Source organism: Sebastes umbrosus, chromosome 15, assembly GCF_015220745.1.
Source record: "Sebastes umbrosus isolate fSebUmb1 chromosome 15, fSebUmb1.pri, whole genome shotgun sequence".
In the NCBI taxonomy this organism is placed as follows: Eukaryota; Metazoa; Chordata; class Actinopteri; order Perciformes; family Sebastidae; genus Sebastes; species Sebastes umbrosus.
In genome coordinates this window covers 7,182,594-7,293,402 of record NC_051283.1, presented here as the reverse complement: position 1 = coordinate 7,293,402, position 110,809 = coordinate 7,182,594, and the positions used below count along the sequence as shown (strand labels likewise).

At 40.5% G+C, this 110,809-nt stretch overlaps 3 protein-coding genes and 1 long non-coding RNA gene across 5 annotated transcripts; 3 read left to right on the top strand and 1 right to left on the bottom strand.

The window, feature by feature from the left end:
• The first annotated feature begins 3,253 nt into the window (after nt 1–3,253).
• LOC119504026 (heat shock factor-binding protein 1) lies at nt 3,254–6,317 on the top strand. The gene is made up of 3 exons (XM_037796113.1): nt 3,254–3,466; nt 3,560–3,626; nt 4,618–6,317. The coding sequence occupies exons 1-3, from the start codon at nt 3,422–3,424 to the stop codon at nt 4,710–4,712; spliced, it is 207 nt and encodes a 68-aa protein (XP_037652041.1). The 5' UTR covers nt 3,254–3,421; the 3' UTR covers nt 4,713–6,317.
• A 20,778-nt stretch (nt 6,318–27,095) lies between these two features.
• Nucleotides 27,096–51,191, top strand: LOC119503588 (hippocalcin-like protein 4). Its single transcript, XM_037795433.1, has 4 exons — nt 27,096–27,267; nt 46,138–46,313; nt 47,602–47,817; nt 48,244–51,191. Exons 2-4 carry the CDS (start codon nt 46,152–46,154, stop codon nt 48,439–48,441), a joined length of 576 nt encoding a protein of 191 aa, XP_037651361.1. The 5' UTR covers nt 27,096–27,267; nt 46,138–46,151; the 3' UTR covers nt 48,442–51,191.
• Nucleotides 51,192–54,604: 3,413 nt separating this feature from the next.
• Nucleotides 54,605–55,605, bottom strand: LOC119503589. Its single transcript, XR_005210348.1, has 2 exons — nt 54,902–55,605; nt 54,605–54,697 (listed from the first exon to the last, which is right to left on the bottom strand). It is a non-coding gene; the product is annotated as an uncharacterized LOC119503589 (long non-coding RNA).
• A 6,796-nt stretch (nt 55,606–62,401) lies between these two features.
• Nucleotides 62,402–86,281, top strand: nt5c1aa (5'-nucleotidase, cytosolic IAa). Of its 2 annotated transcripts, XM_037795043.1 has the most exons (7): nt 62,403–62,987; nt 67,745–67,789; nt 72,338–72,505; nt 72,610–72,739; nt 79,250–79,372; nt 83,001–83,185; nt 83,878–86,281. In XM_037795043.1, exons 1-7 carry the CDS (start codon nt 62,832–62,834, stop codon nt 84,232–84,234), a joined length of 1,164 nt encoding a protein of 387 aa, XP_037650971.1. In that variant the 5' UTR covers nt 62,403–62,831; the 3' UTR covers nt 84,235–86,281. The 2 variants fall into 2 exon arrangements, with proteins under 2 accessions (XP_037650972.1, XP_037650971.1); XM_037795044.1 differs by lacking the exon at nt 67,745–67,789 and having other exon boundaries at nt 62,402–62,987.
• The last annotated feature ends 24,528 nt before the right edge of the window (nt 86,282–110,809 follow it).

Here is a 110,809-nt window from a genome sequence, read left to right as displayed (position 1 = left end):
ATATTGTCCAGAAACCCTCACAGGTACTGCATTTAGCATAAAAAATATGCTCAAATCATAACATGGTAAACTGCAGCCCAACAGGCAACAACAGCTGTCAGTGTGTCAGTGTGCTGACCTGACTATGACCTGCTCCAAACTGCATGTGATTATTGTAAGATTAGATTTATTTTTGTAAAGATTTATTTATTTTGTAGATTACCTTATTTTTCTCAGATTTATTATTTAGAAGTTGTGTAAGTGAATTAATGGCAATCACACATTGTATACATAATATATATATTATTCTGCTCCTTAATTTAGATCTGGAACTATATAATATGGCGCACCTTACTTGCTTGTAAGGTGAGTGATGATTAAGATTGGTGGAGTAATATGATGTAAGAAGTGATGTGCCACCTTTTGGTTATCGGTGTTCGGTTGTCCTACGCTTGAGTTGAGTCATTAAAGTGGATCCTGTTGCACAAACGAAGCTCTCCCCGTGCTCTTGCTTTACCCACAGCCCTACAGTAGTTTAATTCAGTAACAATTAAGTTTATAGTTAAGGCAACTAGAAGCCTGCCTTACATTATCATAAAGTGGGCATGTCTGTAAAGGGGAGACTCGTGGGTACCCACAGAACCCATTTTCATTCACATATCTTGAGGTCAGAGGTCAAGGGTCCCCTTTGACAATGGCCATGCCACTTTTTCCTCACCAACATTTAGTTTGGAGTGTTATTTAACCTCCTTCGCAACAAGCTAGTATGACATGGTTGGTACATTAGTGGCGTTAAAACAAATTTGCATTAACAAGTTATTATCGCATTAACTTTGACAGCCCTAATTAGAACATTCAGTTTTTGTTTTTTCAACAGAAAATTATGAACCTAGGATTATTAATAGAATATTTTATTTACAATGTACTAATAAAACTATTGGTTTCTTTTCTTGTTTTTGGCAAAAAGTACATCCAGAGAGCCTCTACAGTATATTCCACTATGTGCAGAATGTTGCATTAATGTCTGCACAGTGTTATATTTTCACAGCTCACTGTCAGTAAATATTGTGCAATATAGTATTGGACAACAAGAGATTGAAACCCTGCAAAAGTAGACATATTTAAAACTTTGAATTGGGTTCTTGAGGTGTAGTTACAGCAGCTGTGCTAGGTTGGAGATGTGGCCTGCGGTGGTGGCTTTGAGTTAACCCGGCCCTGCTGCAGCTAATACATATTGTATTGAAGAGAAACATCCATTGCAGAAGGGCCTAATAGAAAGTGAAGAATCTCACTCTGACTGTGTTTTACCCCGTCAGTACAGCGTCATCGTCTTAAATATTTCATGAAACCGGGTTTATTTTAGTTGTCTTGTTGCTGAGCACATCACACCAGTTACACACAGTTCAAATTTAACATATTCAGCAGGAGTGACACAAAATCCAGATTAAGCAGCTTTATAAAGGTTTAATGAAAGTTATGTAATCCTTGTGGCAGGAGGACTCCTCTCTCATCTGTCACTATGATCCAGGATAATCTCTTATATAAAAAGCAGATCTCAGTGAGGGGAGAGGGAAGTGTTGTTGCTCCAGAACACACAGTGACCTGCCTGACAGGATCAACTAGTTTACAAAGAGTTAATAAAAACATGCTCTGCCCATATGCAAGCATGCATACATACCAGAACGGATGTCAAAGTCAAGCTGGTCAAAGTAAGTCAGCATGGGACCGGAAGCTCAGTAAAATGTACCTTCACAATAAAAGTGTATCGCAGAGGAAGAATCAAATAGGCACAAACAATTTGATATAGGCTACTGTTACTAGTGCCATGTTTTGTTGAAAGTAACTTCATATGTTGTATTGTAGACTAGTTTACCTGATTTAAAATGAGATTAAAATATCATCAAAACGTACCATAGTAGCCTAAGTCAGTGGTTTTCAATATGGGGTCTGGGGTCTTGAGGGGGTTCCAGGGGGTCCCCAGCAAAAAGGAGAATAATTTATTTTCACTATAATTCCGTCCATAAGTAACACAATGACAGGATGTATGCCTAATTTGGTCATGGGTTTCATACACTTGCTGTAATTAAAATTCTAAAAGCAAAAATCCTGTCAGAGGGGGGGGACCCTGAGACAAAATCTTATCAAATGGGGGTCCATGGTCTAATTTGTGTCAGTTTAGTTGGTTCTTGACGATAAAAGGTTTGGGAACCACTGGCCTAAGTAAGTAACCAACCACAGATACAGACTGAAATGTTAAATCTTACCACCAAAACTGCATTTTATGGATCGAGATCCCATTCATTTTCCTTTTGAAATTGTTATAGTATAGGCAATGACCTGCTCTTAAAGGTCCTATATTATGCTCATTTTCAGGATCATACTTGTATTTTGTGTTCTACTAGAACATGTTTACATGCTGTAATGTTCAGTTATTTTCCTCATACTGTCGGCCTGAATATACCTGTATTCACCCTCTGTCTGAAACGCTCTGTTTTAGCGCATTTCCATGGAATTGGGATGAAATTGCAACAGAATTGCGTTGCTAGGCAACAGCTTGGGTCCATGTGTACTTCCTGTCAGCTGATGACATTCGCATACACTGCAACCATGAATAAACTGGGACACATTTAGAATGTTTACGTTTAAATCTGTGTAAAGGGTTTAAATATTTTATATTTGTGACATCACAAATGGACAAACATCCTGACAGCTTGTTTCAAATGCAGAGTTTCTGAATACGGGCTGTGTGTATTTCCCTGTGGATTCACAGTATTTATATAGGACTTAAGCCTGCTTTATAATAAAAAACATGAAAATCTCCCTTTTTTATAATATGGGACCTTTAAGTTGTCTGGCATGTTTAGTAATGGTAATTTTATCTCTGTTTGTTTTTGAAGACAATATGGCATATTTAATGTAAAAAACTAGATATACAACTCATATCCTCCTTGACTGACACTTATCAGCATAACTGTGATGTTATGCGGTGACACAATTTAGACTTTTGTCTATGATGGACAGACAGTATATATGAATGCATATGAACGTTTTTTATCCTCATATCCATAAATTAATTAAACTTTTATTAATTTTTATTTTTTTAAGAGGAGGAGAGGGGGGTCACATCTGCTAATTACTTCAGCATTTAATACTCTTAAACATATTTATTTATTGATTTATTGATTTATTCTCTGAGGGAGGCTTTACTACACACGGAGAAATCACCTTTATTTTGAAATGATGAACAATACAAGCGGAAGTCGCATATTTTTCACTCTGTCGACTCAACTTACCGCAAAGTTATTCAGGGAGTCACTGCTAACGATAGAGGGGAAACAACTGACTGAGAGGGGATTTATACAGCCGTCGTTGTCACAGCTCAGTTGAACCAAACAAACAGATTCACATTACATCCACAGAGTAGTGTGTTGTTGAAGAAACGATGTCAAAAACAGACTGCAAGGCAGCTAAAGACATGACCGGGGCGGTAAGTTTGAGCTGTGTGGTGTTAAAGCACAACTGGGAAAAAGCAAACATCTTTCATAAATAACTTATTTCAGATGCTTTTCTTTGCCTTTAGATGGAGGAAACGTTGCAGCGACTTCAGGGACGATTCCAGACGATGTCGGAGCAGCTGGACACCAAAAATATCCTTTTATTGTTGTAACCTGTTTCCTACTCTAACTACTTACTACTAACTTCACTGCATGCTTCAGTTAGTGACGTTATTTGAGCTAGAAACCCACCTGAGAGCTCTAGTAGTGGTCAAACACTCACCTGTGGTAACATGCATGAACACTGGGGGGCGCTCAAACTCAGTTTAACTGGAGTTGACAGGCAAATACTCCACAAAACTTCAACCTAGTATCAATAGGAAATCTTCATAGTGTATATTGTATATTAGATATAAATGTGTCATATGCAACTCCTATGAAAATAATCTGGAAAAAAACATGTAAAGGTCAGAAAGATGAGACAGCATAAATTGTGTAACATAGGCTTTTTCCACATTTTAACTTGTCATAATAAGAAAAGGCACAGGTGTTACTAACTATGTTAACAATTGCCAGTAATTGTCATTAATTTTATGATATGCACCTGTGCTTTTGCAGATTAATCGCCAACTATTTTGATAATCGATTAATCGGTTTTAGTAATTAAGAAAGAAAAAAAGGTAAAAATTCTCTGATTCCAGCTTCTTAAATGTGAATATTTTTCTGGTTTCTTTTCTCCTCCATGACAGTAAACTGAATGTCTTTGAGTTGTGGACAAAACTAGACATTTGGGGACGTCGTCTTGGGCTTTGGGAAACACTGATCGATATTTTTCACCATTTTCTGACATTTTATAGACCAAACAACTAATCGATTAATCGAGAAAATAATCGACAGATTAGTTGCAGCCCTAGTTAAAATATATTATGTGAAAAAGGAAAATGATGTTGTTAACAATACAGTTGCTAATGGGACACAAAAAAAAGAAAAAGGTTTAAGAGGCACATTTCCTTATCTATTATCAGGGATGACATTTTTGGACATTGCTGTAAATCGTTAATATAATGTAAATCAGAATTAGTTGCTGTTTTGTTTTGTTGCTGTCTGAACAGCTCCTATCAGATTTCCTCCTTCACTCTCTCACTAGACGAGATGGGAACCCGCATCGATGACCTTGAGAAGAACGTGTCTGAGCTGATGACACAGGCTGGGATGGAGGAGCAGGCCAGCTCCAAGTGACAGCCGGCCTGCTGTTCATCTGTTGCATCATGTGACTGCCAAAAAACTGAGGGGTTCCTGTTGCCTTGCCAACAGTGATGTCACTTTAGTGGTGCCTACAAAGTTCATCAAACACTTTGACTTCTGAGTCGACCACAGTTTACCTCCTAAGTTGATCACTTTCAAGTTTAGCCAAATGTGCGTGTTTTTTCCGAGGTGCTACCATGCTGCTAACAAACCTGAGTGTATCACTCAGTACTAACACTAATCACAGGTTAAGGAGCCTGGGGAAAAAAAATTCTTCAAAGCATTTCCAATCAGATTATAGCTGACCAAGGGGCTTAACGTTACCCTGTAGAGATTTATTGTAAACAAACAATGTTTTCTAATCCCCCAAAAATCGTATTTGTACCATCAAGGCGTAACAAACACACAAAACACATTCACTACCTCTTGCAATATTTTCAAAGCCTTTTTTAATGTCTTGAAACCTGCATTCTATGTGTACATGTTTTGGTCTTCACATCGACACCTTTTACAGCCACCAGCTGTAGATATGTGTGTGCATAGATAGATATATGTCCTTGCGCAAACAATGCAGGGATCTGCTTGTCAGAAAAGTGTTGCTCTGCAGTGCCTGTAGTGGTGTATCTGCCAGTAAACACGGAGGAAGGAGATATCAACATCTTACCACCAAAGAAAACGTAAGGCGTGTCACGTGAGCAAAGCTAAGAAGACAGTTAAGCTCGTACTTGAACTGCTCTTCGGCTGCACTCTGAAGCCAAAACACACATTTAACCATATCATTTTAACAAGGGCATCTTCTCATTTTTTTGGATCAAAATCTGTGTGTGTGTGTGGCATGAATTTATAGTTCCTTGTATACACAGCACATAAGCTTTGTGTGCACTGTATCCAATCCTCCAATTGCTCAGATCAACTTGTGTAGGTTGTCTATATCCTGAATATGACACTTAAAATGCACACAGTGGCATCTAACATTAGCCATGACATTATTGGAAGAAAATGTAGTTTTGCAAAATGTAGCAACTTGTGACAAAAGCCATTTGAATGGTTTAAACTACTGACTAAATGTAGTTTGCTCATAGAAATACAGCTTTTCTATCATTTGCAATAATCTAAATGGTAGTGTTCTTCTTTATAATGTCGCCATGAAACAGTTTAATCTGCAGTGTAAATTGAGCTATCCAGTGGCATTAAAACTGTGAACTATTACCCATACAGTAGGCTGCTAATAGAGACAACAGGATTTGCAAACTGAAGGATAGTATTTTTTATTGATGACTTTATAACTTATCTTGATTTCTGGGAGAATATACTTTTTTATCACATCTATGCAATTAATTTCTGAGCATGTGAAGTACAACTGTTTGCCATATCATGTTGCTATACCTGTCTAACCACCACCAGTTTAATGCACATGGTGTTGCACTCAGATCAGCCATAGGATAAACTTAATGGTCAGTAGGTACTGTAGTTCTGTGACTGATAATTACTGTGCACCAAAGTTAACATGCAACAGCCAAATACAGTTTTTTTTTCATAAAACACTTTCTGTATTTATCTCTTGAAATAAAAAAAAATAAAAAAAAGTTAATTTCTCTCGTTCAGGTCTTTATTGTTGTTATTTGTTTCTTTGTTTCCCACAATATCAGTTTTGCCACTTTTCTTTACTGGTGCATTATGAACAATGTTTTTGATGTTTACATTAAAAAAAATCTTTTTCACTAAAAAGTCAGGAATCAGTTGATCACATTACATTGGCCTCATTTACAATGTCTGCCTACCATAAAGAGATATACTTAGTATATCTACTACTATACTGTCTACTTAGAGATATAGAGATCTGAGTACTTCTTCCACCACTGCTTTTCTTTTACTCCACTTCTCCAAAAGGTCAAAGGTCACGGGAAACATACGTTTACATTGCCAAAGCAAGTGCGAAATAAAAACAAAAAGTGTACGTACAATAAGTAAAGAGCTACTAGAATACAGAAATGTGTGAACAGAACTGTGTGACATTGCAACATTGTAGTAACATATATAAATACAAATAAGTGAAGTTTAACTTTAAAATACCAACAAAAAAATTGTGATTTTGCTCTTAAAGATACATGCAGTATATACAGAGAAGTAAAGATAACTTAACATAAAATAGAAAAATGTAGACATTTCTGTTAAAAAAAATAAAAAAATAAATACGGTTCAGTGTCTTGCTCAAGGAAACTTCAGCAGGATGGAAATTCTGGCGCCAATACAAGAAAATGCACAGAAGACACATTTACTGATGACCTCATAGTGGTCCTGTAGCTGCTGATATGTCTCCCTTTAGTGGTCAGATCTGCTCATTACACTGAGTCTATGTGTCGCTGACCGTGGTCCTGAATCCTCTTTGCTCAACTTCTACTTGTACCAAACTTGTATATTTGTGAATAAGGTTGTTCATTAAACAGAAGTTTCATTCAGTTGAATGTATTATCCATAACACAATAAACAAAAAATGCGGATTGCCCTGTGCACAAAGCCAGATCCATTTGACTGACCTGTGTTATGACCCAGCTCGCCAGGGGAAGGGGAAGTAATGTAAAACCAGTTGGAATTGGTAAAATAAAGTTTTTTTTATTGACAAGGAACTTGGAAGTTTCACAAAACACAAACATCGAGGTAAACTGTGAAGGAAAAGAAAGGGCAGGTGGATGCTGTTCAAATTGATAAACAAATACAACCAAAAGAGGACTCTTTAGAATAAGAGCTATAAATAATTCATCTAAAGTACACCAAAATACTGTTCAACTAAAACCTCACTAATTGTGCCAACTGGGTGAAAACCATGAACAGTGAAACAGCATCCCGGCTCCTAGTGTTTCTCAACAGGAAAATACTCAGTGTGCAATCAGCCACATAAATCACAGCTACCACCACGACTGACAATCTTGCCAACTATTTATCATCAACTCTGCTTGATTGCTTCTCCTAGATTGGACGACTGGACCGGCTCCCGCTCCAATCAGGCTCATTCAGAAGCCAACCAGGAAGTGGGGTGGGCATCTAAGGAACCAATGCCCCCCCCCCTTAAAGGAGCAGTGTGTAGCATTTAGCAACATCTAGCGGTGAGGTTGCAACCTCACCCGTGAACCGATGTGAAAACGCAAATTGCCCTAACTAAAGCCAGTTGTTGTAAGAGTACTGTAGGTTTATTTGGAGTATGTGGGAAGTGAGTGGTGAAGCAAGAGAGAGAGAGAGCGGGTGCGAATGTGTGCAGCGGAGCAGAAGACAGAGTTAGTTTAGCTCTGAGAATATCAAGTGAATGTTCAGTGGAAGTTGCAGTTTGTGCAGAAATAAATGCTGCAGCTCCTCAAGACCAACAGAGGTTTCCCGTGTCTTGTTTCCCAGCGGCTGAGTGGAGTGACGGGGGTTAACTCCGGAGCGAGTAACGTTATCGACTCCGACCCAAGCAGGAAAAGTTAACACAGTGTTTTGTCTGTTCTGGGCTACTGTAGAAACATGGTGTGCGGTCGGGTGTATATTCTCTGTTATTTATTTTATAATTGTCTCATATTTATCGAACAATTTGCTATTGTTGCTGTTATATTTATATGTTTATAAGGATGATTGTATTTAATTCATTGTTGTTATTCAATTGATTGAGAGATCGATTGATTGTCTATTATACAAGGATGAGAGAGTAACAAACAGGAACAAAGAATCTCATTGCCATCTCAATGTGTATGTGATCAATAAACTAAACTTGAAACTTGAAACTTGAAACTTGTTGTGTTGCGTACTGATTCCTGTTGATATGTGTTACCCCCTACCTAAACCTGAACCAACCCTTATATCCCTAACCCTAACTACCGAGGGGCGGCGCTATAATTTGAACAGGAGGGAAACACTATTTGACAGGGGAACAGACTTCAACATAACACCGGCTCCGTGATGAGAACCCGCTCCCTATGTAGATAAAAACAGTTCATTCTAAGGTAACGAAAACAATTTTTATTTTCAGGTGATTATACACTAAAGAAAACATACTTACTAATATGATATTCCATTTTTTGCCAATAAAGCCCCCCATAAATGTTGCACACTGGTCCTTTAAGACACAAACTGATAGTTTGTAACCCTCATTGGAGCAAATCCCTGCAACCAGGAGCAAAAATTATTGTGGAAAGCCTGAAACCAGAAGAGTGGAGGCTGATATAGTAGCACATTAAAGTGACAGAAAGTGACACTCTAATATTATATGGTTGTTGATACATTTGCAGTGTTTGTGCTGTAGATGGCAGTATTTATTAATCCTGGCTCTGCTGCTCTTTTGTTAAGACTAATTCACAGCCAAATCACCTCTCAGACCACCAGAGATAAAACAAATAAAATCAAACTAACATCGTTTTATGTGCAAGAGAATACAGCTCATATACGTGCTTGGATCTGTGTGAAGTGAACATGCATGCTGTGTGACTGTGAATGCATGTGCATGTGTGTGTGTGCGTGTGTGTGTACAACGATGTGGCTACATGTGTGCATGTGTGAGTGTACTTCAAATACCGACTAGCTTCGCTGTCATGCTCGGCGAAGCCAAAGAGCAAGAACGCTGCTGACCGTGTTGCCATAGCAACCTGTGCCGAAGCAGACACGTGTCAGCTTGTGTGAGTGTATTTGTGTATGTGTGTTTATCCGTGTGTGTGTCAATATGTGTACTTGGAAGACTGCCAAGACAAGGGGAGAGAGGAAGAGAGTGAAACAAGTGTGTTAAGCTGATGTATCCAGCTCCTCTCACAGTGGGAGAGACAGGAGACACTTTTAGCATTAGCACAATACTACTTCAGCAGTTGGGGCGGTAAATGGAGTTCACACACTCTTCTCCCCGCGGTGGAGTGCTGAGTGGGTGTGTGGAGAGCCGTGGCCGGCTGCGAGGGCAGGCTGAGAGGTTCGGCCCTGTGGCCCACGCCGGGCGCTCGCTCCGCTGGGAGGGACGAGCTCTAATGGCTGTCTGCATGGTTAGCACTCTGCACTGATACAGGGAAGCACTTCAGAGAGAGTGTGTGTGTGTGTGTGAGTGTGTGATTGCATGTCCACTTGTCCGCCCTATTTCTCCCTCTCTCTAATGCTACTTTTGCACACTTACGAGGTGAGACGCAAAGCCTAAATGTCAAATGTCTAAAGTGGCTTCCTCTTTTCTCTCATTATCCACGGATCCTCACACCATCCATCCATCTATGGATCTATGTATCTATCTATCTATGTATTTATCTATCTATCTATCTATCTATCTATCTATCTATCTATCTATCTATCTATGTGTGTCTGATTGGCTGTCAGAGGTTTCCCTTCCTTGGTGTGAAAACACACATGCTCATATCAGAGCAGGAGATGCGTCAGCTCTGTCAGGCCAGGAGAACATAGACTTGAAATGTGGGCTGTTTAAGGACACAGTTCTCACTTTTCCTTCCTGTATTTATCCTCCTCTCAGCTGTCATATTTTCTCTCTCTCTCTCTCTCTTTCACTCCACTGTCTTTTCAAACCAGTATTCACACCCTTTTTGCCTCCATTTATTTTCCTCTTGGAATTAAATCATCTTCTGGACATTTTGTCTGACCTGCAGGTCTGATGGGGAGAAGTGCTCTGCATAGAGGGACCTCTATGTGCATGTGCAGGGAGGAGGGCATATTGAAAACTATTGCTGTTGTTTTGGATCATTTTGGATGAGGCTAACCCGTTCTGCAAAGTTTGAAGCATTTTAAAGACATATATGTTTGTCAAAGAAGAGCATAAAGACATCTAAATAAATTACAAAATTAAAAATGGAATGAATTTACCACATCATCTTACCTTAGACATTAAGGAAATGTTAAAAGCTTTAATACAATACAGAACGACCAAATGGATGAATACGATGTCCAGATGTTGTCCAGCAATTTGGTCAAATCTGTCCAAAACAGGTGAAATCATCAATTGGTTTTACAGTTTTTGAAAAATAATTTTAAACAGAATTCATGGACTTAATCATTTTTTCTGTGTTGAAAGTACAACATATTTCTTCCAGTTGGGCCTATGTGTAAAGACAACATGAGAAGATACATTTTTAAAGTTTTGAACTTACAGTCAAGTGGTTGCTAAGTGTTACAAACTAAAAAATGCCCAGAAAATAGGTAAATTTGCTGGACTGCTGCAAAACAGTTTTCAGATATTTGCATCTAATCGCCTACCAATGATACATGCAGACATGTAGTAATGTGACACTTTATTTGTACAGTGAACATAACTAAAAAGTCAATTTACTGAACTTACAGTAAAACAGAATTAACACATTGTTTTTGGTAACTTGGAGGGGACTCGACTTCAGCCAGGTACAACATTAAAATTCTGCTTACATATTAGTAACTCTATTATTGTTTCTGTTGATGTCAGTCCCCAGTGGTTCTGTTCCCTATGTGCTAAATGAACTATAATGCTTCACTGTAACTTGTATATATTGTATTTCCCATTCATAGGTGACCATGACCCCTATACAGTCACATACAGTGGAGGAAATAAGTATTTGATCCCTTGCCGATTTTGTAAGTTTGCCCACTTACAAAGAAAAGAACGGTCTATAATTTTAATGGTAGGTTTATTTTAACAGTGAGAGACAGAATATAAAAAAAAAAATCCAGAAAATCACATCATATAAAAGTTAAAAATTGATTTGCATTTGATTGTGGGAAATAAGTATTTGATCCCCTAGCAAAACATGACTCAGTACTTGGTGGAGAAACGTTGTTGGCAAGCACAGAGGTCAGACGTTTCTTGTAGATGGTCACCAGGTTTGCGCACATCTCAGGGGGGATTTTGGTCCACTCTTCTTTGCAGATCATCTCCAAATCCTTAAGGTTTCGAGGCTGTCGCTTGGCAACTCGAAGCTTCAGCTCCCTCCACAGATTTTCTATGGAATTAAAGTCCGGAGACTGGCTAGGTCACTCCATGACCTTAATGTGCTTCTTCTTGAGCCACTCCTTTGTTGCCTTAGCCGTATGTTTTCGGTCATTGTCGTGCTGGAAGACCCATCCACGACCCATTTTCAGTGTACTGGCTGAGGGAAGGAGGTTGTTGCCCAACATTTCACGGTACATGTCCCCGTCCATCCTCCCTTCGATGCGGTGAAGTCGTCCTGTCCCCGTAGCAGAGAAACACCCCCAAAACATAATGTTTCCACCTCCATGCTTGACGGTGGGGATGGTGTTCTTGGGGTTATAGTCAGCATTTCTCTTCCTCCAAACACGGCGAGTTGAGTTGATGCCAAAGAGCTTGATTTTGGTCTCATCTGACCACATCACCTTCTCCCAAGCCTTCTCTGAATCATTCAGGTGTTCATTGGCAAACAGACGGGCCTGTACATGTGCCTTCTTGAGCAGGGGGACATTGCGGGCGGTGCAGGATTTTAATCCATTACGGCGTAGTGTGTTACCAATGGTTTTCTTGGTGATTGTGGTCCCAGCTGAAATTCCTCCCGTGTAGTTCTGGGCTGATCCCTCACCTTTCTCATGATCATCGATATCCCACGAGACGAGATCTTGCGTGGAGCCCCAGACCGAGGCCGATTGATGGTCATTTTGTGTTTCTTCCATTTCCGAATAATGGCACCAACAGTTGTCTCCTTCTCACCAAGCTGCTTGCTGATGGTCTTGTAGCCGATTCCAGTCTTGTGCAGGTCTGCAATCTTGTCCCTGACGTCCTTAGACAGCCCTTTGGTCTTGCCCATGGTGGAGAGGTGAGAATCTGATTGTGGACAGGTGTCTTTTATACAGGTAACGAGTTGAGACAGTTGTCTTTTATACAGGTCACGAGTTGAGATTCGGAGTACTTTCTTAAAGCGAGAGGACTAATCTAACCGGTCTGCGGGGGACAGAATTCTTGCTGGTTGCTAGGGGATCAAATACTTATTTCCCACAATAAAATACAAATCAATTTATAACTTTTATATGATGTGATTTTCTGGATTTTTTTTTTATATTCTGTCTCTCACTGTTAAAATAAACCTACCATTAAAATTATAGACCGTTCTTTTCTTTGTAAGTGGGCAAACTTACAAAATCGGCAAGGGATCAAATACTTATTTCCTCCACTGTAGGTTGGTTGGTGACATGGTTTGACTTGAGTTAACGTTACTCTGAGTGAGGGTTTGTTGTTGCACACGTTATTTATGATGCTGTTGTAAACCCATATTTGATGATGGTTACTCACACACATACTTCACATCAGATGTTTCATAATAATCAAATAACCCTTATTCTGTGTACAGATTCATGGGAAAAGTACAAAAACACATTTTTGGCCCAAGGCTGTATAGATATATGTCTCAGTAATAACCCATAGGAATTACATACTACTATAACACTCTGAAAGAGGCCAATTTGCATAATGAGTACTTCTACTTTTAAAACCTTTGCTGATAATAGCCTAATTCTTATGTAAAATTTTGAATGCAGGACTTATAATTTGTATTTTTTCTTATTGTGTACTTGCATTTTTATAATGATGTTGGTTCTTTAACTTCAGTAAAGGTCTGCCGCAGCAGCATCAGCAGCAGTAGTTGCACTAGTACCACCAATAGCAGCAGTGGTGCTTGTACATGCTGCACACTATAAAAGGTTCCTAAAACGTTGCATCTTCTGTGGCCTTCTACAAGCAGCTCTTGTCTGTGGGAGACTTCCTTTATCTCTGACAACAACTCCTCCATGTTGACAGTCCTGAATCTCTCAGACAAACCAGAGAGAGCAAGAACCAAGAGGGGTGTTGGGAGAGATAAGAGGTAAAAATAGAAGGGCTCTCTCTCTTTTCTGCAACACACAAACACACACACACACACATAGGGGGGACACCTGTGTGTTGCCTACCACCTGAGGCTCTTTGATTCCTGGTGGGCTTTAATCTGCGCTGTGCTACTGTCTGCCTTTGAAGTGAAAATCCCTGTCACCTTCGCCTCTCTCTCTCGCTCTCTCTCTCTCATTCACTCTTTCTCCACACACACACACAAACAAACCACAGACGACAACCACCTGCTATCTTTGTCATAGTAAACGCAGATTCAACGCTCATCCAACAGCACGGCTCTCATTCATACTGTATATTCTATTCTATTCTACTGTGCCGGAGGCGAGCTGCGCCTAAATTTACCCCCGCAGTTATTTTAGGGCCTTTGTAACATACATCAACGTCTGTCTGCTGTAATACATTTATATCTACAAGAATAGAAAGTGATTTCCAGCTTTGTCCTGCCACAGAAGTATTTTCAGGGCAAGAGGAAGGAGCAGACTGAGGTTTGGGTAGAGAGCACTAGGGAAGAGGTCTGCAGGGGAGAAATGACAATGCATTTTAGTATACTTTTTTAACCCTTAGTACCTCTCATAAGTTACATACAGGATGGAAATATTATTTATTGGATGTAATTTGTCACAAAACTTAAGGAAAAGAAACCTTCATGAAAAGTTTTACATTTTGGGAAATACGCTTATTTGCTTTCTTTGCTGAGTTAGATGAGAAGAATAAGCCAAAATGTCAAGGGTTTTCTTTGAACAAAACCTTAGAAAAAAGGAAATAAAAAGCCATTACTCCTTTATTCAGTTATACAGCATACTTCTTCCTATCCACCTAACTAGCAAAACTGACAGGTTAGCCATATAATCAGGTGAACACAATACAATTTAGCTGGATGGATGCTTTTTAGTTAATGCTGACTAAGCAAACACACATAAATATAAGTTGATGTGAACACACTAACTGTGTTTTGTTAAGCTGGTTTTCAGACATTTCTTCCACGTACTGTAAGCTGGTTTGATAAATAAGGACCATTCATCAACCAACTATTGCATGATCTTGATATATTTGTTTCTTAATTGCTCAAAATGTTAACAACCCTCATTGCTTACATCACTTAAACTTGCACAGAAGTACCAATGTATCCATGTAATAATAATTTGCATACTGTCCATGTCTGACATAATGAATTTGTCACCACAATTTGAATTAAATCTCCCAATATAATCATATTTTGGGATAAATATATATCTAATATTACAACTGCCTAACATCTCCCTATGTTACCAGTAATTTCTATAGGACCTCAGATCATATCCATAATATCAGCAGTAAAAACTTAATGCCGCCACACATTTGCATAAAAACACTGACACCTGGGGGTCAAGACCCCTCCAAAGATAAACCTGAGGGGTCGCAAGACGATTTACAGGACAGGAAAGAAGACAAACATACTTCTGCTACACAACACTATATCATTTTTCTCACTTTTCTCTTATCTTTACTTGTTTCTTATTTCTTATTCACTCTTTAGTGGAACTAGAAGAAATCATTGACATATGTAACTTATGACATAATTGGGTCATAAGGTAAAAAGGCTGGAACTCACTGCTGTAGGTCGCAAAGACTTGCATGAAAACCTGAATAACTAAAAAGCTTCAAAACTCCAGATTCCACAAATACTTCCACTCCAAATGTATCCATGCATAAGCATATATAGACGGGTCAGAGGCAAATATGTTGGAATATATAGATGTTAATGCAAATATATGGGGAAATAGCAAATGTTATCATGACCACTTGACCATACATTTAGATAAATACTCCATAGAGACGTGGAGTTTGCATGCAATTATATTGAAATGTCAGGAGGTATTTCTAGTGGAGTATTATTACATGATTTTATTTTTACTTTAGTGAGAGATTTGAGTATTTTTCCTTGGCCTAACTACTTTTTGTTACATAAACTTGACAAATACATCCCTCTACAGTTTTACTCTATCATATTTTAATCCAATTTTCTGACATATTTTATCTTTTTACCTGCTTATACTTTTATTTTACATGTCTCTCCTTCTGTTTGAACTGCTCCCCCACTCCCCTCTCATCCCTCCATCTCTCTCCTCTCTTTAACCCTCATCTTCTCTCCATGTGCCTCTCTCCAACTCTTCCATCACTTTATTCCTCTGTCTGCATCTTTCTGTCTCACTCCCCATCTCTCCATCCCTGTCTCTCTCTCTCTCTCTCTCTCTCTCTCTCTCTCTCTCTCTCTCTCTCTGTATTAGTGAAATAAGGGTGTGTCCTGGGGATCGGCAGCCAGCAACCGACCATGTCTCTGTCTCCATGGAAACTGGGTCAGCTTAGATAGGTGTGTGTTTGTGTGTGACATGCGTGTGCAGGTTGTGGGGGGGGGGGCATTCGAGAGATGAAAAGCGAGTGTGTGAACAGGTGTGTGTGTGCGTATACGTATTGTGTTCATGTGTAAATAAGACATATTGCCTTATAATGTAGTAATTTCTGAGGATATTGACATCGCATGGCAATCACATTATTCTATAACTATAATGTTGACATTATATTAGCAATGTATTACAATAATATTGACATCAGAGTGATATTGCACCATAAAAAACATTGAAAACATCTTGCATACTATAGACACCGCTTTAATACTTCATTGTATTGAAAATATTGATATCATGATAATATTCCATTAGAGTGCCCAATTAAAGCTTAGCAACTGTAGCTATGCAAGATTTGGATTTTTTACCACATGCATAGTTTTTCTATTTCAGCCTTTCCAAAACCAAAACCACAAAAGCAAAAGTGTAAGGAATGGATTGAGCGCTGAGTTTATCTGCTCAATAGTGAGCTGCAATCATGAGCATGGTGGCTGCTTAGCTTACTACCTACAATCATAACTTCAAGTAACTTGGTCGTCTTTTTTTTTCAAAACTTTCATGAGAGGGTTGAGGTTAGGTATTGACTTTGTAGCGAGTCTCGCGAGAGTTTTCGCATGTTTTCGCAAATCTAGGGTAGCCTAACCAGCTAGACAGGAGTGTGTGTAACTTCTAAGTTCTATAGACTATTAAGTTCTAGTAACTATAAGTTTGTGGGACTGCAGGTTACGTGCACGACTATAGCCCCGAGCTCCGACGACCAGCACCCACACTGTTTGAGCTTTACGGCTAACGTTAGCATCTCTGCCCTGCTCTTTATTGTGTTTGTGGAACTTTTCAATCATGAACCCCAGCCAATGTTACCCAAGAGAACGTTATGTTCACCATTGGTTTGTTCTTCTCATCCTAAAAGCCTTTTCTTTTGTAACTTTAAAAGTGAAAAGCTTGAAAATACACACAAGCTATAATCAGCCAGTCTGATCTTACATTTTGCTTCATCCTACTCGGCCTAACCAGCTGTACACTGCAAGAGAAGTACTTTTGTAATACTGTGTAAGTATAAGTAATACTGTTTCTTTTTTTCCATGTCTTCTAAATGGATCATCAATTGGTGAGGACCATAGATTGTATATATAAATGGGTGACACATCTCCACTTCCTCCCACTGTACAGAAGTGAAGTCAAAATATCCCGGATAAGGAAGCTGCCATGTTGAGATTTTGACATCATTTGGAGCCAGAGTCTGTGCAGTAGTGATCAGGCGGTGGAGCCGTGGTATCGATTTCCTGTCTACTCACCCGCCCAAACCAATCGCGAGTCAAGCACGGCGACAGCTCATCAGCGAGAGAGACTCATCAATCATGACGTCTCACCCCATTTTTATGGCATCAAATATCTGATCTAAACCAAACTTATCAGAAAAATTAACACTTGAACATACATTAGCGTGATAAGAACTACCACAAATGACAGAAACTATCTTTGGGAAACATGTAATTTGATGTACTTTGACTTTTTAGTTTGCCCCATCTGCTAACATGGAGGGGGCGGGCTTTATGACCTATACTGCAGCCAGCCACCAGGGGGCAATCAAGATGTTTTGGCTTCACTTTTGGAGCGCTGCCATGTCGTCCATCTTTATTTATACAGTCTATGGTGAGGGATGCTGACTTTTTTTGCTGGGACATGCAGGTTTAGCCTCAGAATTTTAACACTTTATCATGTATGGAGCCGTCATGTGCATATTTAAGACGCTTTTACAGGAATGTTGTTATAAAACAAGTTAGCTGGAAACATCAGCGATGACAGGTGTCATTTCAGTCCACAAAACCGATTATGAAGAAATGAGGAGCTGCTTTTGTCTCCTCTACTCATTAGCAGCTAATTATGGATCTGTCAGACTACTTCTTTCCCCCCCCCCCCCCCCGCCCCCCCCCTTTTTCTTATCACCCTCCTTCCTCTCCTTCTCTTTCCATGTGAAGTCGCTGGAGTGGAATCATTGTCCGATTCGAGGTGATCGTCATGGTTGCCTAACCCCCCTCCACCCCCTCCACCACCACCACCCCCACTTTGCCCTCACTTCATCATCCCTGTCTGCTCCCTTTCTCTGTCCCCCTCATGATTAAGCGCTTCAGTGCCCAAGGTGGTACATCCATTGGTCTGCTTAAAGACAGGGTCATTAACACCAGCGAACTCCATCTACAGAGAGGTGAGAGTCGTTAGCTCTCTGGAGACAAATTTCATACTGTAACATGAACAATGTAGAGAGCCTGAGGTAATAATGGATTTTTAAGGCCAGCGGTGATGTCAGGTTTTGGGACTGAAGGTGCTTCTAGCCAGCATTTTGTATATTTAAATCATCTAGGAGATAACTTTCCTGTTACACACAAAAACCCACCTAAAACAAAAGTTATAAATAAACTGATGTTTGCTTTAAAACATCAGATTATATAGCAGCTATTCCAGTTTTATATGACACCTTTATGGGATAATTAAAGGAGGTGTTGTAGTCTCAGCGCGGTGGAGGTTTTTCACAACAAACATGAAACACGTGTATTCGACTGGGACAGAGGAATAGCAAAGATGAACGAATACAACGAGTGAATGTCCAACAGTAACAGTTTTTAATGATGCACAAAAACGTGCAGATAAACAAATGTGGCGCCAGTAGGATGGAGGTGCGATATTGTTTAATTATGGTGATAACAGCGCAGGCTTTTAGACAGTCTCTCCTTGAAGATATTCATAGTGTTGCACTCAGTTGCACACATGAAAAGTGTCATAAATAAAATGAAAAACAGAGATAGAAAGAGAAGTTCAAACTTAGGCTGCGGTTGAATAGGCTATTTTGCTTAGAAAGGTTCCTAATGGAGTGAAATGACCCAGAAGTGTCTGACTGGCAGCCATGATAAGAGCTGTTTCGAATTCTCTAAATGCTAAGGAAAGGTGCTTCTATGCTTCCTTTCATATCTCACCTCATGACGTTTTGTGTATAGGAAAAGGAATTGGGATGTAATCATTTTGACAATTCGACCGCAGACCCAGGTTCCTTTTTTTCACCTCTGTAAAACTGACCAATCACGATGTGAAGTGGGTGTGTGAATGTCGAATTGTTGATTTTGGAAAGTTACAGAAATGGTCGGACACAGCCCCCGCCCTGATCTGACATCGGAAATGTGTATGGGGGGGGGGGATGGGTTTCCGAAGCTATTCTACCATTAGACAAGCAGTTCTGAGGGAGTATATACTGGCTGCTTAAAGGTCTTCAGTGAAATGTGCTAAATAGTAAGTTAACACCAGACTGAAGAGCAGGGTTTCAATGGTTGAAGGTTTCAAGCCAAACTTGGAAAAACCCCTCCACACTGGAATGAGTTCTCTCATCAGCAGATTTGATATTTCAGCTCATTTAAAATGACTCTTCCGCTTCTCCTGCCTATCTAGAAGGAGGAGGCCGAACTCAATCAGAATAATAACAGGATCCTGAGTAAACACATGATGCACAACAGCTCTTCTTCTGGTCCGATGTTACAGTACTAGGCTACTCGTATTGCCCTTAGGCAGCCTGACTCCCAGTTTCTATCTACACCATCAAACAAAATGGCAGATGTTGACCTGCGATGGAGAGGTCATCACGAGACATTTTCCCCTAATCTCATTACATTACCACAGACAGGAGAGAGGAGAGAGGGGACGAAGGAAAGAAAAGGAGGGTCATTAAGAGGAGGGATGAGAGGAACGTCTTCTCTGAAAGGTCACTGGACTCTTGTTTGAGACACAGCAGCAGGTTTGAAACCTGTAAACGTGACACTAAAAGTTGTAGAACACCACAGGGTTGTGTAAAGCAGACTGATCAAGCCTTGGGACTTTTTGACCAGGTAAGTCTCTTTGATATCCCTCTTTTGCTCTTAATGGCCAAGATGGAAGTATAAAAAGCTGCAGACCAAACAAAACAAAATCAGGCAAACAGATAAAACAGTCATTACAAGCAAATTGTGGCTGCAAGGTCTCAGACAAAGGATCTGAACAGAGCACACCCAACGCTTAAATAACCTCCGCTTCTCTAAACTCCTCCCCTGAGCATCAGCAACAGGTGAATCTTTCCGGAGTAGATCGCCATGGTAACTTATGCTGAACAGCTAACCTGCTCCGGAGCAGGTTATGTTCCAGATAAGAGATCAACTCGTATGAAAGCACCTCCTACTGACCAATCAGAGCTCAGTGCGGGGATTTTATGATAATATTACACACATACAAAGAAGTTACAGTCATAATGCAGGCTGAAAATGACACAGTTTAAACTGACAAATGCAGGAAGGACGGCTGGATTTATGTTGTGGATATTTACCGCTTTGAATTCTGTTTTTATATTTATTTTTTTACTTGCTCTTGACCTTGTTTCACACCGCCGGAGACGGGGAAGCAGCTGAAAGAAGACTGAAATAGTCACACACTCCTAATTGGTGTGATAGGGCATAATTAAGTGTAATCATTTCATCCATTACACTTCCAAAAACTGTATATATTTAGACGATAATATCTGACTTTTGAGTATTCTGTTAAATGAATTAATAAGCCTGTTAATTTACGCATTCACACATCGGCAATTTTTTCTTTTACCAGCTGTCCTTCCTTCATTTGGCAGCTTCAACTGTGTTAATTCTAGCCTGGATTATGTGTTTAACTTCTTCGTATTTGTCTAATATAGTTTATTCTTTGTAAAATGTGTCTCTCTGCCTGTCTGTCTGCAGTCAGTAGACTTGTCCGTGTTTGCGATTGGTCAGATGCTACAAACACAGCCCCGTTCATGTGAACGCGCTCGTAACCAGACTGAGAAACCCTGGGTTGATTTACCGAGTTGATAACCACCTTCATAGGACTGCTTAGCGTGATCTCGTTTAAGCCAGATAACAAGAAGATACCCTGTGTATGTTGAACTCTCTTCGTAGTACAGGCCTCTGGTCTCACACAATTGACATTTGAGCTGTGGATTTTTTGAATACTGCTGTTAAAGTCAAACCCTTTTTATGCCCAACCATCCACCTTGATCTCCTTGTAAAGAGGAGAGCAGCAGTGACACTAGAGGGTTGAGCTAAGTACAACCAAATGCTGAATAAGACATTTTTAGGCGACCAAAATGGTTATAATTAACTTTCATGGACTAAAAAAACACACTGTGAAAGGATTAACAACCAGACCGGAGGACGCCGTGGTAGCGACCTGTCAATCAAAAGGTAGCCACGCCCTAAAGCATCCCCTGCTTTATGGTCTATTTGACTCTAAATGGGACCAGAATTTACTAAATGAACATCATGCTGTATTGAAGAAGACTTGAAACTAGGGATTGAGATCATAAACTCATGTTTACAATGTTTACTGAGGTAATAAATCAAGTGAGAAGTAGGCTCATTTTCTCATAGACTTCTATACAATCAGACTTCTTTTTGCAACCAGAGGAGTCGCCCCCTGCTGGCTATTAGAAAGAATGCAGGTTTAAGGCACTTCTGCATTGGCTTCACTTTACAGATCGTTAAAGTAGCAACATTTCTAAACTTTGGATCTTTGGATCCGTGATGTCAGACCTATTTTATGTATCGACAACAGAATGAATGAATGTTGAAGAAGGGTAAAAAATGGAGAGGAGAAACTGGAGGGCAGGAGGAGCGGAAGTGTCGAGGGAGAATGGAAAAAGAGGAGAAGGGAGGGAATAGCAGCCGGAAGGAGGCGTCCTTTGTGGAGTGTGGAAAGGTCAATTAGGCAGCTTTACAGGCCGCCATCGCACAGAATTACACACCGCACACACACCCGCAACCTCAGACGCACACTGAGACATGAATGGAGGTTTGAATTTCATTATCAGGCTGCCAACTTACCCATCAATTAGCATGAATGAGATTGTATCACCTCTCGCTGAGGGAATAGGCCTGAGATCACAGCTATGTGCTGTGATCCACACATGCTGTATCTCCCTGGTCTGCCCTTTCTATTCTAACAGTGCACTGTGAAAGGAAATACCCAGATTACAGTAACAAGTCATTCTTTTCCACTTGTGATACAACAATCAGCCATATGAGGTGATAATTCCACTTGTTTCTGGTGGAAGATTCATTCACTTGAGGATAATTTTAAATCAAATTATATGAAGCAACATACGAATACTGCAGTGTTAATAGAATAAGTAGTTAAAAATTGGAGTGGAGGAAAGTACAACACCGAACACAGTGCCAAAGTGTGGAGATTAATGGCATGGATGGTGACAGAGGACAGGAGAGATGAAAGAGAGAAGAGAGGGATGAAGAGGCTGAGGACAGGCTCGATGGGCTGTCTCCCGTGGCAACCCTCTGTTGCCGATGGACGCACACGCACACACCCATGAATATTCACCGGAGTAAAAGGGAGAGAGCTTCATGCTATATTCATGCCATTTTCAATAAAGCATATTTCAATTAGAGAGCGAGAGATTCATTTTATATCAAGTAATGCGGTTTCAATTATACATATCTGAATTAGAGGGGGGAGAGGCAGAAAGACAAATTAGAGAAAGGATGAGGGGATTTGTTACGATACTTAAAGGAATAGTTCGACATTTTTGGGAAATACGTTTATTCGCTTTCTTGTCGAGAGTTAGATGAGAAGGTTGATACCACTCTTAGCATGTAACCCATACATCTAAACTGCATTCTCAATTATGTTTTGAGGGAAACTTATTTTTCCCGGATTACGGTCGCCGTTTTTAACAGTTTTAAACACGTGGTTAATGTTGTAAATTGAAACAAACAAAACAAAATGAGTAACAAAACCACTTGGCTCAACATATCCTCATACTACGGTTCATATCTTACAAAAAGTTATTCCTAATTTTTCGTGCGTTTTCCTACGAATGTCCAGAATTTCCGCTCCAGTCTTTTCAAAATAAACTTCCGTCCTCACAGGAATCTACTTGATTCGATTTAGGCAACAAAACTACTTAGTTATTTTTAGGAAAAGATCGTGATTTGGGTTAAAATAACACCGCACGTGGCGTAACTTAAGAACGGAAGTTATGTGACAAATAAATCAACGTTGACTTCTGGTTTCACACGGGACACAGACACCGGTGTTTTTTGACCCACCCATGTCGCTCTTCATACTTCCTGGTTAAAAAAACATGGATTACATTCGAATTGATTTTGTGGGATATATACAAATTACAATTTACTTTTTTGCATTTACAGCCTGCTTGGTTAGGTTTAGTAAAAAAACATCATAGTTTGGCTTAAAATGACTACGTTTCTTACGTTTATTTAACTATGAATGTAATTTAAAATAAGTGAATGTGAACTTTTAGTTTCACACGGGACGTGAACAGTGACTTTGCACAAAAAGCTGGATTCTCACGATGTTACTTACAACTTAAACTTGATTACATTCCTCATATAGGCTACAGGTACATATATGAAATTTGACCTCCGCATTTAACCCATCCTAAGCAGTAGGAGCAGTGAGCTGCTGTGAAGCGCCCGGGGGTGGCAACTTGGGTTTCAGTGTCTCGCTCAAGGACACTTTGACATGCAGACAGGAGGAGCCGATGATCAAACTGCCAATCTTGTAGTTAAAGGACAACCCACTCAACCTTCTGAGCTAGAGCCACCCCCTAAGTCACTAGATCATGCAAGAAACACATCTCACACGAAAATCCATCTTGTCAGACTTCAAGTAATGCGTTTGTGTCCGGCAAGCTACGGGCGAGGTTTAGGTGACTCTGAGAGGTGACTGTTTGTTTCTAAACAACAATGGTGACTCCTGAAGAGGTTGGCATCGATGCTTTTCTTGATGGAAAAGATGTTTTTGCTCTTCTCCCGAGTCCGACTGGCTGAGTTTGATTTTACAGATGGTTCATCCAACCACGTGCTAAATATTTTTTGAAAGTGCCTGCCCTTTTCTAAACAGTTTCCAATGATGGCTTCTCAGATGGCTCTGTGTAACAAACCATCTGGCGGTCTCCTGGGTGATAGTCTTGTGTTTGTTTCCCAACACGGACCTCCGCGGACTGTCATTAGAAACATATTTGTGATAGCTCTCAGCGAATAAAAACTGATGTTATAAAAACTATTCCTTTAAAATGATGAATAAATCCTGCTTATTGTATATCCTGAATGGTTTCATTTGCCTCCCACATTGCTGCGTAGTTTTATACATTCAGGCTGAAACTCGTTGTTTTCTGAGGTTATCTCTCTCAGAGTGAGTGATGCTTACCTTGGATTGAAGGACACATCGTGGCATACAATAAGTGTGTGTTGCAGCGATCCTGCAGAGTGATTGACGTTTACCTTGTGCTACAGAGATTATGTCACTCCCAACGAGAGGCTCTGGCCGACCTCGGCTAATCAGACTCTGACATATTTTCCCTCCTTTCTGTCAGTCTTTCTACTATTTCTTCACTCCCCAACACAGTTATGTAGGCTCTATGGGATGACACACACACACACACACACACACACACACACACGCACGCTAACACATTCTTCTCTCTGACTGCTGCAGAGACGGATAATATCACAAAGCAGGATTTCTTCTTGTTCCGTCTCATTAAAAAGTGTGAAGAAATGTGTTTTACTCATTAACTTTGACTATAAATAGTTATATAAGAACAATAATGAAACTGTTTTTGTTATCTCAGTGTTGTTAATGAGCACAAACGGCAGATCGGCAACATATAAATGGAGAGGAAATGCCAAAATAATACAATATACATACAGTACATGCTCCCCCCACGCAGGGAAATTATAACCAGCTGAGGATATCTCAACAGTCATGTGCACATTAACTGAGTTAAACATAATGGCTGACATTTTAGCCTAAATGAAATAACAAGGCTGGGTTTACTTGAGTTCTGTTAAATTTAGCTCACATAAATTGAAATCAAATCTGTTTTATTGTTATAATTTCTATACACTCAGATACAAATGATAATGGATAATGGATTTTGCAAATAACAACAGCAGAGTGAAGAACCATGTTAGCACAAAAGAAATCAATACATGCACTACAGTTGAAATCATTACATAACAATGTCAGGCATTATTGCCTCCAATAATGCCTGACATAGGGTAAGACAAAAGGTCATAATTACTCCCGTAAAATGACATTTGTACCATTAAAAGACAAAGTAGAGACTTTGTCTACCAGTGACATCTGGAGCTTTTCTTTTTCACTTACTACAATTGGATTTGTTCCCAACAAGTCAACATGCTTTAATGCAATGTAGTCATATTAATACTATACTGTTTATTTGTCCATCCAACTCTTATATATTTTAAATTCTGCTCTGATAATTAATCAGAATAATCCAGCACGCTGGACTAACCTTAACCATACCATAGCTGCTACGTGAAGACATTATAGAAAGCAAGAATTTTAAAAATGCTGTCAGTGGATTAAAGTAATCCAGGGTCCATTATTACCGTTCTTGTTGGGCATTAGGGTTGCAGACATGATAAGGGCTTTAGGTAAATCTGCTTGGAATAATACTTTGTGTCTGATATTGTTTTTCGAAAGTTCAATCACCTCATTAAAAAATCTTAAATTACAATTCCTCCTTCTCCCTCATTATGTAAATATTGTTCAATTATTGCACTGAAGTCAAGTTCTCACATCACATGTGCGTAAGTTTCATATTGGACCGCTATTGGCTTCCAATCTAGCTGTGATGTCAAAATAATCCTGCGCCTCATTCACGTCTTAAAATCAGATTTAAGGTGAGTGCAGAGAAACTTTCCCCCTTCTGCAGATCCATAGTGTCAAACTCTGCACAGAGAGACATCATGACACATGCACAGTGAAGCTTAAACCTGCAGTAAGCCGAATATGTTTGGCATCATTGGGCAATAATTCCATAAAAACCTTTCAGCATATTGTAATTCAAGTGTTCTGAGAGATAACTAGACTTCTGCACCTCCTCTTGGCTCTGTTTTCAGGCTTTGTTTTCTGTTTTGTTTTTTTCACGTTTCATGCAATATACTGTCAGGATATAATGACGTTGTTGTGTTTTTTAAAAAATACGTTTTTGAACCATATTTTTTTGGAGGGGAACTTTAAGATAAACATCTTTTTGTATTACATAATCTTGAATACCTGTCTGGAAGCGTGTCCACTGTGTGAAATCTAGTTTTAATACCTACATTATTTCTGTTTTATGCTTCATATTCTTGAAGTGATGTGGAATATGCAAAAGGGAACAAGGGCCAAGCAGCTGCCCGAGGGGTACCTATAGCAGGTTAATCTAGTTGCAATTTTGAGCTCAATCAATCTTTTGCATAAATTGGGTGAATTTGAAGGAGAGGTAACATGCAACGAGAGATATATGCTAATTCTTATACTGAGCAATTATCATCTGCATTTTCCTGTTTTGATTGCTCTCATCTCTCAGGCAAAATTGGCAATCTATTTGAGCAAAGGAAAAAAAATTGGATATTATTATAAGTTTTCAAGAGTTTAGTTAGAGCACGGGTATTGCTTAGAATATATATATTATGTCGAAATGGAGGATTAAGATGCTTTTTCAAAATGTGTGGGATTATGAAGACATACTTTTCTCTTTAAAGGACTTGGGAATTACTTGTTTTGCAGATGTGTTAATTTAATTAAATTTAAGTATTGTTTGTTTATGTTTTGTATTATAGTTTGTGATTTTCTTTGTTGCAAATCATCACAGAGGATATTATTATATAATTAGTTTCCAAGAGTTTATTTAGAGCACAGGTATTGCTAGAATATAGATATTATGTAAAAATGGAGGATGCTTTTCAAAATGTATGGGATTATAAAGATATACTTTTCTCTTTAAAGGACTTGGAAATGAATAAATTAGTTAATTTAATTTAATTGAAGTATTGTTTGTTTATGTTTTGTATTATAGTTTGTGATTGTCTTTGTTGCAAATCATTGTGAATGTAGAACAAAATTGTATCTGACTAAATGATTATTTAAAAACTCAAACTCAATCTCTCTCTCCCACTCTCTCTCTTTCTCTCTCTCTCTCGTGCGCGCAACAGACAGGACGCGATGGCACAGGCGCGCGCTCTCTCTTATTGACAAGCAGCTCCGTCCAATCAGATGCTCAGGATCCTCCTTTAAACTGCGTCCCAGCTAATGATGGCGCGGAGGAGGCGGCCTCTATGCTAATGTGTTGGCAAGGGAGACGCAGCGGTTCATTCATCTTCTTCCAGAGAGAGAGAGAGGAGAGTTAACGAGAAGGTTACTGTACATGAGGGAGGAACTGCTCTGGACCAAAACACTGCGGAGAGAATAGCTGCAAAAGCAAAAGCAGAGACATTTGTTTGTATAGCTGTGAGGAGCTTATTCTTCTTCCAAACATCACAGGGTAAGTGGAGGACATATATATATTTTTAAATGTTTTATTATTTGTAAATGCTCTTTTTTGTGTGTCATCATGTTAATGTGTACAAGTGTTGGTGAACACATATCCCTTTAATTTCTAACTAAGAGAAACAATAAGTGATGAGACAGGAAGTCATTATTTGACTAGTCTGGTACCAGAGGTGTCTCACCAGGAAGAGGGAACCCTTCACCCTGTCTGTCTCAGTGCGTTACACTTATAAAAAGAGTCAAGTCAAGGTTTCAATTATACTGGACTGCCTTGGTGAGCAGTTAGGGGGGTTCAGTGTCTTGCTCAAGGACACTCAGGGCTATAGAGGCAGTTGAACCCAGGACCACAGGGGGCACTTTTGCTGACCATATCGGCCATGGTGGCAGCACACATGATCATGCTTTTGTTACATCATTTGTAGTAGAATGCTCTATACATCTTTGATGCTTTGGTGCTTTAACTGTTTTCTTCCGAAACGGATGTGAAAATGCAGCCGGGGGAAGTCAGAATGTCCTTCATGCTCTGGGAGCAATCAATGGATGAACACAATAAGGCAACCTGTGTGTCGCACCACTGGACCTGGACTCTCTCTCTCTCTCTCTGTTCTGCACATAAATAAGCGTGACATAAGCATGCAAATTGCATCACATATGTGTTGATTTGCGCATGTCTGGAATGCAGTGGTATAGGGTGTGAATGCTGTTGTACTAACTACAATAAGTGCATAAATAGAGTTAGTGAGCAAAAGAAGCATGTCTCACTTTTTTTGCCTTCAAAGTAATTTGGAGTTCTTTTGTGAAATACAGACATAGAAACACAGCAGGCTGAATCAAGTGGTTTAGATCCATCTGCATGATCCGGTCCTCTGCGAATGACACCCGGTCCTGCACGATCAATAGGACCAGCTTCCACTGTGCGCTGCTGCTGTGTGTGTGAGCTCGTCCGCATTACTGGTGGCCTTCGGGCGGCTGGGTCATAACTGATGAGTTATTGCATCACAGCAACTGACCGTGTGTGTGTGTCTACATGCCTTGCTGGGTCTAATGTTCATTGATTGTGTTCATACTAGGGCTGTCAAAGTTAACGCGATAATAACGCGTTGACGCAAATTTGTTTTAACGCCACTAATTTCTTTAACACATTAACGCAACTTGGGATTTTTAGGTTGTAGCGGGCTCAGTTTTAAAGCTAGAGTGAAGATACTGGTGTCATATGAAACTAGAAAACCTGAGGAATCCATTGGTACCAACTATAAATAAATAACGCTCTAAACTTACGGCAAAATTTTGGCGAGGAAAGACGGTCATGGCCACATTCAAAGGGGTCCCTTGACCTCTGACCTCAAGATATGAAAATGGGTTCTATGGGTACCCACGAGTCTCCCCTTTACAGACATGCCCACTTTATGATAATCACATGCAGTTTGGGGCACGTCATAGTCAAGTCAGCACACTGACACACTGACAGCTGTTGTTGCCTGTTGGGCTGCAGTTTGTTATGATTTGAGCATATTTTTTATGCTAAATTCAGTACCTGTGAGGGTTTCTGGACAATATTTGTCATTGTTTTGTGTTGTTAATTGATTTCCGTTAATAAATATATACATACATTTGCATAAAGCAATCATATTTGCCCACTCCCATGTTGATAAGAGTATTAAATACTTGACAAATCTCCCTTTAAGGTACATTTTGAACAGATAGAAAATGTGCTGATTAACCGCAATTAACAATTGATTGACAGCCCTAGTTCATATACAATACAAATAAGCAAAGCAATGCTCCATGATGATAATGGAAAGACACAAACACAAAAGTGACGGGTACGTCTATATGGCAGACAGCTGGCCTCTCAGTTTGGCTCGGTAGTTCTTTGGCTGCCAGCCTTTAGTGCACAATGGGTCTCAGTGCTGATGGATACACATTTGCTAATCTGCCACGTTGTCTATGTTAACTTTAGGTGATGCAATGTGTCAGTACAGATATAATAAAGTGTTGTGTAATTGTTTGTTTGTTTGTAGTCTTGGCTTTTAATTAAGCCAAAAAAATACAGTTGGATCTGTTCTGTTTAACTTACTGCAACCCACTTGTACTCTCTCAGCAGATAGTTTTCAAGAGTCAGGCTGTCTCGAGTGGTGTTGAGCATCCCACGAGGGAGCTATTACAGTGGCATAATTACCCTCTTATTCAGCACCGCCTCCTCCTTCTCCAATCAATAATTGATTTATGCATATAAATTGCAGGATTGCTCACATACTGCATAGAGTCGAGGTTGACTTTTAAATCACATAACTCATCTTCTTCTCCAGCCCGGTCGCACTGAATGGCGTATAAATAACACGGTAATTGCAAGTAATTTTGCGTGCAATAAGAACGCCATTCTTGCTTTTGGCATGCCATTTGTATGCCATGTAGTCTGTACTGACGCATCCGTGTGAATATGCCACGCTCATAGCTAGTGATGTATAAAAAGCGATAAAGTCCACTTATGGTGGGCGGGAGGGGAGGTGGATGGGTCCAACAAACACAGGGCATTTTTAACCAGTAGACCGGTGTTCGTGTCTCAAAGTGTTATTGAGTTATTTGAAGTTATGTTAATGACATTAGTGACGTTTGTGACATGTTTCCCATACTTCTGTACGTTGTTTACATACATATTTTTTAGTTTACGTACTTATTTTAAGCCCAACCATGATGTTTTTTCTAAACCTAACTAAGTTTTTTTTTTTGCCTAAACCTAACTGCAGCCGTTACCCTATAGCTTTATTACACAGTTATTTCTTCATAACGGACCGTTGCTATGTATAACACACCGTTGCCATGGGCGCAGTTCCGATCTCGGACTCTGGCGGGCCGTATTTGTGTCAAATTATAGATTTCTTAATTAAGCAGCTGTGTAATAATCAGGATAATGTACAGCGAGCGGGTCATTGTTGTGAAATTAACCCCAACAGGGCAATGCAGGACCCCGACGGGGGTTTATTTCACAACAACGACCTGCCAGCTGTACATTATCCCTTACTTGTTTGTGTGGCGTAAAAATGACATGCAAACGAGGTATACAAATGACATGTGAAGAGGCTAAAATGCGTTATCATGACAAGCGGCATGTCCTTGTAATGTTTACACCTTCCCATGAGAGCAGGTTGGTTTCTCGACATCAAAATAACTTTGATTGTTGTTGTTTAGTATTAATCCACGCATTAAACGATCTCTCAATCACATCGGGAGTAACGTCATTCTCCAATTTTGTGTTTTAAACTTTGGTGGTGCAGCTGCCCTTCATTTACATTTGGATCATGGATTGTACCTCTAACTGTTGAGAGCAACATCATGCCTGGTTGTTACCTCTAAAGTACACTCTGTTGAGTGATAATCCAAATAAAGAACACAAAGCTTCCACTAATATGTTTTTCTTATTGACCTATACTTTAAGACTTTATATAAACACACGCTCTCATTGCTATTCTCTCATTTATCTCAAAACTGTGCAGTGTTATTGTCTATTTTCAATCAATCTCACCAGGATTTACAAAAGTGCTACTCAGTGGTGAATATTGTTTAGCTCTAGAGCAACACGGAGAGTCTACGTTCTCGTCACATAAGCAGACGAGCAACAGGCTGTTTCCTAAAGACGCAGTTGTTCGGTCTTTGCGGTGATGTTAGACATAGTCAAAGCTCCCTGCTGTTGTTCACAATAGGAGGTGGAAAGAAGCAGTTACACATAACAGCTGACTGATAGATCGCTGGATGGGAGAACACATGATCAGAGCTACTTCCTCTACTCTGGAAACACCTATTGATCCACATTTTGTAGAGCACAATAACATCAGCTTGGAGCAACATGTTACTCTACAGTTTCCTGTCTTTGCATATGTGCGTGTGTGTGTGTGTTGTTTGTTTTTCCAGTCTTTTTCCTTTTTTTAACAGCAGTTGATAAATGATGATATGACACCCACACACACACACACACACACATTGTGTATCTCTTTCTTTCCTTCCCTTTGTATCACTTCCATTTTGTTGTAAGCCCGTGGCCAGGTGTACTATGCATCTGTCTCATGCATCACCGGCTCAATGTGTGCCTGGCTCAGCAACTGTGTGTATTTGTGTGTGTAGGATGCTGTATGTGTGTGTCCCTTGACTGATTGATTCATCCATTCCTGTCACATGCTTTATTACCCAGGGAGACAGATGTTGGAATATAAGGATGGGTCTGTGTGTGTGTGTGAGTGAGAGAGAGCCCATGGACCAGCTGATAATGGCTGAGCAACAACAAAGGAATGTTGAGTGAAGGAGTTTGGCATCGCTGGCGGATAACTAATGAACACCCACAGTTATCAGTGGACGCCATTGATAGAGTCTCCTCCAGTGGATGGACAGGTACAATGTAGTAACATGGAAAGTGAGACGAGGAACTGATCTCAGAACTAAGATAAAAAGTATGGTATTTGGTATTCATTAGTCACATTTTGGCTGTGACATTTATGAGAAAGAATGGATGGAGAAACATATTAAAGGGATAATTCACCCACAAAATGACTATAGTGGTTTATCAATTAGGGCTGTCAAAGTTAACGCGATAAAAACGCATTAACGCAAATTAGTTTTAGCGCCACTAATCTCTTCAACACATTAACGCAATTTATCTTTCGGAGGTTGTAGCACGCTCAGTTTTAAAGCTAGAGTGAAGATACTGGCATCAAACTAGAAAACCTGATGAATCCATTCCATGTCATACTAGCTTGTTGTGAAGGAGGCTAAATAACGCTCCATTTATGCTAAATTTTGGCGAGGAAAAACAGGCATGAACATTTTCAAAGGGGTCCCTTGACCTCTGACCTCCAGATATGTGAATGTAAATGGGTTCTATGGGTACCCACGAGTCTCCCCTTTACAGACATGTCCACTTTATGATAATCACATGCAGTTTGGGGCAAGACATAGTCAAGTCAGCACACTGACACACTGACAGCTGTTGATGCCCGTTGGGCTGCAGTTTGACATGTTATGATTTGAGCATATTTATTATTCTAAATGCAGTACCTGTGAGGGTTTCTGGACAATATCTGTCATTTTTTTGAGTTGTTAAAGGATTTCCAATAATAAATATATACATGTCTTTACATAAAGCAAGTATATTTGTCTACTGCCTTGTTGATAATAGTATTAAATACTTGACAAATCTCCCTTTAAGGTACATTTTGAACAGATAAAAAAATAATGTGTGATTAATTTGTGATTAATCATGATTAAATATGGACAATCAAAATATTTAAATAAATTGACAGCCCTAATATCAATAACTCAGAGCGTGTTACCTTGAGTTCTTGAAGAAAACATTGTTTTTTTCCGCATACCTCCAGGGTGAACGGAGAATCAGAACAGGTGTCTCATTTTCACATGATTTGAGCAATATACCCGCTTGTAAAGCAAACTTGCAGACTTTTCTCTGTTTTGTTGATTCTCCGTTCACCGTGGAGGCGTGAGAGAAGTTTTTCTCCAAGAATTCAAGGTAACACATGGTGAGTAGTTGATATACAAATGGTTGAAGTATTCCTTTAAGCTGAATCGTGCAGCACATTTTGTTTTTCTTTTACCTTTAACACACTAAAGTGGTTCAGTGGTTAGGAGTGTTGCTTTCCAGCTACACGGTCACAGGTTCAGTTCTGTCTCTGAGCGCTCTTGTTTCCTCCCACAGTCTAAAGTGAACCGACGATGCTAAAATTTCCCATAGGTGTGAATGTGGGTGTGAATCCATTGATCTGTCTATACACTGTATGAGTCAGCCTTGTGATAGAGTGACAACCTGTCAGGGTATGCACTGCCTCTAGCCCAATGCATGCTGGGATACACTCCGGTCTTGGATGAATGAACAATATATAATGCCTTCATATAATTACACAGATTTTCAGTGGGAACAAACGGAACAAGGATTGTTGCACTTGCAATATTTAATTCAATAGTTATTTCTGGGTATACTGGGGTTTCTTGTTTATCAAATCTGAGGTAGCTAGTCTTGGTGTTCTTTCAATGCCACACCTGAGGTGGATAAAAAACAAACATGCAGCATGACGCAACGGTTGTCAGACAGCAGACGCCTGTATGTGCAGGTTTGCAATGTCTGTATGTTTTTAATGCAAACTCAACACATCTTAGTGCTGCTTCACATAAAAAGCTTTCTAGCATCCACTGGAGATTTGGAATTGTTCTAAATATGCATTTTGACATAATTTTTGCCAGTTTCTTGTCAGCAGATTTTTACACAAGTGAAGTGGTTTGGTCTATGTAACAAAAGTCCATGCACATCTATATATGTTGTGGTTTATGCCGCGGTAGCAAACTATATGTTCTGTCGGCTATATTGGGGCCAATTATGTTTGTCTTTTGTACTGTGTGTGCTCCTTTTTTAATTTAGTATTCCATATTTTCATTTGTTGAAAGCAAGGTGTCTACAACTTTTTCCCCATTGCTGTATTTATCATGACCCAAACAGTCGTGTACACAGTCGGCTAAAAGCTGACTTGTTGATTTGGTTGGCATCTGATGCATAAGATGTTGCCTCTTAAGTTATGAGAGACAGTCAGCTGTCCTAATGTGTGAAAGTCTGTCACATTTTTGTGCTAAAGAAATTTGCTGGAGATTACTAAACTTTTAGCAGAAGATAAGTGGAATTCAAAATAAGTCAGAGCCAATGTTTGTTGAGTCCATGTCAGTGGCAAAAAAACAAGTCCAAAACAATTGCTGGCAAAATGAGCAAAAAAATCCGTCTCACATTGTAGACTCTAAATACATGAGTCTACAAATATGAAAATAATGATTAAAGAGTTTGTAATGAAAAGAAAAAAACAACTGAAACTGTAAATCAATGTACTACACTTACAGTATAGACTGCATATAAGAAGTGGACGTAGTTACCGTGATGTCAGCCATTGGTTTGTGGACTGACGTTTTGAAGCCTCGAGTTCAGCATTTTGGCCATCACCATCTTGGTTGGTTGCATGGTTTTTTGCAACCAGAAATGCAACAAAAAGGTGGAGCTAAGGACAACCATAAGACAATTTTAGGCGATTAAAATGTTAATATGAACTCGTCATGAGCTGAAAACACTCTGTGAAAGGGTTAAAGTTGCAAGACAAAAACACCGACAACTCCCAGACCGTACAACGCCGTGGTAGCGACCTGTCAATCACAAGGTAGCCACGTCCTAAAGCATCCCCTGCTTTATGGTCTATTTGACTCTAAATGGGACCATAATTTACTAAATGAACATCATGCTGTATTGAAGAAGACTTGAAACTAGTGATTGAGACCATAAAGTCATGTTTACAATGTTTACTGAGGTAATAAATCAAGTGAGAAGTAGGCTCATTTTCTCATAGACTTCTATACAATCAGACTTCTTTTTGCAGCCAGAAGAGTCGCCCCCTGCTGGCTGTTAGAAAGAATGCAAATTTAAGGCACTTCTGCATTGGCTTCACTTTTCAGAACTGGAGGTTGCCGCCTGGCTGCACTTCATATCCTTTAGTGCTTTCATCACATATTCCAGCCTAATGTATATTTTGCATGTATTACAGAGAGTGCTCGGAGGATGTGGTCGTGTTTGGCAACGTCTGAAATGCAAGTGATTAAGTTAAAGTGGCGCACATACTGTAGTAGCTTTTGATCTGACATTATTCTGTAGGTTGTTAGATGTTGATTGGCCACCTACTGCAGCACCAGTTTTAGTTTCAGAACACATTAAATGTTCATGTCAACAGAGGATGGTGATGATAGCGTTCAGCACAGGAGCAGCGGGGGTAAGTGCTGCAGGCATTTGTCCCATATCTCCCCTGTTCTCTCACAATGCTTTCAACACAATAAACACACCACTACTGTATGTGTGTGTGTGTGTGTGTGTGTGTGTGTGTGTGTGTGTGCTTACGGGACACGGGTATGTTTGTTGGAGAGCCTGTTTGTGTCTGGAACACCTGAGCTTTACAACCAACAACAAAAACAACTCTCCACCACGGTTTATGTAATATAGGAAAATGTGTGTTTGTGCGTATGAGCGTGTGTGTGTGTGTGTGTGTGTGTGCTGGCATCTTTCCTGCTTCTGCTGAGTTTAAAGGTGTCGCCGGAATATTATTAGTCACATTTTACAATGCTGCGCAGGTTTGGGAGGGCACAGACAGAAACAATAGGCCGCAATTAGAGCAGCACTCAGACATGAGTCACCCAGACTTCAGTAAATGTGTAACAACCGTGGCAATAAATGAATGCTGAGGTGAATGAATGATGTTTTGGAGATATGGGAGATAAAGGTTAGATGAGAGACTGACTCATAAGAGCTCTGACACACACAGTCCCCCGTGTTTCTCCCCAGGCTCGCCGTGCTGCCTGGTCTTAAATTAGAGTTTGAACTGCACTGAGGTGAGCTGCGTTTCTATAGCGATGCATCCTTGCTGCTCAAGTCACCAGAGAGATGTATGTAGATTAGGACGATATGGAGATCATACTGATAGGAAGCAACATCTCAGTCAGCACCAACATGTTCTGTCATAACTCTGTAATTACATACAGTAAACATACATTTTAACTGTTTATGAAGACCAATATCATACGGACATTATATTTATGATACTACTACTATTTCTAATACTTCTAATAGGCTACTACCACTGTATTAGAACTGCTACTATCTATCAACCTGGTCTCTCAGGAAGGCGTATAAATACCACGACACAGACAGCGTGCGTCTGCATTTCAGTTTAATAAAAGCTCTAATAAAAAGACAACATTTATGCAGAAATTGCATTAGAATTATATCAGGTTGTTTCTCGTAAACAAGCAGTATAATACTCTACTTTTCAATTCCACAATAAATATCTGATCAACCACAGAGCATCATGTGGGACGTGGAAGACACTGGCCAATATTTAGATCTTCAATAAAACCCCCACATCAGGCCCGTACAGTATATCAGTCAGATCCAGTTGGCAGATGGACAGTTTCGATTGGCCGAGAGCATCATCCGCTGTTTGGCAGCGAGCCGGGCAACGGTTGTCAAGACGACAAATTGTTCTATTTCACTTCTGATGGTTTGGTGAGCTGCCACGACGGCCATTCAGGGTGTGGTTTATCATCCACTTATCAATACGCTGTCCATCCACCTCTCATCAGATTTCTATTATATATGTAATTTCTTTCTCTCTCTCTCTCTCTCTCTCACGCACACATGCACACACACACACGTTTCACAGTGTAGTTGTTCATGGCCTGAGCTGGTATTGGACTGGTCACCTATTGATTGTTTTCCTATTGCTTCTACAGTCCGTTGTACTTTTTCCACTCTCACAAAGGTTATTGCCATTGCAAATACACAAACACACAACAAACACACATCATCACAGAAACACACACAGGAAATGACTATTGTACGAGAGGCCTAGCTTCCCATTTTTGCTCTCTTTCCAACTCAATTACAGCTTTTGCCAGCTAATCATTTTCAGGCACAGGGACACCGACACATTTCCCCCCCGGGCTCCGTTCAGTTAAAGCCAGAGTGGCCGAGCCTCGTAGTAATAACAGAGGAACAGTGTAAAGCCGCTGCTTTTCAACCGTGTTTTGTTCCTCATGTTGCCTCTTACTGTCAGCGTCCAGAAAAGAAAAATACTTTTCATAATAAAGTAGAATGATTCAAGTGTGATTTTTGTCACACTAGTCAAGTCAGCTTTATTTTCATTATTTCATTTTTAGGCTTCAACTAACAACTATTTTCATCATCCCTTATATCACAACATAGTGAAAAAATCGCAATTTCCTGGTGACTAAAATATTTGAATATTTTGGAACAAGCTGGAACCAAGAAATGTGTAAGAAATGACTCTAATCAGCTATCAAAGTTGTTGATATATTTTCTGTCATTTGACTAATTGATAAATCGACTAATCATTTCAGCACTATTGCATCTGTCAATAATACTGGCATCACTCACTTTTTATTATTTCGTCTTCAATGCGCCATCCACGACGACCCTTAGGGCGCTTTCGCAAGTCATAGTCTGTTTGGCTATAGTCCGAATCTAGGGAAATTGACACTTTTGGTTCATTTTCTATTTAGTGTGGTTCGGTTTCACAGTGCACAAACTAAAACGGACCAAATAAAAAAAAAAAATTTGCTGAGGGGCGAGTACGAAGGAGCAAATTTATCTTTTTCCTCTCGAGAGTTGCCGCTTCTATGAAGGGAATCACAGACTTTGATATATTGCTGTCAACGTTTTTCCACTTTGACTCAACATTGATTTACCGTGCACACGAATCCCCTCTTCTCCAGTTTATACTCTATACATCACTTTTTTGTGGACTTTATTTAGCATATTCTGTATGCTCTCAAGCAAACCTCAGTCCTCTCCCACTCATGTTAACCCGTAGTTTACCTGCGTCCATCTTGACAAATGCCCACACAGGCAGCCCTGCGTTTTGGTTCGCTTGGAAACGGTCTGAGGCCACCTCTCGCAAGCGGTCTCAGTTGTTTTGGTCCGCGCCAGAGTACGATTACTGCATTCACAACTGCCCAAATGAACCCCACCAGAGTTTGATTAAAACGGACTGAATGCTGGCTTGTGAAAACGCCCTTAGAGCCTTAGACCAACATACAGTAATTGCTTAATGCAGTAACAAACCCACAACGGTACCTTCAGCATCATTATTTGATGCAGCAGAATACTCAAGTGTTTTCATATCTCCAAATAGATACACATTAGACCACTGGTGCTTACTGGAACAGATTTATCCATATTTTATGGTATATCTCATATCACTATGACACCAGATCACAGTATATGTTGGCTTTAAAAGTTCCGAATAGAGGAAGACCCTGTGACATCACACCTAACGGTGATGTCACAGGGGTCCTGGAGTACACCTGTACAGCACTGCAGCAAGGTGAGACCTTAAACCACTGAAGGCCATGCAGCAAACACAAGATATTCAGGTGGCGCTATGTTACTCTCGCTGATTTATAATATTTATGATATAATTAGTGTGTGTTTGTGTGACATTTGACTGCTGTGTGTGTGACTGAATTGCCTTGTTGTGATGTTTATGTGTAATTTGTTCTGACGTGAATAAATTCCTTTGCTGCCTGCTCTCCTAACTGTGACAAGTGCCTGGAGTTTAAGAAAACTGCCATCTAAATATAAGCTTTATTACTACTGACTCTGGCACGCAAACATGTTTAACTAGCTTATCCAATCAGCATGATTGCCCATCAAGCTGGGCCGGCAAACACACACACACACACACACACACACAGTCGCCCACGCATTTACAACTCCGATTAGACTTTGTGTTTACTCTCAGTCTGACTGCCGGGATGAACATGCGTTAAGGCCCCTTCAGACTCAATAAGATGCAAGTCTTTCTCCATTCAACGCCTGTTGGGACAATTTTCAACAAGCTCTGCTTATCTGCCTGCCGCCTCCCATCTTTCTCCGTCCTCCCATCTTCATCGCCTCTTCACTCCCCGTCTCTCTCCCTGTCTGTCTGTCTATTTGTCTTCTCCCTCAGAGGTGTGAATCTAGATTGAGTCATCCTCCCGTATTTTTTTTTTTTCTTTCCACACAGCCTCTTCATCTTTTCTCGCTTTCTCCTTTCTCCTCCTATATCATTATATTTTTCATATCAGTGTACGAGGTGTCTGTATGTATAAGAATTCCTGTGTGTGATGAAATATGTCCCTGGTTGTCCCTAGTTTGTGTGTGTGCGCTACGGCCTCCACCGCGTGTTGACGTGAACGGACTACAGACGACTACAGAATGTTGCCAGGCCAATTGATATATTGATATATATTTGAGTGAATTTGCAGCATTTGGGGAACAAAGCAATTTCATATTAGCACCAGAGGGAGTGACTTTGAATGCACCGGCATGAGAGAGCATAAAGGGTTTTCCCCGGAGATTTGATCCTTTGTGGGTTTATTGAAGCCAAAACTGAAATTGGTAATTTTGAACTTAAGCTGATGATAGTTGAAAGATACCAGGTAAGCTCACTTCCCGTGTGCGACAGAATTGTTCCTGAGATCCGCAGGCGGAATTGCCATTTTCTATTACTTAATTTATTCATTCTCACATCATGTTCATGGTGGCCAGTTTCTGGTTGGGAGGGGGGTTATATTGTTTTGTTTTGCCCCAACCAATCAGGAGAGAGTTACGTAACACAGGGCAGTTGCCATAGGAGCAGTTAACATTTTTCATGACGATTGAAGAAATATGCAAATTTAAAAGCAGCATTACTGATTTTATTTTTGGAGGTAGCAGAACAATCTATAAACACAACACTGTTATCAGCATTTAGTTATTGTGCTGAATATGTTAATAATATTTCACATCCAGCAGACACAAAGCAACGTTAACATTCATTTGGAGTGTTTTTTCTGTCCACCTGACAAATGTGGGTCCAATATTCACTAAGGATGCACGATATGGATTTTTTTTCAGCTGATAACTGATAATTTCCTGCTTTTCATGGCTGATACTGATAAGATAACAGAATATCACATTTTTGTATTTCAAAAAGAAGTTCATATCCTGTAGTTTATTAAGCACACCTGAGGTGGATGATTTAATTGTTAATACGACAAAAACAAAGAACACTTCTGACACATCAAATGCTCATTTATTTTTTCTAGTTAATTACATAAAAAAAACTTGTACATGTCGCAAATTGCGATTATGTTGTCTTCCTCTGAAACTGTGAAAAAACATCAACACCCGCAACAACATGTTTGGCTCTCTAGTCAGCGTGCTGCACTTGTTGTTCCCCTTCTTCTCTTTGTTTATTGGCGGATCGCAAACCAACTTTAAAGGTGCATACCGCAACCTACTGTATCGCAGTGTGTAGATGCTAGCGCTTGTTAAGTCAATGAAAGCAATTTGGCCTATAAGGGTCAGCCGATAATTTATCAGCTATAATTTCCTTATGGGAATACTACATAATAATATAAATTTCCTAATTATCTGCCGATAATTTATCAATCCATCCCTTATATTCACTCTTCTTTTGTCTCAGGAGTTGGTGGAGACCAAAACAGAGGGAAATATCTGGCTATTAGCTGCTAAATGCTCCACTATGTTCACCAGTTACTGTCTGTTGTATGTCAACTTACAATGACCTGTACTGCTGTTGTTGATCTCATCCAAGATTGCTGCCACTTTTTTGGCATTTTTTCTGTTGCTTTTTTTCATGAATGCTGCTATTTTTCCGGCTCAGGCTCAGAAAGTTGACGTCCCTATTCTTAACCCCGGCCACAAAGCTCTGATGGGCTGGTTGTTTTTCAGCTGGCATTAGTTAAAAGCTAGCCTTGAGCACAACACCAGAACTTTTTAAATCATTAAAGGGGACATATCATGAAAACTCATTTTTTCAGTGCTTGTGCTCATACATTTGGAGTGCCTATCAACCCACAAACTGTGAAATAAGACAACCCAGTCAGTTTTTTGTGGGCTGTCTAGATCAGAAAACATGTGATTCAACAAGACTTTCAGATTTAGCTACCCTTCCTATGTCACATGTAGGCTCATTAGAATATATCGCCCACAGCTTGAGAACTATACCTTTGCAAAGGTGCACCATATTTTTCACACAAGCCAATCGGAGCAGACTGGGCTTTTTCTTTAAGAGACAGGCGCTAAAACGGAGCATTTCAGACAGGGGGTGAATCCGAGTATATTCAGACAGACAGTATGAGAAAAATAATGTGTTTTTTAAACATTAAAGCATGTAAACATGTTCAACTAGAAACCCAAAAATACAAGTATGAACCTGGAAATGAGCATGATATGTCCCCTTTAAAGAAATTGTAGGTGTGGGCAGCAAGGTCAGAGGCAGAGGTCTGGAACCAGCCAACATGAACAGGGACATCAAGAGTCTATATTCTATTCATTCACATGTCCGTTCTTTGCTTCTCTCAACACAACAAGCAAATCTTTATTGCAACACACGCATACCCTATAGTTTGACATACATGTGCACCCATATGCATGTGTCAATGCACTCAGATAAGCCTCACCCTCTTGGCAGGCAAAATGAGAAAATGTATTTGAATGCATCTCATTGATTCCACAGAGATTTGACCTGTTTGCCAATCCAAGAAAAAGACCAAAGTATCTCCAGATAACCCCCAACACCTGAATAGTCTCCCTCAATAGATTTGTGCCTCAGGAAGATGAGCTGGCAGCAGAGACCCGAGCACCTGACTGGAAGACAGCATCCGACCTGGCAACCCTCAGAATGAAGCTACGGGTTGCCTGTTTTGCTGGCGTGAGCAGTGTTCATTTTGCTTCTTTCAGATGGGATACGTTTCCAGTGTGTTTGCTCGCCTGGCTGGTCACGCCTCTCGCTGGCTGCCACGGGAAACTCTATTATCTGCTACATTTGCTTCCCTAACAGAGGGATAAAATCTCATCTGCCTCGGTCGGAGGCAAGACTCAACGTTGCAACTCTGTGGAGTGTGTGTGTGTTTTTGTGTGTGCCCAGGAGGCTACATGCCATAATAAACCCACCGCTTGTGGCACAAGTTTGAATGTTCATGGTGTGTGTGTCTTTGTCAGTGATTTACAGAGCTACCTGAGTGGACACTATCAATGATTTAGGGATGGTTGGACTTTCATTCTGAATGTCTGCTGCTTGAGGCGGAGACTCATAGAGTTCAATACCTCTAGTTTAATGATGGTCCCTCCAAAAGTGACCTCCTCCTGCTTCTCAGGGGGAAATGGCGCCACAGGTGTCGCTGACACTACATGAACACCTTTATGTGATCCTTCTCCACACTGCTTGCCCCAAACATCTGTCTGCATCCATCCTGCAGCTGTTAGCTTTGTGAAACTGTGTGTGTGTGTGTGTGCGTGTGTGTGTGTGTGTGTGTGTGTATAGTCTCACGATATCAGACAATCAGAGATCTCTGCCTCCTGTCTGGCGGGATATCTAAATGCAAAGTTGTTGCTAAAACGGCGGCGAATAAACCTACGACCCTTACTAGGGGTGTAAGATCAAGTTTCGTCACAATACAATATTATAATCATTCTTTGAGCAAATATCGTATCGTCGTCCAAGCCTATGATACGACTTCGATTCAGTTCAATTCAGGGGCCTGCGATCGATATGAGATTCTGTCATACGCCCATTTAACACAATCAGTTACATTTATATCAACTCACAAAAAGCAACTAAAATATGATTTGAGAAATTATATTACTGGGAAGGAGGGAAATGGTGACACAGACGTGCCATGGGAATTTCTAAATAAAGGCACATCTTAAAGAGGATGCTATGTATTGAGGTTTTCACTTTGCATTGATGATATTGGACCGTTGATCATTGAATCGATAAATCGATCCAGATCGATGTATCGCCAGACCCCTTACATGTTTTGGATTCAGACAGGCCAATCACAACCGTTTATCTAAATGCGTGGAGACGTACGGCTGTGCCACGTGGGGATAACGTGCTGTTATTGGTAGACGTCATCTACTGTAGGGCGCGGCTCCGGGGAGATTCTGGAGTAATAAAACTTGCGAATCACATTTTCTGGAGCCGTTTACCGGTGGATGGAGAGCCCCGAAATTAACAACCTGTCTGTGAATGTGCTTCTTATACGACAGTGTTTACAAGCAAGCTCCTGACTTTTGCGTGTCACCGCCCCCAATATGACTAGAGATTTTGGATTGGTTTTGCTATGAAGGTTTTTTTTTAAACTCTTTAATGTGGGGGCACCGTTGTAGCTCACCTGGTAGATCAGGCGCCCCATGTACCAAGGCTGAGTCCTTAACGCAGTGGCCCAGGGTTTGAATCTGACCTGTGGCCCTTTGCTGCATGTCAACCCCTCTCTCTCCTTTTTCATAACTATCTCTCTCTCACTTTAAAAAAGCCCCAAAAATAATCTGAAAAAAAAACAAAAAAACTCTTTAATTGCAGCCCGATTGCACTAAATGGCGTATGAATGACACGGTCATTCACAACTTATTTAGCAATAAGAACGCCGTTCTTGCTTTTGGTGTGTCATGTGTACGCCATGTAGTCTGTACTGACTGGCATGTAAACACATCTGCGTAGATATACTACGCTCAGAGCTGGTGACGTAGAATAAAAAGTGAGAAAGCCTGCTTTTGACAGGCAGAAGGGGAGGTGGATGGGTCCAACAAACACAGGACTTTCGAACAGGAGACTATTTTGAAGTTACTTTAATGATGTTTGTGACGTGTTTTCCGTACTTCAGTTACGTTGTTTCCGTATGTATTGTACTTAGTTTATGTACTTATTTTAAGCCCAACCATGGTGTATTTCCAAACCAAACTAAGTGGTTTTGTTGCCTAAACCGAACTGCGGATGTAGTTTTGTTGCGTGGCATACAAATGACACGCTAAAATGCGCTCTCATGACACACAGAATGTCCTTGTAATGTTGTACTATTTACCCGCCTTCCCATGAGATCAGGTTGATAATTGTTTCCACCCAGTTTTAGCAGAAAAACCAGGGAGATTTGTCTTCAGTCTCTAGTTGAGCTAAGTGTTTAGAGACTGACTTGTGAGTCTAGTGTGCATGCGTCTAAGCAAACACAAAGCGCTTGCTCATTACCCAAATGGCTAAAAAATCCTGAGTCATTTCTGAAGGGATCCATTTGTGTCACCGTGCAATTTAAACACAGAGTCCTTTGTGGAAATGGAACATTTGTTCTTTTATGGTTGACACACGCTGCGTTCTGTTATAAACACGGTAAAAGTGGAAGCTATTTTCCGGCAATGACTGAAAAAAGTTGTTTGAATCGCACAGGATTGCATTGAACAGATGCGTAACCATCTGACCCATTCAGTAATACAGCTATGATTGCACCTGCTTTTATATTTGTCATCCAGTTTACAGGCACGAACAGCAATCATTCTTTTCTTTTCTTTTCTTTTCCTAAACAACTGGGGGATGATTGTCTGAGAAGACAGAAACATTCATTCTTGTGTTTCAACTTGATCACAGGTGACCTTTTCAAAACAAGTTAAAGCTGGACAGTCCTGTCTCCTATTCATGTCCGTTATTGCTCTTCCTCTAAGCTCTCAGTGTCTCCCACTTGTCACGGGAACACTAAAGTCCAAAATATTTGTGCAGTTTGCGGTGACCTGGGGTTTAGTCTCCTCTTTCTACATGACTCACTCGCCATAAAGCATGACAGGATGATATTTCAGCCTCCAAACTGTCCCCACAATCTCTCTGCGATTTTTAGAGGAGGATTTGCGGCCGCTTGGCTCGGCTGCGTCCCCCGGTGTCAAAGTGCGAAAGCTGTCAGACTATGAGGCTATGAGTCAGGGATGGCGTCACTGCAGTGCTCCTCAGCCATGTGAATACCGGTGAGGTGAGGAGCCAAGGTAATGGGCCGTTTTATGGCACCAAATAGCGGTGATGCTATCAGGAGCTTTACTCACACAAGGGTGATTATGGAGGTAGAATGATATGAGTCATTATGGAAATGGAAATTTTTTTTTAAACAACTCCAAGATATTTAAAATGATCAACAATTTTGTATTTATATAGCTGTCAATCGATTAAATTATTTAATCGTAATTGATCGCATGATTGTCCATAGTTAATTGTGATTAATCACAAAATAATCACCCATTTTCATTTGTTCAAAATGTACCTTAAAGGGAGATTTGTTAGGTATTTAATACTCTTATCAACATGGGAGTGGACAAATATGCAGCTTTATGCAAATGTATATATATATATATTTATTATTGGAAATCAATTAAGAACACAAAACAATGACAAATATTGTCCAGAAACCCTCACAGGTACTGCATATAGCATAACGAAATATGCTCAAATCATAACATGGCAAACTGCAGCCCAACAGGCAACAACAGCTGTCAGTGTGTCAGTGTGCTGACTTGACTATGACTTGCCCCAAACTGCATGTGATTATCATAAAGTGGGCATGTCTGTAAAGGGGAGACTCGTAGGTACCCATAGAACCCATTTACATTCACATATCTTGAGGTCAGAGGTCAAGGGACCCCCTTTGAAAATGGCCATGCTAGTTTTTGCCAAAATGTATCTAAGTTTGGAGCGTTATTTAGCCTCCTTTGTGGCTAGTATGACATGGTTGGTACCAATGGATTCCTTAGGTTTTTCTAGTTTTATATGATACCAATATCTTCACTCTGGCTTTAAAACTGAGCCTGCTACAACCATTTTAAGTGGAATACATTTTTGAAAACAGGACTAAGAAGATATTTGTAGCGTATATATGTAGATCTGCAACAATTAATCAAGTAGTTGTCAACTTTTAAATTAATCACCAACTATTTTGTTAATTGATTAATTTGTTCGAGTAATTTTTCAAGAAAAAAAGTCTAAATTCTCTGATTACAGCCTCTTAAATGTGAATATTTTCTGGTTTCTTTACTCCTCTATGACAGTAAACTGAATGTCTTTAATTGGGGACAAATCAAGACATTTGAGGACGTCATCTTGGGCTTTTGGGAAACACTGATAGACATTTTTCATCATTTTCTGACATTTTCTAGACCAAAAAACTAACCGATTAATCGAGAAAATAATCAACAATGAAAATAATCATTAGTTGCAGTCCTTTATATATGTGTGCGAATGTTTTTATACAGTGTATTTTGACACACAAAGCCACATAAAGACATTGCAGCTGTCCTCTGAATGTGTCTCTGTGCAGGTGATTCCTTGTTTACATGCCTCCTCAGAGACCTGTGCTGTAGCAACAACACAGGGACATTAGTGCTGTCGCTGTGGTTTGTCTAGCACCTCCTCACCTGCGTGTTCACCCTCTGTCTCTCTCTTCCCCCCCCCCCCCCCCCCCCCCCCAGAGAAGTGAAGCATCATGGGGAAACACAACAGCAAGCTGGCTCCGGAGGTTCTAGACGACCTGACCAAGAACACTGAATTCAACGAGGCGGAGCTCAAGCAGTGGTACAAAGGCTTCCTCAAGGACTGTCCCTCTGGCATCCTCAACCTGGAGGAGTTTCAGCAGCTCTACGTTAAGGTAAGGATGAGGGTGGAACCGGAGGGCGGGAGAGAGCGGCATGAAAATGGGCACGAAGCAGAGGAAATTAAGTCATGGCAGTTGTAGTAATAAGAAGGGTCTTTTCACATTCTGGGTGTTTTTCATAGCTGTTGGGTGCAGTGAAAACTGTTTTCGTTGTTTTTTCATAGTTATATAAAATGTAAAAAGTTACCTCTTAAATGACTCAGAGCGTGTTGGGTTGTTAACCAGAAAGTTAATGTTAAGTAATCGTACTGTGTTTAGCATAGAGAGCATCTCAGTAAACTTTTTGAGCTGGCACAGCGCCAGAGAAAGACTGACTTTTTCATGGGGTTAAAGATATTTTTAAATCGGTTTTACTTATCCTCTCATTCTCAGGCATAGAAATCAACTGTGGCTTGTACATCAGATATTATTTTGTAAACAAGAAGTCTCCAATTGCAGCACTTCATCTCTAAAATGTGTCTTTCAACTAACAACTAACATCCTTTATGTTAAAAAAAATGAAGCATTGGAATACTGATTTGGAGGTTGATTACCATGGCAAAGGTCAAAGCTTCGATGCATTCGGGTCAGCCCTAAATAAGGTCTTGTTACAAAAATGAAAGATGAATCCTTAATTGCATGATCCAAACATTGGCCTCGGGTCATGTGATCTATATAACACAGATTAAGCTACAAATAAAAATAACATTGTTGCGCTGTCCATGGTACTGAAATGTGACAGGCTGATATTTATACCAAAATAGGCCATATGTCATGATTTATTGGGAGAAAACAAACAATTCAATGTAAAATCAGACATTTAGCACCCCCCTATAGCCAGAATGGAATGATCCTTTGTTTCATAACCACATTTTTCAGCCACTTTTTCCCGATGATTTACAGAATAGTCGACTCTTCGGGGCCACCCCTAAAAATTACAGTTACAAAAATGTAAATCTATGTTATGTAAATGCAAAAATGTCTTTACAATAACATACAGTAGCTGCAATTTCAATATGTTTCTGAGAATAAAATAGGACAAACTCAATAGAACAAAACACAAAAAACATGCAAGTAATGCAGAAAATGACCAAAATCTCCTATACTTTTATAATTTTAAGGTATTACACATGTTATAATGATTTTTAAAGGGGTTCTCCAGCAATGTAATATTGCCCTTCAATAAACAAAGTATAGTCAAAATCGAGGACCAGCTGAGGTCAAAGGATCCTGCATTGCCCATAATGCATCTTAATTTTTCATGAAGTGATGCACAATATAACTGTCACCTTGTTTTTCTCAGTTTTTCCCATATGGTGACGCCTCAAAGTTCGCCCAGCACGCGTTTCGGACGTTTGACAAGAACGGCGACGGGACCATCGACTTCAGGGAGTTCATCTGCGCCCTGTCCATCACTTCCAGGGGCAGCTTCGAGCAGAAACTCAACTGGGCCTTCAACATGTACGACCTGGACGGGGATGGGAAGATCACACGCATGGAGATGCTGGAGATCATTGAGGTATGTGATTAATGTTTTATTTAGGAATCAGATTGGGAGGTTTTTACTGGTTCTTGTTCAACGTATCTTCATACAACGGTTTGTATGATATCTTACAAAAAGTTATTCCTCATTTTTTGTGCATTTTCCTTCGAATGTCCAGCAACACGAGTCAATTTCCATTCGATACATGCAAACAGTCTTTTCAAAATAAACTTCTGTCTTCACAGGAAACAACTTTGTTCGGTTTAGGCAACAAAACTACTTGGATGACATACAAATTGATTTTGTGTGATATATACGAGTTACAGTGCATTACTTTTCGTAGATATAGCCATGAACAGCATATAAGAACAGCCTGCATTGTTCCTATAAAACAAATCATCTCAGTTATGTATAGATTTTAAGACAAAATCGAACATTTTGTCCGTCTCCCCCTCTTTACAGGCCATCTACAAGATGGTCGGCACTGTGATCATGATGCGTATGAACGAGGACGGGCTGACCCCGCAGCAGCGCGTGGACAAGATCTTCTCCAAGATGGACAAAGACCACAACGATGAGATCTCCCTGGAAGAGTTTAAAGAGGCCGCCAAGTCTGACCCCTCCATCGTCCTACTGCTGCAGTGTGACATGCAGAAGTAGAGAGAGGGACGGGTGGAGACACAGAGGGAGGGAGGGAAGGAGGGAGGGAGGGAGGGGAGGGACGGGGGAAGAGTTGAACTGAAACAAGAGAAGGAAGGAGGATGAGAGAAGGAAGGGAGAGACGCAGTGGGGAGGAGGAGGAGGAGGAGGAGGAGGAGGAGGAGGTAGGGAAGCTGTTTTCCTTTTTTTTTGAGGCAGTGATGATGGCAATGAGCCGTGTTTGGAACACAGTGGACCTCTGGTTGATGCCATTCTTTTCTTCCAGGCCGTCCCGTTGTGCAACTCTGCTTCAGTCTAGCCGGGTGTCTTTACACGTCCAATCTGATGATCTGTGAAAAGAGGAAATTCCTCCAACACCTTTGGCACAGAGATATTGATTTACACCCTGCAGTACAATATACTGCTGGTGATTTAAGTGCAGAGGTCAGCTCTCTTTTTAGAACACCTGCACCTTCGTCTTGTTTATACCCAACTTTCTTATTTGTATAATAGTGAATGGTTTGCCCACCCTTTTCAAGACCTTGATCTTAAAAGATTTAATTGCAATTTAACATGGATTTCAATGGACATGACAAGATAGTTTTGTAAGACACGCTTTCTTTCGGGGAGTTATGTGATAAGATCGATACCACTATAATATCTGTTAACTGTGAAGCTACAGCCAGGAGACGGTTGGCTTAGCGTGGCTTAGCATAAAGACCTAATAACAGGGATAAAGAGTAAAGAAATCTGCCTAACAGCACCTTCAAGGGCGCTTTCACAAGCCAACATTTAGTCCATTTTAATGGAACTCTGTTGCGGTCCTTAGCAACTGGTCTGAGACCGCTTGTCTCGAACCGTTTCCAAGCGAACCAAAATGCAACCTGCCTGGGCATTTGTTGAGATACAGACACAGGTAAACGAGAGGTTAACATGAGTGGGAGAGGACTGACCTGGACTTCTGCATAAGTCCAATGTTTGCTTGACATCTGGGCTGAAGAGAACATATAGAATATGTCAAAGTGAAAAAAACTTTGACAGCAATATATCAAAGTCTGCGATTCCCTTCATAGAATTGGCAGCTCTCCAGACAGAAATGATAAATCCTCTCCTTCGTACACGCCCCTCAGCAAATTAATTTTATAATTTGGTCCGCTTTAATTTGTGCACTGTGATACCGAACCAGACTAAATAGAAAACAAACCAAAAGTATCAATTTCACTCTGATTCGGACTAACCTAAACGGACTATGGCTTGTGAAAGTGCCCTAAAAGTCACTAATTAACACATTCTATATTGTTTACAAAGTGTAAAAATGACCAGATGTGGTTCTACAGAGGGTTTTGTGGAGTCCTCGCTGGTTACCTGGCAAACCCACGGTGACGACAAACAAGACTTGAGGAAGTAAATGCTCCCGGCCAAGAAATAGTCTGGTTTATAACCCCTGGTATGACAGCAACTTGTCAGTTTTTATACTTCAAATTTTTCTTTAGCTTTCGGACTTGGTCTTTATGCTATGCTAAGCTAAACTAATTGTCTCCTGGCTCCAGCTTCATATTTACCGCACAGATATGAGATATCGACGTTCTCATCTAACGCTTGTCAAAAAAGCAAATAAACATATTCCCTGAAATGTTCGTTTAATGTCTTACGCTAGTGTTAATTCTGGCACCCAGACTTCGGAAAGTCAGCCGGTGTTTTGATGCTGTGCACCACGGTATAGTTTGAAAAAAGGAATGGCATTAAACCAACAAAAGGCCTGTTGTTTGTTCCACACAGAGCAACAAGAGAGAAGCAGATGTTATGCTGATAGAGAAAATGAACAATACCATGAGCTGTGTGTGTGTTTGTGTTATGGTGTCCATACGAGTATGTGAGAATGTGTGTACGAGCAAAATATACACTTCTTGAACCCAGATCAAACTGCCCACTCTGTGTGTGTTTGTGTGTGTGTGTGCAGTTGCCAAATCCACTGCCAGTTCTATTTTTCCAGGCGCTGAAACAAAGCATTTCCGATAGATTACAGTGCGGCGTCCACACGCTTTACCCTCCAAATATGAGGCAGGCAGGTGATGAATGACTCAGACGGCTGCCTCCAGCAGCATGGCGAGGCATACTGATGTGCTGCTCAGCGACTTCGGCCTGCGCCTACTAAGCTTTTCCACACATGCTGAAATCAATATCTTATCAAAATGATTACATGTGTTTTTATTAAAAGGACATGTAATTAGGTTAGAATAAAGCCTCGTCCTCCGCATAATCTAATCTGGGCTTTCTCCAGACAGTGAACATGTTCTTTATTTGAATGTCAGCTACAGTTTTTCAGTGGGCCGCGGCAACAGGAAATTAACATTTAACATTCAGCTTCATATTACTAATAGTTAGGGCTGTCAACGTTAACGCAAATTGGTTTTAACGTCACTAATTTCTTTAACGCATTAACGCAACTTGACATTTTTAGGTTGTAACAGGCTCAGTTTAAAAGCTAGAGTGAAGATAGTGGCATCATATGAAACAAGAAAATAACGCTCAAAACTAGAAAAAAGCTAAATTTTGGCGAGAACAAACTGGCTTTGGTCATTTCCAGAGGGGTCCCTTGACCTTTGACCTCAACTAATTTCAAAATAGATCACAGCTAATTATTTTTTTTTTAAAAACCCACTATTTTTATTAACAGGTTCAATTAAAAAGGAGAATTTAATTATGTTTTAATGAGTTATTACAGTTGGTAAATGTGCGTTGGATACTATTACTGTCTCTGCACCAAAAAACAAAGAAAAAAAAAATCAGCTTTGTGTTCTCCATTTGGCAACGAAACTGAACTAACTCTGGAAATTGTGTCAACAGCCTGACATGTGATATAAGCAGAACCAGAAATAGGGGAAACATACAGCATAATGGTAAACATGATCTCTAAGACCAACAATTTGTGCACCAGAAGGAGCCACTAGAACAGCGCGGAGTAGGGGGGGGGGGGTAATCAGGACGGTAATTACAGGCCGTATGACAGAAACGGTATTTCTCGGAAAGGCCAAACCTGCCTCCACGATTCATTGTAGTTTCACATGAAAAGCTGAAATAGCCGTCTCTCCTCTTCCTCTCCCACTGCCCTGCTCTCCGTCCCTTTTCGTCTTCTTCCTCCCTAAATGTCAGAGAGGAAGCGCTTTGATAATAGGTGGAGGGAGAGGAACTTCGCTGAACTCAGCTCAGATCTAAAATCAATTTGAAAAAGAGCAAAAGGTTGAAGAGGAAGCCCGGGTGCAGTGTGTGTTGATGTGTGTGTGTGTGTACGTGTGCTCACCTGTTTGTGAATGTGAGAGTGTCATGCTCCCTGTACTTTAAATTGAAAGAAGTCAGTAATTCCCAGCTGGTAGGTTATAATCACGACATCTATTCCATTGGATCAGCTTAAAAAAAATCAGGGGAAGCAAATAGTTAACCACAAAAATAAACAGATAAAATATTGTCCTTTATTTAACACCTAATGTTATGTGAATTATACAGAGTTATATGAAAGACCCCTCTCCTATCTCTGTCCGTGAATATGGAGCTACAGCCAGGAGACCGTTAGCTTAGCACTGACTGAGCAAGACTGAAAGCGGGCAAAAAAACAAGCTAATTAACTTGTTTTCTTGTTTTTTTTTACAGAATGAACACACAAGATATAACGCGTTAAATAGTGATTTAGAAGTGCTGGCAGGCAGATTGTCTGTGGGCAGAGCAAAGCTAGCTAACTTCCCCCCCCTGCCTTCAAGTCTTGGTGCTTAGCAAGCTAAGCTAACTGTCTCCTGTTGGTTACGGTGACCAGATGTCCCAGTTTGTACGGGATCGTCCCGGTTTCAAGCGAGGTGTCCGAGTCCTGACAGATATCTGTAAAACACTTCTGTTGTTTTCACCACAATTCAAATAATAATAATAACTTATTTGTTTTCAAAGCATAGATGTTTATCATGTTATGTCCCACTCATTAACCCAATATAAAACCTTAGTCCGTATGTGTGTCAATCAATCAATGTGCGCTTGTGGCTCTTTCTAACCTGTCGTTACGCGAATGGTCAGCTGTCATGCCGAGGAGTAAAGAAGGTCTTTTCTAAAGAGCTCCAGGAGGTGTTCTCCTTCCTTCATAAAGTACCTGATTATGAAAATGCTACGTCCTGCACACACTGCAAAACTATAGGCTACATTTCAGGTCGCGAACGGTGGAAATGCTGATATAAAGATAATATTAAGACGGCCAGATAGCGATATACAATAACTGGCAGAGAATGTGTCATAGTCTGCCATATAAATACCTTGTGTTCAGTTTTAAAAGGTATCTGACAATCAATAAATATCGTCTGCTGAGACGCTGTACGTTGTCCATGGTACGCTTAAAGCTGATAGTGGCTAGAAGGGAGCCCGCAAACTGGGGAAACTCTCGTGAGATGGTTAAGGTAAGGCATTGACCTCCAATAGTTAAAGTTAGGATTGGTCGTTGGGCAGCGAGTCTCGCGAGTTTTTGCAGATCTCAGATCAGATTTTGAAGGTTTGCGAACTCCCTTCTAGACACAACCAGTTTGTTAGTTTAAGAGCGCTTGCCTTTTCTAGGCATGGTCACTGGTAACCCCGCTTGGATGTGAGTTTCAAAAGGTCAACGTGAAAGTTTGTGCAAGTCGTATAAAAGTTTTTAACACGTTCCGGTTTTGGGGGGTTAGGAAATGATGGTCTCCCTACTGTTGGTTGTAGCTTCATATTTAGCGTACGAACATGAGAGTGGTATCGACCTTCTCATCTAAGTCTCTGTAAGAAAGTGAATAATCGGATTTCCCAAAATGTCAAATATATTGTTAGGTTATCAATATTAATTATTGTGGGTGTCAGCTAACTGTATATTTACAGAAACAAATATACCCAATACACCCAGAATTGGCTACAGTTTTTCTGCCTGCAGTCATATTCCAACTGAGTAGGAGGCAGTAGGAGAGATGTATTCATCTGACGTTCTCAGAAATGATGATACTAAACATTTAGGTAAGATTTGAAGGACAAATTATAAGTTAAGAAACTAGAATCAGTCAAACAGGTTACATAATAATGCACTATTAAAGCTCATTAAAGCTCTAACACTGCATTGTGTTTTAGAGTATGGGATTGTGAGACGTCTATTTCTCCTTTCCTTTGAGAAGATTAGACCTGTGTACTTTTAATATTTGCTGCTAAAGACTTTTTTTTTTACTGAATCTCACAAGTCCTGTATTAATAACTCTGACTCATTGGGTCAGACCATTGCATTTTTTCCTTGTGGATCAGTCAAACATGTCCGACTTTCTGACATCTCTGCATTGCAGCAAAACACATTGACTTCCCTCCTGTCAGCCAATCAGATTCATCTCCTCCTTCTCCCGCGGCCAATGAACACGCTCCCTCCTTAAAGCTACAGAACGAGCCTCCTTTGTGCGATAATGTAATGATAAAACTACGTGTACATTATGATACGACTGTAATCGTATTTATGAATATAAACAATATGTAAATGTAAATGTACCATTAGCTTAGACCTAATTTCATATGATGACACAGCTACTGTGTGTGTGAGTGTGTGTGTGTGTGTGTGTGTGTGTGTGAGAGAGAGAGTGATAGAGTGAGTGAGTGCTTGTGGAAGCTCAGTGTGTGCTGTATGTCGGGACGCTTTTGCGAGTGTTCGCATGTGTTTTTGTATTTGTATCATTTGTGTAACAAGAGATGCCTCAGTCTAGTTTAACTTTGTAAAAAAAAAAAAAATGAGTGTCACACCGAAGCACTGAGTATTATGACCCACACACACCTACACTTGCTTTTGTGGTCCGCTGGTGTACAGTTTGTACTGTCTCGTTTCGTTTGCTGTAGCCTACTGTTGCAGTTCTACAAGTAATGCTCACATAGATGACAGAGTTTGGCGGGGGGAAGCCTGAGGCGAGAGGAGAGGGGTGATAAAAAACAAATAACTGTCCTGTGTGACAGTGTCACCCAGTGGATGGAGGTATAATGTCACACCTCAACTACAGCTCCCCTTTGTTTAGAATGTAACGCCTCAAGATCAAATCTGACTATGATGCAAACAACTTGATTAGTCCTTGTTCAGTCTCACAGTCTTGTGTTCAGACATCTTAAAGTGGAGTGAGATAAACTCACCTTTATTTCAAGGTATATTTGATTGGATTTTTTAAAATATAGACCAAACAAATTGATGAAGAGGCTGAGCCTCATCTCTTATATGAAATGAAATTAAGCAAAAAACAGGAAGTAAAAATACAAAAGCCTCACTTACAACAAAGTTTTATGTAGGTTTTCTTGTGTTAAGGCTGCATTAACACCAGATCAGGCGTTACGGGGTTTGCGGCCAATTTGGCGGCAATGTCGGAGAGTCACTTAAATGGCCCATTAATTAACATCTTTTGTTCCCTCATGGCTGGGTTGTACAATTCTGGATCGCCAGTAACGTGATTGGCCACCGCAGCATGACGTCTGTTTGCGTTGCTCCAAAAGTTTATTCTGTGTCTACTATTCTGCTGCAGGCCGCTGCGTTTTTATTTTCGGCGTCCCCTGCAGCGTCGCATCGGCACCCGTTACACAGATTAAAATGAACGAGATAACCGCACCACCTGATCTGGTGTGAATCCGGCGTTATAGGCTACATTCACACCAGATCAGGTGGTGCGGTTATCAGCAGCACGCGAAGTGCGGCGCGATGCCATGTAAAAGCTGCAGTGAGCTGTGACCATTTGATTCTGCAGCGAAGTGCGGCCAAACTAAAAGTTGGGAAAAGTTAACTTCTGGTGGCGAAAAGAGAGGACACACAGCCAATCAGTAAACAGATCCTGTGAGTCCTGTGACGTTGACCTGTGTGTTACAAAGAATTTCTTCCAGCCTGAAACATGTGAGCACACCTCTCGGCCGCAGAGAAATGGAATTACTGCAGTGAGTCGCCGCTGCCTTGTGCGAATTCGGCATAAGAGCAGTTTGACAGATCCATCCATCCATTATCTGTAACCACCTATCCCGTTCAGGGTCGCGGGGGGCGGGGGGGGGGGGGGTTTTAAGTCTTTAAGTCTACAGATAAGGGCTTTAATGAAATTGTCATTTTGTTTAAGTGAGATTATCTCACTCCACTGGCAGATTTATTTGCACCTATTTTAAGACAAAAACAAAGACACAAGATTAAGGTCGACACAACCAGAATGAAGGTCTTGAAGGATAGTCGCCCATACAGCCCTGTGTGGTTTGTCGCCTCTTGTTTTGACTCACTATATTACCGTCACAGGCTCGGTTAATCATCCTATTTTACGTCGAGCGGTATGCAGTAAAACAGTTTGATTAGAACAGATTGGCTCACAAAGTGGCTTCACAATGTGTTGATCTCCGCTCTCCTCCCGCTGATTAGATTCTGTCCATCCTAATTAGAGCCGGCTCACAGCGAGAGAGACGCACTTTGACTTTCCTCCCCCACGATTGCAGACACAGATTATTTTTTGTTTGGTTGTTTTGATTGCTCTCTCATCTGATGCTTTTCATGCAGTGTCCAATTCAAAAAGTACTTAAGACAAAATTCAATATTTACTCTGTGGATCTTTATGTGCCAAAGATGGGATTGTGTGAGGAGAACTGAAATGTGATTGCTGTGGTTGTATCAGGTGGAGTTAAACATCAAGTGATGCTGTATTGATCACATGTGACGCAGTTCATCAGAAAGCCGTGGACGGACTCACTGAGCCGTGTGACATGATGAACACGAACACGGATATTCTGCTTTTATTTTGACATGGGGGATCATTTGTGCTCGGTTGTGCAATATAAATCTACATTTCTCTATGATGTTCATGTAAAATGTCTATTTGTCCCATCTGATGATTTTGTTTTCTTTTTGTTTTCGATATTGTTAGGCTCCTAGAACAAAGACAATGTAATTATTTTTGTTACATAGAATAAAACACATGGATGTCCAGAGTTGTTGTTGTCGTCTTGCCTTGACCCATGTGTTGTGTTTTCTTCTGATCGCGTCTCTTCAAACATTTAAAACACACAACAACAGTGAGCCAAGAGTATGAGTCACCATCCAGCAGTGATGTCACACTGCTGCAGTGATGTCACCATGAATGCTGTTCTCATGGTAACCATGCTGAGGCCACAAGGCAGGGAGACGAGCACAATAAACACACTCTCACGCCTGCATTACTACACATATTTAGACAAACACACACACACACACAGAGAGTCATGATTTACAGAGGAAATTAATGAGTGCGGAAATTAATTTGGCCTCTGGTATCTCATTTACTCAGCTGGGCAGAAATGGAGAAATAATTGAACAGAATGAAGTGACTCATGGTGATTAAGCTTTGACTTTATGAGTCAATATGGACATTTACTACCCATGAGAGACGGAGGCTTTTTATTATGAAATATCAGACGCATTTCCTGTTTTTCAAATGCTTAGTTAATGGAATAGTCCACTCAATCTAAACTTGCGTTTTAATTGGTGACAAAAGTCTAATAGGAGACACTGAATACTCACTTCCATATAATAAAAGCATAATTTGGTTATAAAGATTATGACAATGATTGTGTCTTTGCTTTTTGGTTTCAGTTAACTCCTCTGTTTAAATTGTGATGGCTAAACCATTGTTTTCCATTGCCCCTTCTCCATCCATCCATCCATCACGGATCAATATAAATCTATTCTGAGCCTCTCTGTATCAGGCTTCAGCTCAGTGGAAAACCAAACATCACAAATGCGCACACAGAGGCAGAGCAGCAGCAGAGAAACAGTGAATCACACACTGCAGCAGTAGAGGTCATGCTGGAGAGGCGCAGCTTGCAGAGCGGCCACAGGGTGGAGCTGTAAGCTCATACACACTCAACTTTACTGCCCCAGCATCCTAACACTGACAGGTACAATTTAGCAGTACTTTGCTTGAGTTTTTTTTACATTTCATTCTACTTTATACTTCACTGTTCAAAAGGCAAATATTGCACTTTTTACTCCACTTCATTTATCAGACAGATTTAGTTACTTTGCATATTTTCTTAAAGGTTCCATATTGTAAAAAGTGAGATTTCCATACCTTTTATATTATAAAGCAGGTTTAAGTGCTATATAAATACTGTGAAAGTATCAAAACACTCTATCCATGGAGAAACACACACAGCCCGTATTCAGAAACTGTGCGTTTGAAACAAGCCATTTCCATTTGTGATGTCACAAATCTACAATATTTAGATTATTTCACAGTTTTAAATGTAAACATACAAAATTTTTCCCAGTTTATTTCCTGTTGCAGTGTATGTGAATGACATCAGCTGACAGGATGTAAACATGGACCCAGACTGTTTCCTAGCAACGCAGTACCATTGCAATTCCGTTGCAATGTGCTAAAACGGAGTGTTTCAGACAGAGCATGAATACAGGTATATTCAGGCAGACAGTATGAGAAAAATAATGTGTTTTTTGAACAATAAAGCATGTAAACATGTTCTAGTAGAATCCCAAAATACAAACATGAACCTGAAAATGAGCATGATATGTCCCCTTTAAAGCCTCTGAACACCCACTGATGACAACACTGGCTGATTAGGACTGTGTTGGCGTGGTGTGGCCATCTCCTGTTAGCTTTGTTAAACCTGTTAGGGCGGGACAAATCACACATTTATCATTCTTATTGGTCGATGAAGATTTGTGACCTAATAAATTCCCATCAAAGCTCTGACCCATCTTCAACCTGGGCAGAGGTCTAATCAGCCAGAATAACTGAAAACACCTGTGTGGGTGTACAGAGGCTTTAATAGGCCTACAACATATAATCATCTAATAAATTATTATACATTACTATTATTATAGGTTAAAGGGACAGTTTGATTGTTTTGAAGTGGGGTTGTATGAGGTACTTATCCATAGTCAGTGTATTACCTGCAGTAGATGATGGACGGCGTGCCCCCAGTTTGGAGAAATAAACAGGAGCACTGGCACCGGAGCAAAGCAATATGGTGCTGTGGAAGGGGACGGCAAAAAAACATATAAACTGGAAAAACAAAGTTCGGAAACTTGTGTTTGGTCGATTATTTCTCTGTTGTTACAATGCTAATTGGCATTGTATTTTACATGGTTGGAAAGCCTGTTTATTTACCTTCGCAATGAAGTCCAACTTGTAAGGATCATGCATTTGTGGGATGAGCAGCACAGCTGATTATGTGGGGAGCGCCCAGGAAAGATTTGCCAAAATGCTCTGTCAATGGTAAACAGTGTATTCTCCTGTTGGTATTGACTCTTGTTTTGAGTTGTTTGGTGGATTGGATGATTGAACTCTCTATCAGTAACAAGGAACCAACAAGACATATTGGCAATTTTACACTTTATTCATTTACTACACCGTCAGGAGCCTCAGTAGCGGTGGAAGATCCATACGCAGCCACAACAGCCTGGCACCTCCTCCTCATGCTGGTCACCAACCTGGTCACACGTTGCTGTGGGATGGCGTTCCATTCCTCAACCAGGATTCGTTGCAGGTCAGCCAACGTGGGTGTGTATGTCACTCTAACACGTACAAGCTGATCCTACAAGTGTTGAATTGGGTTGAGGTGTGGACTCTTGGCAGGCCGTTCCATTCTCTCTACTCCCACATTGTGGAGGTAGTCTGTGATAACCCTGGCTCTGTGGGGGCGAGCGTTGTTTCTTGGAGGATGAAGTTAGGTCCCAGATTGTGGCGATATGGGATCGCCACTGACTGCAGAATCTCATCCCGATATCTCACTGCATTGAGATGGCCTTCAATGGTGACAAGCCTTGTTTTGCCAGTGAGGGAGATGCCGCCCCACACCATGACACTGCCCCCACCAAAAGCTGTTACTCCATCGATGCAACAATCAGCATAGCTTTCTCCGCGTCATCTCCATACTTTGACCCTGCCATCCAACTTTCGCAGACAGAACCTGGACTCATCACTGAACATGACATTCCCCCACATGTTCAGGTTCCATTTTCTGTGTTGTCGACACCAGCGCAAACGGGCCTGACGGTGAAGGGCAGTCATTGCAGGCTTCCTGGTAACCTCATGACAATACACCATTGGCAGAGCATTTTGGCAAATTTTTCTTGGGCGCGACCCACATAATCAGCTGTGCTGCTCATCCCACAAATGCATGATCCTTACAAGTTGGACATCATTGCGAAGGTAAATAAACAGGCTTTCCAACGATGTAAAATACAATGCCATTTAGCATTGTAACAACAGAGAAATAATCCACCAAACACAAGTTTCCGAACTTTGTTTTTCCAGTATATTTTAGCCGCCTAAAAGAAAGGCCCACCCTAAAAAAATCGATATCAGTTTAAGTGTACACTCTATAGAATATTATCACCACTTCATCTTGCCAACACACAGCCCTTTCCTTCTCCTTTCTGACGGGGGACCTGATCTGTAAGTAAAAGTTTCAGCAGCTCAGTCCGTAAGCACCTGGCTTGGGAACTGGAGGGTCGCTGGTTTAAGTTTTTTTAGGTGAGCCTTTCTTTTAGGTGGCTAAAATATGTCGTTCCCGTCCAAAGCAGTACATTGCTTTGCTCCGGTGCTGGTACTCCTGTCTGTTTCTCCAAACTTGAGGCGCACTATCCGTCATCTAATGTAGGTAATACACTGACTTTGGATAAGTACCTCATACAACCCCACTTCAAAACACCTGAATTATCCCTTTAAGCTACCCAGCAATATAAGAAGTGATGAAAATGATATTATTAATCTAAAATTGGTCCTTCTGCAAAATTAGTATTTTTACTTTTTTGTTCATTTTCTTTGTATATTTTGTTGCTGTTATTTTTGTACTTTAATTGAGTAAGATACTGGTTACCACTACTAATAATAATACAAATGATTCTACTGATATTATGTTTACTACTACCAGTAGTAGTATTACTAGTAGTGATACTGCAGAGCAGTTTTATTATCAAAGGCAGATTTCCTATTGTTGTTCTTTGGTGGCCTTTGTCTGCATGTGTGGTTTTAGCTCTGCAAAGACAGAACAAACTCATAAATCCAAACATCAACAGACATTGTGCCATAATGAGGTAAATCGAAGCATGAAAGAAGTAAATTAACTCTGTCTGAGGTCAAAGAAGGAGAACAAAAGGAGGAAGGCAGCATAATATCCTGTATAGCCTCTCATTAAGTGGAAGTGAATGCACCTGTAGGGGGCGGGTCCTCTCCAGGCAGGAGCCTTGAAGTGACAGATCAGAGTCCAAAATGTGATGCAAAGATGACAAGTGCAATTTAGAAATTAATCTGGAGATACATCACAGGCAAAAACAGAGTTTTTTTCATGCACTTGTCAATTTTGAGATGCTATTTTGCTTCCATAACATGTCTTCTTTCAGACTAGTGGAAAAAAAACATCCAAACTACACATTTAGGTGTTTATTTACTACTTTTTACTACTAGTTGCGATTTTTCCTATTTCACCAAAAGTTAACATTAGATAATGCCTCATTTGCATATTTAAACATACAATTTCAGAAAACTTGTAATACAAAAAATAATTGTCTTAATGTAAGTAATCAACTGAGGAAATTTCATGGTGACATTTATTTGTTAATATTTTTAACCCTTTTCACGTGTCTTACAAAACGTATGGAATTTTACAATCCATATCTTTAAAGGCTGTTTTCTCAAAATCATTTTTTTTCTCTCAGACTCTGAGAAATGTCCACTTCAGTAGCACTTACAGTACATCCACCAAACTTTCCAGTTTCATTCCTATCTACTTTTGAAGATTTTTACAGAGGGGTTTGTTCATATATCATTCATAAGATTCCTAAAAACATGGCGAAAAATGATTTTTTATGGCTGTTGAGAGTATTTTCTAACTTACGAAGTGATACAAAAAGATATCCAAAATCCCCATAGTAAGAAACTTGGACTCTAATATGTCAACAGAATGAAACAAGAATTTTTAACCTGGCTTTATCCAATGTTCAGATTTCTGTTCTGGGAATATTTGATAAGATAATGCCTCATTTTCATATTTAAATGTACATTTTCAGAAAACGTATAACACAAAAAATAATTGTCTTGATATAAATAATCAACTGGGGAACTTTCATAGTGATATTAGTTATTTTTTACCCTATTCACCTGGGTGGTCTCTACTTAACTGCACTGGCAGGCAACGAAGTGAAGCCAATATCCAGGCACGGTACGCTTTCTCTTCTTGTTTTTGTCACGACTCTGGTCATACCACCAGTTATAACAAAGTGTAGATCATCAGGGAGTAAAACGAACTACGAAGGGACAGAAACATCACTTTCCATGTAGTTAACAGATAAATTAATTTGTAAAGCCTCAGAGGCGTTTGGCTGTTGTCGGCACTGCAGTGCTTCATTCAGCATGCATGAGTAAGGACACTAATGGCCCTCTCTGTGTACAACCTTGGTTTTAAATGAAGGTTACATCCATTATCTGCTACCTTTAGGGCTAATTTAACTCCCCGTTCCCCGATCAACCCTCGTCCTCTCAGCCTATTATCTTTCCCAACTTGTTTTTACTTTCCTATATGCCTGTTTCTCATTTCCTTTTTGTTATATTAGTTTACTTTCTTATTTATATTACTTATGATGTTCAGATTAGAGTGAATATGTGAAAAAAAAGTGTTAAAATAAAGACAAAATCTGCCAATGGGAGGTTTTAAAAATGTCTGCTGACATGCAAAATCAGCTTATCTCACTTATTTAAAAAAAAAAAAACATTTAGATTTGCCTCCAGATTAAAGGGCTTATCATTATGGCTATTTTTTCCTGTGTACTGTGTATACTAGTGTGTGTGTCCCATGAGCCTCTTGGGCAAATTGCACTGTCAACAAGGGACAGCGAGGGGTGGGGTTGGAGCCATGCTGAATAAGGAAGCAGGGCTGTGATTGGTCAGCGGGAGGACAGAGGGGAAAGAGCTGAGAGAGTGATTGAATGGGACAGAGAGAGAGGGGGGTCAGTGAGAGGGGAAAGAGAGAGAGACACTCAGAGATAGCAGCAGATGGACTGCTGCACAGTCTGCAACACACTCTTCCAAAGGATAGACTGTGTGTGTGTGTAGGAGAATGGTTGTGAATGAGTGACGGTGTGGAGCAGCAAGCGTCTTTCGTGTCCTCTAGCAGGGACATACAGGATACACACAAGTGAACAGGAGACAGAAGAGTGAACACGTTCGCTCTTCACACTTGGGCTGTTTCCACAGGGCAGGTATACAAGTCCAGCAAACTATACTGCCTGTTATCAATGTACGTGACAGGAGTGTCTCGATAGATGCCACGGACTGCAGCGGGACATTTGATCTTGCAGGAGAAGAAGAAGAGAATTGTGTCTTTATCAAAGGTCGAGGAGTCAGGATAGGTCAGAGGGTGCCAGAAGAGGGTGATTCTCTATGGTGAAGATGAGTCTGGACCCTGTACAGGTGATGAGCGGACAGGTCAAAGAGCTCAAAGTTGCCCCTTCGTCCAACGGGGACAGCAGAGGATCATGGGAAGAGAAAGGAGAGTTTGATCAGGACCACTTGGGCCTCACCACCAAGCCAAAACCAGTAAGTCATGTACACATGTGACTGTCTGTGTCTGTTATAGAGATCTGGATGCAAAGACATTTACTGTCCTCCTCTCTTCTCATCTGTCCTTTTGCTGCTTTCCACAGCTTACTCTTTAGAGACAGATGTTTACTTCGCCCACGTGCAGCCTTTAAAGTGTAGCTCATATATGGAGGTTGGGGGGGTTAGAAGAGGTCAGAGTGTCTTGACTTTTTGAGATCAGAGAGTTTATCTGGTGTCAAACTCCTATTACACCCTTCTACCATATTAAGAATGGAATGGCAGACACATACAGTGAAGCATCCAAAAGCACAAGAAGAGTGTGAAAGTAAGTGATGAATGAGCAGCAGAGTCACAGAAAGAGTTCAGAGTTTATTAGAGCGGTAATTCACTTTCTTCAGAAATCATTGATGACAATGCAATTCTGATTTTGTCCAATTAGTTATAGTTTTTGCTCATAAAGATTATGATATCATGAATAGGGCTGCCTACTCGGCCGTTTTGATCTCAGTCAACTGAGATTTCTTTAGTCGATTAGTTGTTTTTTTTATGCTGAATGATTTATTTCCAAGAAATTCATGAGCACATCTCTGGTAAACACCAGATTTAAAGTAGTGCTTTTGTTTGATTCTTTGTGGAGAAACTCAGTTTTACAGAACTGTCGATTAAATCAACTAATGGATCAGTTGACTAGTTAAGAATTTCTTTGGTTGAGGACATCATGTACTGTATAACATAGTCTGAATTTCTTTGGTTGAGGACATCATGTACTGTATAACATAGTCTGTATTTCAAAATAAGAGTATGAAGCTAAACTCACAGCAGATTAATAAGACAATATAAATGATATATCTCACATGTAACTATCACTGCATGCCACAGCAGAGTTTTATAGAACAGATGTTCTTCAGTGAAAGTGAATTAGAAGCTATAATTTTGTTTACTTTGATTTATATTGTGAACGTCACTAGGATCCCCAAACTGAGGTTTTCCTCCACCACTAGCAGGTCCAGAGTTTTGCCCTTCAGCAGGTTTGCTTCTGAGAAACTTCTGAGAAGTCAAAAATCCAGCTTGCAAAAAGTTAACATGAATCCAAGCTGACAAGTGAAAGAGAAGTAGACGCTCAGTGGCGGGGCTTAGTGCTGTTCATTGCATTGCAGGACGTCAACATACTGTACAGGACACACCAGCTTTTCCAGGGAATCAGGGGACAGGGTGCTGAGCAGAATTATTATCATATATGTTTTTATATATAACAGGCTAGTGAGCAAGTGTTACAGGAAACGAGTGAGCAAAATACTGGTGAGCGAACTGAGTCAAGGTGCTGGAGCTAAAAGTAGCTAGAAGCTGAGTAATCTCTGCTGTTTGAGGATTAGCGCGGCCGACCACAGTGGTGTATTTTCAGACTGTAAACATCCAGCACATGGCAGTGATATACTGCTTAACTATATCCATCTAAATATCACTGCTTTACATGGCTGTAATAAAGATGTATGGCCTAATGGAGAGCACAGTTACATCTCTGCTGTAGTGACAGCATTAGTGACTGCATGTGATTATTCATCAGAGGTAATGGACCACACAGATTACACAGTAGGGCTTTTTGTTCAAATGAAATTAGATGGTAATATGACAGTTATAACTGAGCAGAATAAAGGCTGTGATAACATCATTTTTTGTTCATTATTATGAACTAAGTACAATAAATATCACCACATTAAACTTGATGTTTCTTATCATGATACATACTGTATTTTTAAAGACACATCACAATAAAAATTACACTTTCCAAACCTTTGTACTGACTATCTCTTGCAAGATGCTATCTAAATGTCCAAAAAGAGATTTTTCTTTATATAATTTTTACATCAAAATCCCCCTTTCTCTCTTCTATACAAATGTGTTTCATTGTAGCCTCTTGGTGCAAGCAGATTAAATGGAACCATACATATTATCATACCGTAGATTTAATATTAATATTCTAGCAAAGACACATTTTTAATCGTGACTTTGTATTTACCTCCAAAAAGATTCATTTCTACAGTAATCTTAGAAGGTTTGATTGAGTCAAGTGACAACATTCACCTCATTAAGCGTTAACAGTTATATATATTTTAATGGATAATAAGGGATGGCCTAATAATGGAAGGTGTTACATTGTTTTAATGGGAGCTTTTACTCAACAGAAGTAATTGATAAAAAAAGAAAGGTCTTTTCATTTTAGTTTTAACATTTTAATTAACATTAAATGGCCAGGTCAATGTAATTAAGTAGCATTCATATTAAATTAAAGCCCATTCTCATCTATACACTGAAGGTGACGACCAGGAAAGGAAAATGACTCAGGGGCTGTAGGTTAATGACAAAATAATAAATAGAATCAGTGGAAAGGAAAGAGCTGAGTATTGCTTTAAAAAAAACACAAGCGCAAAAGGTGTTTATATGCTGCAAACGTTATCATGCACATAATTAACGAACATTGTGTAGGGCAACAGGTTATGTTCATAAAAAGTTGTGTACACTGTGTTGTAGTTCTCTACTGTGTATAAGCCGAGCCTGCATGCTATCACAGTTTAGCGGCAGGATATGGGGGAAGTTTACACTCTGTAACCCCAACCAAACTTGTTTTTCAAAGCAACATTTGCCAAACTAATTGTTTTCTGTCATGATTTTCCATGTATGCAAGATAACGTGAAGTGGGGTTAAACAATCAATTTATATTTTTCTTTATACTTAGCCTGCTAAGAATAACTATAGCTCTATAGCTGCAATACAATAATTTGTTAATTGCCTTATCTCTTAATTTTACTGTAATGTTGCTTTACTTTGTCAGTCTTTTTAGTAATAAAACAACAGTTCTGTCATCCATCATGCACCAGTAGGTTCAACTGATTTGTCAGTGAAGGCAAGTAGCAATATTTATATTTTATTTAACATTTTTAAGGCTACACATGAAATGGAAATATGAGTATGAAAGTATGTCTTAAAAATACAAGGGGTAAAAATATCTAGTAAAAATAGAAAATATTTATTTGCTGTGACCTATGAAAACACAACCCAATGTCACACCAAATCGTGTATTAGACCCGTCTGTCCACCAGAGGATAGCGTGTCAGTGTCACGTTTTGCCTCGCATACACGTGAAAATTACACGCCTGTATTAACGTGCAGTACCAGCAGGGGGTAACAAAGCTGCTCACTTAGGTTTAGGCAAGAAAACCACTTTGTTAGGTTAAGTGAAGACGTCATGGTTTGGCTTAAAATAAGTACGTAAACTAAGTAAAAAACTTATGGAAACAACATAATGTAAGTGCACATGGTCTCCTGGTTGAAAGTCCTGTGTTTGTTAGACCCATGCACCTCCCCTCCCATCCACCAGTGGTGGTCTTTCTAACTTTTTAAACTATAGCATGGAGCAAACGTCATGGACAAACGTCACGTGACAATACTTCACGTCACTTCATGCAGGCGTGTAATATTCATGCCTCGGCGAGGCAAAAGGTGACACTGACATGCTTATGACATGTTTATTATACGCTTTGCCGTGAGACTGGGCTGAAAAACAGTAAGATATTGCACTTCTGGATATTGCACGTTTGCTGAGTTGCTCTATGTAAGTAATAAATATCAGAATAAATATATTATTTATTTATATTTTATTTTATTTTACCTTTATTTTACCAGGAAGTCCCATTGAGATCAAAAATAAATCTCGTTTACAATATGTACAAAGAAATAAACTAAGATGCAGTTGGAATATAAACACAAACATGTGCAGAGTAAAGGAATTATATTGAGAATTAGCCATAGAGTGTTATCAAAATGACTCAAAATCCCTGACTTGTATTTGGTTTTAATATTTTCGACAAGCCAGTACATTAGCATTGCTGTTACTGGCAGAGTGTCCAGCCACACTCCTGTTACCTTATCTGCCAAGGCCTGAACACACTGCATCATCACTGGCCTTTTACTAATCTATAAATATCACTGCTTCTCACCCCACCACCCGTCACTCTCTGCTCACACATTCACCTCTTTATTTCCCACACTGTTCCCCTCTGTTCTGTCAGGAAATCCCTCTCCACTTCTCCTCTTTTTCACTCTCAGATGGACGGATGGGATGTCTCACAGATTCAGTTATATGTAATCCTAAACAATAGATGACTCACAGGATCTGGGTTATGCACAGACACCAGTCCTGCTGATCTGGCAGAGCTCTGGCAGGATGAAATATACAGTGGAAAGAAGAAGAGAGGAGGGGGAAGGTTCAACAACAATTTCCTATTTCTGTGCTTTATGGTGCTGTAATACCTAAGTGCAGCATAAAATAAACACACGTGAATGTTTAGTCTTCGTTCCCAGCAGGTTTAATTATATTCAGTTGCCTTTGCTGTCGCAAAAATCAATAAGTAGAAGGTGATCACATGGGTTCCCGTACAGAAGAGCCTTACGATCGATGCATTCCCAGTGAGAGAGGGCAAGCTGTTAACACCACCAGTATCAAATCACAGCAAAGGCCTCTGGGATCAGCCTCAGACTGTGTGACATGTTATTCATAGAGCAAACTGAGTCTAATGGATAAGCCGCACCAAAAGGTCTCGTACACCAGCAAGGCCGTCTCTGAGCAGTACTCGGTAAAGAGACCCGTGTTTAACCAAACTACACATCGTGTCAGCATGTGTGGGATTGGATGTGAATGAAGCTCCGATGTAAAATGAATGAATCTCTGAATAAAAACAAACTGTCATTGTGCTAAGGTGACAGGGAGACGAGCCCGGAAGGTGGAGGGAGGCGTGTTTTTCGTAAGTATGTGCCATCATCATCATCATCACGTGAGGTCAAAGGTTGTGTCCATGGCTATCGTATGACCATCACCCGCTGCCTTTTCACCTTCTTTTAACCTCCTCTGTGACGGCTGTTGTTGTGCCTGCATGATCACGGAGACACCCCCCAACTCTACTAACCAACAACCCGACCCGACGCATCGTCACGTGTGCTGTCATGTTGATTCATATCGTACTGGATAGTCACTGGTTGCTGGACTGAGCTAATGGACCAGAAAGCTCTAATTTACTGCAGCCACAGAGCGCTGTGGCTCTTTGATTTGTGTCCTCATGCTCCTGTGTTGTTTTTCATTTTAATATTAGTTGCCATATTATATGCTCTGCTATATATGACGGCATTTTAGGACTGTTGTAGGTGAAAAAAAAGTTAATATTCCAAGAAAAAAAACAGAATTTCCGAGATTAAAATTGTAAATTTACGAGAAAAAATTTGAATATTCTCTGAAATTATAGTCATGAATTTGCGGGTAAAAAATATTTTTTTAATTTTCTGAGATTAACGTCACAAATTTAGCTGCAGTCTGAATTTTGTTGCGCCAAAAGTAGTGTAACGATAGCCTCCGAGCGGGTTGAAGGTCCTGAAAGACACTGTACATTTACACGTTTTCTTTCATGTTCTTTCTGTGTTATTTTCAGGATATAATGCTGACATTGGTATGCGTCGTCTTTTATCCTCATGTTAGCTCTGTTGTTCGTTTTATTTTGCCAACGGGTTATCAGAAAATCCTGAAGATGGCCGAAGCGAATCGAAGGTCCTGAAAGATACATATACGTGTTTCCTATCATGTTCTTTCTGGGTTTTTTATTTTTATCAACATAAATATATTTTGCACTCGTCAGCTCACGTTACCACCGTGTTTAACGTGGTGACTGTGGTGTGACTTTCAACCAGGAGACTGCTGTCCCGTGTGAAACTAAAATTAACGTTGACGTTATTTTGTCACCTCAGTCTTTAATCACGAGATTCGTCGGTATTGTCAGTCACATGAGTCGCGTGAGTCATTAGTGAGCGAAGTCAACATCAACCACGACAATTTCCTAACCCTACATGTACCTAAGTGGTTATGTTGCCTATACCTAACTTCCTGTGAAAATGGAAGTTTATTTTTAAAGGACAAAATATATAACAAGCATATATTGACACGCCGTCCCTGGTCCGTGTGGGGGGTACCCCATGTGTCGGTCTCCGATGCTGAAGGCCACTGACAAAGTGATGGTATTTGACGAGTTGAGAGTGAGAACGTGTTGGATTGCTGGGGTTGTAGCCTACACTTAAACTTGTTGTAACTCAATAAGGATATTTATAAAAAAAAAAAAAAGAAAGACTGGCCGTGACAAGACCGGCCTACCGGGAAAATTCCCAAGCTTCCCGATGGCTAGCCCGCCACTGCCAGTCTTGCACTATTGAAGGTCTTGTGTGTTAATTTAGTTCTGTCCTGATTAATAGCAACCTTCACATGCACCCTGGGGAGAAGCTCTCTCTCTCTCTCTGGTGACAAAATAACACCACTAGTCTCATCAGTGTGTGGTACAAATTAGCTTTACACACTGTGCCTGTGTTTGGATACATTGCTATATGAAGGCAAAGCATGCAGGAAGGTGATGTGTATGTTTGTGCGGCAAAAACTTAGTGTCATATACATAGTCAAATTGATTGAATCTAATGATAACATTCAAAACATATATGTGATCATCATCATACAAACCCGTTGCATGACTTTGCAGACAGTGTTATCATCTCAAATTTGACTTTAATCAGATTTAGATGTGGGTCAGGATTAATCCTGACAAAGTGATGAAGGTGTGTGTGTGTGTGTGTGTGTGTGTGTGTGTTAGTAGGTGACTTGTCAGCAGGCAGTGGTGTTGTGATGGAATAAGGCTAAATAGAGGGACAGTGAATCAGTGCCTCTGTCAGCTTGTGGCCTATTTACCAGCACACAGCCATCGGCGCATGAACACAAACATGCATGTGTTTTATTACCTCACTGCAAACACACAGACTGGCTGTGGACACATATTGACTCAGATGCATGCATTATTTATATTGCTGTAATGTGCTCTTGCCTTTTTGCATTGCACACATTTGTATTTTTCCAGTAGAGTATGGATGTTTGTACTAACACGGTACTACTAAGCAATAAAATAGTCGACATTATCTATATTATTAGATTCATCTTATAATTGGATTATTATAGGCAACATGCAGGATTTAGAGCCAAACAAAAGCACCATTCAACCACATATTTAGGCAAAGCTGTGTGCACTGGTACAACGACTTTACCGAGCAACATTATTGTACTTTAAATTGGTTAGTTTAAATCATCCCCCTCTGCCCCTTTGCCGCTTTCTTCCCACCACCCAGGCATCCTGAGTTCAGCTGCCCACTGTGGGCACTAATGCCTGCTGCCCTCATAAGAATGCTGCCCTCCCCTTTCAGACACCAGCACCTGAGCGTAAACACACTCATTAGGCAACATGAGCCCACTGTGCCATCTAGTACTGTTCATAAGAGTTCATTAGAGTTTGGAATAGTCTTTGATAAGAATCACACACACTAATACATATTAGAATACTCTATCAGTTTTATGCAATATAATTTAACAACACAACCTCCTAAATGACTTGAGTTGACTCATGACACATTTTCAACAAACACTGAACACGATGAACATAACAAAGGTAGGATTTGTTGTAGGAATAGCGTGTTGGGGAGCTAACCAGCTATAGATGTACCTACAAAATCAGCAACTATCAGTGTATAAACAGTGATTCTGAGGAACATTGGGGCGGAACAAGTCTGTTAATTGTGTCCACCAAACAGAAATTTGAGGGCAATGTAAATAATAAGTTGTCACTTGGCAACAGCTTGTGTTTAACTATGACCAAAACCAGTTGTTCTTAAATAGCAACTCTGAGTGGTGAGCGTATTGTTTACAGTGTTTTGGAATTGCTAAAACACAATTTCTAAAACTAGGGCCCCTCTTTGTTGAAACTCTACAGTACATACAAAACCAAACACATACACAAAATACAAAATATCTTACATCTCTTGCTAAAGCAAACACTTTATTCAAAACTATATAAACTCTGCTAGCATTTTTTGCATCACAACTTTACACACAAACATCAATTAAATAGCTTTTAATAGCTCTTTCCTCATGCCAACTGCACACCAACGTGCTGAACATAAAACACTATTTAGAATCTTTGGCATTTTCATTTTTAGCATGCTGCGAATATGAACGCAAATGCAATGGGGAAACAAACACATTTGTTTATTCTCAGTATCAGAAACAAATACTTCCTCTACCTCTATCTCAAAAATTGGCCTCCATTGGTGTGCACTTCAAAGAGCAAACCTGAATCCTATTTATAGTGTTCAAGCTCTGATTTCTAAGTGATCTAATTGGTTACAGGTGTTTTCAGAGATGCATTCTGGGTACAGGTGATTGATAATTGAGCAACCAGCACACACAGGCTTTTAGTTTTTGAATGATGTGTCTAATGTAGATGTGTAGTTATTTGAAAAAAAGTGTGTTTTACAATTTCATACTCGTAAAGCAGACAATTTGCTTAGCGTTAAGCATACCTGGTCAATAGATCGGCTACATCAGTTAGTGGTTTCAATAATTGTGCCATAAGTACCAGTTCTTGTGTCTTGGCAGTATACTTGCCACACTTTTTCTATTAAGGTATCAAATGTTTATTATTTATATATTTATTAATTGGAGTACATAATCTTCAATTCTTTATGCTTTTTTCTCTTTTAGTTATTTATTGTTAAAGGAGTTTCTCCAACTCAGTACATTGAGCGACTTTAAGATATTGGTGGGAAGGTTTTGCAGTTTGTTCCTAAGTCAAGGGGAAGGGCCAAAGAAAATATTTTTGAAAACGTGAAACATGAGATTCATCCTTCCTCCTCAACCCCAATATATTTGTACAAGAGTAAAAAAGGGAACAAACTTGTGTAAACTGTACTCAGTGTAGTTGCCGTTGCAGCTTTAGTGTATTGGGTTCTTGCTGGTTATGTGGCCAAACATACGTAGTCTTCCTACCCCATAATTAGAGATGACACCATGATGACAGATCTCCATTCATACAGTTTGTTGTGGTGTAACGGCATTACAACAGATAATAGGCATGGCAGTGAGTGAAATGTATCGCTGGTAGTTATGCATGTAGCCCAGCATGTATTGTGATGGGAAGAGTTCGAATAATTCCTTTAACTGCATCCAGATAAAGTTTTATGACCTGAGGTATCTTGTAAAAAAGTAACAGCCCTCGTATATGCATGCACGGGTAAAAAATAAAGTATTTATAGTAGGGTTTAGTTTGAGGGGTCAAAGGTAAAAAAAAAAGGCCCATCCATTCCTCTGACACCTTTCACCTCTCCTCTCTGTGTTCTCCAGTCATCGTCTCAATGGGTCACTACTGCTCGCTCATCCTCTCTCTTTTCCGTTCCTCTTCTTCACATAATTTTCTACCTTGTCTCTTCTTTTTCTTCAGCCAAAGCCGGAGAACGCAGTGACCGTCGCTGTCTCTTCTCGGGTCTTGTTCCGGACCGAGCGGGAGCAGAAGGTGTTTGAGCAGAAAGGGGTGGAGGAGTACCTGAGGTTCCAAATCGAACATGAGACTGAACCCTTCGCCCCTGGACCCGCTTTCCCCTTCGTCAAGGTTAAAGTCACACAGACAACAGAGTCTGATCTGCAGATTTATCACTATGACTGTTGTTCTATCCTGAGCTTCTTTTTAACTGACATGTTGCTGTGTCCTGACAGGCTCTGGAGGCGGTGAACACTCGTCTGAGGGAGCTGTACCCGCAGAGTGAAGAACTGTTTGACATCGTTTTGGTGACGTACAACCACGCCCACGTAGGAATCCGGCTCATCAACACCATCAACCATCACAGTAAGTCTAGTTGTGGCTCCAGGCTGAGGAAACTGGTGCTCTATACCCAGCATCTTTTTCAGAGGTGAAAGCCTCACTATGTAGAATTTGAAGATTTACGAGTTTGGTGACCCTCAGTGGCATTATCAAGTGATGCAGTGTGGCAGGCAGAATAGTGGCTTTAAATAGCTTCCTGACATTGCGTAACAGCCCACTGATAGGTTAGTACGATATCAGATTTCATGCACCCACATGGACACCAGTTTGACAAGATCATTATCTCACTCTCCATGTAGCCAAACTGAAACTTAAAGAGGCAACAGTAACAGACTGGGTCTCTCTGTGGATACATTTTATGGAGATTGACTTTGGTCCAATAAATTGCAATGTTTTGTATTTAACTTCCAATGTGTTCGGGGCTTCCCACTAATGTCCAAGCCATAGACCGTATATAAGAAGTGGACGTAGTCACCATGACGTCACCCATTGGTTTGTGGACTGCCGTTTTGAAGCCCAGAGTTTGTCAATGTTGGCCATCACCATATTGTTTTTTTGCAACCAGCAGGTGGAGCTAAGTACAACTGAACACTGAATGAGACACTTTTAGGCGACCAAAATGTTATAATTAACATTCATGACCTGAAAAAACACTGTGAAAGGGTTAAAGTTCAAAGACGAAAACAAAAACAACTTCAAAACTGTAGCGACCTGTGAATCATAAAGTAGCCACACCCTAAAGCATCCCCTGCTTTATGGTCTATTTGACTCTAAATGGGACCATCATTTACTAAATGAACATCATGCTGTATTGAAGAAGACTTGAAACTAGTGATTGAGACCATAAATTCATGTTTACAATGTTTACTGCGGTAATAAATCAAGTGAGAAGTAGGCTCATTTTCTCATAGACTTCTATACAATCAGACTTCTTTCTGCAACCAGAGGAGTCGTCCCCTGCTGGCTGTTAGAAAGTATGCTAGTTTAAGGCACTTTGGCATTGGCTTCACTTTTCAAACCCAGAGGTTGTCCACTGTTCCAAGCCCAACAAATGTTGCACACAGTTCTGCAGTGTTGCATCTATTTTCTTGGGACTGGGATTAAACTGTTTCCTTATGCAGAAAAAAAAAAAAGTCAGGAGTACAAGATGTGAAGACATTGACAGAATGAGATAGGATACTGAAGCTGACACAAGCTCAGCTGAGAGACAAACAACAAAGTGTATGAACAGCTGATCCGTCCTAGGGAAATCTTAGACCCTGTGATGACGTCTTCCTCACAGACCACTTCCTGTCCAGCTCCTCAAATGTTTTCATGCCCTCAGGGCTTCAGGCCGGGGTGAGTTCAAGATTGCATCCTTCGGGATGTGAGAATAATCCGAGAGGCCCGAAACAAAAACAGGTCTGAGCGGAGCCACCAAAGCAAGATACTTCCATGTTAGATCTCTCTGGTGGCTCTCTGCATGAGGGGCCCGGCGAATTCGACCTCTGACCTTTCCTACAGAACAAAAGGAAAACATGGCTTCTCTGATGTGGTAGAGATAAGGGTTTTGCTGGACATCATTCCTGCTGTGTCGGCCAGCGAATGTGACAGAGTCAAAAAAAAAAAATGATTGATGACTTTTCACATTTGAAACTGGATGAGTGCGCCTCAGAGAAACATTCAAACACTAATTTATATCTCATCACCTGCTTACAACAGCTATTTTTTAACAGCTGCGGGATAAGGTTTAAAGTTTCTCCCCGTGCATTCGGATGACTGGGGACAACTGTGGCAGGCTGCGAATGACGAGCATAGGTGCCCTCCAACAATTTCAAGGTTCAAGGTTTATTCATTGTCATTCTACAACACAGGGTTGCACCACGAAATGCGAGTTATAGTCCCTTTATGCTCCACAAGAAAAAACAAAACTACTTTTTCATGGTGGGGTACGGAGGATAAGTTCAGTTGTCAAAGCCTAAGCTGCTCTGTATCGCTTGCCAGAAGACAGCAGAATGGGCTGTTGCTGGTGTGGGTACTGTACTGTCTTTTAATGCTCAGTAGATGGGTACCAATGAAGTTCTCTGGTGGATTTGATCACCTGCTGCAGAGCCCTTCTGTCTTGAACTGTGCACATCCCATGCCAATTTGTAATGTTTCCAGTCAGGATTCTTTCTATTGCTCCTCTGTTAAAGTTGACAAGAACTTGGCACAGTCTCCTTAATAAATACAGCCGTTTCTGAGCTTTCTTAAGCAGGGTGGAGATGTGAGATGAGATGACCATGTCAGGTTCTCTGTGATGCTGACTCCCAGGAATTTAAAACTGTTATCTTCTTCCACCTCAGCTCCAATGATGTAGACAGGGGTGTGTGTCTTTGCCTCCTTATTTCTAAAATCAACCACCTATCTGAACTGACTGGGGTCTGTTTGTGAGGAAGTCCAATATCCCAGCACGTTCTCATTCCCAGGGCGTCAAATACCAACGCTTCGACGTGTGATACCGTCGCACAAGGAACCCTATAGTGCCGGTGTGCAACGCTTTCCATTAACTACAATGTAAACCCATCCGCGGCTACAGAAAAAGCTCAGAGAAAGTGCTGTGGTGACGTAGTTTAAAGAGCCACAGAGGGGAGGGGAGGTGTTCACAACGTTAAGTCACATTTTCACTGTACAAACGTATTTAAGCCCAACCATGTTGTTTTTTCCTAAACCTAACTAGAGTGGTTTTGTTTCTTAATCCTAAGAAAGTATTTTTGTTTAATTCCCAACTTTAAACACAATTTTATTGCGACCGAAAAGTGATGCCGAGGGGTCTGACAAAGCGTCAGTATGTGACGAGTTGGAATGAGAATGTGTTGAATATCCAGTTACAGTGTGGTACTCAAGTCCAGAGTGCTTAGTTTGCAGTTTCATGGGGGAGATTGTGTTGAATGCTGAGCTGAAATCAACAGACAACATTCTGATGTAGGTTGTTGTTGTTGTTGTTGTTAGCAGTGGAGGGCAGTGGAGACGGCATCCCCTGTCGATCTGTTGGCACTATAATAAAACTGGTAAGGGTCCGGGCTGGCTGGGATGTTTTTAATGTGCTGGAGAAGCAGTTTCTAAAAGCACTTCATCAGGATGGGGGTGAGCGCCACAGGGCGATCGTCATTTAGACTCAACACTGCAGATTTTTTAGGTGCAGGGACGATGGTGGCTGTCTTGAAGCAGGTGGGAACACTCTCCTGACACTGATATGTTATTTCAATCCCCTTCCTTTTATGTATACAACAGGAACGAAGGGGCAAGACGACTGGCAGGTCCTATAATGTGCTCAGCGTGCAGCAAATTGAGTTTTCATGAGATGACATGATCGTTCTCTATGGAAATCAAAAATTGGAACCACTACATGACCTTATATTATGCATATAATATGCATAACATCCCATATGGACGTGCATCTAGCTGATATGAGTGCAAAGTGTTAAACTGCACAATGAAGCTGCTCATTATTTGATGTGTCAGCAGCGTCTCTGCAGTCCTGCTGATTTCCTGCTTTCCTATTAGCATCTTTTAGATCTTCTGAACAAGCAAATAAATCATACAAAGATAGATGATATGAAAACATTTTTGCAAGGGGGAGAAAAAAAAAGACATCAATGGTGAGGACATTTTCCATTGAGTGACTCCCACGCTCCAGTACTTATCTTAAAGGCAGGGGGACGCTTGGGAGGTTTGAAATGATGAGGTACAGCATAGTGCGCAGGGGCCAAACTCACCAGGGCCCGACTACAAAGCTGAATAAACCATTTAGGAAATCTGTAGAGGACAGTTGGTTCTTTGAACCTCGGTTTCTTTCTGCTTTTCTTTAGTCTCCATCTCCATCTGACTTCAGCCTGTTTGCGGGTCATATTGTATCCGTCTTTCTTACTTCTTTTAAAACTGCACTACACAACTTTGCACTTTCGTAAATCCAAATAAAATATATCTAAAGCATGAAAACCATCAGGATACAAGAGTTTACTGGTGCTGAGTTCACGTTTTTCCTCAGATGGTGGCTCGTGCTATACAACCTACATCCAAAGTTTGCCTCTGTATCATTAAATTAAATGTCAGCTGGGGAAAAGCTACCTGTTACCACTCTGATGAAGGCTCAAAATGTGTGGTGAATGAAGCATGGTGTGCTGTCATGATGGATTAGCATTGGAACACACAGTGATCTGCACCTTGCAGTGTCTGCGTTCACAAAGTTAGAAAAGGGTACCCGATGTGCAGAACCACTTTTACATTTGTGGTGTTTCAGTGTAATATCTGTCTGTAAAAATAAGAAAAGAAAAGAAAAGGCAAATGTCTCAGAGGATTTCTTTTAAATATTATTTATCATACACTGTTTCACAGAGAAATTTCATTTGGGCAGGCAGTGTTTATTAGTACCAACAGGACTCCCTTTGTTGTTGTCCACATTAGCATTTTCATAAAGACCTCTGCCCACACACCAAATCAGTAGGAAAATATCTCTTTGTCTTCATCCTCTTTCAGTTGGAAACTACAAAGCTGTGCTTCACAAACCAACATCCAATGCGTATCCATGCAAACAGTAATTCCTGCACTGCTGCACGGATACGTCGATCACATCATACATTTTCTGATAGCAGCCTAAAGTTTTCTAAACATAAACGTATAGCAAGAACAGCTCAATGAAATAAAACACTTGTATTGTGCGATCGGCTATACTGACATTTAAAATGAGTGTTTACAGAGAACGCTAGGTAACAGGAAGCAACTTTATTTTCCTGTTAGCTTCGTTTTGGGGTTTTTGTGTCGAAGGAAGGCAAAAAAAGATTTCAGTTTCACCTGTCAGAGATAGATTTACTAGTCATGATTAGTGCTACTCAGCCTGTGAAAACAGTGGTATAACAATTTTGTGGCTCTGGAGAGGGCTTAGTCAAGTCTGAAAAAACCCTTGTGATGTCATAGTGATGTCATCAGGGTTACCTTGTCTTGGGCTTGGACACTACATGTTTTACAACAGCCCGGGTGCACTACATGGCGTATGAATGACTCAGTAATCGCAAGTCATTACGCGTGCAATAAGAACGCCAATCTCTCTTTTGGTGAGTCAGGTGTACGCCATGTAGTCTGTACTTACTGCAATGTAAACATATCCACATAAATATGCTACCCTCAGAGCTAGGGACGTAGAATAAAAAGTGAGAAAGAAGCTTATGGTGGGCGGGAGGGAGGATGGGTCCAACAAACACAGGACACCGGTGTTCGTGTCCCAAAATATTGTTGAGTTATTTTGAAGTTACCTTAGTGACATTTGTGACGTGTTTTCCGTACTTCTGTTACGTCGTTTCCGTACACCCTTTACTTAGTGTACGTTATTTTAAGACCAAGATGTTTTGAAACCTAAGTGGTTTTGTTGCGTAAACCTAACTGTGGCCGTTACCATAGTTTTGTTGCGTGGCGTAAAAAACGACACGCAAAGGAGGCGTACAAATGACACACGAAAAGTCTAAAAACGCATCATGACACACGGAATGCCCTTGAAATGTTGTGCTATTTATATGCCTTCCCATTAGATTGAATGGTTACAAACTGTGGTTGTGGATTTAAAAAATCAGGGGCGTTAACCAAGCGGGGAGGGTCTATTGAAACTATCCTATTGTTTGCAGTATGGGAAATGTAGGATCCAGCTGGTGCGGTGTGTGACCCATAATAATGACTAAAAGTCTGGATATCTTGGCTTCTGCTGCATCGATTTTCACCGTTCTTTTATCAAATCTGTCTCTCACAAGTCCCTCATCTTTATGGATGTGCAATACTAAATTGCTTGAGTGCCCCTTTAATGTGGAAGAAGACAAGTTTCTTGCCTTAAATAAAATGTCTTAACCTTGCTGTCTTTCTCTTCATAATCAGCACATTAATCTCCCGCCCGCACTAACCTTCTTTTTTACTATGTCGCCATCTATCACAGGTGTCACCCACCTTTTATCATTCTATTATAACCCTCAACTCTTCTCAAACACATTTTATTACATCCCCATCCCAACATTAGTCTATTACTTTACACCCATGTGTCCTTTCTCATAAATCTCAGCTCATTTTACCTGAACAGCTCTCTGTAATCATGGATCCAACTACCTAATGTCAGTCTCCTCTCGTTCTCTACATACCGTCTCTCTGCTGCTCTTTGGATCAGCAGCAAATTAAGAGACTGACTCAGCCAAAATGCAAGCAGACACTCCCACAGTCCCCTCTACCCCCTTCTAGAGACGCTTTGGACCCTCTCCACCTTTTAAGTGTTTGTAAGTTTATCCTCTCACCATGTCCTGAACCCTCGTCTCCCCTTTACTTCACCCCCTGTGACTCCTGAAATTATGTATCATGAACTCCATGATAAAGTCAAAGCTACAGCTCCCAGCTGAAATAAGGATTTTTCTGTTTGGTTTGGTCTGTAAAAATATAAATAAATACTTTGTAATGGATCTGTAATGCTGCCAATGTACTGTTGACATTTAATGATGTACTGAAACTTAAAACCTTGTTGCTGTTTGTTGCTCTCGTCCTCAGACTTGTTTATCGAGAGGTTTTGTATGACGGGCGGCAGCAGTCCTATCGGCTACCTGAAGGCCTGGCACACCAACCTCTACCTATCTGCTGACGCTGACAAGGTCAGGGAAGCGCTGTCTGAAGGTGAGCATGCACACACACAGATGAGGAAGTCTAATTTTATGTGGCATCTGTTACTTTAGAATGAAAGATAATGACCTACAATACAGAAAAACCAAAAAGAAATATGACTGCAAGAAAAACAAATTGTTTTTTAGTCCTAACATTTTGTTTTTTTTGGATCACAATCAGTTTATATAGAAAATGTGGTTACTGATCTTCCGGTATGCATGTTGATATTATCCAGGGCCCGTATTTATCAAACTTGATAAAGAGTTAATTTGGGAGTAAAAAAAAGTTCTTGATCACATGATTAAAGCAGCACTGGTAGAAATGGAGCAAATATGATTAAAAAAGTTATTTATTTATTTATTTTTAACGGTCACTATATCCTGACAGTATAGTGCATGAGACAGGTAATCTGAAAAAAAGCGTGTGCCTCTGTGTCCTCCGGTGTCCTCTGGTGTCGTCCGGTGTCCGGTGTCCTCCGGTGTCCTCCGGTGTCCTCCGGTGTCCTCCGGTGCTCCTAATGGCATTTGCAAGATTTCACAGACCAGAGGGAAACAACCAATCAGAGCCGAGCTAGAACCTGCCGTCTCTGAGCAGCTGTCAATCACTTGCGAACTCCGATCAAACTGTCAAACTAGGCAACGCTGATCAAATATGAATCAATATTCTGTTACTATAATGCCTACTTTAAAGTCTCCCGTCACGGGCTAGATTTTCTAAAGCCTGAAAACAGAGCCATGAGGAGGTGCGGAAGTCTAGTTTTCTCTCAGAACACTTGAATTACAATATGCCGAAAGGTTATTACGAATGTTTTTTCCCAATTACGCAAAAAACATTCTGCCTACTGAAGCTTTAACTATCTGGAGATTTCTAAGAAACGTATAAATTGCTTTTATTCCTAAATTTGTAAGTAGGAGTAAATGCTACATCCTCCCAAATCAGACAAAGGCTCTAAAACATATAAAGGACGCCATGAACCAGTTACTTTAAGAAAATATCGTCAACAAAAATAACTGCAGCCTACTCAAAGTTCAAATAAAGTAGACAGATCCCGGTCAAAAGAACAAAAGTGGGGGAAGTCTCTGGGCCAGCCATGCACTTCCACCACCCTCAACCAATTGAGCGGAAAAAACCCACAACGGACACTGACGTCTCCTGAACTGTGCTGCCTACGTGTGTGTGTCTGTCTCGTGACACACAGTTCCCCCGTCTTTTCCTTCTCCCTGATTAGCTATCAGTCTCAGCTGTGCTCCACTCCTGGAGAAAAGAAAGGCAGGTAAAGGGGAGGGAGAGAGAGGAGAGACGACAATACACACCCACATGCAGGACCACACGTTACAGTGAAAGTGAAGGATTTTTACTTTCATCCAGTCCATTTATATACACTTTACATTACAGCTGATCATTTATTAAAGCTGCAGTAATGCTGTAGAGTATTTCCTACCTTCCAGTCACCCACAGCCTTTAAACTTGCTTCAGATAGGGAATCCACCATGCTTTTCTAGTTTTATATAATTACACGTCCAGTTGTGAGGGCAGAAGGATTTAAAATTCTGGAAAGTGCTTGGCAGTTGGAATAAAACATGAAAAACTCCCGTACTGCCTTTAAACTTCACTTTAAATGGAAAAAAAAGTATGATGCTATTAAATTCTTGCTGCAAGTACACGTTCTGGATTCTTTGTGTCCTGTTTGAGTAGCAGTGACTGACATGCTGCAGTCATTACCATAAAGCAGCATATTGATGATTCCCCCTTTTTGTGTTTCCTTGATGGATTCCCGCATGTCACGGCACATCAAGGCAACACCAGCAGGCTGTAACATCCCATTAGCTCTGGCTGTGGCTCTGAATGAGTATCAATACTTGAAAAGATGGACCGGCTCTCTGCCAAAGAAACACACGATGTTACAGTAATAAGCTCTGCTGACAAGGAGCTGGAAACAGACTCCATTGATGTGAAATTTAACGGACTTGAGGTGACAACCGCTTCTGAAGGTTTAAATTTGTTCAGAGCGGCACATTTCATGCTGCATTATTACTGCTGTCAAAAAAGGGAAGAGCAAATACTGACATAGAGCTGACAAAATAGGGTTGGAAACTAAATGAAAAATCCTGCAAAGCAAATCCAGAATGAAGGATGAAACCTGTTTTAAACTAATTGAAAAACAAGATTTGTATGACACAAAAGGTTTTTGTTTTTCGAAATCTTGATTTTGTAGTAATGAGAAGCAGAAAACAGCACATGGTATCTACGTGTCACAGTCTATAGAGGGCTGAGGGGAAATGAACTGGAGTGCTGATTGATCACAGCGTGACCACATACCTCTCAAGGTGACTTCTTCATGTGACTTACACGCTTCGTGTCACTAATGCAGTGACTCAGTAGGAAGCACACACGCAATTCATGTCCTTGACATTTTACTTGATAGGTCTTAATTAGCTGTGAAGCCATTTGTTAATACTTTCTGTGAGCTGGAGGCCATTACCAGTATCTGTTCTGAGAGCGTTTTTTACTGTAATAGCTCTACAGCTGTCCCTGATTTCTAGCAGGAGATGAAGTGATGAAGTGAAGTAAAAGCTAGTTTTACTGTATCTTTAACAAGTAATGTTTCTGTTCACTTGATTCTGATCCAGCCAGCATGTGACTGTTTATTTCCTGTTTCATTGTATGTTAATAACATCAGCTGACAGGAAGTAAACATGGACCCAAACTGTTGCCTAGCAACGCAATTCTGTTGCAATTCCCTTAAAATGCACTAAACGGAGCGTTTCAGACAGAGGGTAAATACAGTTATATTCAGGCAGACAGCATGAGGAAAATAAAGTTTTTTTTTAACATTAAAACATGTAAACATGTTCTAGTAGAAACACAAAATACAAGTATGAACCTGAAAATGAGCACGACATGGGACCTTTAAAGTAAAGTGAAGTGAAATATATTGTGATATGTAAAAGCTGTTTTACCTTATGCTGCATTCACATGGAATCAGGCAGACGGTAGATGGCGAACCAGATATTATGTTAGTGGTTGAGAGCAAGACGATTAAATTAGGTGAGGCCAGCAGAGAATACCGGCAACGGTACTAGTAGATGGCATTGCCGTCCAAAGTTAAAATATTAACTTTTTTTGCTGTCCTCCTCGACGGAATTTACAACCGGATGTGACGTAACTCACAAGGAGAGAGTTGTTTAAGTTTGCGATAGAATATTAAGAGAAAGCTGCATTTTATAGCTACACACATTACCAGAATAATTACATGGAATAAAATAATAATTCTTACAACAATACGACATCACCATAGCAACATATCATCATGTGTGTTTCGCTTTGCCTTCCTGCCATCCCGTCATACTATTTGTTTGTGTTTCCTGTGCCGTCCAGAATGCATTGTCCGTCTGTCTGATTTCATGTGAATGCAGCATTGGCAAATAATGTCTCATGTTCACTTGATTCTTATCAAACCAGCATGTGATTGTCAGTATTCAAGGTGGTATCATTTAAAGTGAGTACAGTAAAGTGAAGTGGAGTGAAGTAAAGAACTGAAGTGAAATAAAGTGAAGACTGTCCAACCACCACTGCTACTTTCAACAAATCTACCGTTGAACCTGTTCTTATTGATGTCTCCGTCTGTGTTTATGTTCAGGCATCGCAGCGGCCACCATGTTCATGACAGAGAATCTGACAGAGGTGTCTGAGTCCCAGCTGAGGGTGGCGTTCGATGGTGACGCTGTCCTCTTCTCCGATGAATCTGAGCGCATCTTCAAGGCACACGGGCTGGACAAGTTCTTCGAACACGAAAGGGACAACGAGGACACGCTACTGGATCATGTGAGTAGTTTTCACTGTTTTGGACATTTTCTCTTCAACATAATGTGTTGACAACATAAATATATCCTATTCATTTACGTGTGAAATAATCATAGATTGAATCAGTACAGATTGCATTTCACTCAGGATTGGTGAGGTTTATTTTTTTTGTCATTTGTAATTAAAATGAAAGCTTCAAACCCCCTAATCTCCATTATAGCGTTACTTCGCTATTTCCGTGCAGGACCTAATCACCTGTAAATGATTATGCAGATGTTCTCGATATAAAACACATTTCATTAACTGATAATTCTATGAATAAATTATGCAAAATTATATGATAAATGGTTTCAAAAAGCATCGGGAATCAGACTGACAGTTGGTGCATCGTTCTGTCAGACAGACAGCAATTATGAAATTAGCTTTGAGCTCTGCAGGCTTAAAAACAAATGGTGCTAAATTGGTGCTAATTCAATAGAGCTCAACAGTGAGTGCCAACTTTTTGAACAGCTCTTTGTCGCCGGTCGGTCATGTAGCGTGAAAACCACAACAGCTAAAGACGATTAAAGACTCCCGATTACAAGACAGCAAGTTTTGTAGTGAGATCTGACAACTTTGAAAGTCGTGCAGGGTGAACTTGGCTTAATGATGCAAGGGAACACACAATCTCATCAGCTCTGCTTTATCATAACAGCTTCCTTCCTGTGTGGCAGGGTCCCCTGAAGGGCTTCTTGGAGGCACTGGGGAAGCTCCAGAAAAAGTTTTACGCTAAAGGCCAGCGCCTGGACTGTCCCATTCGAACATACTTGGTCACAGCTCGCAGCGCAGCCAGCTCCGGGATCCGGGCGCTGAAGACGCTCCGGGCCTGGGGCCTGGAGATCGACGAGGCCTTGTTCCTCGCAGGGGCGCCGAAGGGCCCCATGCTGGAGAAGATCAGGCCGCACATCTACTTTGACGATCAGATGTTTCACGTGGAGGGCGCGGCGGAGATGGGCACCGTTGCAGCTCACGTGCCCTACGGCGTTGCACAGAAAAATAACCCCAAACACAACCCCAGCGTGAGGAAGTAGTAAGCAGGACTGGACAGGACGGGAGGACGGGACAGAGAAACAGAAGAGCAAAGTGAAGCTGAGAGGTTTCAGATGAACTTGTACTGAATCGTATGTGGAAATGCATCATTTCCATGATGTAGCAATTGTATTGTAAGTTTGTTTAATCACAATGTAAACAGTTAAATGCCATCAAGTTAGGAGTTAGAGGCCTGGGTAGAGGTCAAGTAGAGGTCTGGGAATAACCTCAGCGTTACATTTCAATGCCTCAATCTACCCAATACTCATGTGTTTTGTCAAATCTCGCTTTACTGTATATGGGAAATTCGAAGGTGCTTGATTGCCATGGTGATCTGCTATTTCTGTCATTACTAGTCCTCATAAAAAAGACGCCTCTTCAGTGAATGGAGGATCCCGAATGAATGACTTCACTGATATTTACATAACTTAAAGGACCAGTGTGTAACAATTAGGGGGATCTATTGGCAGAAATGGAATACAATATTAATAAGTATGTTTTCTTTAGTGTATAATCACCTGATAATAAGAGTCATTGTGTTTTGGTTACCTTAGAATGAGCCGTTTATATCTACATAGGGAGCGGGTCCTCACCACGGAGTCCGCCATGTTGCACCGCCATGTTGCTAGAGTAGCCCAGAACGGACAAACCAAACTCTGTTAACTTGGTGAAGTCGATAACGGTACTTGCTCCCGTCGCTGCCACTCTCTCTCTCTTGCTTCACCACTCACTTCCCACATACACACAGACACATTCTAAACATTGGCCCTGCTCCAAATGGCTCCAGAGAGGGACATTTGCGTTTTTCGCGTCAGCCACCATAGCTCTGCAACACGCTTGGCACACGGGAGAGGCTTGAGTTGGTTGCAATTTCCTCACCTCCCCACTATAGATACCGCCAGATCCTACACACTGGACCTTTAAGTAAAGCACAGAGACTGCACTGTATGTCGGCAATAAATGAATATGAATGAATAATCTGTTCAAAATCTACCTTAAAGGGAGATTTTGTCAAGTATTTAATACTAAAATATGCCTGCTTTATGCAAATGTATGTATATATTTATTAGATAGCAAATTAGTGGCGTTAAAACGAATTTGCGTTAACGCGTTACCGTTGTTATTATTATCGTATTAACTTTCACAGCCCTAATTATAAGGTTAAAAGTTATACTGTAGCACAAGAGTCATAATTTAAAGTTAACACATCAATCATTTTACAGACTTTGATTTCAACAGAATGTAAAAGTTTGTTTGCAACTATACAAAATGTGTTGTATATTACTGGAGATAGCACTTCATGTTCAACTGTGTTAGTCCAACACAAATATAGAAAGCCATAAGTTTCAGTTGGTGCCTTAGTTTCAATGAAGACACTATTTCTAAAAAGTGGTCTGTCCAACAATTTGGTCCAGAGTGAAGTATCTCAACAATTGTTGGATCGATTGCCACAAAATAAAACTCCAACGGCCAACCATCGGCCTGGTGTACACAGCACCATTAGCATGTTAAAGTTTCTCCTCTTAGCATGTTAAATGTATTTCATATTACTGAAGAAAGTGTATTATTTTATTATTCTGTTAATCCAAAACAAATATAGAAAGTCATAAGTTTCAATGGGTGCCTTTAGTTTCAATGAAGACACTAGACTTGAAATGGAAATAAGGAACAGGAGGGGGGTTGGACTATATGACCTTAGCCTGCGGAGTTCTGACTACTGTGGACCTATAACAGATATTTGATTATTGCAGAATGCTCATTTTGTCCAAAACGACAGGTCTTATACCTGCATTACCCTTCAGTAGCAGACTTATCTAAACATATAACATAAAAAAATGCCAATATAAATACATAGTCATATTACCCGACATGTTTTGTGACAAGCCAACATGCAAATCTTAATTTGATCAGTTTTGTATGTGTGAGTGATAGGAATATGTGTGTAACAGATTATCATTCAAGAGTTTCCTTTGGAATTTGCGAACCAGCAGTTTGACATATATTATTTTCTCATTTATTAGAATAAAACAGAACTGTATTTTCCCATTCCCTTCTGTATTTCTGTGATCTCTTTTCTTTTTCTTTTTAATCTCGCGCCGCTGTCAGGCGTATCGTAGCAATGCTGTCATTAGTCACGACCAAATGAGATAGACAGGCTGAGGGATGACAGATCAGGAGGGATTCTGTCTATCTCATACAAATCACCCTGTCTTAATTATTTAAGATTTGGCATTATTCCTGCGTATGGCACAACAACAGATTATTTGATGCTTGACAAACATAGCGGAGGCAGTAATATACACTCTGGGTCCATGTTGGTGCCATCTTAACCTGAAAACTGAAGACTGTTGAGGAAGTGTTCACAGTTATGACTCTAATTACGAACTAACTAGTTGAAGAAATTCCCTCAAGGCACTCTTTGTGTTCATTAGAATGAGTCGGACGTGAGGTCACAGTGACCTTGACCTTTGATCCCCAAAATCAGTTCAACCTTGAATCCAAGTGGATGTTTGTGCCAAATTTGAAGAAATTCCCTACAGGCGTTCCTGAGATATCATGTTCATGAGAATGGTACTGACTGACAACCCAAAGACATAATGCCTCTGTCCATGGCATAAAAAGTCATACTACAGTATGTCATAAGAAATGTCTTAAAAAATATTACAGTATAAAGATGGAGCGCATTCAACTTCAACTTTATTTTTGTCCCCAGAGGGCAATTGGTTTTTACAGCAAGGCATATTACATTACATTTAAAGACATTCGGGTCTTAGCCTGGACCTCAGTAAGGGAAATCAAACTTTTTTGGATAAACAACCTCTATTTTGATGCTTTTTCTTATGAACTCTAGCACCTTATTTACATTCAAAGTACATGTACATGTCTTAATCATTGAAAAATGTAAACATGTACCACAAAAACCAACACATTCTCACTCCCAACTCGTCAAATACCGCCTCTTGGTCCGTGCCCCTCGGCATCGGAGTTTGGCCGTTTGATCGGAGTTTACGAGTGATTGACAGCTGCTCAGAGACGGCAGGCTCCAGCTCATGCACTACTGTCAGGATATAGTGACTGTTTCATAAAAATTGTTTTAATCATATTTGTTCCAACTTGTCTACTTCAGCTTTAAGCCCAGGATAGATGGATTAATGTTGAGTGAATTCTGACACTTCTGGTCTGAAACGTCTCTATAATGGCTGCTTGATGTGTAGTAGAGACCAAATGGGCTACATTTTTGCTGCACTAGAGGTAAGAAGAGTAGAGTATTACAGCCTTATGAGCCTCCAGTCATCTATTCCTGTTTAAAAGTCATCCTGGTAGCTATAATGAGGGCATTACAGCCTCTGTGCATATGATTCCTCACCAACTGAAGTATCATCAACAAGCAGCCGTCTTGATTTTACTGCCCTCTCCTGTACATCAAGGCTAGTACAGAGACACACTCTGCTCAGGTGGCATTGATTGATTGTTGTACAGTTTAACCCGTTTAACTACATTTGGAAAATCAAGTACCTTGTTTTAGTTACAGCATGACTAATGATTGATAAAAGTGAATTTGTCTTTCATTGACAAAATGGCAGCAGTGGCCTTTGGAAAATGTCAGTCCACTAAACATCACTCTGTCACTGCTGGCAAGTACACAGAGATCTTCCCCCTCGTGTATATTTAGCGATGCTTCACTGCACCTCATCAGGACCTTGAAGCTAAGGAAAGTGACAAGTCAAACAGTCAGAACACATCATTAAACAGATGTGTTTGCCCTAAAATTGATGGCTGCAGGTTTTCTGAGGATAAAGTTTCAGCGGGATCTGTCAGGCCTGTTTGGACTTTATGGCGACCGTCAGGAATTAGGGCTGTCAATCGATTCAAATATTTAATCGTGATTGATCCCATGATGGTCCAGAGTTAATAACAACACAAAACAATGACAAATATTGTCCAGAAACCCTCACAGGTACTGCATTTAGCATTAGAAAATATGCTCAAATCATAACATGGCAAACCGCAGCCCTATAGACAGCAACAACTGTCAGTGTGTCAGTGTGCTGACTTGACTATGACTTGCCCCAAAACTGCATGTGATTATCATAAAGTGGGCATGTCTGTAAAGGGGAGACTCCTGGGTACCCATAGAACACATTTTCATTCACATATCTTGAGGTCAGAGGTCAAGCAAGGGACCCCTTTGAAAATGGCCATGCCAGTTTTTCCTTGCGGAAATTTAGCATGAGTTTGTTTTTTAGCCTCCTTCTCGACAAGCTAGTATGACATGGCTGGTACCAATGGATTCATTAGATTTTCTAGTTTTATATGACATTAGTGGCGTTAAAACGAAGTTGCGTTAACACGCTAGTATCCTGTTAACTTTGACAGCCCTATCAGGAATAATAGATGTCAATTAAAAAGATAAAGATGTCAATTATAGTTCTTGCTTTACTCATTAATACTATGATGACTATGACTATGATAAAACAATATGAACACATAACTTCTGCATTGGGAGTCACTGATGTGCACTCCTTCACTCCACCATGGAGTGGCAGCACTGGAATGATAAATGACCCGCTGCAGCAGCTGGTCTTCATTCACCACATGTTGTCTTTATTTAGGAAGAAAAATGTTGGCAAATCATCATTTGATATTGATTTAACAACTCCACGCACATTTCTTTTTATTCCCTCCATTTGTCACATGTCCTTCCTTATCCTTATCCCCGTTCACTCTATATTTTCAACCATCACAATGAGCAGAATCATATCACTACCCACACTTTCCCCCTCCCCTGTTCATGATGATAAATGTGTTAATATTCCCAATCATTCCCAGCTTAATTGGATCTTCCCAGAAAGCGCCAACATCCAGCGCTGGTCTACCTGGAGCCACGCTGCTTAACAACACCACAGGGACAGCCCTGCTGGTAAACGCTGATGGATTGACATTTGTGTTGACTTTATAAGCTCCAGAACAGTCAGTTGATGTCGTTGGCAACGTACAGTAAGAGAGCAGGGGCAGATATATGTGGCCAGCTGGCGAACTCTGCAAAGCTCATGCACAGTTCTTAATGACACACATGCGCATGCTGCCAGCTGTGTCTATAAACAGACAATAACCATCAGCGTGAATGGAGAATAGTGAAAGAGGGTGGCTTTGTGCTCCGATTGATAACCCACCATCCTGCCTCTTGAAGATAGCCCGGCTAGGAGATAAATGCTGGAAGGTGCTCAAATGGAGAAGAGATAAAAAGAAATTGTGGATCAGAGGATATATTTTCATTTCATACCTCGTGCTCTTCTTCGAGGTAGAGATCATAAGATTGTGACGGGAGGACAATCATGCAAGTGCAAAGGAAAGGAAATAGAACAGAGTAAAGAGGGGAGTTATTTTATAGATTAGGGATACGTTCCACTGACTGCAACTGATGCCAGAATGTGGGACGTAACAGACCATAAGCTCAAATATAAGCTGCCAGATGTGACCTACAGAGTAGAGGCTTGAGCAGGAGGGGTGGGGGGGCTGCAGTCGGCCTTTATCAGCGCTGGATAACAACACAATGAAGAAAGACAGCGAGATAGAGAGAAAAAAAAAAGAAGATCAAAATAAAGACAGATGCAGAGGAAAGCAGTACTCGTCCCACAGACACAGATATGAAGAGTGTTGTTTTCCTTCTGCTCGGTTGCGAAGCAGAGTGGCACCCGTGGAGGGAAACGATGGGTGACTCACTGCCTTGGCAGAGATGCTGAGAGGACCCTGCAGTGGGAGACCAGTTCACAACATGTTTTTCGATCTGCTCCAACACACTTTTTAAGTCTGCTATGCACTCGAGCACTGAAGTGTTTTGAGTTCACTAACGGAGACCACGCCATTAGTGCAGAACAAAAAGGAGTTTTATTTGGAATGGCTGGAGGATACGGGAAAGATTGGGTGAGGGTCGAGTTCGGTGGGATGATTGGTGTCGAAGAAAGAGGTGAAAAAGAGTTTGAGGAGAGGGATGAAAAAGGAGGTGATTATCACGAAATGAACGGTAGCCGAAGGTTGGTTGGGGTCGTATACGCTGGGATGGTGGGGGTCGATGGGGAGGGATGAAAAAAACGGGTTGATCAGCGTCGTATACAGAGGGATGAAGTGGGGTCGAGGGTAGGGATGAAAGAGCGGTGGTTACCGGGGTGATGAACGGCAGGCGAAGGTTGGTCTTAAGGGTCGAGTTTGGTGGGATGATGTGGGTCGAGAGGAGGGATGAAAAGGGGGGCAGTTACCAGGGGATAAATGGCAGGCGAAGGTTTGGTCTTTCGAGGAGAAAAATGAAAAGGGGTCGAGGACAAGGATTAAAAGGGGGGCACTTACCAGGGGATGAACGGCAGGCGAAGGTTGGTCTTAGGGTCGAGTTCGGTGGGAGGATGGGGGTCAAGGAGAGGGATGAAAAGGGGTGCAGTTACCGGGGGGATGAACAGGAGCTGAACGTTGGTTGGGGTCATATACGGTGGGATGGTTGGGGTCGAAGAGCAGCCTGTTCTCATTCCCAAGGCGCCAAATAACAACGCTTTGTCATGGCCGTCGGTGTCCAATATCGCCGCACAAGGCACACTTTAGTGTGAGTGTGGTGACGTAGTTTGGATGGGAGGGGGAGGTGGATGGGTCCAACAACACAGGGCTTTCATCCAGGAGACCGCTGCGTTATGTTTCACTTTTACTTTACAATCAGCTGTTTGTTCGTGTCCCGTGTTCACAACGTCAAGTCACATTTTCACGGTACAAACGTAGTCATTTGAAGCTGAACTATGTTGTTTTTTTCCTAAACCTAACTAAATGGTTTTGCTGCCTAAACCTAAGTGTTTTTGTTTCACAACATTAAGCATGTGTTTACCGAAAAGTGGCAACGAGGGGTCTGACAAAGCGTCAGTATGTGACGAGTTGGGATGAGAACGTGTTGTTAGGAGAGGATTGAAAGCGGAATGAGGAGAGAGATGAAAAGGGGTCGAGAAGAGGGATGAAGGGGGTTGAGGGAAGGGATGAAAAGTGGGGCGGTTACCCGGGGATGAATGGGAGCCGAAGCTTGGTCAGGCTCGTACACGGTGAGATGGTGGGGGTCGAGGAGAGGGTTGAAAATGGGTCGATCACATGGGGATGAATGAGGCCAAATCGGGTCATGGTGTGTGGCTGGAGCGTCTGGAACCCAGGGGTCGAGACTCAGAGTGGGTACGCCTCACTGAGCTTCGTGCTTCATCATCCCCCCGGGTATGAATCCAAGACTTTCTTGTTGTGAGCCGACAGTTTCAACCGCTTCAGCCACTGTGCCACCCAGCTGAGAAAGGAGAAGAACAAGGTCTTGAGAACTGAGACAAATGGGAAAGAAGAGGGTTGAACACACCTATATAGGTCTGTACAGGGGATTGAGGTAGCGAGGCAGAGGTGGTGGAATTAACGAGACACAGGTGATTGAATTAGCGTGGGAGAGAAGCTTGGTCTTCTTCCTGAACTTAAGTTATAATAACTTCATTTCTTAGAAATAAACACTTTTCTCAAAGTACTGCAAGTGTTTAATTAGGCATCGAGCTGACAATACCTTTCAGAAGGCTCTTCTCTCTGTATACAGTGTCATTTTATTAAAAATGAAAAGCAAGTCAGTGGAGTTAATTACCTGGCTCATGCATGTTAATTTGTCAGATTTGTAATGTGCAGTGTCCTTGGTGAAATCAATAGTCTGCTGCTTCAAAACGTGTGTGCGTGTGTGTGTGTGTGTGTGTGTGTGTGTGTGTCTTTGGCCCCAGTAACTGAATATTCATTAATTCTGCAATTGCCTAGATGAGAAGCAGCATCACCACACAAACTATTGTGCTTATCTGTCTTTGTCCGTGTGTTCAGCTTTTGTGTTGGGAGCCTGACAGCAAAAAAAATAACAGCTACCGTCACAAGTGAGAAAAATAGTCAACATCGTAGCTCATATGTAGAAACAAATAACGGCTGCTGTTGATTAACAAGAAGCTCACTGATATTCATGTTTTTCAGGTTTTTCTTGTATATTTTTAGCCATGTTAGCAGAGTGGTTTCTGGCTATAGCAATGCTGCTCTGTCGATCCACCACTTTGGTCCAGACTGAAATATCTCAACAGTGTTTGAATGCATCACCATGAAATTTGGTACAGATATTCATGATGCATAGAGGATGAATGCTAATGACTTTTGGTGATCCCGTGACTTTTCCTCTAGCGCCACCATGAGGTTGACGTTTTTGATTTTTTGTCTGAAATGTCCATACAACCCCTCAGGATTAATCACTTTGGTGATCCTCTGACTTTTCATCCAAGGTCAAAAATGTAATTTGTCCAATACTTTCGGCTCGCAGGTATTTATATTATGACCAAATATCTGAAAACTAATGACATTCATCAGCCACGGCTGTGCTTAGTGTTCAGTTTAGCTAAATAGCAAATGTTAGCATATTAAAATGTTTAACTAAGATGGTAAACATAACAAGCATTACACCTGCTTTACATCAGCATGTTAGCATTGTAACTGTGAGTATGTTAGCATGCTGATGTTAGCATTTAGCCCAAAGCACCGCTGTGCCAAAGTGCAGCCACATAGCTGCTAGTGTGGCTGATCTCAGGGGAAGGCGTATAAATAGCACAACATTTTAAGGAAATTCCGCATGTCATGATAACACATTTTAGGCTTTCCGCGTGACATTTATATACTATGGGCTTAACATTGTGAAACAGCTTTTCATGTGTAATTGAAACGCCACGTTGTTACTATGAAACAGTCGTGATTATGTTTAGGCAACAAAACCATTTTAGGAAAAACATTATGGTCTTGAATATGTCACAAATGTCACATACATCTCAAACATAACTTCAAAATACCTCAACAACACTTTGGGACAAATAATGGTCTCGTTAGTCCTGTGTTTGTTGGACCCATCCACCTCCCCTCCTGCCCAACATAATCAGTCTCTCTCACTATTATTCTACATCACTAGCTCTGAGCGTTGCATATTCACACAGATGCATATGCATTGCAGTCAGTACAGACAGTGTTGCCAGATCTCGCGAGAGAAACAATAGAAACAAGCCCAAAAAAGGCAACTCTCACCCCCCAAAAAAGCCCATAACAAGCGACCTTACCTATACCTACCACAATATGAGAGAGAGTGAGGCGGTCACTTGATCACTTATGTGTATGAATTTATTTTGGATTGCATGTATTTCATTTCATTTTTGAATCCATTTAAGCTTGTAACTTTACATTTTTCTTGTTAACTAAACTTAAAGAAGTTGAACATTGATTGTTGAACATAAAAACGTCAAACTGCCCTCGAATCGTCCCCCACTTGAGAGCGAATCCAATCTTTAAGTCCACTCAGATCCTGCAACAAGACACACTAGACCACTATAGAGGAGAGAGACAGGAGCATGCCCAAATAAGCAACTACACAAGCCCAAAAAAAGTGACTTTTCGGGAAAACAAGCCCAAAGTCGCTTATAATAAGCGGATTTGGCAACTCTGAGTACAGAGTGAGATTACATGGCATACACATGACACGCCAAAAGCAACAAAGGCATTGTTACTGCACATGAATTGACTTACAAATTACTGTCATTCATACAGTATTTGGTGAGACAGAGCTGGCTGTAGACTCTTATTCAAACTGCTACAACAATGGGGGAAACAAAAATACTAAACTGAGTTGAAATTGAGTTCAGTATCATTAAACTATAACGATTTTCACTGCTAGAGTTTAGAGGCTATAAGGAATTTTAATGTGGTGATTCGGTGACAATAAACAGTCGGTTACTTTCTGAAACAGTGAGCCACTTGTTTGTTCAGCACTTTTTAAATAAGATGCATAAAAAAGCTCCACAGCTTCACAAATTGGATATTTGATGGTTTATTTGTTCTCAGAACAAAACATCAAAACATTTTACCATTTTACCTTAGCTACAGAATTTATTTCAGGGATTTTAAGCAAATTAAAGTGACGGAATACCTGGTGCAATAGGATAGGCAGACAGAAAAACAACTATAAAGCCTCTCTTTTCTGTACACTTTCGGTCCCATTGTTTATTCCATTCCAAATATAAGACTTACATGGCAGTTACCTCTGGCTGGAAATGTGTATTGACCTTTTCACATTCGACAGTCAGGCTGAAACTGTTATTCATATGATTGCCACTGCCATGCCTTCGGCTTTGAACAGCAACCTTACAAAATCTACAGCATGCTGTTTTAAATAACTTTGGTCAGTGCAGCAGTACGAGATGAACCTGTAGCAGCGCAGACAGCAGTAGCTTGTCACTGTGACTATGAACACTCTAAACTCTGAGTGTTATCAGTAAATGGGTATGAAAAGTTGGCCACCAGGACAATCTCGCTAAAACGTTCTCTTCTTTCATGCTTTATGTCTTTTAAGTGCTTCAAAGTTTCTTCTAGAAGGATTCATCCCCCCCATGTTGGTAACCATAGAAACAGATTAAGGCTGTCCCTTGAGAGCGATAAGAGGAAAGATGGGAACACGAAAGTTTTCTGTGTATGTGTGTGTGTGTGTGAGGTAGGTAATCCATGGATTGGCCTTTTACAAAATCCATTTTGTCACCAATACACTTTGGCTGTGTTTCCATGGTTACCTTATCCAGGATGTTGAAAGGTGGAAAGAGAGTAAAAAGGAGGGAAACGGTGGAAGGATGTATACATGGAGGGAAAAAGAAAGAAAGAAGATAAAGGCAGACAGGAAGTCAAAATTAAGACAACGTATGATATCTTAGGAAAAGTTATTCCTCATTTTATGTTTGTTACACGCATACAGTGTTTTAAAAATAAACTTCTGTCTTCAAAGAAAACAACTTAGGTTTAGGAAAAGATTGTGGTTTGTGTTAATATAACTACGGCAGTGGCGTTACTTAAGTGCGGAAGTTACAGGACAATGAGTCAACGTTGACTTCTGGTTTCACATGGGACACAAACAGCGGTCTTCTGGTCGAAAATCCAGTGTTTTTTGACCCAGCCATCCACCCTGAGAACAGCCTGATTAAGAATACATGAATAGAGTGTATGTGCATCTCATAAAATTACACATTTATATTCATACAGACCAAGCACATGTACACAAAGTGTTAAAGCATTTGCAGAACTGCCTGCACACACCTGAGGCAATTTTAACACGCACTTGTGTGACAACAGAAGTGTCACGTGAAGTGTGTGTGCACACACACACACACACACACACATATCCAGTAGGGAACACTTAAGTGAAAGCGTGGTCAGGCATGTTGCTAAGCATTTACAGATCTTCAGAGATAAGAGAGGACAGAAGTGTGGGCAAAAAGAGAGGCTGAAGGGACGGAGGAAGAGAAGAGATGTTTTATCAGGTGGATTGATTTTTTCCTCATGCAACATATGAGCAGAGCCATCCATATCCAGCTCCACTAGATCAGCTCTATAATCTGGAGAGGAATAGATAAAATGGCTAAAAGCTCACATTCAAAGTTTCAGAAATCCATTTTAATATTTCCTGAAAGTTAATTTCATTTACTGTCAAAAATAACGAGCACAAACACAAAACAAAAGCAAAAACTTGATTGACTGACAGTAAAATTAATTCATTTAAATGATTCATTCATGCTAAGCTAATAGACTCCAGAGCTTCAAAGTAAATACACACAGACGCGAGAGTGGTTGCTATTCTCATCTTACATTTTCCAAAATGTCAAGCTATTCCTTTAAACTACAAATTAATGGGCTGCATGGCAATGAGGATACCACGGACAAGTGTAATTATTAAAGCAGATGTCATGAAAACAAATCCTGCCTGATTCAATGCTATGTTATCATTCCTCTCTGATGCACATGGAGCAAATAAAAAATTCCCATCTGGGAATGAAAACAGTATAATTTGTATTTGTTTTATGATTAGCGTATTGCTTTATGTTCCAACTGTCATCATCATCATCATCGTTATCCATTTAGCTTAGCAGAAATGAAAAACAATCTGTCCTCTAATTAATGTGTTTACCCTGCTGAATCTCTGCGGTGCTGCTGGCAACGGCAGGGAAATATTCAAAGAAAGGAGCGGTGAGCCGCATGCACGGTGTCACAACTGTAATTTCTTCAATTATATTTTGTATATTAAGCATTGGAGAGACAAACATGAGTGAGCCTGACAAAATAGGTGCAAGTTTGCTTCAGTTGTCTTTGTAAAATGAACAAAATGTAAATACAATATAGTCAGCTGCCACTCATATTACTATGTTTATTTATCAGTTGTTGCTGTGTTGGGAAACTTTTGAATCTTTAAATGTTTGAATGACTTGGAAATGATAAAATGTCATGTCAGGCATATGCTCCAGACCTTTTCCCTCATTCAACCCAATCTCACGGGAAGGCGTATAAATAGCATGCCATTGCAAGGACATTCCGCGTGTCAAGAGGACGCATTTCCATTTCATTTCATTTACTCATTTATTTGATAGGGACAGAGCATGTTAATGAACATCAGTGTAAAATACAGGATGTAAACATGTAGTTAGCAAGAATGCTAATTTTCATCCTTAGTCCCTAGGAAGGTAACAACATACAGATAAATAGACAACAGATCCACAATACACACAGGTAGAAAAGACAAAACACATTGTGCAACATGTCAAGTTAAAAGTGATCACAGTTCTGGTTTGTCTTAAACCATTGTTTGAGATGGGTCATGCAATAAGGAGGCACTTTTTGCTTTTCATTTACACACTGCATTTCGCGTGTCATTTGTATGCCACGCAACAAAACTACGGTAGCGTCTACAGTTAGGTTTAGGCTGTAATGACTAGTTGAAGTGGACCCAGATGCAGACACGGGAGGCAGATGAAAAATTAACAAAAGGCTTTATTGCCAAAAATGTGCAGAGGAATTAAACAAGGCAAAAATGGGGCTAGGGGTTAAAGCCACGCAGACAGGCAGATATTGTAACAGGCTGGCAGGCAGGGCACCTATAGGCACAAAAGAAGAGAAAACACATGTTAGGAAAAGTATCAAAAACACGAGTAGAACTAGTAACAAGAACTTGGAACAAGTGAGGACGAAGTACCACTTGGGTTGAATCAACGAACTGGCAACGAGTGTCTGAGATGTCCAGGTATAAGTAGGGTGCTGATCATCTAATTGCTGCCAGCTGAGTGATTGGTGTCAGGTGGATTGATTGCGTCATCGAGCGCGGGAATCAGCTGGTGGGAGGAGAGCACACACACACACACACACACCCACTACCATATGCGCCCACAAAAGACAAACAGGGGAACTGGAAAACAGGGAAAAAGGGAACAAACAGACACACTAGGAAACTGGATTTATGGCTGTGACCATAACATAGGCAACAAAACCACTTAGTTAGATTTAGTAAAAACATCATGGTTGGGCTTAAAATAAGTACGTCAACTAAGTTAAATTTGTACGGAAACAACGTAACACAAGTAGGGAAAACACGTCACAAACGTCACTAACGTAACTTACAAAACAAAACACCGATCTCGAAAACCGGTTTCCTGGTTAAAAGTCTTGTGTTTGTTGGACCCATCCACCTCCCCTCCCGCCTGCCATAAGTGGTCTTTCTCGCTTTTTATTCTACGTCACCAGCTCTGAGCGTGGTATATTTACGCAGATGCGTTTACGTTGCGGTCAGTACAGATGACATGGCGTACAAATGACACGCCAGAAGCAAGAACGGCGTTCTTATTGCACGCTAAATGCCTTGCCCATTATTATGTCATTCACACGCCCGTTTCGAGCAAACACGCTGCCTCGTTATATACCTTTATATACACTTCCGACAAGCATTTAACATTACCTATGCAGTTGTTGTTTTTTTGAAGAACCACAAACTTCCATTTGCCTCATGTTTTCCTTTTGGTACATTGCATTGGAAATATGAGCAGCTGGAAGAAGTCGGATCAGTGAAGTTTTCAGGATGAACGGTTTTGTCCAGACCCACTGTGGAGGCAGTGGGGGGGGAGATAATGTAACCGGACTGACTCACAGATGCTGTAATATTGTCTTTTTTGTCCGTTTTTTTTCCATCAGAGCCTACACGGAGACTCGGAGTAACAGTCACAGCTGGGGGGATGAGGATGAAGAGGGAAACTGGGACAGTTTCTCTTCAGATGCCTGTTCAAGAAGAAGAATGTGTATTGAAGTTTAGGGAAGATATGGCCCTGACTGTCCTTGACTGTAAAAGAACTTGAACTACTATAACTACTATACTATACTTAACTACTATAAGATGTAATATAACAATGACAGAAATAGGCATCATACTTTCAGCTGTGTGTTTCCTCAAGCTGATAATTTGTGCCAAATTTTGGTAAATCAGTACGTAAGTGTAGCATTACTCCATTCATTTGTTTCATGACAAGGTGACAAAACCTCTGCTGCAACATGTGACATTAAGCCGTAGATAGAAGGCTTTTTGCACCTAACAGCTCCAGTAATTGGACAGACAGACACAGGCTCGCTAATTGAAGGTGAAAGTAGTTCACTGCTGCCAGCAGGGATGGCTCTGACCTTTTGTTGACCCGGAGCAACGTTTTTCTATGGAGGCTCATTTTAAGTTAAAATGTCACCCTGTTATACAATGTTGAGTTTTTCCCATTCTATTTAAAGCAAAGAACTTCGTTAAACTGTTATGTGAACATGGTAATATAGAGACTTGAAGAACAAACTGATCAGAACAGAGAGAACAAGTCTTGATGTTGACGAGCAAAATGTGCACAGGAAGCAGACGTATTCTTTGATTGATGTTTATATTGCACTCTATAGGGGCCTTTTACAAAGAGGGGGCATGGCGAATTAACGACACGAAAATTAGAAACACTCGCCTGTGAATATGATATGATATTGGGCTTTTATTGTGAAAGATGAGAATGGAAAGAGTGGAACTGGTCTGGTTGAAAGGAATAATAAAGTTTGCCATCTTATCTTATCCAAGGAAATTTTAGTAGTGGCCGAATGGTGGAATTACAACTTCCATGTTCGTCATGTGATGCCATTAGGCCCAAAAATACTTTTTCCCATAAACTTTGATTGGGAAAGAGATGTCTGTAAATCAGCGGATCATTTCCCACTACTAACACTTGAATTGCCCCTATTTAAACCATTAGGTCCTAAAAGTTGTAAAATGCACTAATAGCCGAATCCAGGGTTATTACCCTTTCTCTGTTCATGTGAATGAGCCAACCTCAGTCTGGGAGGCGGGGTTAAAGAAAACGCTAGTATGCTTGCTCTATGGGCCCAATGGATGAGGAAGATCATGGGCTACCACCAGGATCTGAAAAGTGAAGCCAATGCAGAAGTGCCTTAAACTTGCATTATTTCTAACAGCCAGCAGGGGGCGACTCCTCTGGTTGCAAAAAGAAATCTATGAGAAAATGAGCCTACTTTTCACTTGATTTATTACCTCAGTAAACATTATAAAAATGAATTTATGGTCTCAATCGCTAGTTTCAAGTCTTCTTCAATACAGCATGATTTTCATTTAGTAAATTATGGTCCCATTTAGAGTCAAATAGACCATAAAGCAGGGGATGCTTTAGGGCGCGGCTACCTTGTGATTGACTGGTTGCTAACACGGCGTTGTCCGTGTATTCGACTTAGAACTTTAACTTTTCACAGTGTGTTTTCAGTTCATGAAAGTTAATTAGAATCTTTGTGGTCGCCTGAAAATGTCTTATTCAGCGTTCGATTGTACTTAGCTCCACCCTCTCGTGCCACTGCTGGTTGCAAAAACACAAGATGGAGACGGACAAACACCAAGATGGCGATGGCCAAAATGCCAAACTCGAGGCTTCAAAACCGTAGTCAACAAACCAATGGGTGATGTCACAGTGACTATGTCCATTTCTTATATACAGTCTATGGCTACATGTAACGTTGGTTTCCTCTTTGATACGGATCATGTAAACAGCATATCCAGTTTGGATATTCTGAGTTAGGCCTTATTCTGAATGGAGCATTTTCCGATTAAGACGTGTGATACAGTATGTTGATAATATTCAGGTTTTGGGAGCATTCTTTGGACAGGTATACAGGACAGTCAGAATATGCGTCTCAACTGGGGTTTTACTGCAGTTTGCGACACATGGCCTCTTACCTCTGTGTGTTGTACACAAACCAACTAGCCGACAGTTTGCAGAGATGCATGCCCAAAAGAAAAGCCCACATTTGTGGTCGGAAGGAGAAATACACCTACTTTTAAACATTATGAAAGACTTGGATATCAACAGGTTTTTGGATAAGCGCAAATATCGCAATGCTGACCTTTTCAAGAAGGTGGTGAAAGGAATGAAAGAGGAAGGCTGTGATCGCACAGTCGAACAAGTCCTCCACCGGTTACGTAAATCGGAGTATGCAAGGCTGCACGTAAACGGGAATATTAGTGGAATATTAATTTTCATTAGCCATGTAAACAGCTTAGTAGGAATATTGTTTTTGTTTCAGAATAAGGGCAAAAAACTGAATATTTTCTTTATGTAAAACATGGTCTTTTGGTTTAGCACCTTTAACACCTTTGCATCACACTTGACATCATGCGTTGATCGCATTGTTGATATTACTGCTCTACACACACATTGTTCATTTGAGTGAACCTTAGCTTAATAGTTTGTTTCAACCTTGGGAGGACTCCTCGGCACAGCCAGTATTTGTAATTCAAGCGATTAAATCAGAATCTACCAAAGTTGATGTCAAAAAACTGTAGCGCTGCAGCGATGTAGAAAAGCCTCAGAGTTCAGCTTTGATAATCCTTTGGAGAAATGAGTAGGATAACATAGTATGTAGTCAATCAACACCTCCCTTAAGTGTGAGAAAAAAGAAGAAGAAATACACCATCTGGTGCTGAAACGTTGGCATATAACTCAGGCTAATTAGGCATAAGTGCTTTTTACTATCTGCTGTGGGTTTTAGATACCAGTGGATTTCTTTGCTCTTTCTCTATACTCTTGACAGTAAAATGTAGAGTTTAGTCTCTAATGGTACAGGAAAGGGTCAGCTGCCCTCAGATGATCTAAAACACTCTGAATTTGCAAAAGGCATCGTCGCCCCTCTGGTATATGGCTGCTATAATCACTGATCAAAGAGATAATGTTTCCTCTAATGGCCTTAATGTGCACAGATTAGCAACAGTAATCTATATATATATATGTGTGTGCACTGTAGGAGCGTGCATGTTTGTGTACACGATGTGTGTGTGTGTGTGTGTGGCCTGTCAATTAGTGAGGAGACTGACAGAATGGATTTCCTGTTTGAGCAATAAGAAGACACAGTCATGTGTGACACATGTACACACTATAACAGACACTTACACACACATTTGTTGTCCCATCCTTGTGAGGACTAATGATTTCAGACAAATCCAGTTTCATATATATAAGATGAAAATGTGTCATTTTTTCATTTCTGTTTCTAGGTATTCAAGATAAAATGTGTAAATAAGACAGCTGGGGAGTTTCTAATCTGACTCTGTGTAAACATTGAACGTATGATGGACTGTTTCTGTCGTGGCTGGAGGAAGCAGCACAATGCAGCGCCTGAGACGGGCAGATTCAATGAAGATGCTTTTAATTAAACGAAAGGTCTTACAGGTTCCCAAAAAGGTGGACATGTACAGTAGCAAACAAAACTCTAAGTGGCAATGAATTCAAGTAAGACAAACTGGCAAAAGTCAAGGAGAAAGCACAGAGACTGAATACACCAGGAGGGAGATAACGAGGGACAGGTGACAGCAGGACTAATGAGGAACAGGTGAAACTCATTAGGACGGGGTGGACAATCACACAGGCAGGAAATAAACAAAGGTAGGAAGTAAAACAAGACCGGACACAAGAGGAGAGGACTTTCAAACTAAACAGGTAACAAACTATGACAAAAACCATGACAGTTTCTGTGATACATAGGGATAACTGCCGACCGCTTAACCATATAAGCAGTGCTTATGTAGGCCTGTTTTGTACTGAACTGAATGCAACCAGCAACTGGCTGAAGTTACGTTCACTTAAGCTAAGTTTACACTACACTCATCAGATCTCAGTACTGTTCACACTACACAACTTGCTGCCTTATAATTGGGAGTCTTTAATCGTCTTTAGTCGTTGTAAATTTCACACTACATGACTGACCGGCGACAGTAGGTCACACTACAAGATCTTTTACTATTTATTCCTCTAGGTGCAACAAAGACTTTGCTCCGTGATGCAAAAGCAGCACATACAGTAAGTTCCTGTTGTTACAGGCGACCCCTCCTCCCCCAGGTTTCCCCTCAGCCCGTGTCTCGCGCTTTCATTGGCTGCAGCTCGTGGTCGGAGTACCCGACAGGTCCAGATATTTAACATGCTAGATATCTCGAATGTGTCTGTGAGGCATCGACGAGCGTCGGCCCAACCTCTCAGCCTGCGTCTTTTAGCAGCTTACACATGAGTGCTCGAGCAATCGGTGAGCCAACGCCGATTTGCCTCTGATCTGGAACTTTTGTGAACTAGGTATTACTAACAGTAAAGCATGATTTCCACCTCTAAAACCAGGCCAACTTTTCTCTGTCTTATGCTAAGCTAAGCTAATCAACTCCCAGCTCTAGCTTCAAATTTAGAGCACTTCTCATCTCTTCTCATCTAACTCAGAGTATTTGCCCTAAAATTAATCCCTAGCCTAGAAATAACACTTTTAAGAGAGGACCGGGGGATTTAAGTAACAAATTAAATTTAATGTCGTTACTGTAACAGAATTGTTTTTTTTATACCTATTTTATTTTTTTGTCTGTAATTTTACTTTTACTTAAGTACTTTTTATCACAAGTATCAATCTTTGCAACGTTTCATGAGGACCAACAAAAATATTCTCTAAAGTCATTTTCTCATCTTACTATTACAGTAAAGACATTTTCTCCTCACAAAAAAATAAATGTAGACGATCCCGCTCACACACAGACATACACACACAGTTAGTGGTATGAGTCACAGAGCAGCTGGATAACGTACACATGACAGATAAGAGGAGGGAAATAGAAGGCACAGAGATCTAGATACTGTATATTTGCAGAAGAGAGGCAAGGTTTACAGCTTTAAAGACAGAATCAAAGATACAGAGAGCAGAGAGGGTGGATTACTGAAGCTCTGGTGTTGGTGGTGGTAGTGATGGTGTACTTCCTCTGGTCCGTAGAACTGGGCGACATTTCATTCCAACCTATCAGATGAATCAGCCAGCTGTCACTCCAACAACAACAACCAGTATAACCCACCAGCTATGCACGTTCATTCATTTACATGCACATCTCGAGTACACCTCACTCCATCACTGCCATACTGCGTCTTTCTCCCCCTAAGGGGCCACCTGGCAGCAACCGCTCTCACCCGCCGCAGTACAGCGATCCAATCATGACTGATGGCCTGTCACACACATGACGACACACACGGCAAACAAGCGGAAGCCCGGCTGTGCTGTAAGCACACACACACACCAGCGCAGTCACTCCCTACCTTATTGAGGTCAGCGGGGTCTCGGCAGTGCATGTTTGTTGAGCTTATAATGGTCTGTCGGTGTGTACTGGTGCACAGGTTTGAGGAGGAGGTTTCATTCTGAAACTTCCTACAGACACTCCGTAGTTTTCAGTCATTTGTAGAGGAATGAATTTTATCTATATATTCAAATATGCAAATTTCAGAGGTACAATGAGAGGGAAATATCCAACTATGCTAAATGAACCAAAGTCATTTGGTGACATTATTATTGGCATAATGTTTTGTACTTTGAGGTATATTGTGTTATTTTTGTGAAATGTATTTTAAAATCTTTCCAGTTTGCATCATTATAACGAAACTGCATTGTGAGTTACGTTTCGAGGGAAACGTATTTTGTTGCGGATTACGTTTGTTTTTGGCATATCACAAATCCGTTTGCAATGATGGTCCGCGGAATGCCTAACAAAGTAGGTTGTTGCGCTTTTTGTTGTGTTTTGTTTAAATTTCGTAGCCTTTTTAAACCAATTATTAAACATAACCAAGTAGTTTTGTTGGATTTTTTGTTTTGTTTTGTTTCAATTTACGACGTTAACCATGTGTTTAAAACTGTTTAAAACTGTGACTGCAATGCGGGAGAAAATATGTTTCACTCGAAACTCAGAATGTAGTTTAGTTGTATGGGAATGTAATTTTGTAGGAGACAGGGTTACATATTCCATATAACCTATTTTACTCATATATTCCCATATATTAGTGAGCTAACATCAGCTTTGTCAGCTGGTTCAGTTACAGCAACAGTTACAAGTAGCAGTACTAGGTGTAAATACATCTCTATACGTAAGAACTATAGTAACAGCTTTTTTTATTTTTTAACACATAAATCTCTACTTAGTAAACACTTACATTATAACTATGCTAAGGTTGAACTTGGAGGCCATATAAAGTCCTGCTCCAGGGTAGTAGGTTACTTTCCAATCACCCAGAAACCAGAAGGATTGGAGTTTGATGTCGTGATTGTCCATACTGCAAAAATGTTGCAGGTCTGTGCGTGAATCTTCAATAGACTGCAGCAAGCTCAGTGTTGCATGTGTCTCTGAATGAACATACAGTTCACTGAGCTCACTGTTAAGAGTCTACTCTAGAATGCACTGTAGACTAAAATGCTTTCAATCCACCGTCAGAGACGCATAAAGACGATGTCCAGTGGCCGATGTAGTAAACAACAAACACTGCAACTGTCCTTATTCAGTTCGACATACAAATTCTCTACAATCTCTACTACAAGCTAATGCATTTTTGCAATTTGTACAAAATTATACCATTGGTTAATGTCTTATTTATGAACAGGAAATGACACGAAATGCATCAAAGGGAACAATCGCGCTATGACTTCTGGATGCTGCTACCGTTAAACTCCACAAAGAGAAAGAAAATTGTTTTTACAAATACTTAAACCTGCTAAAATCACTATTTATATAAAACAGACAGCTGTGTAGTGAAAACTATGTTGCTAAAAATTATAACGAGGCAAAAGTGAACATGGCTCACATACCCCTGCGCACTGCTTGACCCAAAGGATTTGCCCTTTTGGAAACATTTTGGGCACCCTGGACTTCTATCCCCCAAAAGGCAATACTACACCACACTGTCAACCATCATACCAAATATGAAGTTCCTGAGTTAAATAACTTCCGAGTTCTACTCTGGAAACGAAATTGAAGTCGGAAAAAATCACAGTTTTTGGCAAAAATTTCAAAAGTTTTGGGCTACCTGGACTTCTAAACCTTAAAATGCAAAACTAGACCACACTGTCAACCATCATACCAAATTTTAAGCTCATAAGTTAAATAGTTTCCGAGTTCTGCTCCGAAAACGTAAGTGTGACAAGCGAACAGACGGAAGGATGGACAGACGGACACACAGAGCGCTTTATACCCCTGACTACGTTGTCGCTGGGGTATAATTAAATGCATGAATGAAAGCAGAAGATCTAGGTTACACTCTTTGACAACAGTGTGAACAATGTGAGTCCTTAGTCAAGATTAAAAAGTCATGTAGTGCTGCAAAATAATAAGCACCTGTGGCCATCCTAGGTTTATTTTTCAACCTGCCTTGTGTGAAATCAAACAGGACACAACAGTGATGAACCGCGGTGTCGCCCACGCCTCTTGTGGCATGAGCCTTTAGTATCGAACAGCTTCTGTGACAGGAAGGGAATGAGTGTATGCTCGTGTTTGGCCCGGATCCATAATGTAGCCAGCCCTGCTGCTGATTCTACCTGGGTGGTGGAACACACACTGAAGCACACCTTGAGATAATCACTAGCACGCACTCAGGGCCCGTGTGCACTCGATCAGCAGGGTGTTCGATATGTGGTAAGTGCACAGGCTCGTAGATTCAGTCCTGTCTCGAGGCGGGGGGGGGGAGAAGAGGAGGTTAGATGCAACCTATTAGTGAAGAAGGTGATATTGTTAACTCAACTTTGACTCACCTTAGGAAATTAAAGTGGAAGACCAAGTTGCACAGTTTAATTAAAAGTTGCATTGCATGCAGTCTCATTTTTCTTGATTGTGATATTAACTCTGCCGTGTTCATTGCTTTGGTGTAGCCTAATGTACTGAAAATAAGTGGAATATGGTTTTAACATACTGTGGTACATCTTAACACATTTCTACATAAAATAAAACTAGTATTACCATGTACTTTGAAGATATAGCTGGTATTTCAAATAGATACTGTCATATTGCTTGCTCTTTTTTATTTCCAAGTGCAGTTAAATATTTATTTCATATTTTGTAATTCATATCACGGTTATATACTGGCAACTAGCAGGAAAAGGACTCGATAGCATGACTCACAGATAAAAGGTAAAAAAAAAAGTAACAGTCTTTACTTGGCAAAAACACAAAATAGCTTACAGGCAACTGTCCAGAGAAGACAGGCAACGATACCAAAAACATATAGGCTCTGACTCCAACACATTCTCATCCCAACTCAGCACATATCGCCTTTTTGTCACTTTAAGTTTAGGCAACAAAACCATTATAGTTTGGTTTAGGAAAGAACTACATGGTTGGTGCTTAAAACTACTGTTTGCAAAGTGAAAATGAAACTGGATGTTGGTAACACGGGACACGAACCAACGGCTGATTGTAACGTGAAAGTGAAACTAAACGCACAGGACACGAACAGCAACACTCCCGGCGCACTTTTTTTTACCATTGCCACAGATGGGTTTACATTGTAGTTAATGGAACGCTTGGTGCGTTTCATACCGGTGCTCAAGGGGTGTCTTGTGCGACGATATCAAACGTTGACACCGGTGACAAAGCCTCAGTTGATTGACTCCCTGGGAATGAGAATGGGCTGACTTGACCTAGCTTGGCCGCTTTCCCTTATGTGACGGGCCAATTTCTCCCTTTTGAGGCGAACATTAAAACTAGCTTATAAACAAACATAAAAGTAGCTTTTAAAACTCACATTATTATTTTTTGTTGTTTTATTGAGATGCTTTTTCATATTTACAAGGGCTATCTTAATATATTAAAATATTTAATCGTGATTAATCCCAAATTAATCACACATTTTTTATCTGTTCAAAACATAGGCTACTGTAAAGGGAGATTTGTCAAGTTTAAATACTCTTATCAACATGAGTGTGGGCAAATGTACTGCTTGATGCAAACGTATGTATATATTTATTATTGGAAATCAATATTGTCCAGAATCCCTCACCGGTACCACATTTAGCATTAAAAAAATATGCTCAAATCATAACATGGCAAACTCAAACCCAACAGTCAGTATGCTGACTTGACTATGACTTGCCCCAAACTGCATGTGATTATCTTAAAGTGGGCATGTCTGTAAAGGGGAGACAATTGGGTACCCATAGAACCCATTTTCATTCACATATCTAAAGGTCAGAGGTCAAGGACCCCCTTTAAAAATGGTCATGCCAGTTTTTCCTTGCCAAAATTTAGCGTAGGTTTGGAGCGTTATTTATCCTCCTTTGTGACAAGCTACTATGACATGGTTGGTACCAATGGATTCCTTAGGTTTTTTTAGTTTCATATCATGCCAGTACCTTCACTCTTAACTCTTTAAAACTGAGCCCGCTACAATCTAAAAATCGCAAGTTACATTAATGCATTAAAAAAACAAGTGGTTAGTTAACACGTTATCACGTTAACTCTGACAGCCCTAATATTTGCAATAGATTCTTCTACTGTATAGTTTTATATTTTTACAATGGCATAATTTCCTCAGAGATCAATAATGTTTTATATTCACACATAGCACCATGGTACACAAATTTCACAGCACAGCTTTATTGATGCTACATCGCAGAATAGAAATGGATGTTAACTGGTCAATTACTTCATAATGTGTTTTAGCTTTGTTTCAAGCTCTGACTCTTGTTACTTGAACAGTCATAAAACAAGTTAATTGCAAAGTGGAGCAGGGGCGACGAAGCATTTCCACCCCAGCCAGTTGATATTAATGACTTTCCAATTTTTGAAACAAACTTTTATGTCCAATAGTCTTTACAGTACTTTTGCATTTACCCTCCAAGTTCTGATTCAGCTGACAGAAATAGAGAAGCAGCTTCTATTATTCACTTCACTCCCACTTTTAATCAGACTACAGCACATGACCAGATGTTCGAAGGCTAAAGCGAATTCTCATGCCAGTTTCCACAAAGAAATCTGCCAAAAATGTTCTGTGTGAATATAATGCTTTATAATAAAGGTGCCAATACTTCTGAGCGTGATGAGCTAAAATGAGAGATGAAAAAATTAAATTGACCCTCCTTTGCTAACCCCCTCAGTTACTATTACGCCTTCAATGCAAGGCACAGATGCCACAGATTCACGATGATAACTGTGGCATATTTTCCACTCGGAATTCATAGTTATTTTTGAATGGAAACTTGATTGCAGAAAGTAGAGGGAAGCAGGTTTCTCATTTCTAGCCAGCAACAGCTGAAATAACCTATGCAGGGATGACGTATTTTTGTTGGCTAACCCGGATGTTATCATCGCCCTGGTTCCCTCCACAAAAAAAAAATTAGATTTTTCCATTGGATTATTGGAGGAAATAAGTTCTGTGGCAAACAAATGTTTATGATACGTACACATTTTTTCAGCAAGATAATCTTCACAAATGAACACCACTTTTAGGATTTTTGAAGGCTTGGCATCTCACCAAAAACCCATTAAAAGAGCCCATTGACTTTGAGATGAGGGAACAGGAAGTGCAAAAATGCTGAGTTAATGTTCAACATATCCTCATACAACGGTTCGTATGATATCTTACGAAAAGTTATTCCTCATTTTTTGTGTGTTTTTTCTACGAATGTCCAGCAACACGTGTCAATTTCTGCTCCAGTCTTTTCAAAATAAACTTCCGTCCTCACAGGAAACAACTTGGTTAGGATTAGGAAAAGATCCACTTGGTTTGGTTTAAGCAAGAAACCTACTTAGTTAACATTAGGCAACAAAAATACTAAGGTAGCTTTAGGAAAACATCGTGATTAAGTTATGCATAACTTAAGTACGGAAGTTCCATGACAAAAAAATACTTAGTTAAGTTCAGGAAAAAAATGGTGGTTTCGGTTCACAATTACGTGGATTACCTCCAAATTAATTTCATGGGATGTATACAAATTTCAATGTATTTACTTTTCTCAGGTATAGCTACGAACGGTGTATGTGAACAGCCTGTAGTGTTAGCTCCGTGAAGTCATTGAAAACTTTTTCTTGCATAACCTAACCCTGCAAAAAAATGGTGTATGTGATGTTACATAGCGAAATGCTAGACACACGCTAGGTTAGCCAGGCATGCTAATGTTTGCATCTTAAATTAGCGCAGACTAAGACTGTTTATTCCATTCCTTACAATTCGGCTCTTGTGTTTTTGGTTTTTGGAAAGGCTAAACAATAAACCGAACTGTTTGAATACTGGATATCTCTCTTACTACAGCCCCATCAGCACCACTTCAGCATGTGGAGAACTAAAAAAAGCTTGACAGCCTGCCTGAGGCAACAGCTTTTGAAGATGTAATCAGTCCACACAGCACAGTAACAGATTTTTAGAATAACATTTGTAGATTTACATGTTAATGTCCTTCTGTAAACAGGATTTTATTTTAGTCTGAGTGAAATGGTTGACACACTCACCCACCTAATATGTACAGAACCGCTGGGATAACTGCCCATAAATTACACATACCTACTCGTGTGTTAAGTGAATTGTGGCTTCATAAACAGTGTGTTATGTTTGTGCGTAATGATGTCAATATAAAACCCGAAGAGAGAACAAAACAGATTTTCTGGCCCATGATGATGATGATGACCAGGTCAAACAGGGGTTAGTTGCTAAAGGCATGAGTGGGCTTTAGCACTTGAACACTTGATGACCGAAAAGATTAAATGAGGTTTGGGAGACATACTGTAGATGACCTGTACAGCACCGAGATGTTGCAGAGTTAGTTCGCAAATTTCCTCATCCCCACAAAAGATGTTGGATTACGCGCACGCTGTTCGAAACGTATACCTGACAACAGCGGAGATCATTATGCCTCTTCTACTCCCAGCTGCACTTCTAAAGCAACAGATTACACAAACCCCGGTGGAAACCACATCGTCCCACTGCCCGTGGGAACGATTCTCTCGATGGCCCTTCAAACCGAGGGAAGTGCTGCTCTCGACTGCATACCAGAGCTTGTTTTGCTGTGCGGTTAGTGGTCATCGTGGCTTGTTTGAAGGAGTTGTTCTGTCAGGTATTGAAAAGAAATGTCCGTGTCAATTGTATCTGTGCACAATGAGCAGAATGTCACGCTACTTATCGGCACTTCAAATCCGTGTTTGTTCCCCACTCTTCAAAAGACTCCTGTTGGCAGTTGGTTATATATTTTATAGACAGCTTAGCCTTTGAAATCACCCCCACTCTTCACTATGTGCAGACTAAATTCTGCAATAATGTCTGGTTTTCCCTTCTTCCTTGCCTTCTCGGCATCTGCTTCTACAGGCTCCTATTAGATAAGCACCTCCTTGGCGTTTTGCAATCAATCACTAGCACAACAATCTGACCA

What these genes read in the sequence shown, in the direction of transcription:
- LOC119504026 (XM_037796113.1), top strand. Translation starts at nt 3,422, where the DNA reads ATGTCAAAAACAGACTGCAAGGCAGCTAAAGACATGACCGGGGCG. An exon ending in CTAAAGACATGACCGGGGCG is followed by an intron (nt 3,467 to 3,559) that starts GTAAGTTTGAGC and finishes CTTTGCCTTTAG; the next exon opens with ATGGAGGAAACGTTGCAGCG. An exon ending in GGAGCAGCTGGACACCAAAA is followed by an intron (nt 3,627 to 4,617) that starts ATATCCTTTTAT and finishes TCACTCTCTCAC; the next exon opens with TAGACGAGATGGGAACCCGC.
- LOC119503588 (XM_037795433.1), top strand. Translation starts at nt 46,152, where the DNA reads ATGGGGAAACACAACAGCAAGCTGGCTCCGGAGGTTCTAGACGACCTG. An exon ending in TTCAGCAGCTCTACGTTAAG is followed by an intron (nt 46,314 to 47,601) that starts GTAAGGATGAGG and finishes TGTTTTTCTCAG; the next exon opens with TTTTTCCCATATGGTGACGC. An exon ending in AGATGCTGGAGATCATTGAG is followed by an intron (nt 47,818 to 48,243) that starts GTATGTGATTAA and finishes CCCTCTTTACAG; the next exon opens with GCCATCTACAAGATGGTCGG.
- nt5c1aa (XM_037795043.1), top strand. Translation starts at nt 62,832, where the DNA reads ATGGTGAAGATGAGTCTGGACCCTGTACAGGTGATGAGCGGACAGGTC. An exon ending in CCGCTTTCCCCTTCGTCAAG is followed by an intron (nt 72,506 to 72,609) that starts GTTAAAGTCACA and finishes GTGTCCTGACAG; the next exon opens with GCTCTGGAGGCGGTGAACAC. An exon ending in CAGGGAAGCGCTGTCTGAAG is followed by an intron (nt 79,373 to 83,000) that starts GTGAGCATGCAC and finishes GTTTATGTTCAG; the next exon opens with GCATCGCAGCGGCCACCATG.